The 144,179-nt window shown below is 36.2% G+C and overlaps 2 protein-coding genes across 3 annotated transcripts; one reads left to right on the top strand and one right to left on the bottom strand.

The window, feature by feature from the left end:
* Window positions 1–23,451: 23,451 nt before the first annotated feature.
* On the bottom strand, window positions 23,452–24,633 carry LOC130254090 (myosin heavy chain IB-like). The gene is made up of 3 exons (XM_056493316.1): window positions 24,347–24,633; window positions 23,980–24,252; window positions 23,452–23,506 (listed from the first exon to the last, which is right to left on the bottom strand). The coding sequence occupies exons 1-3, from the start codon at window positions 24,631–24,633 to the stop codon at window positions 23,452–23,454; spliced, it is 615 nt and encodes a 204-aa protein (XP_056349291.1).
* Window positions 24,501–138,764, top strand: PRKD1 (protein kinase D1). 2 transcript variants are annotated; one of them, XM_056493941.1, is made up of 19 exons: window positions 24,501–24,981; window positions 81,229–81,367; window positions 96,445–96,576; window positions 97,269–97,429; window positions 100,136–100,159; window positions 108,603–108,813; window positions 110,441–110,518; window positions 113,409–113,613; window positions 115,989–116,112; window positions 116,862–116,939; window positions 117,498–117,777; window positions 120,096–120,148; window positions 121,201–121,273; window positions 122,237–122,343; window positions 122,723–122,884; window positions 124,197–124,295; window positions 125,349–125,616; window positions 134,897–134,982; window positions 137,793–138,764. In XM_056493941.1, the coding sequence occupies exons 1-19, from the start codon at window positions 24,793–24,795 to the stop codon at window positions 138,009–138,011; spliced, it is 2,688 nt and encodes an 895-aa protein (XP_056349916.1). In that variant the 5' UTR covers window positions 24,501–24,792; the 3' UTR covers window positions 138,012–138,764. The 2 variants fall into 2 exon arrangements, with proteins under 2 accessions (XP_056349916.1, XP_056349917.1); XM_056493942.1 differs by lacking the exon at window positions 100,136–100,159 and having other exon boundaries at window positions 24,503–24,981.
* The last annotated feature ends 5,415 nt before the right edge of the window (window positions 138,765–144,179 follow it).

Below are 144,179 nucleotides of genomic sequence, written 5' to 3'. Positions count from 1 at the left end.
GCCTTAGCTGAAATATAAAGTGTTTATGACAAAATATTTACAGATATTTAAAAACTAAGATTTAATTTCACTGTGACTGTACAGTTATTAGTAAGTTTTATAATATTAGACAATGGTGACATATAAGCCTGATGGATTTTTTTGAGTATTTTTATAACTAATTGACATTGATTATAATAAATGCTGTACAGTCAACAGCATAATGGAAGTTAACTCAGTTTAGTCCCTGAACTTTTGCTCCTCTGTTACTCAGTCTAGTTTATAAGAAAGGTGTTGATGAGTATTCTGTTCTTGGACAGAAGAAAAATCCCCTAGATTACTGAGTTTATGGCGAATGTCTCTAGATCTACAACCCTAGTTTTGAAATCTGGGTTTATTATGAACCTTGTAATTTCTAATGTTTAATAACTGTAAATTTCAAATACAAATATCTCTGTTTAAAATTATAGCAATTTAGAAAAGATAAAAAAGATTGTAAAAGTCATCAGATGATGCAGGCTATAAGAAGAAATGTGTTACCTCTAAAACATCAGCCGTTTCAAAACATTTAAAATTCTTCAGAAGAAACTGTAATTTTAATAGTAGCACCTGTGAGTTATGATAGCTGCATACACTTAATTAACTACACAGGTTTATTTATCTGGACTGTACCTTTGCCTTCTCAGGCCAATAGTTTGTCACCAAGCAACTATCAATGTTCTTCCTGCCATAAAAGTACCTTTTAAGAGAAACACAATCTGCATTTTCGCGAAAGCTCCAAATTCCAATTTAATTCACTGGGATCAGAGTTAGTATTTTCTTCCTGCTTCTCGAGACAATTGCACTAACAGCCTAGAGACATTTAGAGAACCATAAACAGACAAAACAACAACAATGAAAATAATAATAGTAGTGATAATAATTATTATTTCACAAGGAACAACAGAAAGATACCTGTGAAAGATATCTACTTATCTTCTCTCAACAGGACACGTTTTCAGCTGCTTCTAAACCATCAACTGGTTTTACAGAGAAACTGGTAGAGACATCCACAGCATCATACCAGGGAAATCATACATGGAGGACTAGATTAAGCTGAGAATTTTTTTTTTTTTTTTTTGTTAGCAAGACTTTGGGCTTTCTGTGGATTATTATCATGGCAGTGCACAGACTAGTAAGCTGAAACCCTTACTAACATGAGTTTATTTACATAGATAGTGTTTATTTACACAGATAAATGATAGGCATCAAGGAATGGTGTTAGAGGAGAGAGGTGTAGGAATGTTTTCTTTTAACCACATGGATTAAGTCTAGAAAAGTTTAGGGTCACCAGAGGAAGGGAGAAGTACAGAATAGTTTACAATATCTTAGATATAATTTACTGACATTATTTTTTTCAGTAAAAACTGTAAAGGGAAGATTTATGAAGCTAGTATTGTTTGAGTCTTACACAGGCTTGTTAGCCAGACCCCTTTCTGTCTTCCATTCCTTTTGTAGCCATTTGTTTTTCATCAATACAAGAAAACGGAAAAAATAAAATTTTTAAATACTGCAATTCTCTACAAACATTTAATTATATACAGGAAGAGGGTCTTGATTTGTTTCCATGATAAAGGATACTAGTTTTTGATAGAAATATAATGGAATAACACTGTGGTGAAATCATGTTGCCATGTCTATTGTGCATATCTCTGTGAATTTTATTTGGAATACTGAAACTGTCTTACAATGAAGGCATTTTAATGCTTTTTTCCCCACATCTTATTCTAAGTGGTGCTAGAACTAATAAGATTTAAAAGTTGCATTTCGAAGAGGTTAATGGTTTACATCATTATTTTCAGACACACAGATAACAATAAGAGGAAAGAAATATTGTAAAAAAGACATCAGGAGCAAATCATGTCTGAAAATTTCGATTCATATATGAGTTTTTAAAAATGATTAAGTATTCCAGGGAGCATTCTCCATTTCGTTATTTGCTGTTCTACACAAGAACATCAAGTTTACCAAATGGATGAAAAGCTGTGACTTGGGTCAGTATGTAAGAACAGTAATATCTAAAAGATTTTCTTCTTTGTTTTTGCAGAATAATAAACATCAAAACATGGAAAATATTAACCTTGCAATTTAGAACTGTAGCAAATCTTTAGTGCAATTTACTTTATCACCTCTCCACGATGATGATGTCATTCTGAGTATCCACTGTGCCAAGATCCCATTTAACTGTGTGACCAGGCCAAGGTTTCTGCAACCTTTACCAAAGATATTTCTGAAACCATTCCCCTAAGGTAAACAAGCAAAAGCATTACATTTCAGGATGAATACATTTCACATGCCCTCCTTTTCAGAGTTATTTCACTTGAACATGCATACACTTACTGAAATCCAGATTGCTTAGAATGGAAGTCCCTGAAGTATTGATCTTAGCTAAAAGGATCTGGATGAAACATTTAGAACTGATCCTGGTTTAATTGCCATGATCTAAAATCATTTCAGCAGACACTTGTAATAAATTCCTGCATATAACAAGGCTAGTTATAGCAGCTACTTGTCTGGAATTCATGATCTTGTCCCACTGCCTACTGAGCATATGTCAGAATAAAAAATAATGATAAATTATATGTTTGCTAGAGCAATAGTGTGTCAAAATTTGGACTGATGTAACACATAACACTTCTTTTCCTCACTGGCTGGCCCTTCCAGCTGTGGGTTTGAAACATGCTTATTGTAATAAGGTAAAAGCTCCACCTTTTTTGATCCTGAAAAGCATTGTTACTGAGAATTCAACCTTATTATTACCAAGAACTTCTTTTAGTCATAATTTCTTAACGCTTAGGGAATTAAGCAAAGAATTAATCATTTGTCCATGGGATCAAATCTACTATACATAAACTCCTTGTAAATCTGCCAAAAGACATACATCTGAGCAGCAAGGTTTTTTTTTTTGCTAGACATGCTAGGAAATGTTATGCTTTTAATAAGGACCTGGCTTATTTTCAGGCTCATCTTTTTGTTAAGGCAGAACTGAAAGCAAAAGCCTTGCAAGTAGTTAGAAAAACAGTGTAATCACCAAGATACCATTATCCTGTCTCTTGCAGCTTTTATATTTGTGCTTCTCAAAGCTATGGACAGCAAATTACTCATGTGATACCTGAGCTGCATAAAGAAGATTGAGTCTGGGCTGTTAACGATCTTGTCACTCTGTTTAGGTGCTTCTCTGTAAAAGCTCACATGTAGCTCAGATGCTGGGGTCTGTGTTATTCCTAGGCACCCAACAAAATACAGAGATGGAAAGTGTCCTTCATCTTAGATGCACTGCTGCTGAAAGAAATCTTATTTTTGCATGAAATGGGGGTTTTTGAAGAAGGAAGTGGTTTTCTAGGACACTAGATACAACTTGCAGAAAAACGTTAGGTTCTGCTCTATTTTTTGATTGTGACACACATTACTAAATACCTTAAATGAATAATCAACTTAAATAAAACAGAAATTTTGGCTAGCAATTAAGGTGGTGAAAATAAGACTATTGACAGGTAAATTATTTATTCAAAACATGGTTATCCAGGCAGTATTTTTATGCTTAATTTAAAAAAAATACTTTAGACAGAAATTAAATATATACGATAAAAGATCACTACTTATTTGGCTAAAGACACAAAGCATTTTTTAAATTTTTGTTTGTAATTTCCATATAGAACTTTTTACCACAAACTTCCCTCAGAAACTGCAGAGAGACAGGAAAAACATCATTATCACTGATAGTAAAAAGCTGGAGCTTACAAAAGATTGAGTGGTATGCTCAAAGTCACACTTATGGGTGGGCTGGAAGATCAGTTTGGGCATACAGGCTTCATCTTGTGATCAACCATAACCATCTGACCTCTTCTCACGTCTCTTCCTATGCCCTTTTATTAACCAGGTAAGTGCAGATGTTCCAGGATGACATTGCTAATTCCAAAACTTATTTAGCAATCATTAATATTCTTTGATCCTTTATCAGCTACTCCAGCTGGTGATGTGTGCATGGAATCAATATGAATTTGCTCTTTTATCATCTTATAGAGAGCACATACCAGAGAGAAGTGCATCTGGTTCTGAATGGCCTCAACAGGAGGAAGTCCAAGACAAGGCTGATTATGTTCTACTGAGTACCTCAAGAAAAATCTTTTCTGTAGAAGCATTCCAGAATGCTTACTCTACAGGCACAACTGTGAGGCCAAAATCTGACTTAATCTACTATAGTATCCTCCAATCTGTTTATCACATCTGTTTCATGCAAATTTCTCACCAATTTATGACTTTGGAATGCTTGCAGAATTCTTTAGGGAATATTTTAAAGGTAGCATTTCTATTTTGTTGGAGTTTTGTTGGGTTTTGTTTTCTTTTTTTTTTTTTTTTTTTTTAATTTGACCAATCTCTAGTTTTAGTATCTTTTTGTATTTTCTTAACTTTCAGAGGAGTTTTCAGATCTTCAGTCAAGGATGAGGAAGGAAGTCATGCAGTGCAGGTAGCATATTTCTCAGCAGTGTGCTCTTAAGGCTTTTCCAGGCATTTCAATTTATAAAATAGCATGATCATACATTCCAGCAAATACAGAGGTCATTCTAGTAGAACACCTTGATGAATAAATGAATTTTCATTTTTTATCTTCCTCTATTAAAAAAGATACCAATAATCTCTTATTTCTATCCTGTGAGGGTTTAACACAGAAAACCTCTGCAAAAATGAAAACAAAAGAGGTGGATTATCACAAACTGAAATGATTATAGGAAATCCTGTCACACTGCCCCAAATTCTTTCTCAAGAAACCAAGATTAACATTGAAGATCTTCATGCTGTTTTGATAGTTACATTAAGTAATAACAATATTTATTTAGGAAATATTTTTGACAACTCCTTGAAATTAAAAAAAAAAAAAAAATTAAAAAACAGTTCGCCTATGATAACCTCAAAAAATCGTTAATTAAAAAAAAAAATAGGCTAAGTAACTTAGTAAAACCCATTGGGAATTACAGTGTTATAGGTAGACAGCATAAAGCCAAAACTGTACTTTTTTCTACTGACTTTTTTCCTGGAATCCAACCCCAAAGGACAACCTAGAATACTGAAAGAAAAGGAAACTATTTGCTCCATGAAAAGACAGACAGTTTAACTTAGTTCAGCTAATTTTAGGCCAGAAGAAATAAAAATTTCTTCATGCATGAAGTTAATGGCAGCATTTTGTTTTGCTTCTCCTCTGATTTCAATAAATCCAACAGGCAAGACCCTTGCATGCTTGGAAACATCTCACACAGTAGGTTTCCATGATGAAAAAGTAACTTCAGGCATTTATAGAACAAAGTGATTACAGAACATTTACAGAGTATTTGTGGGGAATCACTTGAATAAATAGTGGTGAGCCCTTTTTCTAGTTGGTGGCAGAAGATGCACATCTGTGGGGAAGCCAATAGCACAGAAATCTGCCTGGCATAGAGTGAAAGAGCAGCTCTGATTGGGAAATGTAGAACGACCATATGTCTGCTCCACTTGGATATTAAACTCGGGATGAAATTTTCCTTAACAAAGAAAAATGTATTTTAATATTTTCTCTTTTGCTGTGTCCTATCCACATCATTGCTTGGAATAATGTGTGAAAAATCCCTCAGGCACCATTTAAATGCAGGAAGATGAATTTGGAATACTATCAAAGCACATATAGAATAAAGGAACCATTCTGTTTCAGCAGCAGCACAAGAGACCTGTTTTTCATTATGCATGTAAAGTGTTTAATTTAAACTGGTAATGGTTAACCAGGTCTGGCCTCAAGCTATGTAGATCTGGGCAAAACATCCATAAACAAAACCTCTTCTATTGCCCTTCAATGTTTTCTTCTCCAAAGTCAAGGAGAGAAAGAAGAAGTATTTCTGGAAAATATGAAGACCGCTTACATGATTTATCTTTCTCCCAGAATGTGCAGATGAAAAAGGTAAAAAGGTACAGCTCATTCTGAGAATCCAAACAGCCTTGGGGTTACCTGTACTAAAATTGTAAAGAATACCTTACAGTGGAGTTTGGAGTTAGAGGTCATCAGAGGAGCATACACAAAGCATTCATGAAATAGGTATCTTAGATGTCTGTGATTTACAGATGTTTAGATGCATGTGGTTAGCTTTGTACACAGGAATCCCAGCCTCAGCATGGGCCCTAACTGCACCTCTCAGATTAAGGGAGCTTGCCACTATTCAAAAGGGGGTTTGCATATTTTATTAATAAATGACACTATTAAAATGAATTTATAATTCACAATAAGTGAGTTTATTTTAATAAAAAATAAATATGAATTCAATAAGAAAATAAATAATATAGAATCCAGGCCCTGTGTATGATTCCAAAATTAAACTAGCATATATACAGTTCAAATAGAAGGCAAAAGTTCAAGATCTTCCTTGCCTAAAGCATTTATATTTTCCAGTGAGAGTAAAAACATTTCAAATGTTTTTTATCCCAGTGTGAGAAAGAAGAAATTTAATTTTCAAGAGACTGAAAATTAATTTTACTGCTTATTCATTCTCTCTCTAGTAAAGTGATAAACTACTCTGATATAGGTAATTAAACTAAAAGAAAGCAAACATAGAAGAATAAACATATATAATTTCTTCCTTAGCAACAGTTCTAGAAGAGCAAGGCAATTTTAGTAATAAATTATTCAGAATGTAATACTCTCAGAGTACCTTAATAATGGAAAATAAAAACGAGTATTACCCAAAATTAAATGGCATTCAGTATTATAGTCTTATAAAAGAACCTTCCCAGGGCTGAAAAGGTTTAGTTCCATAAAAATATTTTAGGAATTCAGCAAAACTTCCTCAATGACAACTGGTGACCTTCTTGTTTTCCTTTCAGGCCTGTCATGGTTTGTTTAACTATAGATTAAAAAAACGTAAATAGACAATTATTTCTCTTCCTTTTTGCAGTTTGATCTGATGGAAACTCAGCTTAGCAAACAATTGATATTAGACTTTGTTGTTAATATGCAGGCAAAATACTGTTTCTCATATCAAAATGGATCTTGGGAAGTCTTATTTCTTGGAAGCTGTAACTAATCTTTTTTTTTGTTTTGTTTTTGTGGTCCAGGTACTTTGGAATTAGTAAACCAAATCAAATGATGTTTTAGTCAGACTGTCCCAAATCTAATGGCAACACTAATACACTAACACTAAGACTAATACACATCTTTACATTTTAATTTACATTTTAATGACTTCTTCTGATTTTTTAGGAGCCCAAGTGGCCATGCTGGAAAGAAATTACGAGAACTAAAAGTCAAGAAGAGATGAAAATAAAACTAATGTAATTTACCAGCCTCCTAAAAGTGAGACCTGCATCAGAATAAAATCACTTTCATAACAACAAAACCACTTGCTTATGTAAATGTAATTTTAAAATGCTATAACTGTAACTAAAACTTTTCTAAAGCAGTTTAAAAATAAGTATCTGAAAATTATTTGCCCGCATTCAGTTGTACACATATCATGAAATGTATGGTCATGTGGAATGGGTCAGGAAAGATGGCAAAGGTTTTTCTTACACTTGATTCTTAGTACTTGTTTAGATTAATTTAAAATTAATTAATTAACAATCTGTAAATTTAACGAGTTGCAAACCTGACATTTTAAGACTTCTATTTCTAAATAAAGCAATAAATGAAATAATGCATGTTTATGCTATTTAAAAATTTTTTAGTGAAAAAAGTCAAGTAATAGAGTAGCAGAATGATTCATGTATTGGCTGAACAATTAGCATGATACAACTTACATGCATTGTCCTTGTACTTCCAGTAGATGGCAGGTATAGTACTTCAAACTTTTAAAAAGTCATAAAACTAACTTTTTAAACAATTAGATAGCATTATCTCAGAAATTTTACTTATAATACAACCCTTTCCATATGCGTATATTTTTACATTTAATATCATTATGGAAGATATGCCAAGATGATAATAAATGTTTAATACAAACGCATTAAGTACTGAAAACAAATTATAGATTAATAAAAATAGAACACTGAACAACATTCATAGTGAACTGGAATGCTCAGAATAATATTCATAATATAATAAAAGCCACAAATGGCAATCTGAAATATGAACTTAAAAAACTTTGTATTTATTTTTCTTTTTCATAAATCTGCTTCTTTCTAAAGCAATGGTTGTATATTTTTCCATAATGGAACTTTCAATTTTCTGTTATGTGCCACTGCAAAACTAAGAACCATATGATGACAGTCAACCATTTATAAATTCAGAGATTCAAGCAGTAAGGTTGCTGGTTAAACCAAGATAATCATACACATTAAATGATAACTCTTTTTTATTGCAAGATTAAGTTAGAAAATCCTGTTTGAAGCAGAGGAGTTCCTCCTCTCTCAGAGCACAGAACAGCTAGTATTCACTTACAGGTTAGGGACCCTTAATTTTCTTTCCATTGTTCAGTGTATGACTCCATGCCTTGTTTGCACATTGCTACAACTTCAAACTAATCTGAAGCCTGTCTTATTAAGTAAGTGCTTTCTTGCATGCTATTCAGCTTAATAGTGTCATCAATGACACTTTTTCTTGACCTAGTTTTGGTTAGTTGGCTTTTCTGTTTTACAACAGAGATGCTTTGAAATTAAGGTCAAAAGTATTTGGAAATTAGATTCATTGGATTGTCTGATGGTTTTTGGTAGTGGTGGTACATGTTATGAATTGTAATAGTACAAATATGTCAAAAAATATATTTTATTAATTTCTTTTCAGTCATGAATGCAAGTTGAATGTAACCAAGATGATAGCACACCCAGGGAGAATTTCTGAGATGGATGGTTTAAAGGAAAAGACTAATATAACACACAAACTGCCATTAAAATCTTAATCTAAATATAATTTTCCAGGCAGATTTCCCCGTAGTGAAACCATATCTTATGTTCTTTCTATTCCATGCCTCATTCCATCTTCTACACAAAAGAGAACAGCACCTACTTTTTAGTTGTCTGTAATTGTCCACTGTTTGGTCACACAGCACTGAAAGGAGGAGTAGGGTAATACCAGCAGCATGTTTACTGTCCTTGGTTTCCCATCTCAGACTCACTATGTGAATATTAATTATGCTGCCTATTTCCTGTCTTGGACCTCATGTCCCCCAGCCACCTCTCATGAAATTTCAGACAATTTATCTTTGTGCTTAGTAAACTCTTCTGTCCTCTAATCAATATTGGCATTCATTGCTTTTCCTATTAGTTTTCTTTCCCTTCAACCTTCTCCCTGGCTTCTTATGTCCAACTATCTGCCAGACTATTGCACTTCTTCCTCCACATTCCAAGTCAGGCAAAATCACCTTCTGTAGTTCTTATCCATCCTCTTATCTGAAAACAATCTTGTTTCAATATACCCATGTAATCAAATTTGACTTCGATTTTGACTTTGTTTTTGTTTCAGCAATTCATTGCCCATCTTCAACATCCCACATTTTAAACACCTGCATCCTTTTTCCTGCTTTTACTGGAGTTTCTACTAGACTCAGGAGCTCGGAGTCCCTTCACTTCAGTTCTAACACACCAGACTTGAATGAGATGCTTTCCTTATTTCTGTGGCCCAAAAATCACAAAACAAGGCATTACACCATATAATAAAACAAACCAGCAACAAATAATCATGAATACATCAATACCTGTTATGCTCTTCAGTACACAGCCTAATATTGACTCTCTAAATGAAGAAGCTCATACAAGGAAACCTGGCTTTTGTCATGGACTCTAAAAAAAAAATATGTGCATTGCAAAGTTTTTCAAGGAAAAGATCAGGAAAGTTTTTTCCCTCGGCTTCATTCTGGGAAACCACGCAATTAGTTTTGGCTGAATTATGAAATAAAACAAATTCTCATGCAGGTGCCAAACATGAAAGACTTCAGTGAGATGAATAAATTAAATAAAGTTGTTTGACACAGATAACAGAGAAGTAACCTTAGTAAAAGGTAGAAAACCTTGATGATAACCAGGTCTGCATTTAATATGTGTTTATAGAAAGCACAAGGTAGCCACAGCTTCCAAAAAAATCCCCACTTCTTATACCTTTCCCAGTGTTTCATCTGCACTCTGCCTATTTCCTGCCTTGGCCATTGCACTGAGGTCATAACTTGGATCACAGGAGTTGTTTTGATTTGAGTAGGAAAGTGACTTCTAGTGAAGACAATTATGACTCTAATGCAACCTTATTTATTTATCAAGAGTACAAAAATTTTTCCTTTGTACTTAGGAGTTACAGTCTGTGTCTGGGCTGCTATGCCCCAGTTAACAATCAGAACAAAAAGCTGCTTTCAAGCTTGGAATTCAGCAGCATCTCATTTTTTGTTATGCATTTTGCTGTCTCCTCACACACATAGACATAACATGCAATATAATCACTTAATTAATCCACCTTCAGATATTTTATTTTAAAACATTGAGACGTTTCCTATAACTATAAATACATTAAAAAATATAGGTGCAAATTATACATCGACTGCAACTGCTTAAGTCCTCAGACAGTAGCCACTTCTACAAGAATGTGAAACCAATTCTAGCTTTTTAAAAGTGGAACTTCTTTAGAAAAAAAAGTGAGTTTTCTCATATAATAAAAAAAATTCTAGCTAATCAGTTTTTATTTCAATGGATTACTGCGTACACATATTACATATACACTAGGCAAAATACCAAAAGGACACCATTCAAATGTGAAAAGGACTGCTTATTTTTGGACAATTGCTCAATGATGATGAAAGGACATGATTTTTCATTAGAATTAAGAAGCAGAATGAACCTCAGCAATCTTCCATATTTTTGGTCACTTGACTTGACTCGGAAAAAATAATCTGTCCCTGAAAATGTAGAAAAAAAGGTGAGAAATAAAAGAACAAAAGACTCCAGGAAGTAGGCCAAAATAATGTTCACTACCTAATAATATTGCAAGACTTTGTCAGCCTGATTCAGTCCAGAGCCTTGAATCTATTCCCTGTGAACATATTACTGTTAAAAAAAGAGAGAATGGAGCTTTAACATGGCACTCTGTAGTCAGTTTATTTCACAAGTGTTGAAGGCTAGTTGAGAAAGTGGAAAATTTTTGAAGATCTTGTCACATGCTCTAAATATGTCAAACAGATCTAGAACTAAAGCTTTGAATACGTATTTAGGGATAACACTATACAACAATAACTTTTTTTTTTACACTCCTCTTGCAACATGGTAGCAGTGAATATATCCTGAATGATTTTTCCTTTGTTTGATTATCGACTGCAAAGTATTTCTGAGGAATTAATTTCCATCACATTTTATTCTTTTTCATATTACCATACAGCAGGACAAAAACACAGAAAATTGCAAAATTCTCCTGTAATGCAAATCTTCAATATGTCATAGCATATAAAGCAGTAAGTCCCACAGAAGATACACAGTAACATATGACAAAGACAAAAGTGAAAGAGAACAGGAATATCTGGAGCCAAACTAATTTATGCAATATCCTCTGTACTTCAATGTAAATATACTCACATGTAAATTTTCAGTAAATACTATGAGATGCTAAAATTCATGAAAATTGAAAAAAACCTCTCCACCTAACAATGGAAAAAACAGAAATCACCTTGTTTGTGTAGTTTCAATAAACTGCAATGGGATAGTTTAGTGTTACAAGCAATCTAGGGATAAAAAAAACCCCAGATAACCAAAAGCCCTACAAAAACAGATGCAAAAGCCAAACCCTAAGTAACCCACAAATCATGGCAGTCAGTATTTGAGTCCTTTTACTGAAAAAAATGCACAAACAGTTTTACTACCTTCTTTCCCCTGAAATATTGAGTACAGTCTTTTGTCACCTGCTGTCAGTAGAGCTTAATAAAGGTATTTTTCCCCCCAAACAAAGCTCTTTAACTGAAATGTTCCAGGCTGCTACACATGTGTGGTGGAAATGGGCCTGGCCTGATCATTTTTCCTCCCCTGTTCTGTGACAAACGCAGCAGAGAATATACTACCTCTAGAAGCTCTGCCCAGACAGAGCTGTAAAACAGCCCAGGGCTTCTTGTTTACATGTAGATGTCAAAAGCAAGTTTCCTGTTCTCTAGAGGTTTAGGCCAAAAATCTAATCACAAACACATGCATGGAAGTGGTAGCCATCAGTCTTAGGAAATTAGGTCATTGAATTATAAGGAAAAAAGTTTCTGAAGTAGACATTTACTGGAATCTTCAAAATCATTATTTGAAAAACAGCAGCTAGCTTTCTCTGAAACTGAGTGTGACCAGACTAACAAGGCCATTTTGAAAAAACTAATTTTTTTTAAAAAATGCATGAATGAATGCTGGCAGAAATTCCCAAAACAACAATAGCAGAATACAGGACTGGAGAATGTGTTTATTCAACGAGCCTGTGTAGACAGTAAGAGAGAAAAGAAGTCCCAGAGGCTGAGTTAGTTCATAAAACAGAGAATGTGCCTCTCTCACCACTGACTATATAAGCTAAACCTGAAACCTAAAATAATTCACTTATAGGAGCCTTTTCTAAGTGCATTGAAGTATTTATATGAACTAATGTGCAAATGGATCTCTAATTTGATGAGTTCAAAAAGTTAAAAGAGAAGGATGTAAAGTTGTTCAGTAGTAGTGTGGACCAGACACAGGATTTTGGATAACTTTTCAATAAAACAGAGAAGGAGCACTGAAGCAAAAAGTCAGACACAAATCAACTTAGTGTGCATGGCCTTAGATATCTGGCATCTTATCAATTCAATTGTTTCTGAAGTCACTATCAAACTTTTCCAGAACAGAGATGCTTTTAAGAGGGAGCAAAGAGAAACAATAACTTTCTTGATATTACAAAGACTGAAATGTCATATATGAGCAACAAATGAGGACAAATATTTTCAGTCCTTAAAGGTTTCAGTTATTTTTTTCATATTAAAAAAAGGGGCATGTGAAGGGCGTGGTGAGCTGACCCTAGCTAGACACTAGATGCCCACCAAAGCTTCTCTATCACTTCCCTCCTCAGCTGCACAGAAAAGAGAGAATATAAGGGAAGGCTTGTGGGTCAAGATAAGGACAGTCAGAGACAGTTACTATCCTAGGCAAAACAGAAGTGACTTGGGGAAATTAGTGCCTACTTTGGCCACATCCACCTGTTTCAGAGTGGGATCCTCCATGATCAGCAGGTGGATTTCTACTCACTGTGCATCCATGGGGTGCAGAGGCACAGCCTCACTCACCATGGTCCTCACCATGGGCTGCAGAGGAGTCTCTGCTTTGGCACTTGGGGCACCTTCTCCCTCTCCTTCACTCATCTGGGTGTCTGCAGTGTTGTTTCTCTCACATATTCTCACTCCTCTCTTCTGACTTTTGTTGGTTCTGGGCAGGTTTTGCTCCCCCTTATTAACTATATTTTCACAGAGGTGCTCCCACCGTCACTGCTGGGCTCAGCCTTGGCCAGCAGTGGGTCTGTCCTGGAGCTGCCATCCCTTCCTCTACAAGCTCCCCACAGCAGCAAAGCCTGTAGACCCCTCACCACCCAAATCTTGTCACACAAACTCAATACGAAGGCATGAGGTTACAATCACCACAGATGGTTCTGGCCATGCATTTATTCTTTGAGAATAGAAAGCCTATTTGCCTTAACCATCATGTCACCATGGATTTTGCTGTGAAACACACATTGGCATAACAGTCTCCTCAGTACTGAGTAGCACTCCTCTAACTTAGGGAAGTAATCATGTTAAAAAGGCTTGGAGCAAATGAAAGAGAAAATAATAATCTTAATTTTGAATTAATTGCTTGCAAACTAAAGTCAATGAAACTATTTCTCTTCTTACATTGAAGTGCAGGTAATTGTCTGTAGGTCATAGTACTCTGACATAAACCTGGAATCTGCAGGTTTTGCACATAAACTAACCTATTAATTTTGTCTTCACCTCACTGTAAATAATTGAATTTTCAAATTTTCCAGGAGAACTATATCCAGCTGCCATTACATTAAGGCAATTCTTGCTGTGAGCCTTGCTAACAAATTTTTCTATGTCTGTTACAGAGTCTCAAGTGTCACAGACGGGAATGAGACAGATGAATATTTCTATTACAATGATTCTTCAGCTCACACATTTCAATGCTGGTTTTTTAATTATGCTTCAGACCTGGGGCAGATCACAATTTGTGTCTTCTCTTTTGGTCAGGGGGTAGACAAAAAAAATCAAATATCTCTGCTCTTTTAGTTAAGAACTGCATGTAAGAATATGAGTGAATGTTGTCAAACGGATGATTGATATGCCTTCATTATAATTTCTTCTTATTTCTAACCACCATTTCCCCCAAGGCAGAACAATACCAGTATTGTGGAGATTTTTGATGCAATGCAACCCATGTACTAACCTTTGATCAGGAAATATGGTGCTTTTTAATTTTATTCTGTATGTCTATAGTTTAATTCACTGCAAATGAAGTGCTGAATTTATAGAACAAACTGCCAGACAAATGCTACCCTGAGTAGGCTGTTCTTTGCAATATGTATATTTGAATTAGAAACGTTAACTGCATCCAGAAAGGATGTTTAGAACTTTTGAAGTCTTTAGTATCAGAAGTGTACAATGTGCACCAGAATCTCATATGAGAAGTATCATGTTGGTATAAAAACTACAGTTGTCAAGTGTAGATTATTTACAAGATCTCAAAGAAGTATGAAATTACTTTTTTTTTCCTCTGCAGAAAGATTTTGTCTGTGGAAATATTTTTAAGCAGACCCCAGTTAAGTCCAATCTATTCTTTAGCCAAGATCACCTAATGGCTCTTTTCAAACTACTTTTTAAACATCTATTTATCATGAACAGACATTAAAATTTGCTATCTATTCTTGCTTAAGTGTGATACCTAAGATAAACCCAAACTGAATCAATTTATTGTAAGTTTTATTTCATTCACATGACTGTGATTTTTGAAGATTATTGATTGTCTGTGAATATTTTTGTCATTAAAAATACATAGTACTGTGGAAAAAGAATAGAATAAGTATGAATATCAATGAAAATTTAAAGTCTAAAATAAATTTAAGAAATATTTTTGAAATCTCTGTCTAATATTTATGATCTTTCAATTTAGTGAGACTTAAAAAGAAAATATAATTCTGTAGATCCAGTTAAAACTTTGAAACTACATTTTCAAAACAGTAATAAAACTCTTCTGCAAATAACAATCTGTTGGATAATGTTCATGAACATCATGTGATTCCTAACCCTCCAAACATTTATTATTGTATCCCTGAAACGAATAAGGGAAGTGGTCTCAGACCTTTACAATGAAACACTTCTGTGACAACAGCTGAACTTTATCCCAGGCAGAACAAATTTTTGACAAAGAGTTCTGGTGGAAATGTTGAACATCTATCTTCATGAACACTATACAGAATAAATAATCCAAGTGATATTATTACAAGAAGCACTTTGTGAGTGTTAACTAGAGAATTCAGAGCTTAATCCAGTTTCTTACCATATATTCAACATAAAGATTTAATTTAATCTAGTGTTATAGATGAGAATTTAAATATGCCAGACTCAGGAAATATAAAATTGAGGTTCTCACAGCCATTGGCATTGAGTCCCTTTGCAGAGGCAATGAATTTTATTAGATCAATGCTGTAAGGATATGCTGCTGGCTACAATGCAGTTAAGTGACAGGTGCTGTGAAAAACATAACATTCAACCCAGCTTCCCTACACTTTTCATATCCTCTTGAATTAACATAAATATTTGTAATGAATATAATATATGGCATTCCACACTGAATTATTTTGGCTTTTGGAAAAACAGATAGTTTTTCATTGGAAAGTACCTCTGTAATCTACCAACTACTGACTCAATTTAATGAGGTGCTATATACTAAATATAATTCAAATCTTCATATTAATAGCTGATATTTTCAGTTCCTGGTTTGTATGGGTTGTCTATTGCAAAATGCCTAAAAAGGTAATGTATTCTAAACTTTAATTGAAACCCATGAGGAGGGAGGATTTGGGTTGATTGAAATGAGGAAAAAATGTTTTCTGATAATTTGCTTCTTTTTCCTTTAAGGTCCCTAGAGTTTCCAGGACAGCTTTGTACTTGTGTGCTTTATATTTGCTTACTTTGAGATACCATGTTGCTGGTTGAGGATTCACGTAATTTATGAAATGTAAATGAATGTATTTAAGTGTTGTGGTGAATACAGAGAAGGAACCTTATGATGAGAAACAGCTGCAAGGGTCTACAGTGCACAAAGATCAATTACCCTAATATTAAAGATGTGAGTCACTGAAAAAATATAATTAACTATTTCCTACCCACATCACCTGAGATTAAGTCAAAGTAATACCGACCAGCTGTTTCATGATCCCCTGACCCCAAATGTCATTGCTGCAATTAATATGGACCAGCCAAACAGGACCACCTAGAATCCTGATGAACCAAGCTTTAGACAAATGCCTGATCTTTGCTACATCTGTGAGGACTTTCACATCTCAGACTCTTAAAGAAGGAAGACACAGAGTTATCTAAAACTATTATTTCATCAAATTCCTTAAATCAGATTTATTATAAAACACCAACTTGTAACACACATTTGCAAGCATTTATAAAGAGCTGTCTTCAATGCTGTGTGCTCAAGGCTGAATAAAAAGCAGCAGCTGAAGTTTTGCCCCAACATACACACATGCATGCACAGTCTCCTCCTCAGAGGAGAGCATCTTCTTTCTTTCTAGGCAGGAGGCAGGTAGGGGGACAAGTGGTTATTGAGTTAATTTGATGATGGTCATACCTAAATTCAATTCCCTGCTCTATTACAGAACAATGGGGTCCAAAATTTATGAGAAATTTTCTCAGCTGTAAAGCTCAGAGCACTGGTATGAGATTCAACTTTAAATAAATTAATTTGCATCTCTGTAGCTGGCTAACTGCAAAAGTAGAACTCTTACATGTATACTATGTCTTAATCAAGAGTGCATACCTTTGTTTTCACAAAGTATCACTATTTAAAAATATGCTTTGTTCCATGGCACCCAATATGGAAATAATAGTCTTGATCTGCTTTGCAAAGCTGCTGTAAAAGTATACTTCAGAAGCAGTGACTTCAGAATATCACTTCATATTTCCGTGAAATACTTCAGAAACATGGCATAGGTGAACATATAGAACTCATGTTTGGAAGATAACCACATACAGATTTATTCACTTTCTTTGTGAAACTCAAAGGGGAAAAATGAAAAAAAAGTGACTAATTTCTATGTTTGATTTCCACATGCCGTTTTTTAAAAATATATTATTTTCCAAAAAAATTCCTTTACTCTAGATAATATAAACCATGATCAAGATAAATTATGTTTTTATTTGATAATTCTTCTGTTTGTCCATCTTTACTTCTAATTTCACATTGCTACATTCTTTTGTATCCCCAAAAAACATTATTCTAAGACTTAAAACATTGTTTTAAGACTCTCTTCACATGCTTCATCGTGTCAAGATCCATTAAATTTAAGCATAATCAAACACAGTTAGAAATCTGTTTGAAATGCCTTTCTACTCTATCTTATGATTTCCTTGTGTATTTAACCCAAGGTGACAATGCTGCAGCATTGTGTAGAGCTTCATGTTGAGATGTTTGTCTAGTATGACAAGAAAAAAATACACTTTTTTCTCCCTGTGATTAAGCCTAAATTATGGTTTAAATGAAAGGGCCTTTTATTACTTGAAGAAGTTCACCAACTAAGTCTTTTTATTGTTTATTTGCTTTATTTATGTTGGAGTAAGACATGAGAACAGAGGTTTTGTTTTCTGCGTGTATATAGTTCCATGAGGTTATCCTAAATAAACATGTGATGCAAATGGTATAAGACTGAACTTTCATTATTTACAAGACTTGTATGGAACAACTTTTAGCATTCAAGCAGTATGTAGTGTGTTTACAAGTCTTTTATTAGTTGATGATTAAAATGAAATGAAATATTTCTTAATTTGAACCCCAAACTGAAAAGCTACGATAAGGTAAAGTTAACACTGCAAGGCAGTGACTGTTAATGAAAGAAAAATATAGTTTTAGTCATCGTAAGACAGAGTCTGCTCAACTGTTAGGGTCAAATTTTTAAATATGAACATTTTCAAGTAAGAAACTACGATGTACAACTGCAGTACTCCTTGGTTTGTTTTTTTTTTTTTTCTGTGAATCTTCTCTCTTTCCATTTTTACCTTCACCTCTTCTGCAGTTTCCTTGTGATCCTCTGCATCATTCCATTCCTTCATCTTCTCTCCTCTGGTGTAAAATGCTAGCTTCCTCCATAATGTTATTCTTAGCTCTGGCTTTTCAGTCTCATGCAGTGAAACCAAAGCAGCAGCAGTAACCAACATCAATAAATATTAAAAGATCAATGATAATTTAAGTAAGAAATCTATTGATTCTCTGTTCCTATACACAGTCTCTCAACTCATTAGATCATCAGAAGTGAGGAAACTTGCACTTAAGAACACAGGAACAGTAGTTATCTATTCTCTTATATCTTTGTCTCAACAATCCCACCTGTTTTACCTGGACCTGTGTGTGGTCCTATTATTCATGCAACAATCATTATATAATTTAGGTTAACCACAATTTAATTTATTCAAATTATATTGGAAAAAAACATTGCTGTTATAAATATTAAAATATAAAAATATCAAACCATATTAAAGTATGTTAAAACTAGTCACAGACTAACCAACCTGACAAGGTCAGTTAGCATCTTTTAAAGTATTAGAGCAGACAGTAATCATTATCAGATATAACTAGCAGTTAGATAAATTTCTAGCTAAACTTTAAAACTGCTTGTAAACCTGTGTTCTTTCCATGCTGCCAGACATTGCTTATCTCACAAATAAGACTCTGCTATCCTTACTTTCTCTTGGCCACTCTGCTTGTTCTCTACTTTGGCTCCATAGGCTTTGGACACAGTGTTAATGGATAGTTAATAGACTCCTTCCAGGCTGCATCCACTCACAGGAAAATGATGACAATGACATCTATTCCTACAGGTCAAAATGATGCATCAATTTCAGCACATATATCTGATTCTGCAGTGGCAGTATTTTCATTCCTAGGACCTGATGAAGATCTCTTTTGAACTGATGAAGAACTTCAATGACAATGCAAGAAGACCTGGACAGTAGCCACAAAAATATTAGTGTTGAGTAACAGTATAATACCCTCCTGATGTGTAAAAGAACAAAGTTTGCAAATTGGTTATGTTCGTATGTACTAACTAGAGAATAGTAGTTCAAGAAATTTGCTACTATAATAAAAAAATAACTAAAATATTGTATAATTGATTTTCAATAGCATATATCTTTTACTAATGAGATTATCAATCTAGTTTCAAGAAAATTACCAAAATGCAGCAAACACACTAGCTGCTTATTGAAAATTATGCCCAGCTAAAAAGTGAAAATCATGCAACCATTTCTGAAGAGGAAATACATATTATATACTATTAGAAAGTATATAGCTCTTGGACCCAGAGATTTCAGGTCACTGTAGAATCGTAAAATGGTAGCATTCAGGACTGTTTAGTGAAATGTAAAATATTTCACTAAACCTGTGAATAAACTTGTGCTGTATCTTCCTTTAAGCACAATGACTACTCCACTTCAGTATCCCCAGAATGGGAAGAGTGCCTCAGCAGTTTCAAGCAGCAATGACCATCTTGTTCCAGGCATACTGTGCTCCTAAGAACCAGACAGCTAGTGAGGACAATTTGTACAAATATGCACAAACAATGCCAAGATGCCCATTCTTATCTGAATGCATCAGTTATTCTATTATCAAGCCACAACAAACATCCTCAATTCACACTTTGGGATAAACAGAGCCTGCCCTATGCCGGAAGTTTTAAAGTATCATGAGGTCAGTTTGGAGTACAGAGAATAAAGAAAACCAAAGAAACTTTTTCCCTCTCAAAGCAGCACACTTCTTGCTCAAAAAAACAGAATATGCAGATATTTGATATAAAAATGCTTTATCCTGCAATATTTCAGATTCTATTTTAATGTTGTCTACCTTTTATGTCTATGATCAGTTTGGTTCAGACTGGCAAAGCCATTTGCTGACCATGGAAGCCTATCACTGGGCAGAATTTAACTTCCATTTCCAAGGCACGAAAAGAGAAAAAAATCAGAATTTTTTGTGAGCCATTTATAAAAAAATACTACATTGAGTTGTATCAGATTTTTAAACTTGAATTTTAAATTATTAAGCTTAGTGTTTTTAAATGTTTTGTCTCAACAAAAAAAAAAAGTCATGGAAGTTCACACTCCTTTCCTTTTAGAAATGATGAAGCATTTTCAACAATTGGAAACATTCTTTTTAAAAAAACCAACAGAACCAAAACAACCAACAAATAATTTGGGAGACTTACTGTATTCACAATAACCATTTAGATCTTGAAATGTTATCATTTTCTCATGGACATAAGCAGCTTATTGGGAAATCCCTGAGCAGTTGTACAGCTAACATCTGCTTCTCCTCTCCAAATAAATACCCAGGAGCTTATCTGTGAAGCTATGCTGTCACTGTTTCAGATATCAGCTCCATTTTACTTACCAGTTCAGCCCTAACAGGATACCATCCCAGATTCAATGACATTTGCATCTCCAACCCTAGTATCCTTTCACTTTGCATTACAGTCTACACATAGCTTCCCAAATTTTATTCCATTGTATTTACCAGCTAGTTTCTCTTTTTTCCTTGGTTAATTAGTTTTCAGTGTTTTGCTTTTGTTCCAGGAGAGAAATTACAAGTGCATGCAGCCCACTTTAAACATAATTTCAGCATCTGAAAACAGCAGAAAGAAAAAACGTTTTCACTTATGTAGACCTGTCTTTAATAAAGCACATTTTGCTGCTTATTAATAATGCAAATAACACAGTCTGTTTTCAACTGTTGAAATGGGATACATTCACTTAACATAAACAGATTTGGCTTATTTAATGTTAAAATCTAAGTCTATATAAAGAATATGTAAACTACCTCGAGACATGAGAGCTACACCTCGTAAAATTTGAGGGTTTGTTCTAGAATAGAGATGAATGAGTAGATTGGGAATGTGTAAGCTGCAGGAAACTGAAAAATTTTAGGGTCAGAATGCAAAAATGGGCATTGGCCTGATTCAGCAACTAAGTGTTTTTGCCTACTTTAACATTTGATCTGCTGTTGCAAGCTGAAGAGATAAATTTTCAAGTATGAAAAATTGTTATCTTCAGTAGTGGCTTGGAAAGTAAACTCTTCCACATATTTCTGCTCTATGATGAACTGCTTATGGAGTCCAGCAGAAGTGTACATGTGAAAGTGACCTAAGGCACAGAAGGATTTATGTTAAATCACTTTCCTCCTAGACAGATATGATGCTTTCCTTTTGAGAAAAGATACATTTCTTACAAGGGAGAAAGAAAAATTACTATCTTTACATCCTTGAATGCATGTGGTCTGTCTTTTCCGAATCCCATTAGGAACATAATAAACAGCTAAAGTCTTCCACTCTGACCTTGGGAAACCAAAGAAGTTACCATAGTACTGAGCCCAAAAAGCTTGTGAGTAAACACTCAGTCAAAACTTGCAAATATCAGAAAAGATTCCTTGTCACTTTCAGTGCTTATTTATTCTAATGACAACTTGTTTTCACTGTGAAAATTTGAACTTTATTTTCAGTTGCGCTTTCTATCCAGTTTCCAGTGACTACTTCTTTTTACTCTTTATTTGCTTCTTTCTATTATTTTCTCCTTGCTAAGATACACTATACTACATGTTGCCAAGCAATCTATTTTTCAAAAAACTGATCATAGAATGAGATAAGATATTCCATTATCTGCCTCCCAAAACCAGCAGTAAACATCTCATTGTAATCACTTGTGTTCTTTTCTCTTTGTAAACATATAGGAGCTAAATTTTAGGTCAACAACTTTAACCTAGAAACTACCACCACCTAGGTAAAACAAAATGACTTACAGAATATTCTCCATTGCTTAGGCATATTCTGGATTAATCTTTGCTGGCTGTTTGATTTTTTTATTTTTTTTTTTTAATTAAAACCTATGTGCCATAAAATCGCTTCTGTTGAAAAGACTGAAGATAAATAACTGTTCAAAAAAGGACCAGTTACATCATGGATAGAGAAAAGCATAAAGGAATAAAAACTTTATGAAGAGGATGTTACTCACTCCTGATGAATTGAACAGAAAACCATCTATGCAATGAAGAAAGTTGAAAGAAGAGAAGATGACAGGGTCACAAACACATCAAAGTGGAGGGTCATCTATATAGTGCATGAGAGGATACAAAAACCACTATTCACCCTTCATAGTCTGGCAACGTGGAGCAATTAGAAGTAACATTACAGCAACTGTACCTTCAGGGCAGCCTGGAAATGCTTTCATAATGTGATATTATAGTACCATCCTCTGCTGACTGCCCTTTTCCTGTACATAGCCAGATGCATAAAGCCATGTGTGGCAAATTCATTTTTCCCCTGCAAGCTCGACATGGCAGTTCATGTACTGCTGAATTGATCTGTACAGGTGCAGTAAAACCTAACTTTCCAGTCGTTTTTCCACCCGTGCATGTACAGATCAGCAACCAGGCATGCACTCTCTCTGAGGTCAGATATTGCTGTGAGTGATTTTTTCCCTTCCCTGGCATCAGTACAACAATTCCCTGATCTGGAAGGATCATGAAATACATGACATTTCAACAAGTACAACAGGCCAGGCTACACTCAGGATCATATCATGTGGTTCCACTGAATCCTTTTATAAATGGCATTTGTATGACTGGCTGACACAGCACCAAAGAAGTCCTGCCCTCATCTATTCTGATTACAAAGGTGTATTCAACACAGCTGACCCGTGAAACAAACAACTCAGCAACCTGCAACTTTTAAAAAATACTGTAATGTTTCTTTCAGAAAAAAAAAACATTGTATCTGTACAGAGGATGTGGAGCTGCAGGCAAGTCATGACATATGAGTTCTATCACTTAATTTCACATACATGAGAAAACCAAGGGCATGTAGTTCTCAATATTGTTACTGTTACCTCTGCTCTGGTTATCTGAGGAATTGCAAATGAGCTGTGTCATGAATGAGTGGTTTAGGTTGCTTAAAGAATCACCATCAAACACATCAGCAAAAGTAGGTTTCATATGAATGTATAAAAGCACTACTTTAAGTCTGATGGCAAGGTTCACTTACTGTACAGATGAAATATATAAAAGAAAATTGATTTAAAATTGAGCTTGTGTAGAAGAAACAAAAGTGTAAGGGAGACCCTCCCATTGATTGCTTTGGGTACTTTTTCATATCCTTTAAGAGCAGTTGACCATGTCTGAATTGAAGATTCAAACTAGCCATGCCTAAGCTCTCATTGGGAGTTTAGGATGTAAGGGGGTCCACTCTGAACCTCAGATTCAACAATGAAGCAGGGCTGCAGGATCTCCTAGTATGTATCTCCCACGTTGACTCCTGTATAGAAAAGTTGGCTAAGCCATGGGGTCATGGGAAGCTTGCAGTACTTCCCAGGCTGGAAACCAGCCCACAACAGTAAAATGGGTCCTACAAAGACAGGATCATAATAAAACAATGTTGCAGATGTAAATTTTGGTCAAGAAAAGCAATTTGCAAAGAAACAGGTTGTAAGTCAGATCAACAATGGAATTTTCGAACATACACGTAGTATTTTCAAACACAGTACCTATAGTAGTTCAAACAAACCTATAGGCACCACATATATCTAGTTTAAGGGTCTTTCCGTTGGTGTTTAATACATTTACAGCTCACATTTCCACTGCCTTTGCACATCTTCAAGAGGAGGTGTTTTAGACTGCATGGATGCTGCTTGTGCAAACGGGTGGGGCTCGCACCGATCCCAAGAGCTGGGAAGACTAACTCATCCTGGTTTTGAGTGGCAGGGTGCCCCTCCTTAACACAGACTGTACCTGAAACTGGAAGCTGGTTTAGAGAAGAGGTAGGTGCAACCTGTCCCTTGCTTCTTCCCAAAACCAGCGGGGACTGCTGGAAGCGGCGGCATGATGCTGAGAGAGCCGGAGAGGCCAGGCAGGAGAGCCGGAGTCAGACGGCAGCTCCTGCTTTCCTGGCACTGCTTTCCGTCCTCGGGGGCAGCTGCCGCCCTGCCGGGAGAGGCCACCGTGCTACCTGCAGCACGGGAAACCGCGGACCGTCCTCGGGCTCTCCCCCTGCCTCCTGCGGTACTGCCCAGCGGGGATGACAGGGGAAAGGGGGCTCTCAGCCCCGCCGGCACCGCAGCCCAGTGGCTGGGCCAGTGGAGACCAGCGCCGGCTTAGCTAAGCTCCGCGGCTGCGCTCGCTCCGGCCCGGGCTGCCCCAGGACGCGGCTGCCGTGTGGCGGCGGAACGGAGCGGCCCGGCCCGGCCCGGCCCGGCGGGGCCCGGCCCCGTCCCCGTCCCGGCTGAGGGCGCGGCCCGGCCCGCCCCCGCGCCGCGCACGGCGCCAACAGCCCGAGCGGCGGCACCACCTCGGCGGCGCTGGGCTGGGCTCCCCCCGCGCGTCTTTCTCGCCGCCTTTTCCTGTCTGCATCCTCCCCGGTCCTCCCCCCCCCATCCCCCTCGCCATTTTCACCCGGGAGGAGCTCGGCGGGACTTTCCTGAAACTTCGCGGGGAAACTCTCCCGGCGCCTCCGGGGCGGCCGCAAACTTTTCGCGGCGGCGCCCGACTCTGCCCGTCCGTCCCTGACTGCTCGGCTCCGGCGGCGGCTCCGGCGGGAAGTTTCCGATGAGCGCCCCTCCGCTGATCCGGCCGCCCAGCCCGCTGCCGCCGCCGGGGGCTGCTGCCGGCGGCGGCGTCGCCTTCCACCTCCAGATCGGGCTGAGCCGGGAGCCGGTGCTGCTGCTGCAGGACTCCTCGGGGGACTTCAGCCTCGCCCACGTCCGGGAAATGGCTTGCTCCATCGTGGACCAGAAGGTAAGAAGGCCCCGAAGCGAACCCCCTCCCGCCACCCCGGACCCGCTGCCCGCGGGCGCTGTTGTTGGCTGTGAACTTTCCTTTCCCGGCGGCTCTTCTCCAGGGATAAAGGAAACCCATCCCAACTTCCCTGCCGCCGGCCCCGCTTCCTTCCCCCCGGCGCCCCGCTTGTCTCTCTGCCGTGCCCCCCACGACCCCGCTGCGGAGGAGGTTCTGTGCGGGATGCTCGCATGGGAGCTTGACTTTTACTTTGCTGGCAGGGATGTAAGTGGCCGTGCGAACTTAAAGCCGTTATTAAAAACAAACTCCGGCCGGATCTATCCGCTGCTCTTTACTGCTGCGGAAGGGGGGCGCGGGGGGCAGAAAGCTGTCAGCCGTGATGGCAGCGCGGCGCCCCGGGGCAGTTCACGCTGTCCCGGCCTCTGCTGGGAAAGGAAAGTTTCCACTAAAAAAAAATAAAAAAGCAAACAGTAACAAGGAAAAGCCAGCCCCGACAGCCCAGGATTCACAGCGGCGCGCTGCGCTTCGCACGCCTTTCCTTGTGCCGGGCTGGGGCCCGCGGTGCCGGGCACGGGGGAGGCGCTGCGGCCAGCCCCGGGAGCTGGCAGGTGGCCGCGGCTCGGGGGAGCTGAGCCAGCTCGGGCGGGGGTCCCCGGGCCGGGGGGAGCCCCGCTGCCCGCGGGGGTGGCGCTCACCGCGGCCCCTCCGCCGCCGGGGACGGGCCACCTGCGCTGGAAGCGCGCTGTACGCGGAAATCCACCCGGCTTCTGCCTCCGCCGCCGCTGCCTTGGCCTTTCCTGATCGCTCTGTTTTAACAGCCGTGGTGTAAAATAAAGTTTTGCTTTATCCGTGTTTGTTGTGTGAAAGGGCCGGGGAAAAGTATCATAGTGTTTGCGAAGGAGAGAAAAAAAAGCTATCCTAAATATTTAGGATAATTATAATGGGAAAAACGTTGTCTTCCTCTTTTCCTTGTTTTTACTGACGTAAAATAATTTCAGGCAGGGATTTTTGTTTGGTTGGGTTTTTTTTGTTGTTGTTGTTTTTGAGTTGATAGCTTTCCCTTACATCTCTTCATAGAACATCAGCCTGAACTTCACTGAGTAGTGGAACTTCTTTTTTGTTGAACTGAAGTTGAAGTGTTTTCAAAAAAGTGTAAAATATGCATCCTTATTTCTAAATGTTGCATTCTTCGTAGTTTAAGAAATGGCTACCTGCTTTTTAAAATTAAATTTTGGAGAAAGATGTACCCTTTCACATTACTGTACTTGGTTTTAAAGCTAGGCCAACACTTGTCACTTCGTCATATATGTGTCTGAAACAGCTTAAATACTTTCCGTGTTTCACCATTCAGAAGTTATTGTGCTAGCAGTAATGGAAAAGCTAAGATTGCTGTATTTGTTGTTTCTATTTACTCTTCTTGAGTAGTTTATCAGTTAATGGGCTTACCGTAAGCTTGATTTTTAAATCTCATTTCCTAACAATGTACCATTGTGTAAAGAAAATAACTGTGCTGGCCTGTGCTCAAACAGGCAAATTTGCTTGAGTGAGTACTGACATAAAAATCTTGAACGCTAGTTTGTTGCAGTTTCTTAATTGCATAAAAGAAAGCATCATGTAGCTGCTTCTCTGCAGGGCACACTTACTTGAATGAGGAACTTTCTTCTAGTCAGTTTCTCAGAGCTGAAATATCTGCTTTCCTAAGGCTGTTGAGAGGGAAGTGGCTCAAAGAAAGGGAAAACTGGAAGAAAGATAGGCTTTGTTTTGTTTGTTTTTCTTTTCTTTTTCTTGTTGAATGGTGGCCTCTATCACCTCCACCCTGCAGAGCAGTTTGTATGTTATTTAGTCCTTAGAGTCTCCATTTTCAGCTTCAGGCTGCAAGTGTGTCTATATACATGATTTTACTAGCATGCATTGTTTCACTAAACCTGATGGGATTGTTTGCGTACTCAAAGTTACTTGGCTTACTGGCAGAGACTTAAAAAAAAAAAAAAAAAAAGTGATATCTCAAACTGTTACAAGGTAACTATTTGTGTGTTGTATGTTCGTGATTTTATCTTTTCCTGAAATGATTTGCAATGGTGTCTACTCTTGATTTTATTACAAAGACGTATTTGCTTATCACAGTCAAGCAGGAGGCTACACTGTGAAGAATTTTATATTAAGATTTCATGCTATTTTTGAAGTTTCTCTGGGTGTGTAGAGCAGTGGTCAACCAGATAACAATTTCCTTCCAAACTTCCTATTTGCCCTGGACTGTTGAAGCAGTATATAAGGTTGAGAAATTGTGGGTTGTCATCTTAGTGGTTGTCATCTTAGACTGCTAAAATCAACACTGTGTCTGTGGTGTGCTGTTAAATATTTAAGCAGTCCTCTTGCACACAGCTTTATTTTTAGGATTGTGCTGACTTTTCTTCAGTATCAGAGTCAGATGATCTGTTTATAGGGAGCCTGTTCAGTGGTAATGTGGGCATACCTGATTTGAGAGGATTATGACCCTTACTCTGCACAGATTTATACACCCACTTAATTTACTCCTGCTCAAAATTTATGTTAAGTTGAAATAAACTTCTCAAAGTGTGTGGAGTGGAGCATATGTAGGCCTGAGAAGGATACTAATACAGTGTGTGTATATATATAGATATATTTTTGTGTGTATACGTATACATTCCCTATTTCTATATCTTTATATGGTGGTTTTGCATATAGAAAATATACATGTGAGTTCACGTTTATAAAACTTAATACTATGTATGATTTAGAAGTTTATATTTCCTTATAAACATGTATTTGCATTTGCTTACATTAGAGTACTTTAACTTTTGCACTTCAGGTGCTGTTTAGGTTTTTAATTTTGGTAAAGAGTATAATTATATTGATGATTTAATGTAAATGATGTGAAGAGTGGAATGAGCAAAGTGTGGTGTTTCCTCTATTTTCCATGAGAGGCATTCTTTCAGAAATTTGGTCCTGGGATGACTGTAAAGACGCTTCCTTTATGAATCTGAAGATTAAATGGTACATACCATTTTCTGGCATAAACCCAAACACATTTAAATCTATTATGAACTGTTCTGAAGACAACAAAACTTGGTTCGAGTTTGTGTGTTTTGTTTGTCTTGCTTAGAACCAGTGATGTGAAAACCTTGAGACTTGTCAATGTGGGGTTATTTTTCCTTCGGTTAAAATGGATCTTAAGCATTTAAATTGTGACATAGTTGAAAAGAAATGAAGATCAACTTTAAAATATGTGCCAGTGTTTGACTTCTGGACTGACTCCCGCTCAAGAACAGTGGGAAAATATTGTAAAAGATGATTTTTGTTTTCTGGAGACAAATAGTATGAATTATTGCCCTTTTTGAGTTGCTGCACATGATAAAACCACTTCTCCAGGACAAAAGTGTAATCCAAGGTGCACCTTAATTATATGGAACTGCCATGTTGCCAAGAGTTTTTATATTTAAAAGACAAAGAAAATAATCTTTATGAAACTTTTTAATACAAATTCATGCAAGTTTAACTTAAAGGGAATATTATTATTTGTATCTTGTGTTTGTTGAAATTCTTTGTCATTGTTATAGCTAACCTATGATGAGTTGGGGTACTGTAGTGGCATGGCCAAGTTTTGGAAACTTTGAGTTCTCAAGTAAATACATAAGGCAGTGTTATTTGACTTGGGAATTTTATAAATATTTTATAAAATTGCTCTGAGGTCAGCAATTAAGATCATATGCTGTCTAGGCCTTACAGACTTAGAAGTTGTGAGGAATACAAAAATCATAAATACAAGAAAAAAATTGATCAGGAACAGAGGAAATAAGATTTGAGCTGCATAGGCTGTGTAGTTCAGACTGATTTATAAAAGTAGTGTTGTAGATGATTCAGTGGTTTGAATAATTGTGAAATTTTACAGTAGGAAGAAAGAGTAATAAAGGGAGAGGCCATTTTGGGAAAGGGAAAGGACAAAAAGAAAATACTTGGTTCAAGTAGCATACTGCAACTGGAATACTGTGCCCAGATTCATCTTGATGTAAGGTTATCTGGTGTTATATTAGGAAAATTGCTACAAATCAAATCAAGAGATGTTTTGAGAGTATTCCTGAGAATTGAGCAAGCACATTCAGGAACAGGTATGCATCCACTTTTTCTTCTAGTTGTCATTATAAGGAAAATCTAACTTAACAAAACTGAATCCTTTTGTAATTTATTTTTCTCAGGATGGAATCTCTTGTGGTATGAGCAAAGAAAGGAGAAAAATATATTTTCACATCAACCTTTGGAAAAGCTAATGTTCTTCTGCAGTGCTTTTAAACAGTCCTGAAAAACGTGTGGGGTTTGTTTGTTAGTGGGTGTTTTTTGTTTGGGTGGGTTTTTTGTTTGTTTTTCCCCTCCAAACCTACACATTCTTCTAAAATAAACAAGAGCCTGATGGTAATGAAGTCAATTCCTTTAGAATTGGATAGGGACTCAGTGTACATGAAGTACTGTAGAGATTTTTAGCTTCAGGATAGACAGAGAAACTGACAGGTTTTTGCTGACAAAGAGTCATATAGTCACAGTCTTTATATGTTCTGGAAAATTATTACAGATGTGGTGTTTCTTTGTGATAGTTAAATTCTCATGGTGTCGTTTACTGTGTACACTGGTAACAAAGAGTTAATTTTTTTTTTTTATGAAGTGAGTTTTTCTCAGCACTGAATGCTTTCCTCTGCCTGTGTTGTAGAAGTACCAAGTTGTTAAATTGAATTTGAGCAATGCAAGGTGCCTTGTTGTGATAAGCATAAACATTTTCCAAACTCAGGAGACTTTTGATGTTTACAGTTTAATCTTTTATTGACTTTACATTTATTGTTCCCCACCTTGGAAACTGTAAGTCACTGTATGTAACATTAGTTTGTAGCTTAGTTGAAGTTACTTTTGGACTGTGTCTGGGAAGACACTAGAAAACTTCAGTGAAAGGGGGTCAGTCTGAATTACTTTAAAGAAACAGGGGTTTTTAAGAAATGTTAACTCTGTTATGTAATCCGAAATGCACCCAGATAAGGAAAATGGGTCTGATACCACAAACCTGTGTAGAGCATATGAGAATTTTCTAGCTAATGATTAAAGACTATTGAATGGTCATAGAATAAAAAATAAGATGGAGCTCTAGATAGAGGACAGGCTTGTAACCAAAGCAGTTTGCATCTTAATTTTTAAAGGAATTACAGAAGGAATGTGTTGTTCTTGTGTTATTTCCACTGATGCTTTCCCCAGGAAATATGTAATTTCCATAATGATTTAAAGAAAGTAGAAGATGAATAGGCATATGAAATGCTTCTCTCAATGCTGATGAGATTCAGCTCTGTTGCCAGAGAAATGATGGAATTTGTTGAATGAAGTTGCAACATTTCTCAGACAGAGGTGCCATGTGGAAATAGTATGGCATGTGCTCAGTGAATTTGAAATACCCAAGGTCTGACTGTCCCATAGAAGACTTAAACTACATGATGACCTGAGAAAGCACAGAAAGCCCAGTGTGTCCTGGAAGTGTGGTGGGTTTATGAGATCTCTGCTGTGGATTGTGTGAAACAGCCTGGCATGTGCCAAATCTCTGTAATGATTGCTCCAGATTTTGACCATACGTGTTTCTCTGTGATTTCTGGAAATCTCTCACAAACATCTGAAACTAACTTGTTCTTCTTACCTAGGTTTTCTTTTCCCTCCTCTGTGTTTGGAGAAATCTGCCTGTGTGGTTACCATATGTTTATACTGTGCTTAATTGCAAGTAAACAAACACGCTTAGGGAAGTCTGCATGTTGTTATTTTTGGTTTTTACTTTATTTTGTATATGAAACTATTTCAGTTAAAAACTTCTGCCAAATGTGTGTATGCTATTTTTTTAGTGATTATGCTAGCAATTATTTTAAGGACATCTATGGAATTTTTAAGATAAAAAAATGTAGAATTAAAAATTACAATAGGGACAGCACTTGGTTTCAGAGTAATCAGTGAATATTTCAAGCAACCTGTGATAAGCGCATGCATTGTTTGTAAATTTTTTTAAATTACAGTTGTGTAGGTCATGTCTGGCTTCTTGACTGGTTGACGTCAGACATGTTTATGTTGATGTTATGTAATATGGTTGCAGTTACATAGTTGCAATCAAGTATATAATTAAAATATCTCTTTCAAGTGTTTATCCGATGTGTAGGTGAACTGCCCTCTAAAATACTTGATTAATCTTCCCTGTAGAGCAGTCTGGCTGTTTATACAGTACATCTTTAAATATATCTTTAGTCAGTGCTAGCAGTTGACTTGAAAATGTCTCTTGCTGCTTGGAGGAGGACTTCCCTTTCTTCTGGAGCTACTAAATGCCTTTTGCATACTGTCAGATTGTCATTTGTAAAGTCTTCCTTATGGTGCGTTCTGGTAAAATGATTAGTGGTTGGAAGGCACCTTAATGATCACAGAATCGCAGAATGTAAGGTAAGGGTGCTTAGAGTTGGCTCCTGGGCTGCAGGTGTACATTGGCAGCTCATGTTGAGCTTTTTGGTCCACAAACATCCTGAAGTCTTTCTCTCCAGGGCTAGTCTTGATCTCTTCTCCACTCAGGCTGTACTTGTGCTGGGACAGGTGCAGGACCTTGCACTTGGCCTCATTGAACTTCCTGAGGTTTGCACAAGCCCCCATCTAAAGCCTGTCAGGGACTCTCTGGATGGCATCCCTTCCCTCCAGCTTGTCAACTGCACCACACAGCTTAGTGTCAGCAGCAGCTTGCTGAGGGTGCTTCAGTCTCGCTGTCCATGTCACCAACAAAGATGCTAAAAATGCTCATCTCAGTACCACCCTCTAAGGAACATCCATTCCTCACTGCTTTCTGTTGGATATTGTGCTGGTCACTGCAACTCTCAGTGCTACCATCCAGCCAAATTTTGTCTACTGAGAGGTCCGCCCATGAAATCCACATCTCTCCACCTTACAGAAGAGGATGTCGTTCAGGACAGTGTCAAATACTTTGCACAAGTCCATGTATATAATGTCTTCTGCTTTTTTCCCACCCACTGCTGCTGTAACCCCATTGTAGAAGGTCACCAGATTTCTCAGGTGTGATTTGCTTTTAGTGTCACCAGTTATTTTCCATGTGCCTTAGTATAGTGCCCAAGAGGAGCTGCTCCATGATTTTGCCTGGCACTGAGGTGAGGTTGTTTAATTTTTCTGTATCAGACTCGAGTGTCACTTTGCAGGATCAACTGTAGAGGTTCTGCTAGAAAGGCTACCTAAATTTTGTTATGGTGTCTCACTTGCTACACAAGATCCTACTCTGCTCTGACATCGCCTTTGTTTGTTTACATTTTCCTGGCTTGTGGTTTTGGTATGAATGTCCGGGATTTTGCAGACCAAAACATATTTCAACATTTTTCTTCTTCATACACTTTTAGTACTGCTAAATGAGCTCTTGCTTTTTTGTGGTGCTTCTTTCTTTTTAAATATTTCTATCCAGGAAATAGTCTAAAATGATGGCAGACTTGTTTTCACTCAAAAACCATGTTTATGATTAAAACAAATTGTGCATATGAGCTTTTGATCTTTCAAAGTATAAAATACCGACATATGCACTTCAAGTCAACTACTTCATGAAGCAAATTTTTGCTTTCTAAATGCTCTTCTAGTTTTATCTGCTGAAAAAACATGTAAGGTTTGAAGTGTAGTGTATCACGCTATGTTGAGATAATACTGTGGAATACTGCAATTATTTATACATAGACATAAAGTTAGGCATAAATTCCAGGGTATATCTCTTTTGTCTACTTTCTCTTCCTCCACCTATTTGTGGCTTCCTTTTTCTTGTTCCTTGTATGTGTTTTCATCTTCAGCTGAGGAAAGCTCAGAAATAAGCTTTCACTTCTCCAGCTATACAGTGTGTATATTCCCTTTGCCATTGTATCACTTAGATAGCCTGTTGTGTGTGCCTCTTCTGCAGCAAGAACCACATCAGTGTTATAATGTTCAAGATAAAACATAGGTAAGTATTTTGATAAAAAATTATATATATTTTTTTAATTTAGAAGCATCAGCGTACATAATCTAATCTGGTTCTTAGCTATTTCCTAAGAGAAGAAAAGAGGTGTTTAGTGACTTTTATTACTGGTGGCCATAAAATAGTCTTCCCAATGTTTAGGGCAAGATATATACACCTTTAGGCACAAAGTGTATACAAAGATCTACTAAGAGAAACTGCAAGCCATGACCACAGTTGCCAGCTCTGAACCTCTGCCTTGTTCAGATCTTTTAAATCTTTTAAAATGTACATGTCCTGTGTAGTCTGAAAGCATGTTCTATTTCTTCTTTCTTCAAATTATTTTTTAAAAAGTCAACCTTGAGAAATAATTTTTTCCAAGTGTTAGAAATAGTTTTGTCAACAGCTTGTCAGATGAAAAAGCACAGGCAAGACACAGCTGGGTCTGAGAGACACATTCTGTCTATGAGGTAATTTGCCTGCAAGATGCTTGTCCGTAAAAATGCCAACTTTACATATTGCCTGATCCTTCCTCCTGAGAAATCCCTTTACATAAAAATAGAAATTACTAATGTATGTGGGCCATAGTGCTCAAGCATACCCTGATCTCCCGCTTGGCAGCACTGTATGTCGTTATGTAATTTATGGGTGCTAGGCTAGGGATTGTATTCAGACTGAAACATTTCTGAAAGCCCCCATAGAAGCTTGGGCCACAAAGGGTTGAACTTCTTAAATTGTGTTATTAATCCACGGTGTAAGGGTCTGTGCCATGAAGGAAACCTCACTGATAAGGAGACAACAGTATGAGTTGATGTTTTCAGTTTAGCTGCAATAATTTTCCTGTTTTGCTCTGAAGTTCAGCCCCCTTCTGTATCAGCTTTTAAGGGCTGGGTTACAGATTTGCTGTCTAATGACTCCAGGTGTGTTGACCACGCTGTCTAATGTTGTAAGTGCTGCTCTTACCTCTCTGAGAATTACATGTTGCCACCCAAAGTCATCTACATCTAGAAAAATGTGAAAATGGCATACCAGAATAATAATAACACACACACTGTAGATATCTGAAAGGTTGAATTCATGTCTTTGTTCTCCTATTTTTATTATACTTACCTCTAAATAGAAGGCATGTAGCAAAATATGTAGAATATGAGTAGGAGTCTGTTGAATTCCAATCCCACACAGTTTTCACTGCATTTTTTCCTAAAGAGTTGGCTGTCCTACACTTAAAAAAAAAAAGGTTGAGTGAAAATTGAAACAATCTGGTCAAAGTCTGTGTGTTCTTGTGTAGGGATGGAGGGAATTAAAGTAGGGGAAAAGATCTCTTGATTTTAGAATATGTGGTTTCCTGATTTCTGGAGGAAAATTAAATATTGCTGTCTGTATGTTGTCATGTAACAGTATGTCTGCAGACCATTTTGTCACAAGATAAATTGTCATAGCAGCAAGAGTTCAGCTAACTGTAACATTGTGAGGCAGAAAATACAGTAAAATCAAATAGTTTGGAAAATAAAAATACTTGTCCTCTACATCTAGAAATCTCTCTCTAGTATATATTTAATCTATGTCTATGATTATGTATCATGCCACATAGGCTTGACCCAGGGATTGACGTTTTTCAAACCTTACAAAGAAATGCCAGTGTCCTGACCTCCAATTCTTAAATAGCTTAAATGGTCATTCAATGTAAACCTCCTCTTTCTTTCATTTGATTTCTTTTATTTTCTTTTAGCAACTCTTACGAAACTGTGGATGGGTTCTGAGCTGTATTCTGGTGCTATACAGAATTGGTTCTTGATGTGAACGCTAAAGAAGAGTTTACAAAGCTGATAGAGCTAAACTCTTCCAGCTGGTGACAGAGGCTGAAACTGAGAACTGAGAGCTATGGTTTGAAAGAGATTCAGATTGGACATTAGATAAAAAATTCTTTGCTAGGAGAGTAGTGCAGTATTGCAGCAGGTGCCCAGAGAGATGGTGGAGACTTCATCCTTTGTTTTTGGACTTGGGTAAACAAAACATTGTGTCGATGATAGTTCAGCTATAAGAGAGAAGCCAGACTGGAGAACTTTCAGAGATTCTGATGTTTCTGTGATTCTCAGAGTATGCAGTGAATCTTTGTTTATACTTGTCCATTTATTACATTAATGCCTAATAAATGTTAGGTGGCCTGTAGTATAATAGAACCTTATTATATATTGCTACATTTTTGTGTACAGGAAGAAGTCCCTTCCTTCAGTACTTTGCAGTCAAGGTGATAACACCACATCTTAAACTGCATTGAATGATATCTCAGCATATAAACCTAGCAGTTTATTGGCTGTATCTTTGAAAAAAAAAAACTCCTATGAGAAGTCCATCCTAGGGGGTGAAGCACACACACACAGGAATTCCTTAGTTAAAATTGTTTATGAAAACCACACAATCCTTTCCATATGAAATAAAGGCCTCGAATCTTACAGATTAGGCATAAAAAACAGAGGAATGGCCTGCTGAGTTATCTACTGTTGTGGAATGGTGATGGGTTAGTCTGTGCAGAGATTAAAGGAAGGATTGATACAATGAACTAACACACCCATCTGCTGCAAAATTTGTTTCAAACGGAACAATGTGCAATTTTTCAAGGAAGGAAGATGATACAGTGCTTGAGAAGTGAACTGATGAGTACACGTGTATCTGTTTTTGCAGGGAGGATGGTGCACGTTAGAGATGTTTTGCAGGGCAAAAGATGCATTATTTAGACCTCACCTTGCTGTTAGTGCTTAGTAGGAAGACCAAGGTAACAGCCAAGCTGAAATTGATGTCTTTTGTATTGCTTCTTGTTTTAACTCCTCTTTCACTTGTGCCCATTTTGCTGTCCTTCTCAACAGGCTTTTGTTGACTAGTGATGTTATGTAATTTAAACATCTAAAGTTAATATCTTGGACTGGTAGACAATTGAGTAAACTAAGGGTATGCAGTCCAAGCTAAAATTTGGATGCTGATTTTTTGACATATTTTAATGTGCATTCACAGTTAGTACATATGTGCAATTGTATGTTTAAATTGAGGAATGTTAATAATGCTTAGTAACACTCAGAGCACTGTTTCATACTGTAGTCACATAATTTTGTTAAATACCTTGGTTTATCCAGAAGTAAATGATTTATGTTATTAAAAAAAGGAAAAATAAATCTGTGTCAGTTTTATTAACAGTTGAGCAAGTCTCATTTTTTGGATATAATACAGCGATGAGAGTAAAAATCCTTTTGAAGACTGATGTGTGAAACAAGAATTTTTAAACTTTTTTAAAGCTACTGAAAATCACACCTGTTTGTTCAAAGGTGGCCTAAGAAGAAAAAACTTCATCTCATCAATTAAAAAGGTCAGCAAATAGCTGCTTCCTTATTCTAGAGGTAAATAATCAATATTTAAAAACTTGGTAGAATATACGTGGAGATGCCTCAGGAAAAGACCTGAAGGGAAAAAAACTTGTTTGTTGGTCTCATTGAGATACAGAGTATATCTCCATCAATTGCTGGTGAGTGAAGCTACATTGTTTATTTAAGAAAGCATATTTTTATTCTATTAATTGAGTTTTTGAGTAATAATGCTACCATTTCCTCTATTTAGCAGTACAAGAGAGAGGTTTTGAAAACAACAAAAAAATCATTACATAACCAGAGGAGCTTTCCAAAGCTTATGTGTTTCAAGCAAAAATGAGTGGTCAATGCCACTTACATGTTGAGAACATGCTTAAATGAGTACAGGTAAACAATAGGATGAGTTTAAAGAAATATTAAACTGTATCTTACAATAACTACATTTATAAATATTAACTATTTCCTTTTAATCCAAGGAAGATGGTATTTTTTGATTCCAAAGTTTGCTTTCAGATTCTTATTAAATGATGATCAACCAGCCGTGTGACAATTTGAAAATACAAGAAGCTTCAAATTAGAATAATCTGTATTTTTGTTCTTTCTCTGGATGTCAGTGTGGGAATGGGTAGGTATGACAGGTGATTTGAGTGGACAGTATTGAAAGAACTCACATTTGATAAAAAACTAGTAATAGCAAAGAAAACTTGGTTCTGCTTTTTTCAAAGAGGTCAACATCTAGATAGAACAAGGGGCCAAGTAACCTTACTGAAGGTAGGCTGCCTTGGACTTCAGGCTTTTAGTTTTGGGAGAATTCATATAGGATTCAAACATTTCAACAGGCTTAAGCATAGACAAATTTGTGTCAGAATTCACAAATTATTGTGAGACAAATTCTTTGGAAATCAAGCTTAATTATTACCGGGTTAAATGGATGCAAATCATTGGACTAAATTCTTAGATTTAGTTTTGCCTTCTAATTTGCCTCAGCAGATAACACAAAAGAAGCTTGTTCTCTAGTTCTATGTAAATTCTTAAATACTGATAAAGTATTGATATGCTATCCTAAATTAGTCGTTTATTATAAAGGCCTTTCATCCCATAACTGCACAACTTGGGGAGTGTGCTGCTGTTGCACCCAACACTGCATGTTTACTGAACTGGCTCTATGAATAGTACAGTGGTGTAAAGATGAAATGCAACTTCTGCAGGCTTCAGTAGCTTTTTTGAGCTTTCCTGCGATGCCCAGAGTGTTTGAAAGTTTAATTCTGAAATCAGTTTAGACCTATTGGTGGTATAGAAAGAGTAGTCCTTCAAGTTAATAAATGATCTAAAAACTCTATTAAAGATCTAAGTTATTATCTGTTCTAGGCAATATTCTCAGTTTTTATTCTTACTTTTTGACTTTCCTCTTTCCCCTGTCTACTCCCCAGTGTATTTGGTATCCTCATTCTGTCTGCTAAGTTTTGATTACTTGGGTTGTGCATGATGTCGAGGATTTCTGGGTAGTGTTTGTCATTTAAAGGGCTGCCAAGTGCAAATGAGGTCTGGTGCACTCAGTCCAAGAAGGCTCTTGGTATCAATTGCATGGAGAAAGGTAGATAAAATGGCCATTGGAGATTTCCTTGATTAGGTGTTTTACTGTAACTGAACAGTATATTGGCAACTGTTGTCCCTGCTTTTAGGTAATGAGCAACTGATTATATTTGTTAAATACAAAAAGAAAGCAAAAAGCCTTTGAATATGTACATTAAGTAAATTGTTGTGGTGAGGGGAGGAACTTTTTCGATTTTTTTTTTTTTTTTTGGGTTGGATTTTTCTTCAGAAAAAAAAAAAAGCGAAGCTCTTGTTTTTTTTTTTATAATATGTATATATCTGCTCTGTGTCTTCAATTGTGTGCCAGTTTGTAGTACAGCCAGGTGAGTTGCTATTGCTACAAAGACAAACTTCAGCTAGCAGCTCTAGAAACAGGGGCATGAGTTGGAAGTGGTTATTTGTCATAGCAGATACTTGTTTTCTTCTGACAGAGAAAAAAAAAAAAAATCTTTCTACCACTTTACCTGTATTTATTTTCACATTTCTGTTTCCTTGTGCGCAGACTTGATTATGTTGCACAGTTTCAAACACTGTTTATCTTCTGCCCTCTGATTTCTGAAACTACATTGATGTGTCTCAGCTGTCTTTCCTTCTGCCAAATCCGTAGCTAATGACAAAATGGTGCTTTAAAAATTAATCAGACTGTTTCTGGAGGAAATGAAAGAGTGATGTGCATGTAATAACTTTATCCAAAGAGAAGAAAAATAGTCAAACACATAAATTAATAGTACATTAAAGAGCTTAAGACTTAGAAGTATATATGCTGCTGTATTTTTTTAAAAGTTCCTACAGCTCCTCAGTTTTATTTTTCAACCCATTTTTAAAATATATTGCTACAAGTGTATCAAATGTGACTCATAAATCTGAAGGCATATTGGATGTAGTCATGTTAGAGTATTCAAAAATGTCTTCAAATTCAAATACTGAATTTCAAAGTGTTCATAAAGCTGTGTAACATCTGGTTTCCAAAGCAAAATGCTCTAATTACCCACTTTTCTTGGTCTTTCTTAAAGACTTGAAAATTAATTATGTATTTTTGTTTCGTACCAGATTGCTACAGGTACTTCTTATTTGAACAGACTAGTTCAAATAAATGACTAGTTTGTCTTGTGTTATTTTTCCTACTGAATACATGTTGCAGTTTTTTTCAAATGTCATGATGGCTATGCTGACCCCTCTTCTTAATACAAATAATAAAAAAAAGTATCTATTTCACTGTAACTGAAAGAAAAGCCTGAAAGAGTTAGGAAAATATGATGAATTTTTTTATTTTTCCACATGTGTTTCTGCTTGTTTTTGTATGTGGATTTGAGTGAAGTTATGGATCATCTGAAACAGTAGATTTTCTTGTCTAGATTATGTGGAAATCAGTTGTGTTTTCCCTGAAGAAACCCTGTACCTTACAGCTTTTTTAGTAAAGTCTGGCATTTTTCATATGTGAAAATGTGCTAATTTTGCATGCTTTTTCAATGATATTTTTTACAATGTCTCTAGAGGCCTTTTAAGAATAGATTGAATGTAATTAGGATGCATCAACAGAAATCCATACATACATATTATATAACTTGCCTACAAAATTATAATGTGATCCCTCCTCCCCAAAATCAAGAAAGTGAAAACCAGTTTAATGAACCTGAGGGCTACATGAACATGTTTCAGTGACAACTTCATATCCATCAGTAATATTCTCTGTAAGAGCTATTAAGTGAATGGGATGGTTGTTGAACAATGCTTATTCAGGTAGCTTGACATCTACAGCCTAAAACTGTGTCTCAGTATCCTAAGTGGTCTTCTTTTTCTTATTGGGCAAGATTTCAGAAGAGTGCAGCCTTTGCTAAAATATTTAGGATGTCTCCAAGATCAATTAGGCTTTGCAGTAAGTAGTAGGTGCAGATATGTTTCATGTGATAAGGCATATTGTATTTCAGTTGTAAACAGATTAAAATTTTTTGTATTTGTGAGGTTGCTTCTTAAAAGGTTGGAAAATCCTTCTGGTTGAAAGCAGCAAGCTGGAGTGATGTTCCAGTATCTTCTAACATAAATTGATAAGCATGTCTAAAAATGTGCAGAAAATTGCCATGCTTTAATAGGATAAATTGGTTCATGTTTCACATCTATTGGGCACTTTATGATATAGCAGTAGAATTTAAAACCAGTGGTCATATTATTTGTGCTTATAGCTGTGAATCTGAGCAAAAACTAGATACTCTGAAGTTATCTTCAATTTGAGCATTTTGTTTTTATGATATTAGCACGCATGAATGCTTATGAAAGAGTTTGCAGCTGAATGGGTGTGCTCTTGCTCGTATACTAAACCTAATTTGTTTGGTCTTTGTCTCATGAGATGTGGAGGGAATCTGAACTAGAGTTTAATAATTTCTGATTGCATCCTTTTTTTTTTTTTTCTCTCTCCAATTAAAAATAGAATTACAGTTTGTGTGACCTGCTTGGGATGATCGTGAAGCTGTGTTGTCATGACATGAGAAATCAGTTAGTAAGCAATGACCAATGCAATTAGAATAGGTAACTTAATTTGAAAAGTAGGGAGCAAGATGAGAAAAAATAGCTCCAATGTGTTTGTCTTTGGGAATATTTATGACTGAGAGCAAGGGCAATTTTTTTGAACTACAGAAACTACACAAATATAGGTCTAGGTTAGATATTTTGGGGCATTTTAGTTTTTCTTTATGGAGAAGGGATTGTAGCAGAAGAATTCTGCAACTAAGTTAAAGATTAGGCTTACCAAATAAGTTTAGTTCAAAAAATTCTTACAGCTCAGTCTGAGGAGCATAACTGAAGAGTATCAGTTATGTTTTTTATTCCCAGCTTTTTGTTAAGAGGATGTAATTTTTTTTCCCATAGACAAGCATAACATATTTCATGTGTTCATACATTTCATGCAATGTACAATGTATAATTAAACTCAGAAATATTATGCTGAAAAACATACAAGGAAATGCTCTGCACAGTTTTAGTCCAGAATAAATCTTGTGTTTTAATCTTGACTGTTTTTATCCAAGGAGAACAAATTTGATTTAAATTGACTTGGAAAACGCTGCACTTTTACCTTGGTTAGAGTTTGAAGCTGTAAAACTTTACTGTGATTTGACTTTACATCTTAAGACTATAATTATATTTAAAGCAAGAATTTTACTGAGTATAAACACAGTAATGTTCTTAATGCTCTCTGTAGCTGCTGCAGATTTTCTGTTTCTTTCAGGATGAGGATAGCCACTTGCATTCCTTAAAGTAAATTAAGCAACAATAAAATAAATACTTGAGCCTGGGTGGAAGTGGTCATTTAGATCTGTTCTCGAAGCCTTGAGAAATAGTTGCCTGTGAACCTTTTAATTTGCCATACACTTCCAGTGTTAGGTTGTTTTGTGTTTGTTTTTCCATCAACTGTTTGCACATGCATGCTTCTTGCATAGCTCCCTGAATGTCAGCCAGCACTTGAGGGCACTTGAGATTGTGTATCTACAAAAGGAATCTGTTTCCTGGGGAACCTGAAGTTTATCCATCTTTTACTTTTAGGATTCTTTTTGTGCAAGCCCAACAATTCTTTCATAGCTGTCGAAATACTTAGTGGTTTTAGGAGACGCAAGTAATATGTGAGTTCTTACTAGGCAGTGCATGTGCAACTGTAGCTGCAAGAAACAATTATTGGAAGAAATAGATTTTCAGACCCTCTCCCCAGCATCAGGTGAGTGAATAGAATTTTTGGAATGCAAACTAGGGAACAAAAACATAGTGGAATTTACTGACTGAAATAATGCATGAAGAAGTGTACCCATTTAAAATAAATATTAATAATATATATTAACTTTTTTTTTTTAACCTGAGAATAAGAATCTATAAAATGTACAAACCTTTGAAAAAGTAGAAGACAATTAGGACAGAGCTGTAAAACTGTTGACATCTGGTTCTTTATGCAACATCTGTATCTGGAATCACTTATGTGCTGTGTTCTAATTTACTTGCAATAGTGGAGCAGGAAATCATGTTTATACAGCTCACTGCACAAATACATTGCAGTAGTGAATATCTAGTAGATTTAAAGCGATAGGTCCATGCTAGATGTTTCACTGGTAAAGAAAGCAATTCCCATTTCTCCCTCTCTTTCTTTCTCCCTCTCCCTTCCCTTTCTTTTCTTTCTTTTTTTTAATGAACAGAAGATGAGCAGAATTGTCTCTAGAAGAAAAGCAGTGTCATGAACCTCAGTACTTAACTAAAACAAAACTTGAAATATACACAGGAATGCAGGTGTGAAAATTCTAGGACTGTGCCCTGGGATTGACCTGGGACTGAGTAATGAAGGAGGTCAACATGAAAACATAGAATCATAGAATGTTAAGAGGTTAGAAGGGACCTTAAAGATCATCTAGTTCCACCCTGCTGCCATGGGCAGGGACATTTCCCACTAGACCAAGCTCAAGGCCTTATCCCCTCTGGCCTTGAACACTGCCACGGTTGGAGCATCCCCAGCCTCTGGGTTGTCTGACCACCCTCACAGTAAAAAATGTCTTTCTAATATCACTCTCAAATTTCCCCGCTTTCAATGTGTACCCATTACTCCTTTTCCTATCACTACAGTTCCTCTCCAGCTTTCCTGTAGGTCCCATTGAGATGCTGAAACGTTGCTATGAGGTCTACATGCAACCTTCTCTTTTCCAGTCTGATTTGTTGCAAATTTTGAAGTGTATCTGGTGAATAAGCAGGGAAAAAACTGGGAAAAGAGAAGAGATAATGGCATAGTTTATAAAGCTGAGTGCCATTTTTTGTGTTTGCATTTATTCCCATACCTGCTGCTAAATTGCTTTTTGGAGCAAGTCAAGTAACTAATAGTGCACTGTTGCTTTCTGTCTGCTCAGTCCATGAGACCTGCCTTGCTGAAGTGTCAGAGCCTGCAACTGCTACTTTAAGAAGTGCTTTATTTTGAATGAATTAAACATGATGTAACAAATACAGACTACTTATTTTGGGTGTAGGGAATGAGCAAAAGGGAAGAAAGTGTGGCTTTATCTTCTCAATTACCCTCCATCACCCTTCAGCACTATAACCATGTATATGTTTACATAAGTATATGAAAAAATGTTTTCCTTAGTGTTCAAGCTGTGGCTCTAACCACATCCCTTCCTTATATTTTGCGACACACAGTGTGTCACCTCGGTTTGCATTTGCTACATATAATGGGAAGTACTTTGGAAGTCAGGCAAAAGTGACAGATCAAAGTGGGCACAGGCATCTACTTTTGGCTTACTCTTCCTTGGATTAAGTTCCTGACAATTCACAGACCTAGTCATATTTCTCATTTCATGTGCCTGTTATCACAATGATATTTTTTAAAATATTAATGTACTCTAGCAAACAGTATCATGCAAAAGTAATTTAGAAAAAATTTCAATTGTTATTTAAAAAATGATCAGCATCTTCAAATAAGTTCCTCCATACTGTATCCAAATAGTAAAGGGAAAACAAACCAATTAATCCCAGGCACGGATTGATGGAGGCATCATAAGGAGTATAATTATAAGTGTAGTGACTCAGTAATATGGTCCTGCAGAGCAGATGGAGTTTTCATAGACAGCCTTAATTTTTGGCACTTTGAATTTTAAAATGTCTGGCTTTTTGTAAATTCAGATGTATATACTGTTATGATTTAGAAGCATACAAAGGGAATGGAACTTATTTGTACCAATGTCCATGTGCTTTATCACTAGATTTGAAAAATTGAAATACTTCTTACAGTTTGCCAATTGACCTAATAATCCAGAGAAATATGTGTAATGTTTTTGTTTTCATCCTGCAGCTGGTCATATCATCACATTCAGTGATGAAATATTCTGTGTTTAGAAAATATCTGTAAGTGCTTCATATTCACTTCTTTATTTCTGAGGTAGTGTTGTAGTTAAATATTTTTGCCAAACTGGTTTTGGGTGAGTAGTTCTGGTGATCAAACTTTCTGTTTCTCTTTTACTGGGTCATTTGTTGAACAGTATAGCAGAAGAAAATATGATTCTTATGTATTATACTATCTGTACATTATTCAGATTCCTACTCAGACACAGTTCTAATTTGTACTTAGGTTCTCTAATTAAAAAGTATATTGTATGAATTTGGTTTAAGAGCACTAGTATCTTAAATGACTGTATTTTATATAAAATTTTCTCCCAGTGTATGGTGTCTAATGCTAATGGATAGCATAGTAAATTGAATCCAGCCTCATAATCCTAGGTCAAGCCCATCCATCGCTCATTCCAATGACTTGAAACTACATGGTGTAATAATTTCACTTCTAGGCAGTAAGATGTATCTATTGTCCCTTCTGCAAATCTCTGCAGGCCTTGGAAGTTTCTTTAGTATGGATCCCCTGAGGGAAGTACTTTCTGTACTAGGAATAAGGTTTAAAAAATTGCCTGCCTCATGAAGGATGTTAAATGTGGATGCTATTACTGACATTCTTCTACTTAAAACAGAACATCTGCAGTAGGAATTCTGTTTCCTTTCTCCTCAGTTGCCTCCATTTTTTTTGCTTAAGGGAGGAACATAGGAAATGGATTGAAATTATCATGGCATTTGTTGCTCTGGTGGTGAACAATTAAAATGTTTATTTTGGATTTTTAGATTTTATAAAATGATACTTGGTTTTTCTTCTGGTCTCCATGCTGCACCAGTGTGCCTCTTGGATATAAGTTTTTCTGTCCATCAGAAATCTCCTGAGACAAACTAGCTGTTTGTCTACCCTGTTGCACTGATCTCCAGCAGTAATAGTTAGGAGAAGGTCATTGAGGAGGTGTCTCATGCCTGGTCCCCTCTTATAAGCTTATTTCTCATGCTGCCCCCTGAGTCCCTGTAATTTATTAGTGATTTTTGAGTGTATCCATTCTTATTGATAAAATGGTATTTGTTTTTTCATGGGGTAGATTACATTCTTTCCTTGTATATTTAATGTGGAATTAGGATCATAAGATGATATTTCAGCTTTTGAATCATTACTTACTTGAAAAATAATTGTTCCTAAAAAGTTTGGCTATGTAGCAACAAGGCATTTCAGTATTAATTTTTTTTTTTTTTTGGGTGCTGCACATTACTGGGACCAAAGCATATACTATTTTATATTAAGTCTCTTAAAAATGTTTTGGTTTCAAATTTTTTTTTTTCTCTTCTCTCCTTTGGTAAAGAATATTTGTTTCACTTACTGTGTTTTATGAAACTCCTTATGCAATTAGCTTAACTGCCTTCTAAAGATTGCACTGAAACAAAGAAGGGCATGTACATACACTTGTTTTTATATGTGTCTGGCTAATGTGTTTGTGTATCTAAAACCTGTAAAAATTTTAAAACGCAAGCCTTTCTTCCTGAAGTCTTTGATCTCTGTTTTGACATACTGCTGCAGATAGAACTGACCTTACATGTGGACTGTGGTGTCAAATATGGCATGCAAGTGCTGACATTGTTACTATTACTTTCAATATTTTGTCTCTGTTGTGAAAATTTTTCTCTTTGACACTTTCATATAAGTGACAGTGTCATTACGTCACTCCATGCCTTGTATTTGTCCATGTTTGGAAAGAACAATTATATTTCAGTCTTTCTTTGGTTGTGTACTTTGAGATCAATGGGCAAAGCTTACAGGAACATTACTAGGAATGGTACTAGTAATTATCTATTAAAAAAATATTCAGAATAAGAATAGGTGATTAATAAAGTGTGTAGAAACAACTAGTGCTATGAGGGCAAAGTTTATATGTTCGTTAATCATTATATGTGGAAAATGGGTGTTTTAAAGATGTATATTTAATAATTCTTATTGGAATACAATTTCTTATGGTGCAAAAAACCTTAAATTTTCTTTCATATCAGTTCTGAAATCATAAAAAGGAAAGACTGAGGCTTTAGACTTTGCTGTAAGCAAGTGACATTTCCGCTTAGATTTTGGAATGCTAACATGTATCTTTGTGCTACCCTGTCTCTTTTTGTCACTGGTCGTCTACTTGACTCCCTGTATTCACACCTCTTCAGTGACGCACATTTAGTGTTTTTGTAAATGCAACTGGGGGCCAATGTCACCACTTCTGCTTGTTTCACATGGAGTATTGCTAAGCAACATGTGTACAAACAGCAGTCGTTGCTTTCATTTTCTCTCTTTCCTGTCCCCCTTCAGCCCCCCACTTCACTAATAGTGACACAAGTTTGAAAGGTATGTATTAGCTTGTCAGGTAAAACAGTAGTTTTAGTACATAGTTCTGCAAAATGAAAGATGCAGTAGATACTGAGGATTTTGGATGTTGGATGCACTTCAGTTTTACTACTTAAATATTGATCACATTCCCAGCAATTACTTTATTTTCCTTGCAATCACCTTTTTTTTTTTTTTTTTTTTTTCTTCCTTCTGGAAGCAGTGACTCATTAGGATATTTTTATACAGCCTCAGCCATATTTACTGAGGAAAATAGTTTTGAAATACTGTTGTTCTCATGTGCACACCTGTTATATTCTACCTGTGCAAGATATAGGTAAATTATAGATGTGTCTATTTTCGGTATTGCTGAAGACATTTTATTGCACTGTCTGGATTCCTGAAGTGTAAGTGGTAGAACATGATACAAATGTGTATGTGTGTATATAGAGACAGGATTTCCTATCAGTAGAGTTTATAACATTCATATATAGCAAATTAGATTCTGGTGAGAGAATTGAGGAGGGGAACCTCAGTAGTCAACTGAGTTGAAAAACAACTTATACTCAACAGAGTTGAGAAAAAATGGAAGTAGAGGGAACGTTTTCTTGCCTGAGCTATCACTTAAGGGCAAAACTCAGGAAGGAGATATATTCAAAGATATTTTATCAATTTCATTTTTATTTTATGGGCAATAATTTTATTTTTCAGTATTGTACTTTCATAGTAAAATAAATGTCTGAGATTCCCCCCACCGTGTGGACTTCCGTGCTTGCATTTTGCTAGGTTCTTATGTGATGGTGTGTTCTGACCACCTTATCTTGTTTTTCCTGGTTTTTTAGAAGGAACAGTTTCTAAATTTCCAAATATGAGCTATCATTGCTTGTCCTGCTAGATTTGGACTAGGAGCAGTTGAGTATATTGTTTACTGATGGCTTGCTTTGCCACTATACTGCATTTAAAATGTGGTATTCAAAAATCTGAACTGCTTTCTCAGATTTTACCATTAAAATTATCTTACAGAACTTAAATCTTGTACATATTTGATACTGTAATTTCCATGTAACATACAGCTAAAGATGATAAATAGTAAATTTATTTGATTTACAGTTTCTAGTTTTATTGGAAGACTGATGGTAGTCTTGCTCCTAATTTGCCTTCCCTTTTTTTTTCCATTTTTGAGGAGAAAAAGGATGTCTTTCCCAGAATGTTTGATTATACAAAGGTGAACTCCATTATTCTTCTCGTTTGATATTCATCAATTTGCATGTTAATGTTTTCAGTGGAGACTAAATATGCTAATTTCACAGCTTCTTAGCAGGTCTTAATCATGAAGATATTTGTATGTTTAAAAAGAAATGAGGTAAACTGCCAACATTGCTTCATAAAATTATGTTACAGGTCAATCTGAAAATCATGGCTGCTGCAGGGGCCTTGTCTCCATAGGGACTAGAACCAGCTATCTCTGAAATTGAAGTTAAATGTAAGATTTGTATTCTAGGTTGGTTGATTCCTCTGTCTTGTAGCTGTGGTTTATGTAGACAGTTAAGCAAACATTCAGTCAGCAAGTCAGTCAACAGGTCTTCCAATCTTTTCTGGATATGTTCTTCAAAAACACGTACACGTAGCAAATACAGGTAGCTTTTTTACGTTGTGATTAGATTGATAAGGATCTCAATGCTTTTGTCAGTTGTAAAATGGAGTTACCAAGAAGCAATGTTTTAGAATTGCTACATGTCGGAAAAACTAAAAAGATGTTGGTAAGACTTTTAAAACTTCTCTTATGAGTGAAAAACTGAAATTTTTTGCTTAGTGTAAAGTTAATTCCTTCCATATCTGCAGAGGTAAGACTGTAATGTCAGGCTGCAATAATGTAAAATACATTAAAATAATAGTACAATTGCCAGGTTTGCTGTCCTGGTAGCACTGTCAGTAGGTCCACTGTAGGGTTGGGAGGATATTTGAGATACACCATAAATACACTGGGCTCTTCTGCATAGTGATGGGGGGAAGTAAGTTTCAGAAAATGTTTTAGAGTACCTCTGTTAGGATGTGTTCTAATGGCCTGTATTAACCTATAGTGTAGTCACCCTCCTGGGCAGCTGGTGGTGGTGGGACTGAGTCCTGTCAAAGTCTGGGAACTCTCTAAAATATATTGAGATTTTTTCAATAATATTAGATCACAGAGCAGTTTAATTTGAGCTGCTTGCAGAGTATTATTTCTAACACTTGCTGGATATAGTTTGTGCCACATTATCATTGTATTTAAACTTGATTAATAAGTCTTCTGACTTAATTTTCTTATACTGTATGGTAAATGCTGAATAATTATGTCTGTAAATTCATGCAGTTTAGAGCTTATTCATTGCATTTCATAGTCAAATTTTAAAATTGTCATTCAAATGTCCTCATTTAAATGATATGCATCTCATGAGGCTGTCCCAGTAAGAAAAATTTAAATAAAATGTATGTTGCCTTGTCATTATGTTCTCTGTGAAGAGATTTTTCTCTTCAGCTGTGTTTCAGTGTTAACCCAGTTCTTCATAGTGATTCCAGTAACACTGTTGTTTCAAAGGAACAAAACGTTTATCATGTGCTTTTTCTTTAAAATGTACACCAACCTTAAAACAATCATTTATAATCTAGTTTAATCACTGTTATTATTGTAATAATAACTAGTTGAACCTTGACTATAGACTGGTGCCTGGAAATTAATATTTTGGTGCCCATTAAATGGTTTCTTGCAAAAAGATATTATGAAGGCCAACTGATACCATACAATCTCTTTGAGCTAAATTAATATTTAAAAATCCCATTTCTAAAATAGTATCTTAACAGGAGTAATTTGGTAACCTTCAGTAAGTAGATTTGATGAGGTGAATCTCCTTTTCTAGACCAAACTTCAAATAAGACTAAGTAAAATCAATACTTTAAAAAAATATATTCAGCAGAAATAAGTGCAGTTTGCAACATATACTGTTTCAAGCCATTTCTATGAACAGACTAAGATTTTTATTCTCTAATCATATGTTTAGGGGATTGGCTATTTAGCAGATTTTTAGCTTTCCAGATGCTCAAACAATGCACTCTTAAATACAGTATCTATAGATTATCCCCAGAATGCTGTAGATTAGCTATTTTAAGATTTGAATTGTGACTAAAAGCTGAGAAAAAGCAACAGCAGTTGCAGTTGCAAATGTGTTGTCTTCATTAGCTCATTTAAAATGTATTTATCAGAGAAAGAGACAAAGTAGGCTGTGTCTGCATGTAACACTGTTACTTCATTAATATTTTACATACATATGTGTGTGTCTATAAATAAAACCTTTATGTGAATTCTGTCAACAGCAAAGAGTATCCAAATGAGAGGCCGGTTTTGTTTGTTTATTTCACTAGGAGGGCAGTACAAGTTGTGATCACCAAGGACTGATTAGCAAATTTTGGACAATAATGAACATAGTTAAATTTTAAGTAGAGCTTCTTTCTGTTTGTTTAGATGCTCAGAATTTTCCATTTTTGGCAGATAGGTTATTTCACTGCCAGTTGGGACAGTACTTTTTATTTGCCTTAATTTAGTAATTGTAACTCTTACAAAAATATCTTTATTGAATACTTTGTAACATATAATTTTTAATCCTTAAAATTAAGGATAAAATCTGTTTAATTTACAATAATTTGCTTTAAATGTTTTTCTTATTGACAAACCTTACTTGCTGGATCTTTGTCTTGTTGGGTAACCTGACTTAGCCAGCTTAAGGCAAATCAAGTTTGAAGCTCTGCTCCTTAAAATATTTAGGTTGAAGAAATATTTGTTAATTACATGGCTTTTCTGATGAAAATCATTTGTCTCCAAACCAGTAAATTGCACAGATACTTTAATGAGTCAACAAAGAGTTGTAATAAGCTCTCTACACAGAGTAAAGCCAACCCAAATCTTTTTTTAATGGCTTATATCTGAGTTGCTAAAAGTCTGGAGTGATACAGAGCTTAATTTCAATTATAGGAGCTATCTATACTCCTGCTGAGTATGTTACGAAATACTTTTTTAAAATGAGAAATGACAGACCATTCAGTAGTGGTTTAATTTTTCCACTTAGTTTGGTATAATAAAAAATACATATCAGTGCACCTCTCCTCCCTGATAGATAGTAAAAAGAGTCGCCACATGTTAATTTAGCCTTTCTGAATTCAAGTAGACTCTGGGCAGGCTCCTGCGATCATTCCAGCACTTTTCAAATAGATGGAGGACAGTTGCAGGCAGAAAAGAACCAGTATATGTAAACCCAAGAGCACTGAGCAGCATTGTTGTTACCCTGCTCTAGTGACAAAGATGACATGAAAAATCGCTTTATTTGTTCATTTGTTTTAACCAGTAATGTTATTTCAGAACCATTACTGGTTGCTTGTTAGCAGTATTGACAATGTTTTGTGTATGTTCCTTTATTTTTTTTTCCTGATGGCTAGATTTTAATATTATACAGTCATAGAACAGCCCAGGTTTGAAGAGATCTTGGGATGAGAGATCATCTGGCCCAACATTTTGTGGGAAAGGCAGCCTAGGTGACATTTTCTAGCATCCTCTCCGATCACATCTCAAGAGTCTCCAGTGATGGGGACTCGTACCTGGGGAGGTTGTTGCAGTGGGTTGATGCTGGCCTGATGCCAGACACCCACCAAAGCCACTCTCTCTTGCTTCCACAAACTGGACAGAGGAAAGAAAATTTAATGAAAGGTTCATGAGTTAAGGTTTGGGAGAGAGGTCATTCATCAAATACCATCATGAGCAAAACAGGCTTAACTTTGAGATATGAATTAAATTTATTGCACTAACAAAATCAGATCAGGATACTGAGAAGTAAAAGAAACCCTTAAAAACACCTTCCCTCACCCTTTGCTCCTTCCCAGCTCTACCTCTTGTCCCTGTGGCACATGGAGGCACGGAATGGGGGTTATCATCAGCTCATCACTTGAGGCTTCTCCTGCTGCTCAGGGAGAGGAATCATTCCCCTGTTACACTGTGGGGTCCCTCCCACAGGAGACACTTTTCCATGTTCTTCTCTGATGAGAATCCATCTCATGAGCAGCAGCTCTCTGTGAACTGCTGCAATGTGGGTCCATCCTGTGGATGGCAGTCACCCTCAAACTGCTGTGCTGTGGGTTGTTCTTAAAGGACAGGGTGCACCAGTGTGAGAGCAGGGCCCCTCTATCCATGGATGTCCCATGGGGTAACAGCCTCCTCTCAAACATCCACCCCATCCAGCATGGGGCTCCTGTTCCACAGGCTGCAGGTGATCTCTGCATCCCATCTCTATGGGAACAGCTGGCTTCACCATAATCTGCACCACAGCCTGCAGAGGAATCTTGGCTCCTTTTCCACTGAATTTGGGGTCTGCATATGTTCTGCTCACATATTCTCTCTCTACTCTTCTCTGACTAGAATTGAAACTGTGCAATGTTTGATTTCTTCTTACATGTGTTACCTTAAAGGAAGGTGTTGCCACAGTTTTGAATTGGTGCAGCCTTGGCCATCGGCGTGTCCATCTTCAGAGCCATCAGGATTGGCTCTGCTGGACACGAAGGAAGCTTCTGGCAGCTTTTCACAGCTTTTCACAGAAGCTACAGCTTCTCTGTAGCCCCTCAGTTCCAAAAACCAGTCCATGCAAACTGGCGGCTCTCACTGTAGAGAGCACTTAGATTGAGGTGGAACGTTTCCTCCTGCAGCTTCTACCTGTTGCCCATATTTTTCTGCTTGGCTCCTTGTGAAGAGGGAAGTTTCTGTCCTCATTGTACCCACCCTTTAAGTACTCAGGTATGAGTATGAAATGGTTAGTACTGCTTTTGCCTCTATTTGAGAATTTTCACCCAAATATCTGGGACACTGCAAAATATAAGCTAAAAAAAAAAAGAATCTCCAAGCAAGAACAATATGATAGTTAAGACATTTTTTGCAGTCCTCCAAATTTAAGATTAAGTAATATCAGCTAAGCTTCACTGTTTCTTGAGCAGTCCAGCTGCAGTTACTGGAAACAATGGGACAGATACATCAGATTTGTATTGTCAACCTATAAGCCAAATGTCTTTTTACCAGCTGTATCTCACATCCAGTACTGACCATGAGTTAAATGCACAGAGGAGTTGGAGGCAGTGAAGTGTCAGTGGAGCACTGATAACCATCTGAAGAGTATTAAAAAAAAAAAAGGATTATGTCATTTTTTCCACACCTCACATTCTCTAATATGAAAACATTTTTTGCTCTCTGTTGTTTGCTGAGAATAACACTGTAAGCACTGCTGGGACGACACCACCACTCGTGTTGCAGATAACTCACTTGAAATGCGCGTGGATTGATTAAACTGCTGAAGTGCCCTGAGCGCTGACTCCCAGCTGTGCTCGTTCTGATTGCTGCTCGTGGTGTGTGCTGGGAACTTTGCTCATGGAGAACTGGCTGGCATTTGGTATAATCCTGCTCAATACTAATTGTATAATAAGACTGGTAATAGAGAAAAATGGGCTTAATATTCTTAGGTATTAATGGCCTTCTGAAAGAAAAGGAAAAACCTGGCATTACCACATAATTCATGTGGAGATGTTCAATTTTCATATACTTTCTATATATAAATACTAGCTGTATAACTATTAGCACAAACTAGATGGTTTACTGAATCCTGTTGTCATGGCTGAATTTTTTTCTCAATTTTGCCTATCAAGGCTAAGTTTTAGATTTGTGAGGTTTTTTTCTTTTTCATTTACTGGACTGATCTTTCTTGCATTCTTGTTTACTGAAGAATACTGAAGGTAACATGGCAGCAGTTTCTGAAGGGGGAGCATTAGTTATTTTTAATGTTAATCATTACTATGAAATTGGAAATTACAGAAGGAATCTGATTAAAGATTGTCATACTTTATTATTAAGGTGCAAACTATGTTGCTGCTATTTAAGATGGACAGGTGACTGTCAGTGATACCAGATCATCACATTGTGGGACTTAGGAGGCCAAAAGACCACAGTAAAGCCATTGTGTTAATTGTTGGAGTTACTAAATTTGATCTGCTGGTGGCTGAGCTCTTCATCGTGAACGTAATGAATACTTAGCACTAAACAACTATGTATTATTAATTCGAATCTTTCATCCAGAAAACTAGATCATTTTCTGTGCTGATGGGTGAAGAGTGAGTGTGAGCATAATCCATGAGCTAGATAGTAAAAGCAGAGTCAAGGAATAAATATCCTTAAATATATAAAGAATTGGATTCACTGAGTTTTTAGCACTAGTTCACAGTAATTGATTGCAAGTATGTGCTTCTTGTATAAGTACTGATTCTGACAATTTATTGGTGTGAGATGCGAGTGAAGAAAGCCAAGACTGGTCCTTTTTATGGTATTTTTAAATATTGGTAGATGTGATTTGATTCCAGTTAATAATTTTCTGGCTTCTTATTTTTTTAGTACAGGCATATTTCAGGTTTTCCCTGCAAAGAGAGAAATTTTATGTGAACTAAATAGGCTTTTTTCTTTCAGAAAATCTAGCTATTGGTTAGAGTCACTGTTTTTAAATGTAAAAGATTTCTCACCAACACTCCGTTGGATTTTAGACTTAAATAAGCTTCTCAGTGTTATTGCTGAATGAACAGTAAAGTTATAATCTAAAATCTAGTGACTATTCCATGACTTAATTTTTACTTGTATGTGCATTTAACATTGAAGTTAAGGTAGTTAAAATTAGTGTTATATTCAAGGACTGTTTAGCCAACCCTCTTGCTACTAAATTTCTGGCAGTAATAGTTCCACTTTCTTCATTAGCTTTTAAGGGAATTAGATTTCAGATAAAGTTAATAATGAGAATGAAGCCCTAGATCTCTCTTGTACTGATCATATATGACTTAAAATTCTTGTACTTAAAAATGGGTTTGAGACTAGCAGCAGTTCAATAAAATTGCCTGCAGTTTCCTGATTAGGAGGTGAACTTTTTGGAGATCACATTTAGTACTGTCTCTAGTAGGCCTAAAACTGCAGAATGAAAGATGGCTCTGATTTCACTGAAGCTTTGCTGTCGTACCTTTCAACTTTCGAGCCTGCCAGTGTGTGTGATAGAAGGCATCAGAATGTGTGAAAAATGACCCAAATGCAGAACTGTTATTTGCAGTTATCAATACAAACTGTTATTGTGCCATAATTGACAGATGGTTTTGCACTCTAATATCTGTTTTTAAGGATATTTTTACACTGATTTAGACAGAGTTGTGTTGCGGGTTGTGGGGGTTTTGTGTGTTTTTGTGGTTGGTTTTTTTCTTTTTTTGGTTTGGGTTTTTTTGTTGCTGTTGTTTTTGTTGGGGGAAGATTTGGTTTATTTGTTTTGTTCTTTTTTCCCCCTAACGCAGCAGACACAAACTCCTGAAATTAATTTTACTCAGCAAGAATGAATTGCACTGTAGAAAGTACTGGGGGCATATAGTAAAAAATTAGAATTTGTTATTTGATTTGGGGAGCACTATGGCCAAAATACACTCTGAACCCCTCTTAAAGTACTGATGAATAGCTGTTGGATGTACTAAGTTGAAATGTATATTTTTCTTTCTGTAAAACTCTGTAAGATCTGAAGTTTATTTTCCTGCAGAGAGAAAAAATACTTGAGAATTATGAAGGTGGATAAAATGAGAACTGATTTGTTTCTAGTTCCTTGGCAAGCACATTTTGCTAAAGCAGTGACAAAGTCTACTGTTAAAGCGACTTCACTCAGTTCTTCCCTCCTGTCCAGTCATTTACTTGGAGCGAACAAATGGTAATTGTAGCTCTGTTTGACCACTGGCATTAAAATTAATGTGTTCTTAGAGAGTTCTTATTTTCATACAGGTCACATCTTGTTTTTCTTAGGTGTTTTTTTCAATTTCAAACCTAATGTCAGGACCAAACATAGATTTCTCCAATTTGGTGTAATTTCCACTTGCATTTCCTCAGAACATTAAACTATATATTTTAAAACTTAATTAAATTTTTTCTTGATTGAAAATCAACAGTTTACAGTTCCTTGATTGAGAGCAGCAGTAGCCAGATGTTTGCAATATAGAAAAGAATTCCAGTTAATAGGAAGGTGGATGTTAGGGGTTTGGTGGCCTGTTATGAAGATTGCAGTGTTTCAGTGGATGGTGTTGTTTTTTGGGGACCTGTATAAAAAACCACATAGTTTGCAATTATGTTCTATTGCAGAGAGTTTTGTGACTTTCACTGTGCTCCTTGGATAGATTAATAGATGGTATTTCTGACTCATGTCTTACCTGTTGATGGGTAAGAAGTTAATGTGAGCAGTAGAACAATGTTTCTGCAACACCATAGAATTTCCATAGATCCTTTACTGGTGTTTATTACAGTAGAATTCTCCTATAGGAAGAATTTAAGTGACTGACTTGAAACATCTTCAACCTCTCTATCAGCAAAGTAGAAGTAATTAGAAGTAATCTAATGATTACTTCTGCAAAGTAGAAATGCAGGAAGCTGTGTTGGCTGTGGAAGCTGTGGTGGTATTGTGGCTCTTGAGAGAAGTGGTGATGGAATTAAAGAGCCTACTAATAGTCTGAGGATCTACCTGCATTGGAGCATTTCCACCTGAAATGTGGTAGTTTTTTTGTGGAGAACAAGAGAAAGTTGATCTTAAGAGACATTTAAGTGAAGTAAAATGATAGGGTACAGGTCAGGGAGGCAACTGTTTGAAAGAAATCTGAGAGGAGAAGTAGAAACTGAAAGGAAGAATCATGTAAAATGAGAATAAGATGGCGAGGAATGTTAAGCCAGTGTACAACTACAGGAAGTACAAACAAATGAGCTCTGAAATGTTTTATTTTTGTCTGTGATACAAGCCATATTAGGTGCTGTGGAACAGGAAGGACAATCCCACAAAGAAACCCCAGAAGCAGAGTGAGATAAGAGGCATGAAGGCAGACCACTTGGGAATAGTGACTTGTCACCATTTCTTCATACTGCACATGCTTGCAACTCTTCTTTCCCTAACGTGGCCTTCTTGTATAATTGCTGGTCCAAAGTTGTTTATATGCAGATCTCTCCTCAGGCTCTTTTGTGTGTCTGTAGAGCCATTTCTGGTATTTAAAACTCCAGAACACTAATTTCTGAATATACCTATCTGCCCATATTCTAAGTCTGCAGCTTTGCTTACTCCCAGTGGAGTAAATGGGTTTTAGGGGTTTTCCTCAGCATTTGCTGAAGGTAAATGTTAGCGTGTATTGGTGATGACTGCACGGAATGTGTTCACAGCAGCCACATTTAAGCCCTATTTTAAATTTTTAAGATTCATTTCCTGAAATTAGGTAGAAGACTATCACCCGGTATGGTTAGTGTTTTTTCGTACACAAGTGAATATTTATATATATATGTGTGTGTGTGTGTGTTTTTTCTCTTGGTGTTTTTATTCCCTTTAACCCATTGAAGATTTAATGCTGAGAGCTGTCAAAAGAGGTTGCTTTGTCTCCTGTCTGTTGCTATAAATATTTCTGTCATAATCTTAACAACAATCTGTAATGATACAAAATTTGCTAGTTTGCAGAAGTATTTTCAGAGCTACATTTATGGGCTAACAATGAGTTTGGTATTAAAAGAATAAAGAATGAGCACCAGAAATAGCTTGTTTGTCATCTAGTATCACTTCCTACCCTTGCATGCATGGATTTTTTTTATACTGTGGGTTGGGTTTTTTTTTCCTTCTCTGTTTTATATACCTTCTGGGGAACTACTGGAACCTTTGTACAGGGATTAAAAGAGTGATAAAAGCAAGTGTCAAATATGTTGGTGCTTTATGTAAACCAGAGTTTTAATATGATGAACAGCAACACCTAGCCTTTAGGCATGAATGTTCAGCTGCTGAGAGCTTCAGCATTAGGTACTAATGTGGGCATTCATACCCACTGCCCTTTGCTGTAGTAATTCCCTGTAACTTATTTACTTTATCAAAGACACCAACTCTAATCTGACAGCATTTGCAATCTGCCGAAGTGTAAAACTGTCACAAGATGCATTTACATATATAGCAGAATCTGCATAACTGTACAGGAGGTGAAAATAAGTCGATATAAACCTGTGTCAGTGAAGATGGGATTTTGTGTACAAAATCTGGCAAAACAGTTTATCAAAATTTTGAGCTGTCCTTGGTGCCAGATGAGAAATGGAAAATTTTATGAGGGGAAAAAAGGACAAAATTTTGTATCAGTTTATTATAGGACAAACAGTAAAGTAGCCACTCAAGTATTGAAAGCTCGCAGTACACAGATATTAGTCACTGCCTAGAACATATTGCTAAATTATTATTCTCTTTCAGAGGCTAGCTATTTTTCAAGGTGACCATGTTTTCTTTCAAACTTTTGACTTTATTTTAGGGTTTGATATCTTGACTTAGTTCTTGAAACTCTCAAAAAAGATAAAGCAAGTAAAAAATCCAAAACAATTTTATGAAATGTGAGGATGTGTGGATTTTTGGTTGTTTTTAGGTTTGGGGTTTTTTTGTTTGTTTTTGTTTTTGTTTTTTCTTTGTTTTCTTTTGTGTATGTTTAGTTTTGTGAGTTTTTTGGTGGTTTTTCTTTTTCTGTTTTCTGGTATCTTCTCTAAAGATGAAATTTGGATTTCTGTCACATGCACAGATAAATGAGTCTATTAACAACATGTACACCTCAAAATAACATTAGTACTATAAGCTGTTTAAATATAAGTTAAAAACTTAAATATAAGTTTCTTTTGTAAAATAATATATTGGGACAAAAAAGCTGAAGACATCTGAAGTGTTGTGTCCCTTTTTACAATAGAGGAGTTTAAGTAAGGGCAGCTTCCATGATGTGCCAAATCACAGGCAGTTTGTTACCTTTCCAGCTGTTTCCTATTTGCTCCACATGGGTCAGCAAAGATGGAAGAGCCATGCTCTGGATTTTAGTGCTCCTTCTCAGCTTGCATTTGGGAAAACGCTTCCCTTTAATATTAGTTTATATCCTCCGGAAATATTCCAGTGATACTCACAATATGGGATGGTGTCATGAAGATAACTGAAATTTCAACCTCAGGAAGCTAAGAAACGAAGCATTATTTTATGTATACATACATATAGCATGGTCTGTACTGTGGTTGGAATATAGTGTAGGAACTTTGGCAGAGCAGCTGATGGGCCAAGGCTCATGGCAGCACAGTCCTGGGCAATCCCAGCAGGGAGGCAGATGCAGGCATTGCTCACCACGTGGTGGAAGCCGTGTAGGGGAACACTGTTCTGGTAAACTGTTATTACATCTGCCAGGAACAGCTCTGTCTGATTGCTAATGAACTGGTAATGGACTAATAGGAATGAAAATGTTGGGGAAGATAGAGGTAGCCTGAAGCTGCAGTTTGGACAACGCAAGGCGAGGCACAGGTTGTCTATCACAGATGTAAATTTGTGCAAAAAAATGCTTCAGATATTAAAATACCAGGCATGTCTGTGAATCCTCTGTCTGGTAACATTAGCAAGTATAAAATGAATGTTGCACTGTGGGACTATAAATACACATCTATTGTGCTAAATTATCCTGGATGGAGGAGTAACATGTGGAATTGCATAGCATCACATGGCTTTTTAAATGCAAACTTGTGAAAATTGTAACTAATAGAATCATCATTAGTTTCTAAAATTGCTATTTCTATTAAAAGATGTTGAATTCACTGACTTTTTTTTTGTCAAAATGTAGCTGTTTTTGCTAGATAAAATTGTGAGTTGTTGCAGAAAGTAGAGTGTCAGGAAACTGGAACTTTGGAAAACAGGAGATGAAGCATTAACCACCATGCTGACATGGGAAGGTCAAACCCTTAATTTAACCACAGTTAGCTTTACTTAGAAGGTGGAAATAAATATACTTTATATTGTAATGAGAATTCATGTAGATTTGTTCCAGACTCACTAATTAAGTACCACTTGAAATTAATGATTGTTTTATGCTGAAAGCATATTTATATTTTTTCTTTTTGTTGTGGCAAGGGATAGTCCAACATGAATATTTATTATAACTTTTCAAGTTATTTAATATTTTACACAGTGCTTCTTAATTAGTGCTTCTTTTAGCAGTTTGTTTTCCCCATATCAGTTTTAGAACAGGAATGCAAGATGAGATTTTTATTATGATACTAAAATTGAAAAAAAAGTTTATTCCTCATCCCCCCGAGAAAACATGTAGTTATGTGCTTGGTTTTTTTGTTTGCTTTGGTTAGTTTTAATGTTTATAGATTACATACATAATTTTTTAGTAGATGTCAGACCATGTGCCTTGAAAGCATCTATATATAGCTGGATAACACATCCTGTAGTCACACTTTCAAGTTAGTAGTATTTAATCTTTCAATTTGCAATACTTTCCATTACAAGAGACATTTAATGATATATGCATTACTCATGAGGATTTTGAATGTATATTCTTCAGGTATACCCTGTCTTTGCATAAAAGGGCTCAGAAATTGCTTCTAATTTTTCAACAACATATATCTAAGAAGTGGGATGATGGTTCATAAAACATTCCTGTTTAATGGCCGCCTTAAATTTAGTAAACCTGAAAATTTAGGTAAATTCTAGATTCTAGTAATTCTACTGTAATATGCTATTAATATACTATCTTTTTTTTTTTCAAGACTGCTATGGAGAAAAGATATATTTTGATCTCTATTCATTATTAAAATCTGTTTTGCAGGTGAGGTATGTAGCCTATATCATTGATACAAAAAAGGAGTAGTAAATGCTTTTCCCAGCTACCAGTACAAACAGAAATGTTGTAGTGGAATGATGACTTAAAATGAAATCTAGTATTACACAGGTATGGCTTTGTCTTGTCTTAGCAAAATTAATCTTAAAAAGATGATATTTATTTTAAAATTCTGCTGCATTGATATTGGTGGTTCAACAGGTAATTAAATTTTTTGTCCATTCCATCATGCTTAGTGTTCTCTTTTAGTATCTCAGTCGTGCTGTTAAAAGATTGCTCTGATTAGTGCCAAGCAGCATAAGTCCCTGTGGAGACATATATATATATATTACATAAGGTTATGATGTGAGGCTGTGGACATTATAAGCTTGGACCTTGATTTCTTGTATGGCGTTAGATTTGAAAGACTTTCTTTGGTGTAATTACATGGAAAAACAAGTGGTCTGACTGTGCCAGTATTTGTTATTTCAGTGAGTCTTTGTGGTAGGCACTAGGTGGATGGGCCAGGTGAGAAAGGACTGGATTACCAAGATGTGTACTTACTAGTGCTGTGGTCTCTCAGGCAGCTGGTGGATGGATCATCAGCACAGATAGTGCTTTCCCACGAACTTTACCCTTTTCCTTGCCCCAGTCTTTGATGGGGTGTGAGTGCTGGTCTGTTGAGTTACAGAGATGTGACAAGCAAGAGACATCAGAAAGTGCTATCCATGTGGTGTTTTTATAGAGCAGAGAAAGAATAACCAGAGTTGGTGCTTTCCTCCAGTATTCTGTGGCTAAAGAACCCTTACTTTGCCTTTTTCTCAAGTTTAAGCTGTGGGCTGCTCCTGTCTCCTAGGCAGGACTCTGCTACTGCTCCATCCTTCTTCTCTTAAGGAAACTTGTTTGGACTTCTTGAACATTTATATTTCTATTCAGTGTAAATTTTTATGTTTGTGTGTGAAGTAAGACCTAAATGTTGGCATACCAGGAAGATGCCAGTATCTTGGGGAGGTTGGACTATGCATTGTGTTCTGGTTTGTAGTGGTTTCCCAAAGGAAAATACTATACATCCTTCTCTTCATCTTCACAAGTACTAAGCCTAAATTGATTTTATTTTGTGTATAGAAGCATGCATTCAGATGTAAATACGTACATATGTGTGTGTATAACGTTTAAACTTTTGTCATCCACAAGAGAGGGCTGGGGAGAGTGATGTTAAAACTTACCACATACATTCCGCTTGGAATGACTGCTGTTGGAAAGTCTGTTGGGTAAAATCATGTTGTCAGTCAGCTCAAGTTCTTAATAAATTATTTTTACTTTTCCTATAAGTCTTTGTGCCTGATGGTACATAAATTATTGGATGTAGTGTCAGCAAACTCTGCTCTGCAATGGCACACATCCACTGGTGGTGTTAGCTACTGGAGAGATGTTCATTTGTTGCAGTGGTAACCCTGCTCTGAGGAGCAGGAGAAAGAACAGGGAGGACTTTGTATAACAGTGGTTTCTGGTTTCCTTGTGATGCTGACTACGTACAAATGCCAGTGAAAAATGAATATTCCTTAAACCATCATGGGTGTTCTAGAGAACATAATCATTTAAAAGAGAAATGGGAGATTTGACTTTCTGGAAATTCATACTCAATTTTGGTTTTTGTTTCTTAGACTGAAATGCAGCATTTCTTTGCCTTTTGTTTGCTTCAAGGCTAAAGTTCCCATGGGGAGGAATTTCTGGCAGTAAGTGATTAGGTATTGTGTCAGGTAGCTTTAGCAGGCAAAGACACTGTTTATTCAGAGGGCAATCAAAAGTTGTGTGATGTTACTGCAGCCTCTTCAGCTTCAGGTGCTTAAAACCCAAAGTATTAACTGAATTCCTACAGAGAAATGTAAACCCCTCAAAGATTGATGCCCCTTGTTATTTCTCAAGCTGTGACAAAATGCTGCTTGTTGTTTCTGTTCGTTGGTATTGCTAAGCTTGTCTGCATTCATTGTGATGTAAATACAGGATGTGGTTGTGCTACTGTAACCTGTTTCTGTAAGTTTGGTTTGACTGTTTTCAAAGGAATGACTAAGATGGTGTTAATGCAGAAAACTGCCTTTTAAAAAATGGTAGATCATTCTTTAACAGTGTGTACACTTCTCCAGTATAAGGTTAAGACCTGATTCTGCAGATGTGACTAAAAGCAGTGATGCAGCTCTGTCAACTCTCAGTCCCAATGAATTTGCTTCATATTAGTTGACTTTGAGTCTCTTTAGATTAGAATTGATAAGCATCTGAGGGAGTTGTCGGTACACTTGACGGAGCTGAAAATAGATAAGAATAAAATTTTCTTTTAAAATACTAAATAGATGTATGTTTTAGAATTTCAAATTATTAAAATTATAATCAAATTTTAAAAAACCTGTAAAACTATAAAAGTTGTATAGGCTGTTAATCATTCGCATATGAAGAATGCAGAAAGAATTAATCAGAATTTTGTAACAGTTCCACATTGTCATGGGAAATTGCAATATCCAGCCCACTGAAAAAGCCATACTGTCACACTAGAAGAGAATAAAACCTAAAGCAAGAAGTAATGACAACTTGAATGATATTTGAAGTACCACAGAAGGAATAGAGTGAGTGGTAGCAATTGAGCTTTATTGGAAGTAAGTACGTAAGCCTGGGGAAGATAGCACCTGTGTATTAATGGCTGAAGGCTTTCCAAAGTATTAGGGAAGATTTATGTAGTTTAATTATAAAATTAAAAAGAAGGACAGAAAATATGGTCTTTGACTTCTGCGTTGGAAGTGGCAACATTTTTGTGTGTGCATTAACTGATATATTTGGAAACAGTGTGGCAGCCTTTCATTAGGTCTAAACAACTAAGTGGCTGTACAACTAAGTACAACTGAGAACATCTGCTCTGAATTTTTGTTACTCATGTTAATCCAGTTTTCAGTGACAAGAAGCTTGGAACCTGTGGACAGAGAGGAATATTAGCAAAGGGAGTGACAGTAAGTTTATCAGCCTGTGTAGGAAAAGGGAGCAAGGCAAGTGGTTATTGCTTGTACAGCAGTAAGAATTGTTTGAAGTCCTGTATCATCACAGCTGCAGCACTGATTTATTTTTCTTCACTTCTTTCTGCCAGTAGCTCATTTACCAGCACTGGTAAATCAGTCTGGTTTGGGATTCCAGTTCACCTATGAGATGGCACCTCAGAAATAAATTATCTGTGTACAAAAAACTCACTTGAACATTACTGTTAACAGAAGTAGCCTGTTATAAAAAGGCCTAAAAATTTTTTTCATTTAGTTTATAGATAGTGAAAACAACAGATTATAGTACATATGTTATATATATATATATAATATATATTACTATAATGAAATGCAGTTGGTATATAAAAAAGGTTGCAAAAGTTCTCAGATCAATAGGAAAGAATTTCTGGGCTGATGAAAGTAGAATTAATGAGTTTGGGTTTATATTTCTATTAATTGTTAGGAAGTTTCTGGAGGAAAGCTGCATTATTTAAATTATTTATCATACATATTAAAGTATCTACACATTAGCAAAAGTGAATGCTTTCTACATTATTTCTTTGTCATAAGCCAGTATAAAATGTGAAAATTTAGCTCTGGAAGGTTTCAGCAGATTTCGGCTTGAATATTGGCATGGTTCAAAAGATTTTACATTACTTCAGCAGCTTATTCTTTATACCTTCTTCTAAGAGGATAAAACTGATTAACAGATTTAGTAATAATTTAGTATTTTGGTAAGATTAATAGCAGTGTGGATGTCTTGGGGATTTTTGGGGTTTTTTCCTTCTTAAACTTTAAATAGGATTCTGTGACTGGCAAGGATCTCCTGTGTTACCATCTGCCATTGCAGACAGTCATACCATTTAACTTGTGTTGTAAAATTGTCAAACTTGACTTTTAAGAAGATTTGGGTTTCTGCCCCTGGGGCTTTACTTGGGAAAACTGTCCGAAAGATAAATTTCTTTGGAGCTATGGAATTTTTCTTAAATTTGAAGCCTGATTATTTTCCTAGTTACCTGATACTCACTTTTGTTGGCTGGATCTTGAGTTTTCTTGGTTTTTCCTTCTATTCCAGATCAAAACCTCTGGGAGCTTATCTTACTTTCTTTTTCAAGTTCATTGAGACAGATTAACCAAGCAAAACTTAGTCCACCCCAGAAGATACATAATGTATCTCTGTAATGCTGTTAGTTTTATCTTATTTCCAAATAATCTATTTGACATTTTATTTATTGATTTATTGGCAGTGGAGTTTAGGGATTATGCATCATACCTACATTGAATTCTACCAGGGCATTTACTAAAGCCTTAACAGATCAATATACTGAATATACTTATAGTCAAAGGTACAGATTTTTTGTTTGCAGAGGCACACCTCAATTCTCATACTTAGCTTCTATAAGCATTGTTAAGTGCAACACTGTACTTCATGGTAACTTTGTGAGTTAACAAAAATAAAGTAGGGCCATGTATCCTCTCATGGCATATCTTAAGAGAGGTGTTTCTTTCTGGGCTTGGTTTGCTATAAATAAACACAGATATTTTATTTCAGTAGAAATCATCTTTGTTTCAAAACATTATTTTATTATTCCATTTCTGTGGAAGATGAGGTCAACCAGCCATTGTTTAACAGTAAGTTTCTGCTGGATATGAGGCAGAATGCTGATGTCTAATTCAGTAAGGGATTGTGAACAAAAAAGTTGCTTCTGAAGGAGTTTATGATGTGTTCAGAAGAGAGTTAAAGAGGTTATTTGACTTAACCTGACTCTTTTTTGAGTTGCCAGTCTAAATTAGAATTTTATAACTTCTGTTTGTGCTGATGGAGGGGCCAACAGTGTCTCTGCAATGTGCTGGTGACACGTGGAGTAGATGAGATGACAGCACTAATCTAATGAAGCCGAGCTTTCCACTGCATTTCACAGGTTACACAAATTATGACACTTAAAAAACCTTAGTGGTAGAAATGAAAATTATATATGGTGTCTATCAGAAGTCAGGGTGCAGATGTTGGAAGCCTTTGGATTTAGTCCCTAAGTATGTCTGTCCCAGTTTCTAGCCTGGGATTTTATTTTCTTTTGATCAGTCTGTTACACCACTGGATTATCTTGTACTCTTATGTCTCATTCTTTCCTAGGATATTTGCTACACTTTGTAGCTGCTAGTAGCCATAGGAAAGATACCACTGCCTTGTCAGGTCCTGTGTGCTAGGATTTTATCAGTCTATTAAAAAACAATCAAGGAGTATTTTTGTGTCTTATTACTGAAATGATAGATTATCTCATATAGTAGGTAGTGATGTGTAAAGGAAATCACTAGTACTTTAAAAAGAGTAGGCATGGTATAAATGAAACAGCTAAATAAAACTATCAACCTTAGAAGTCTTTGAATTTGAATTATCAGTGGCCTATGATATAATATAGTTGTGGATAAAAATGTGAAATACATGCCCTTTTACATTCTCAGGCCTTGCAAACGTCCCCAGTTGGATGACAGAGTCTGAAATGTTTCTTTCTGTTCTTCTTTAGATGTAGTAGAGGGGTAGTTGTTGAAGATGAGATTAAGACCTTTCTTCATTGGAATTCTGGAATCAATGTTCAAGGAATTTTGTTCCCTGTTCTCCTCTTACCACACTCATCACACTGGCATTGACCAAACTGCATGTTCTTGTTATTTAAATTCATCTTCAATATTCCTTTGTTTTTCTTCTTCCTCTAATCATAGTTGTGGAAGTTAAACAATCAGAATCAATTAGTGAAAATAATCTATGTAGCAAGTTTACTTTTTTTTTTAATTAGGGAAAAGCTCTTTGAACTGATTACCTGCTCAAGCCACATAAACTCACCTTTTTTAGTAAAGAACAAATCATTGTTAAAAGATCTAGATTTTAAAATTTTCTCATTTCATTTCAGTGATTATTTATCATTTTGCTGTATGCATTTTTTATTTATTTTGAAAGCTCAAGGGAATACATCCATGTAAAATGATGCTGATACATGGTGACTTATTTAGCCATTGCGGTTGGCAGGCGTGGGATCCTGTGGTTTAGTGGCTTCTTATATCTTTGTGCAGGCACAGAATTTTGAGGAAGGAGAAGGGGGCAGGGCAAGGTACATTTGTTTCCTCATGATTATGTTTTTATTCAAAAAGAGCTGATAAGTTTTGTTTTTTTACTAATTTGCTTCTTTGCTATTTTGAAATTTTCTTCAAGACCCTGTTTCAGAGATGACTGCTGTAGTTGAAATACAGGATTGGGTGTCTCTTTGAAATGCCATTCTGTTTAGAAAGAACACCTACCATTTAAGTAAAATTATAGTGCTCTGAAAGAAAAAAAATAGTCTTTTGTCCCTTCTGTATATTTATGCATATTTCATTTTAAACAAAAAGAATTTTTTCCAGCTTGGCAGAAGTAATCATTGGCAATTTTTTTTTTCTTTTTAAAATACCAGTGTGAAGACTTCTCTTTCTGTTTCATAATTTATCTTAACAGCATAGAACATCCTTTTATTTTTTATTATTTTTTTACTTCAGCTTTTCAGAAACAAAACCCATTCCATTCAGGATTGGATGATTCCATTGTTTTGGTTGTGTGGGCTTTTGGGTGAAATTAAATGCTTTTCTCTTGGATCCAGCTGTAGTTCAGGGAAAGGGAGGAGGAGGAGGAGGAGGCTGGTGTGATGTGGGGAAGTTGGCATGGACTCTTTGGTTGTTATACCGAGTAGGCAGACTAGCTATGAGCGATTTGGCCAGCTTTGTTTTACTCATGAGCTAACCACTGCAAAGTGGTCCCTTTCTTCCACTTACATGGTTATAAAATCTTTAGAACAAAAATAATCTGGACTATATTTAGTGTAAGATTTAGCAAAATATAGGTAAGTTTGCAAATTGGAAATATTCTGAGTAATGGTGAGGTGTGATGTTATTGCACTAAAGAGCATTGAACATTCTGTCTACCTCCCTTTACAAGTAAATAAAAATATATAGTTACAAAGAATATTTCTAGATTGCTTCTAGACTACTCAAACCTTGCATATCTGTATTTTCAGCTGTTTCACTGTAAGTATTCAGTTATTACAGCTTTCTCTGTAACGTACCTTTTTCTGAGTGGTGTATTTTTTTGCATGTTGAGGGAGATTATCTGCACAGACTTCCATATACTGCAAACAGAACTTCTTGCTGCAACCAGGTTTGTGGCTGTGAGCTGAGATGATCTTTGGTCTCTAATCAGATCATTCCAATGAAGGACCAGTGGGTGGGAAGGGAGGAAGTGGTCAGAAAACAAGAGGCACAATGTACATGTGCATGTAATTTAGATATGCACCTGCCCATGGTGCCAGGTCTGTGCATGCAAAGTTGTTTCTGGCCCTAGAAATTTGGTCTATATTCCCATTTGGCTTTACATAACAATACAGACATTTTATTTTTACTCCTTTTTGCTACTTTTTAATTTTGGTTCATTTTATTGGGTTTTGAGTGTGAATAATAAAAACCCATTTCTCCTGCATTCATAACTGTCAATGGTAGAAATGATGGTGCTGGTGAATCTTTTGGTGTGGAAAATATGAATATACTTGGAACCTTTGCTTATATGCATCCATTTAATGGACAGGTATGACTTTTTTTAGCTTTCTTACTACATTTTAAGTTTTAGTGTGGTACATTTGACAAATGCTCAGCAAATCTATAAGAAATGAATGTAAACCAAATTAATCTAGTTCCTAAAGGTCAATTTTCACTTAGATGGATAAAAGCAATGACCAGATGCTTTTAAAAATCATGGCCTCAGTTGTTATTTTACCCTGCTGAAAATTCCAGAAAGTCAAGCTGGTATGTCAGTGCATCATATCCAGTTTCAAGTGCTCATTTACTTTATTGGAGCATAGTAATTAATGACCAATGTATGCTTCTGATGGTACATTGCATAAAGTGAATCAAAGGTGACATAACCCATGAAGCATTCTTCAGTGACTGCTTTAGGGTTTTGAAATGTCATTTATTGTTACTGAAGCCATACATGTTGGCAGTTCAGCTCAGCATGCTGGATCACTGCAGTCAGATCAGTGCTTATTTGAAATGTTTATGTCTTTGTTCTCACACAGTTGTGCACTTGCTGGTTTTAAAGGCAAAAAATAATTGAGGCGAAATTACCTGCTGATAATATGTTATTAGTTGAGTAAAAGTATTTGTTGGTATGAGGAAAAAAAGAGGAGCCATTCACAAAGCACAAATATTACCTCTACAGTACTTTGGTAAACATTGCAAAGACGACCTCCCCCCCTCAAATTTTCTTTATGCAGGTACAGAGGAGCTGATACAATGAAAGAGATCTGTTTGTCACAACAACACATCCATCCATTATTTCATGGTGTGATTATGCACACTAAGAACACTGCTGCTCATAAAGAATCAAAACAGTTGAAAAAGTCACGGGAAACTACTTAGATTTATACTTCTGAGTGATAATTTAAATGTTTTTATGATAACAGTGACCCCTTCCATGCTTGAGGAGGGAGTAAAGTATTGGAGCTGGTTGGCATGAGGGGTGTTAGCATGTGGCAGTGGGTGTTTGTGTGTGGAACACCTTGAATGTTCAGTATTGGGCATGGGAAACCCTGGTGGGTCTCACACACAAAGAATGTAGAGCAGAAGCACCCAGCTGCAGCTGGGCTGGCTTGGTTTGGACTCTGGCATATTGTCAGAATCCCTGGGCCAGGAGTCTCCTTATGAGGGGCACTGAGAATTTGTGGCTGGCTGCCATGCACGTAAAATGCATGTGGTCAGAATTAAATGCATTAACCATCCCTGTTTTTGAATAAAAAAATGGCATTACTTTTTTTTTTAAACTGTCACGTTACTTGTTTTCCCTTCTTCAGGAGCGGGGGAAAGTATCCAAATTTAGACAACAAAACTCAGAATGGTTTTTTTTCTCTTGCCAGGAAATATGTGTGTCTCAACTACGAGAAGAAAATTCAAGCAGCTTAACTGAGTTACTAGATTTTAAAATGATGGTGCATGAAGCTAGCTGTGTTGGTCCCTCTGTTTTCCTTTCATCAGAAGTTTTTCTCCTAATGTTTTCACTCACATTTGTAGGGTCACACAGCATACAGGACATACAGGTGTCTGCCCCCTTTGACTGTGAATGTTACTGCCCATCTTCCTGCCTCTGATCTATTCCAAAAGACTAAGATCTAATCTTGTATATTCCTTTTTGGTGTATGGGAGAGATCTTGGTCACTCAGCTGCTGGCAATACAATCCCCTACTCCCTGCAGACCTTCTAGTTGCTAGGATCTTTGTATATTAAGTGTCTTGTCTTTTCACCCTGGCTGGATGGGTGCCAAATGGCTGAGACTTCAAGCAAATAAGATTATTTTACAATGACTCATTTGTTTTTAGAACTTAGAAGAGTTTCTTTATATGTTAAAAAGTTTTCTTACTTTGTGACAGCTGCTTTTTCCCTGGCAGGAGCAGATTTTTGACTTTGCTTGTAGTGCTCTTCAAATATTGTGGTTAATGCCAAAGACTTCAATTTCTCTATAAAAGGCAGGAAGCCATAATTTCTTTGCTCTAAGCGATATATTTTAAATATGGTATTCTGTATGAAAATACCCTGTGAAACCAGGAGCTGATTCACCTTTTTGTTCTCAGTTTTAATTTCTTCTCTGCATCATTTGTAAGTTCTGATTTTAAGTATGAAAAACCCCCCAACCTTTATAAAGCCTTGTTTTAGTGATTGTTTGGAAGATGACTGTAAAAGAAGGAAAAAGAAGATTTCTTAAAGTTCTAGCGTGAATTGTGGAACACAGTTCTGCAGCTGAAAATTGTAAACTGCTAAATGAATGAAAAGTGCATTTAAAAAGACTTTATCAAAATATACTTTTTCAGGAAGGTAGGAGCCAACACTTGAAATTAAATATTCAGAGACATGATTAAGTCGATGTCTTTTCACAGAAACATTTACAATTTTTTTAGCAGCAGGAGAACTTCTGCCTCATCAAAAGCAATGGGGAAGAACCTGCCTAATGTCCAAAATCAGAGGGGAAGAGCTGTGAGAAAAGTTCCAGTCCCTTGATCTGCCTGAGAACAATACTGTCAAATATCCTCTCTATAACAGCAGAGTAGGTGAAATTTAATGAGTGTGAAATTCTGTACTGGAAAAATCAAATACCTAAGTAGGGCAATATGAAAGTGAATATTTGAACAACCAAACCCATGCAGCAGTTTAGGCTTGACAGTGTGTTCATTTCATGTTTTAGATACATGATTTTGAAGATGCACATCCCAGACACATTAAACTCCAAGACAACTTTTGTCTTGATGTTTAAAAATATTCTTGAGGCAGATAGGTCTTACTGAAATTTAACTGTCAAATAATCTGTCAGTGCTACTTGGATGGGGGTGGACATGTATTCACCCACGCTGAGATGCAAATACTTCCCTTGTGAAACGAGGCAGCTATTTAGGAGCTCTACACAACCATTCAGGATAAAAAAATGGGGAAGTATTTATCCAGTTGAACTTACAATGGAAATTTTAGATAATCAGAAAGGGAAGTCACAGGAATGTGACTTGTGGAAAGGAACATTAAGCCTTAGGAATGTACATTACATGGTTTTCTTGCTTTGCGATGAAAGTTAGGGTTTTTTTCATGTCTTCCAGGAGAGTTCTAGATTTAGACTTTCAAAGATCCAAGAGGATTATTTCTTCTTTCAAGAGAGAATCAGCTCTGCACCCTTTTTTGTCTAACCTGTTCTAGAAACATTCAGTGATGGAGATAGCACAAGCTCCCTCCAAAGGACATTGCTGGCCCTTTTCTCTTAATATTGAACTTTAATTCACTTTATATACATTTATTACTGCCTATCTAGAGGCAGAAGTAAGGACTGACAGATTCCTTCTGTCTATCTTCTTTCACTTAGTCATTGATTAGCTCTTTAAATCTTGCCTCTACAAGCACATTCTGCAAAAATTTTTCTGCTGTTGTCTTTGGACACACAAAACTAGACTGTGTTATTCTTGAGGTGTTGTCAATGCCAAAATGAGTGTCAGGGTAATTTGAGATACCTGTTGGATTAAATACCTCTTTAGATGTCCTAAGACTGAAAGAAAAAATGTTCTGTGAAGAGTCCCAAGAAATCTGTTAGCCTTCTCTAATTTAGCTTGACAGTGAGTGTTGTTGCAGAATATGATATTATGGAAATTTGTTCTAATACTTTTTGTCTAAGAAAACCATAGGAGTTGTCTGAATTAACTCCTTTTTAAACAGAGTGTCTCTTTTAGAAACAAAAATCCTTTAATGTGGAAATATCACAGCCATATTTGTTTTTCAGTGAGCACTTGTTTTAGATACTTAAATTAAGCAAGAAAAGAAGTTGGACCAGCAAAATAATTGTTGTGTAATCTAATTCTACTTAGCCCCAGCTGCTAGATATTGGAACTTGCAGTTGCTTTGTCTGCTAGACAGATGAATCAATAGAAAATCAGATTTCACTTTCTAGTACTGATGCTTATCAAAAATGATCAAATCCTGACCTGCCTTTAGAAATTAAGCAGTTTAATCCCTTGCTGCCATGGATGGGTGAGTATGTCTTCCAGTTCCTTAATTATTCTATTAGTCCTCTCTGACTACTTTTGCCAGTGGCCTAGTTTTCTGAATTTTAAGTGCTAGAAGACTTCTGGTTGTGTTTATATCACTGCCAGAAACTCAGATAAATCCATAAGCTTTTGATATTCCCAAATATATGGCAAAAACTATTCACTGGTAGTACATGTTCATCTAATGATCTACTGCACTGGCTGAATTTCATTGTTGCTTTTCAGAATAGAGTCCCTTTTACATCAGAGCACTTTATATTCCATGTTTCCACATGCCTGAAATAATATTTTGCAAAGTCTGAATCTCTGTTGCTGTTAAGCTCTGCTTGCATTTTCCTTACTACATAACCAAGTTATCTAGTTCTGCCATAGGCCAAGTTAAATAGTAATACTGTCCTTCATGTTTTCATTTGCTCTATTAATTTGAGAATCCTACAGCTCTGTGTCCCTTTATCAAGAACAGCAAATAAGTTTTCTTCATCTTGATTACTCCAGAACCCAACCACTGACTTTTCAGCTGTTTCAGTTCTGCTTTTTTGGACTTGAACAATATGTGTGCAGCTTTTGTGAGTCCTCTTCAGCATCCATATCAACTGATGTTAGAGTACAAAGTGATTAAACATTCATATTCAATAATATCTTTTTTTCCCAAATGGAAAAGTGATTGATAAATCTTTGTGAGTGGTAGAGTTGTTAAAGTTTTTTTGTTCCTCAAGTATTAGCAAAACTTTTAGTGTGTTTTAAGTATGCTGACGGTGATATTTCCACATTACTTTGGGTTTCTTCCTTGGTTTTCTACAACTCTAACATTTCTGTTTACATCTGTGCTATCAAGTTTCTGTTTTGAAAATTATGATTCTATATGTATGGGGAGCATACTCTTAAAGCTCCTTTTTGTGACCTGGCAATTTCTGTGTTGGTTGCAGTTATTTTTTTGAAAGCAAAAAAAAAAAATATTCTTAAGGTTTATTCATATACTTACCTTTAAATTGTTTTCTTCATTTTGTGTGTTTCTAGATTCCCAGAAGGCTTAGACATATGTTGAATATTTATGCCTCTTTGTGCTTTGTGTTCCTGCAGTGAATACATGCAATTAAAGGAAACACTGGATGCAAATGGTCCCATTACAGAGACGGAAAAGAGAAACTGTTGTTTTCTGCTTGTGATCCCATTCTCCTTTCTGTGGTTTCCATTTCTTTACTGACAGTGTCCTAGTATCATGATTAGGAGTGCATTCAAAAAGTTGTGCACTCCACCTTTGAAACTTTTAAGGTAGGAAGGCTTGAAACAGAAATGGCTTCTTCCGAGTGATTCTCTAGAAGCCTATATGTAGATTCTGTATTATTATATAAAAGCTGCCATTTTTTGTCATGTTAAAAAAAAAAAACTCATGTTGTTTTCCAATCCCTAAACAGGTGTTTGGCAAGGGAAATCCTTTTGGGTGTTGAAGACAATGAAACTCAAACTTCCTATGACGTGGCTTACTCAGAGCTACAGAACAATGCTAAATCTGCATAAAACAATAATATACACGCACTTTTGTCCTGATGTTTTTCTTATGTGTAGCTCTTGTGTACATCTTTCTCTTAGTGTTTTGGAATGGGGAATTAGTGTGCATAACATAGCATTATGAGTTGTTTATTCTAAGTTAGTTGTCTGATGCCCAATACAGACCAGGTTCTAGACCTGGTGTGCTCACGCTAAACTGGTGTCCAACATGGGTGCCCTCAGCCTTTTCTTCTGCTAGAATTCCTTCCTGATTATATTCCTTACAGAATTAGGGAGCCCAGTAATCCTCTTAATTGGTGATGTCACTTTATCCTTTATTAATAATTATCCTAGTTATTAATAAATGGAAGTAAAACTAACAACTAAGTAGCAAACTAATTAGTAGTACTAACAATGGAACCAATATTGTTAAGCATCACATTCAGTATGAGAGAGCCCTTTACAAGTATTTTTCAAATTACTCTTAGTATATTTCCTGAAATACAGAATTAATAGTGGGAGTGGATGAAAGAGTAAATAATTTTCAGATTATTTAATATTTTACTTAAAATGTGAGGGAATTCTGCTTTTTCAGGAGTAAACCATATACTCTTACCTTCATTAGATCTTTGAGGTGTCTTAACTCAGAAACAGAAGCTTTGACTGAAGCAGTTCGTGTTGTGCAATCTGTAAAAAGATCAAAGACACTTGTTCTACATCTGTGTAGTCTGTCAGTGGGGTACGTGTCTGGTGAATGAGTCTCCTGAATTGATGTGATGCATCAATGATGCTGAAATGCATCTGATGGTAGACTCTCACAGAAATGGGGGGTTTGGGCTTTGTTTTGGTTTGTTTTGGTTGTTTTATTAATAATATATGGAATTGGCTCTTAAATTGGTTTTCTTTCACCTTTTATAAAGCAGGAATCTGTTTTCCTAGACGTAGTATAGAGCATAGAACTAGTAGTCTTACAGCTTCAGCAGCAGTCAATACTTGTGAGCAAGGGGCTCTTTAGATGTTTTTATATTAAAGGAACTAGAAAAAAACCTTGATTTTGTTAGTGATTCATCATCCTTTTTCTGCCTGATTGTTGAAGGGCATGAAAGTTGCTGCTCCATTTCTCAACCTCCTTGGTGAGAAATGCAATCTGTTCGTGAAGTATCTACATAAATGGATGCCTGTCAACAATCTGGCACTTGTTGTCACGTTCTTCTCCTAAACGTTTCACAGGAAGCTCCATAATTCTGCACTGGGATGGACAGTGTTGAGCTGCACAGAGAACATGTACAGGAGCTGTGGGAGCCTTTCTGCTGAGGTCCCCCTGTTGTCTTAGAGAAATGTGGCATTAATGGATCAACGTAGATCTCACACTCTCAGCATGAAGCAACTGAGAAGACAGGAACTCTAAGTGGTCTCCCTCAGTGCTTCTGCCCATGAAAATTATCAGTTCAATGATGCAGTATATGCAGATGTGGTAGTTGTGATAATACTTTTGCCACCAACAGGTGCAAAGACAAGTTGATATTCTGAGTCTCATTGCAATTGAATTACTATTACTTTTCTAAATGTTTCTGTTGAATTAACCTCTTAATCTACATGATAGAGCAGTCAGCTGTACAAGTGTGATTTGACTTGCATGGCATATTAACTTTTAGAATTTTTATGTGACAAAATGGAGTGTTTTCTCAATTTATGAGTTATTGAACTTTTTCTTTGCAGCTTCTTAACTCTGCATTGTCTTCATTGCATTGGAAATTGTAATAGAATATTCACAAAATGCTGAGGAAATAATAGTAAAAAAACTAGAGAGGACACATTATATTTGAGAGACGAAGGCTATTTTAAATTAAGGTAGTATTTGTATGGTATTGATGAAAATCAGCTTCCAACACATCAACATATTTTTGGTTGCCCATTGCATGTTGTGATTCAGTATAAGGTACTTCATAGAGGTTTCAATGAAAAACAGTATTTTTAATGGCGATAGTTGTATCTCATGATAGAGCAAATAGTTACACTAATTATGCTAAAGTTCTCTTTGTTTGAGAGAAAAGTGTTATTATTTTAGATTTTTCACATTAATTTCATTTTCAAATTCATGTTTCATTCATGTCCAATTGCCGTGGTTGATTGACCCCAGCCAGCAGCCACTTGCCAGACACAGTTCAGGAACAGTGAGAGAAAACTCAGGTCTGGTTGTCCTGAACTGGGAGTTTTTAAAATCCATGTGGTTCTCTGCATGGAATTAGCATGAGTGATGTGGTCTGTATTCAGTATTTTTGGTGGCAAGCAATTCAAGTGACAGAAGGCAAATGACATACAGTGGCGGGAAACATAGGTAGCAAGAGAATCTGTTTGTTTGAAGAAATGCAAAGGAAACATCTCCTACCCTGAATGGTCACAGGAAACAACCTGTACTTAAAAAGACTGATGAATAGGTTTTTCAGAGTTCTGGCTCTCTCCAAAAAAGCCATATTTCTATGTTTCACCATGGCCATACTTTTTGTTTTTCATGGATAGTTCTGTGAAGGAGCTCAGCCATGTTTTAACTCTGTGGATCTTCGTTGTTCCACAGCCAGTGTGGACAGCATACTCAGCTCCTGATCTAAGAGAGATGAAAGAATCTGGTTTCTGCAGCAGGTCACTGCTGCAAACAGAGATAGCGAAATATTTGTATGTAAGTATTTGTTATCTAAAATATTGCTTACATGATAAAGCAGTTAATAAGAAGTTTGCTGCGTTTGGATAGCTCATTTGGAAGCTGCCTACTGACTGCTATGCTGCAGGTAACAAGTCCTTTATGTATATGCATCAGGCATTGTAATAAAAATGAAAAAGGAATAGTGAATACTGTAAATAAGCAATGATGCTGCCCACAGTAAAGCATTAAGAAGCTTAACTGATGTTAGGAATGTTCGAAATGGTGATAGTTCTCTGAGGTTATATCTAAAAATATATTTATAAATAAACTGAAATGAGAATACAGGCTCAAGCATTGGCCCAAAAACACATAAACTTTTCAGTTGTTTAATTGAATGCTTCCTGAGACAGTTTGAACTGTGCCAAATCACATTCTTTCAGAGATGCCTAGATATTGGGCCCTAGAATGTTTAAGAGACTGTTTAAAATAAGGAGTGGCAATGTCATCTCCTTGCTTCTGGGAAAAGAGGTCATCTCTGTGGCAGTGAGCCATTTCAGTGCCACTTAGCTGTGGATCCAGAGAATGGTTTCTGGCTGGTTTAGAGTGTATATTCTCAGTAACTTGTCTGTTTCACTTAGCAGTTCGATTGGAAGCAAATTGCTAATACATTTTTTAGAAATGCAAAGGCAAAAAGGGAGCAGAGACCTCTATTTCTGTTGCCATTCACCACTTTAACCCTTATAAATCTGGCTCTTGGCTATCCTCAAGGGTCATGAGACAAGGTCTTCCCATTGTCTCTCTTTTATGTGTATTTTCCTTGCTCTGTATTCCTTGCCTTTCAAGATTTCTTTAGTTGCCACTTTACCTTTCCAAATCAAGATATTTGTTCATCATTTGTCTGTTTTCCTGAAACTGTGAAAAATGAGTTTGACCTGAGCCTGTCCTGGGTAGTACTGTGACATAGGCAGCATCAAGGTAATTGGTTCTACTCCTTACATTTTCTGACCCTTTTCCTTCTTGTATAACTGAAGACTGTTTCCTGGGAAAAATAAAAAAGAAGGAAAGAAAGGAAAGGAAATAATTTGTTGCTTATCCTTGCTGTTTGTCTGCCTGGCTAGTGCAAATGCAGTTACTGGAAAGGTCTAGGATGAGTCACCATTTCTGAGATGTCCTAGGCACAGAATGTGGCATCCTGGATTGAGGTGGAGATGCAACTGCTGCTGGAGCAAGCTCCACCTCCTGTTTGTACTCAGGTATTGCTACATATGTTCTGCATAGCCATAGTGTAAACTCCTGTTTAAACTCCATCATTTGTCTAACTTTGTAGTAGTAACTATAGTGGTGTTTACAAGAGGACAGTAGAAAGTCTTTGGACACTACCTAGTGTTCCTTACAGCAAAACCACGAAGTCTTGTATTTTCTTTATGCAGAGGACTAATATTTTCATGATAACATTGGCAAATAGAGCCTTTTAAAAATCTCAAATTTTTCAAGTGAGGTAATAATGACTGCCACAATTAAGTGAAAATGTAGGCAGTCCTCTTGATGAAAAGTTGGCTTTTCAGTGTCATGATTTTCCTGTGTTCTGACCTCTGTAGAGAAATTCTGACTTCTAAAATTAAAATGCACTGTTATTTTAAGAATATGAAAGAAAAATATTTCAGTTTGGTTTATATGATTGTTTCAGAAGTTTTATACATTTATATCTTCATACTAAAACAGAGGTATTGATGTAAGACTATTTATTTACTTATTTATTTAGGCATATGTTATGGTCAGGTTAACAGTGTTTAGGTTAGGTCAAGGTTATTGGTGTTGCAGCCAGTTAAATTAACAAACATTCAGTGTGACTCAGCTTCTCCACATGCTGTGAAGACATTGTTTAGCCCACAGCCCTTATGTGTGCTGGATCAAAATCTTTGTGCTGTAAAAGACTTCCAGGTTTTATCTAAGTTCTTGTTACAGGTGCTTTTACAGTAATCAGTAAGGACTTCTAAAAACATAACTAATCTAGAAGAAAAAATGACAGTCATCACTAAAAAAGACAATTAAATTTAATTTTAAGGAAAACTTCAGTGATGACTGAAAAAATTTAAAAAAATTATTCCCATGACTTCCTAGAATAAAGCAACAGAAACTAACCCTTACAGAATATGTGCAAAATTGTAGTAATGTACAAAAAGACCGAAACAAGAAGATGAAATTTTTCCTTTTCACTCTTAGCAGTGAGAATCCATCTGCTAGTATGTTACAATTTTATTATGTCAAAAGAAGTATTTTTGCAAAATTATCACAGCTACAGACTTTTTTGACTATTGGACAATATTACTAATTGCAATGAAACATCATCATTGTTTAGAGTATATGCTTTCCAGTTCTTCCAGGTTAAGTTCTTCAGGTGGGAGAAATTTATTTCTCATGTGGTTTTCATTTGACTGTGAAAACTGTTACTATGCTAATCTCTCAAATACATAATTATTAAACCAAACAGGTGAAGAGTTGTTTCACCTTAGAGAGTCTTATCTTTCTTTGAAGTTAATTTCCATTCTAAGTTGTGGTTTACCAGAAAAGAAGGAAGCTGAGTAGGTTGTACATTCAGATAACTGTGTATATGATTTGTAATTACTAATTAATTTTTGAAAGCTTTGTAATTCTATTTGGGAATATATTAGCGCTTAGATGCATCAGGTCTTGTAAAGTTTCATTCTCTAATAATAAAACCATTTGATTGTCACAATAAACAGAGTTTTAAATAGAACTAATCTTTTGTTAGCTTCTCTTTGATCTGTTTTGAGAACAACTGTTAATAACAGCAGTGTTATGGGTGTACATAGCTCAGCTCATACTTGCATGTGGAGGGACCAATGCCATTGAAATAACTGAGTGATGTGATGGATAGTGGATTAAATTAATTATTGAATACTTGTAATTAGATGTTCTAGTTATTGAAATTCGAGTCTGTTTTTTTTTTTTTTTTTTTTGTAGTATCACTTGAAGACTTTTTAATTGAAAATCCAGAATTTGCATAATCACTTGGCTTCTGTATGGTCCTTGGTAAAATATTATGGTGGATTTTCTTGAGATGTTTACAGTTGCTGAGGGTGAAAACTCTTCAGTGCTTGCTTCTGTTTTCTATCTGTTGAGGAAAGATTGGTGCTGAAGGCTCCTTTTACCCTGTATTTTATGGATGATCTGCTGCCAATGTGCCCACAATCTGGGAAATAACAAATTATTACTTGAGATCCTGTTCAGCAGTCTTTTTCATCTGTAAATGTAATTTTATTTTGTATTTCTTTAAAGTCTTATGGATAGATAATAGTGATGTAATATTTGTAGAAAATGAAAGAAGCACGCAATTTCGGTGTGCTTATTACAAGGGACTTCAAATACTAGTAACAGTTCCTCTTGTTACCATAAAAGCTGCTACAATATAATATAAGATATGTTCTGTATGACTGTTTAGACAGCATTTTCTTTAATGCTCAGTGTTTGGAATAAAAGTCTGTTATTTGCCTGTTGCAGTTTCACTTGTTAGTAAATTTATTTTTTCACTTATATCTACTCATATTTTGTTTCTCCTTATTAGTGGAAAGGGATTGGTTAAAACAAGGGGAGAGCTCATTTTAGAGTGTTTCCCTTTACATTTTCTTAAATCGGGATAAGAGGGTATCTATAAATAATATCAAGACTTGGGTTTATTTAAAAATCTTGCTAAATTTTAAATCTGGAACCTAGAATTGCTGGTAAGTGATCATGTTAAAAATCTGATATTTTTATTTCTAAAAAGGGGGAGGCAGGATACGTTTGAAATACACTGTGGCAGCTAAGCAAGTTATTATGCTGTAAAGGTCATTTATCCAGTTTCACTTGTAAACTAAAGCACCTTTGACTGAACCACACTGAAAGGCCATTAGAGTAATTCATTTTACTGCACACTTGGAAAAGGCAAAAAGGTGTTTATGGACAGCTTTGATGTCTTAATAGCTGCTGATGACTTGTTAAGCAGCCAGAAATACATCCTGTTTCTGAATCCCATGTAAGCAATCTTCCACTCCTGATTCTTACAGATGTACTGTATTTCCTCATTATGGTAATTATAATGAACATTTAACTCTGGTAATTCTGCTTTAAGCAGATCTTATACTGAAACAAGGCCTTCTATTAGTACTGGGGAATTTAGCTCCAGTACCATAGTTTCCCTATTTTGTCTCATGTTTAGCAGAACTGAATGCTGTTTATGGTGGTGTAATACCAAGGACTGGGGCTTCTTTTTGTTTACTTTGGTCTGTGCATATCAGCATTATTGTTGGCAGGAATAAGCTTAGCTGGGGGAATTTTTGTCACTGTGGCAACTGTTGGTCCTTATACAATGTTTGCAGAATCACACCATCAAAATGACTGTTTTGATGTGAGAGTAGTGTATCTGGGGAAAACTAATTCAAACAGAAGATATTTCTTGTATGTAATTTATCAAAAAATGCTGTGATTGAATGTACTCTTTTCTACTGATTATACCTCATGATGCACATATTTCTATGTACATACATATGTGTATGTGTAATATTGCAAATGCTGTTTTTAGGTAGAAAATGTAGAGCTATTTGAAAAGAGCAAATGGAATGGGAATATAAAGAGAGAGCAAACAATTTAAATCATAATGAATTTCGAGGGAAGTGCCTGTGGTATTTCTGAAATCCAGTGAAATGAAAAAATTTTGCAGTTTTTGAAAAGGATCAGCAGTTCCCATTTTGGAGAATAATATTTCACTGCTTCTATTAAAGAAAATCCTTAGGAGTGCCACTGTGTTTGTGTATAACCTCAAAACATACCAGGTTCTTTCTCTGGCTCTACTTGTCATTGTTTCTTTTTTTCATTGCATGTTGCCAAAACATGGAGTAGTGCATTGATGTAAAATTGAGTGGATTCTTTTGTAACATAGAGAGGGTTTCTTGATTGTGTTTTCAGAACAAAGTCTTAGTTCTTTAGGCTGGGAGCATGGAAAAAAAGTGCTAATTCTTTTGCTGCAGTAAACAAAAAAAAAAAAAAAAAAGTTACCTCAGAATTTTTAAAAACCTTTTTTAATTTAAACAGAATTTAATCTCATTTTTAAGCTCAAATTTCTCTTCATTGAAACAAATGATTATGATTAAAATTTGAAATATTGTTTTGAAACATTGTTTTATGTGCCTGGTAACTTCAGTCTCAAAAAATAGATGTTTCATATTGAATTATCATTTAAGTGTTGCATCTTAGGCAGAGCTGAAATATATTTCTTTTGTCTTCAAAGCATATTTTGGGCAGACATCTGGGGACAGATCATAGAATCATGGAAAAATATAATATAGACTAGAAGGGCACTCTGAAGGACATCTAGTCCAAACACCTGTTCCAGGTCTAATTAAATAATTTTACTCAGTAATTTGTGTGTGGAAAAGGTTACCAGCAGTGGCTGCAAGATACATTTACTTCAGTCTCATTTCCTAGTGGATATTGCATGAGCTTACTTGCTTGGGAGAAAAAACTTTTTCAGAAACTAGTGGTAAATATTTTCATAGATGAAAAAATATATATCCTATTTGATACCAGTTTGAGAAGTGGTCCAGTCTGCCCTCAAAATTATTGTGTTTTACAGTTTTGTATTGTACAGTTGTGTGATTTACAGCATAGTAAATTCTCCTGGGTTTGTTTTTGCAGTTTCCAGAATGTGGTTTTTATGGAATGTACGACAAAATCTTGCTCTTCCGCCATGACCCTACCTCTGAAAACATTCTCCAGTTGGTGAAATCAGCTGCAGATATCCAAGAAGGAGACCTAGTTGAAGTTGTCTTATCAGGTAACTAAAAAACAATGAAAACTGTCATTCTTTTGCAAATGAAAATATCCAGAGTGGTCTTCTCCCAATTTTTGACCCAGCATGGGCAAGAGTCCATACAACCAAAATTTCCTTTTTCTTGATTCCTTTCTCAGACGTATTTTTTACTTTGCTTTTTTATTTTTTTTACTTTCCTTTTTACTTTTTTTTTTCTGTTGCCCTGTATATTTTGTAACAACCCCTTTCATCCTTATTACTAGTTAAGCAACAGGTTAATGTTAGTAAGCTTTTTATGTAGAATGCTGTGAAAATGTCCACTGAAAAAAGAGTAATTGCTTTTTCAATGCCCTGCATAATTATGCTTGCCAATACTGCTCTGTCTCTTTTCATGATTTATTTTTTTAAATTAGGAGAGGAAAGGGAGAGCACAATTATGTGACTTAAATATAGAGGCCATCTGAAGGTGTCATTAGGTGTCAATAAGACTTGTCAAAAGCACAGACAAAAAGCTATGTAACTAGGAATGGTGCAGAGTTTGCATGGGTGTGTAGTAGAGGGAATGCTGGAACCATAAAGATGTAAAGGTGTTATTTGGCAAGTAAAACTTGGAAGATGGTTGAAGGACTGAATTTTTGCAGTTGGAACATGTAGTTAGAGCATCTGGAAAGATGCTTAAAAGTACAGAGACGTGTATGACATATGAAAGTAAAAATTGCAACTGTAGAACAGTGTAGGATTAGTAAAGAGAAAGGCCAAGTCCTAATGGATGCAGAAAAGAGTGGAAGTAAGAGTTAGGTCACATAATCTTAGCCAACTGAGCTTTTAAACATGGTCTTCTTCTAAAGGACCCTATTCCATATTCTTTGATTAGAATGGGAAAAAGCGAAATAAGGAATAATGCATGTCATTCCTGCAAGTCATCATTCATCTTTTCCATATCAGGAAACAAGTTTTTCACTTTCAAAAAGATACCAAGTAATCTGAACTTAATATTTCTCACGGAACATAATCACTCCACATCAGTAATTGTGATGAAGTGAAAAAAGTTACCAAGGACTTCAGTGCTTTATTTAGTATATTGTTTATATGCTTTTGAAGTGTAGATCACTACCATCTAGTTTGTCAAAATTAGGGAAGTGGCTTTTTAAATCTTGAGGAGCAAAGGACAGCAAATTAAATTTCTAATGTGTCCTGGCCTTACCTGATGAAAACCTTCAGTTAGATGCCTCAAATTAAACATGTTTCCTCAATAAACACCTGAAAGCATTAATGTCCTCCCCCAAATGATCTTAAACTAAGTGCAGCATTTTTGCAGGCAATTCCTGTGTCATGTAAAAGGGGAGAAAGTATTCCCAGTTCTGCAACACTGAAAATGAGAAAGAAGTGTACAGACAATCTGTAATGTTTAGGGAATTATTCAAACTAATGCAGGCAGTTTTTTATTGAAAAATATTCAGAAACAGTTTAAAATTATTATGATTTTGGCAGTAGTGCATACCAAGTAGCTGTAGATGGGTTATCTCCTTTTTAATTAAAGGATTAAGTCTATCTAAATACAGGGCCATAAGAAGTGTTTCTCAGGATGTTTATTAATATGCGTTGAAAATTTATTCTGAAGGGATTAAAAAAACCTGGAAACAGAAGAGATTGGCCTTTAGCCCTACAGTGTATGATATTGAGCGCTTGAGTGGTGGAAGGACAAATGAAATACAGTATGTGTTCAGATGCATGTGTTGAATTGATTGAAGTGTTTTATTTCTAGCCTTATTATAAAGAACTAAACAGAGTATACATTCTAAAGTTTTGTAAATTCAGGGTTTATTATGGTAATTGTCTTTGAATGTCATGTCCAAAAGAGGCAGTACAACACATTGTTACTGCAATGGCTTTGCTACTGAAAACTCCTTGTGCTTTGGGTCAGCATCCCCTGAGGCACTGATCTCTGATGGCAAAAGCTGTCCTGATCGACTGCATTCATTTTTTATTGCTCAAGTCAATACTGGGTCAGAGCAGAGAAAGCTGAACTGTCAGCCTTGTATTCCGGGTTATACAATCAGTAGTATGCATTTTCTGTTTTTCATTGTGGTTTACTTAAAACTTTATTTAAAAGCTGGAGGACCCATGGTTTTTTAGTTTTTTGTTCCTACTGAACTTGTGTTCTTGGTAGTTTAAGGATTAGTAATTATGATTGTTTCCTGGTTTAGAGCTTATATTACAAGTTCTTGAAAGAGCTGAAAATTATCTACAGAAACTTACAAGGGAGAGGTGTTGATTACTGTAGCTGAAGCACCTTAGTCTGGTTTAGTAAAGAAAATTGTACCTGCAGTATAATTGAACACAGAATATAACTGAAACAATTTGTGTTAGAGCAAAACATTTCTGGTGAAACACAAGGCATTTACTCAGCTCATATTGCAGCACCTGCTGTGCTTTTGTATTCCTAATGAACATTATTACTTGCATTTTGCATTGGTGCAATACAACATAGTATTTTAATGGTCTGCAAGAATCATTCAATGTGCTGAGCAAATGTTGTGTGTGTGCGTGTCTGTCTGCTGACTCGTCCAGAGGAGGTAAGCACAGGCTGCAGCAGTCAGCCAGATGAACTGTGGTTCAGTGCCAGTATAGATTCTGGCATTTTGGAACTGAAAGGTCAAGCATTGTTATAAGAGTGGAAGCAAAAGTGTATGATGAGCGTATGAGATTTGGTTAGCTGCACATTAAAAGAGGAAAAGGGAACTTTTATTTTGAATGTAGGAGCCCTAATAAATATGAGTTTAGTTTTACTTCTCTTGTTTTCTTCCTTTTATTTTATGTATTTTTTAAATATCTGTTTGAACACTTTATTTATGGGATTCTGACAGTGTTTATATAGGAGTATGGGAACACTTGAGAAATGTATTTGAAGCAAAAATTTGTATGTTGAATAAATTTGGTCTATTAGGCTGCACTCCTAGGCATTCTTTCAACAGTATCACTAATACCCTTCTGGCAGTAACATATAACTCACCATGTCTCTGTTTTCTTAGCTGTATATTTTCTATTTAATTTTTTCTTCAAAATATTGGAAAGTTAATCTTGTCTTCAAATGGACAAAGTAGGAAAATTCTTTACTACTTCTGTGGAAGTTCCTACTAATGTGTTCATTGAATCCAACATATTCTTAGTTCTATTGCATTTCAGACTGAAAAGGATCTGAATCTTTGAAGAAAGGATTTTATCAAAGTATATTTGTAGGAAGGCTTCCTTTTATTAGAATACCATTAAAAATTAGTAGGCAGGCCAAATCAGGCAGCAAGGTACAGAAGTTGGAGTCAAAGTTAGTCAAAGATGGCTGGAAATGAGTAGTCAGTCATCCATAAACACTGAAAGGAATAGTAATCAGAAGGTAGATGTTTTCATATCTCTCTTGCTCTCTAAAATTTAGTCTTAATTTAGTCTTAAGGTTTGCTAAAGTAAAGGAAGCATAATTTTGTAAAGTGAGTTTAAGATGAAAAATGACCTTCAATCTTAATGGGATTAAGTAGTATTTCCTGAAATTTTCAACTGAACCTCTGAAAAGTTAACTTTCATGTTCCACTCATGAAATATAGGATGCAAACATTAATTACCAAAACAGCGTAATGTAATATTTACAATAAAATTGAACAGAATTTAAATTTATTTTTGCTGTGATAAACTCTCTTCTTTAAGTTAACTCATAGGTTTTTGGAGATCTTCAGTGTTGTTTTGACTAGCTCATAAAAATAATTTATTTCAACTGCAATTTGTTGATGCCAGTGAATTGATATTAATGATAGGTGCTGCCCTTCATACCCTTTCTTTGCAGAGAAGTTAAATAGTTAACAAGTTTTTACTTTAGGTTGTTACATGAGATCTGGAAAGTAGAAGAGTTGGCTGCTTTCTGAAATGAATGATGTGTTGAAGATATTAATTAAAGTGGTCTGTAGATGCAATTGCCATCCTTCATCTGTGTATCTGTGACTTTTTCCAGAATAACTCTGGTTTTTTTTCCCTTAAATGGAGACATAGATTCTATAGAAAAAGCTGACAGATGAGAATTGCTGTGATTTTGTACATCTGTATTCTCTTTTTGAGTTTCGTTTTTTTGAGGACTTCAAGGAAACAATTACTTGAGATATCTTTAGACTTGTTTTTGTCAGTGTTGTTTGTCTTCTGTACCTTGTTCATGAAGTTTATTAAGAACTGCTGTGTAAATTTGCCAAGTCTATTCATGATATATAGGGAAAAAGATTGCTTATTTACAGTTTTAATTTGGTTGGTTTAGAAAAACAGGTTTGTTTAGAAAAATTCTGGCTTGTTTTTCCTGGGCAAAGTTACATTGAGATGCAAGAGGTTTTTGTCTGCTGCTGGAAAGCAGACTGTGAAATGTTAGCATCTTGTGTGAATTAGTGGAATGTACTTCATCTGCTTGCTGTGAGCAGTTGTGCTCAACTTGGCAGGATTCCTGAAGCAAGAAAGTCAAATAGCAGCTATTTTATGTTCCCTTGCTGTGCTGATGAGGGCAGGAATTGATCCACTGCTTTTGTTAAGAAGCTGTTTCTGTTGTAATACCACATAGATGGTAGATCACCTGGTTGTTAGATGGGAAACTTTTATTTTGATTTGGTACAGTTTATACTGACTTTGATAAAATATACTGGGCTGAATAAGAGCTGTGGATAGCTATACAATTACAGTAAATGCCATTTATGAACACGTAACAGGATTGTAGTGCTAGTTCAACTTGAGATGAAGCACTGTGATGTTATATCTCTGAACAAAATGTTATAGTACTTATATAGTTGCTCACAGTTTGTGATTTTGCTTTGTTGTGATTGAAGAGCATCCTTCTCTTGGTGCCTTCTTGTCTATGTTATGCTGCTTTTTGGAGTCTTGAGAAATACAAATATCTTTATTCTAAGATGAAATCTTTAACAATTATTCTTCCTCTATGTCCTGTCAATTTTCTCTAGATGTCATTTTTCTTATTTCTGTAGAGATAAGGCTCATTTGTGGTTAAAGTTGATGGATTTTGTATCCCTTGCTGTTCATTAGTCTAACATTGTTATTGAGACATGAATTCAGATAGATGACTGTGTTTGAAGTTCTCAGGACTGAAAGATCCTTTTTCCTTTTTCATTTATGTTTGCCTCATTGTCTTTTTTTCCATGTATAACTGTGTTAATTGTTGCTTTCTGGACAGTGCCTGTATATGAGAGGTCACTGTTTCACTGTGACCTAATAGATCAAACATCCAACCTTATATATCTCTAATTGTCTGATTTTTTGAGAGAATACATTTTTGGTTTGTGTGCTTTTTAATGAAATTGTTGGTTCATTTGAGATTTAACTTAATTTTCCAGATTTAATGCAAACACTTTCAGTCCAAATGCTCATAGAGAAACTATGGTTTTACAAGAGAAGGGTAAATGCTCAAATGGACAAATAACTGTTTATGACTTAGGAAGCAAAGGAAGTGCATGCTGTTTTTACAGTGGAAGCAGGTTACTAGCAAGGTACTTAAGTCTGTGCTGTTAAATACATTCATGAAAGCATTACTAGTGAGTGTCAGGTGTAGCAACAGAACAGAAAATGACTTGTAATGTCACTACCCTTGTGTCATCTACCTTTGTCACCTTCTCTGCTTCAGAGAATACTGAAGTTGCTTTGAGAACTCCTCTTTCAAAGACAGGATTCCAGGCTTAGTAGATTTTTGTCTGATCCAGTAATTCTTATGCTTTTGTATTCCTATCACATGATTTCACTGAAGAGAGACATATTTCAAGTCACACCACTTTAACAGGCCTCTCCTCAATAAGTTGTACAGCCAGCTTTCCAAGAAAGGTGATTGAAGCTGATTAGCTACATTAATTGAAGTTAATGCATTAAAAAATGCCTGTCAACATCCTAAGTGGACCAAATTAAATCTTGATTTTATTTTTATATTGTATTTATTGTTATATATATATTTATATTGTATTTATGGAGTTAAAAAAACCACCCTTATTCTCAAAGTATTCTTAGCTAAGTGAGGCAATTTTTTTACCTTTCTTATTAATTTTTACTCAGTTTTCTTAATATGATACAGATCACATTTACCCTTTTAAAAATGATTTTTAGATACTATAATTTTGACTGAGTTTAATACAATCCACTTAGTAACTCGATATGTTATTCAAGATTTATACTTCAGCAGCCCCCATGACAGCTGATCCTTTCTCAAAAGACTTGAAGTGATAAATGAAACTTGGAGTCTGCAGTAAGTTGTCCAATATCTAATGGATATTTGTGCACTCATTTAGACTTACAGTGCAATACTATCACCTGATTAATATTCAGAATCAATATGGAAGTCTTATAATTAAAAAGGAAAAAGTGCATAATGATAATAAAAACATGCTTTCATCAAAGGATATATTTTTTGTTTACTGTTTTACAAATTTATTTACTATTTAGTCTTTCTTTACATCTATGTATGTATGTGAAGTTTGGGTATAGCTATAAATTATTTCACAGGATGTATCTTTAATAGCACTTGAGCTTTTCTTAAAGATATAGTGGCAAAGTCCAAATTTCTTTTTGTGCACTTCATGACTGAAAATCTTCAAGCATGTACCTTCAATACGTGTGTATTTATTTATTTAAAGTTTATATATGTAGCTGAAGTTACAGTAATTTTTTTCTGTACCCTAATGGATTATCTTTTGCACACCCAGGGGCGTGTGCTTCTCACTTTGGAGACCACTGCTAAAGGTTGAATTGAAGTTGTACATTAGGAAAAAAAAAAATCATCTCTTTATGATTTTTTTTTTTTAATGTTTGGGTAAGAAAATTTTAATTAAATTTTTTCTCCTTTTCACAGTTCTTCATATTCTGCCAGTTGTTTTTGCTACTAACACAGATTTTAATTATGAAACTGCCACCATTCAAAGAATTCTCTTTTCCTCACCAGATGCCATCCCCTTTCATCAAATAATTACCTCCCCAGTTTATTCTCATTAGCTACAAATTTAATGGGGAGCAAACCTTGCTTCAGATTTGTCATACAGGGTTTTGTTTGGTTGATTTGTTTAATAGTTTCTTTGACCAGTATGTGCTTGATGAAACATTCGTATCAGTGTGTTTGTTAAATTATAGTAGTGGTCTTGAGTAGAGAGTAGCTATAAATGATTCAGCACATTGAAAAATAAAGGGTAGCCCACTTGGAATAACTTGCCAATCAAACAACTTATATGCACGGTCAACTGTGTATTCTACCTTGCTTAGATGTATGTCAGGAAAAAAATCTACTGTTTGGGGAATCTCTCTGCTTTATTTAGTCTTTCTGAAGTTGTTTTCTCAATAACTTGGTGTTTCAGTAGGCTTCAAATTAAATATGACATATGTAAAAAATGCATCTTTCAATATCACTATTGAACTCATGGAATTTATTTCCATTGCCTGACTGCTGGCTTTGATTTTGAAAGAACAAACAGAAATACATAGTCTCATAGTAATTTCCAATAAATCATGTTTTCAGCCCTTTGTGGTAAAATACACATCCTCTTTTAGGAAGTGCTTGAGGTTTGTAGCTAAAAGAGGTCTGAGCACAAACAAGCAAGCGTCCTTTCCTTGGGGAATATAACAATTTGAAATGGCAGCTGAGGAGAAGGATACTCAGGAACTGCCACAGATTGCAGTCTGCAGGTTTTTATATCTCGATGGTAGTGTGACTCAAGCCTGGAGACATTGTCATTCCAGCTGAAATCTGGCTCGCTCTGGCTTTTAAAGAGGCCCAAAGAATGTTTCTGTTAAACATAGTTAAGATGTGACTTGTTGCCAAAAAGAAGGTTGGAGAGCTTTCCTGCTTCTTAGGACATGAAGATTCCTCTCACTGTAGCTTGGTAGTACAGAAGGTTATTCTGAAGCAGTTATGTTTGTTTCCTGGTTTTTTGTTTTTTGGGTTTGTTTTTTTTTTTTTTTTGCTTCCTCCTCTTCTTGAGTTCAGTAAACTCTTACTCATTTCCCCTCCAAACAAAACAATTCCAGTCTTTTAATCTCTCCTTATATGTAAGTCTCTTCTATGCCTCTAGTGGGTTTCCTCGTCTGTCACAGCTGTTCACAGCAACCTAACACAGAATGTCATATGGGGAATATTAGTATCATCATTTCCTAGTGTTAATTTCTAGTTATTTATGGGCATGAGTGAAATATTGAGTAAGCATGTTGCGAGTAGAACACTTCTGTTGTCTTTAGTGAGCAACTAAACATTTTGCTTATGTACCTGATCTATCTGGCCAGGCACTGGAAATGTTTCCATGATGAGTCATTATTGAATTTTTGTAAACAATTTTAAAAAAATCAACCACAATTCAGAACCATAATCAATTTATTTCATCCAGGTTATGTCATCTTGTGCATTTCTTTAGCATTTTTAATTTCCCTCCTCCCTTTTCTAGTGTTATCCTATAAAGAGTCAAGTTGGGCTGAGAAAACTGAATGGTTATATACAGTCATGCTCCTGTTCCATATCTCTCATTGTCTCATCAAAGATTTGAGACCTTAAGAAAGCATTATTAATCAGACAGGCACTAAAGCATATTCCAGAAGTGGTCATACTAGGATTTGCTGTTTCATCACCTTCCAGAGGCTTCAGGTGAGACTGTCTGGCCTGTAGTTCCCTTGTAATTCCTATTTCTTCTTGAAGGTGGAAATGGCATTTGCTTTCCTCCAGAATTTGGGCATTTCTCCCAATAACCATGATCATTGAAAGATTGTTGAGAGTGGCCTAGCAAGGACATCAGCCTCAGCACTGCTAGGTGCATCCCATCAGGGCCTGTGGACATCCAATAGAACTATGCAAAAAAACCCCAAAACAGCCCACCTGTGTGTTCTGGAAGAGTACATATGTATGAATTCTTGGGGTAATTCTAAAAGATATCTAAACTTTTGCAGATAGTTAACAGTATAGTTAAAAATAATTTAATGTAATGCAGAGGTGGTTCCTTCATTCCTTACTAAATTCAACATAAGATTGTACTTTTAATTCTACTATACTTCTGGCCAGTAGCATTTATTCACCATATAATGGAAAAAAAATCTTAACCTTTTATGAAAAAAACTTGTGGGAATTAAATATGTTTTACAAGTGCTATTAATTCTTCTTGAGCACCACTTTTTGAGTTTCTTTTTTCTGAATCCTTGGAAAAGAGCTGAGAGATCATTAAAAAAATTCAGAGGAGATAAAAATGTAAAGGACTCATAGCATTTACTTTAAGATACTAACTTAGATCAGTCAGAACATGGAAAAGGAGCAAGAGGTTTTTTTTTTCATTTGGGGATGCTCCTTCATGCCAGTGGTCAGAATCAATTTTGAACACTGCATCAATAGCTCCAGTAAACCTGCAGAGTATTTAATTTTTTTTCCTATGATAAATTGATACCTTTGCAGTGTTTTGTGATTAACAGGGCCTGAAGCTGTGAAGTAAGGTATTGCTGTTTTTTCCACTTTGGTGAAAATGGGATAATTCATAATGTAAGAATTGTGTAAAGGGATTTCAAATGAACTTAAACTTAGTGAGCTGTGTAGTTTGTAGGTTTGAAACTGTGTAATTATTCACAAATAAATAGAAGTACATAAAAATTGAACTTTAAAAATTAAGAGTGTACAGATCAATCAAGCACATTGACTCATAAATGTTGATCTTTTATTATTACTCCTTAAAATTCTGAGCTAGCACTGGACAAATGCTTGCAAATGGTTTATTGTCCCCTTCAGTTTATTGCTGAAATCTCACGTCACTGGTGTGACAGTGTAAACAACAGCCCATAGTGAGTCTGGATACTGGGATTTTAGAAGGAAGGAGATGAGAGCTTTACTTGGATGCCTCCCACGCTGTGTTGGTCATTTGCTCCCTTCTCAGCCTTACATTTGCCAGCTTCCCACTGCTCTTCCCTCCTCAGGAAGGAGATAGGTGCTGGCCAAGGAAGGCTGGGCACAAAGTCTGGTTTGTTCATGCTGTGCCACCACTTGCAGCTACCAACCTTGGGCATCACTGATCAAAATGCATGGAGGTTCTCTGGCCTCCATCTCTCTCTGATCTCTGGGATCTTTCCCTATTTCCAGCATCTTACCTTTATGCAGGGTTTTCACCCTTGCCCTCCCAGCCCCACTTCCTTCTGTCATTACTGTTTCTTTTTGGACACCTTTCACTTCCCTCTGCTTGGCTTTCTGGACACCCAAGCTCATGTTTCCAAATTAAATGGTCCAGGTGCAGCAGCACAACATGTTATCAGCCTTGTAGCAGGTGATTCAGTTTCCTGTATCTCTGCCACTGGAGGATTGAGGACATGCAGCTTTTGATTAGTCTGGATATTATGAAGACATTGCAACTAGCCTGTACCAGTTGCATTTAGCAAGTAGCAGGCTTCTGCTCAATTCTGAAAATGTATTTCTTCCTCTGTCCCTACCTCCTACCTGAATGTCAATTTAGCATTCCTAATTGGAACTGGTTTTATCTAAAGCATTGGGATAAAACAATAAATGCGTAAAGAAAACAAAATTTATTATATTAGAAGGATTTTCTCTGTATGTAAAATTTAGAGAGTGCAAAAATACTCACATTAATATCCAGAAAGCTTAATGGATTCAGATTTTCCATATCAAAGTTTCTCTACTTCAAAGCAGAACAAATAAAGAAACAGGATGATGTGCACATGTATAGATTTTAGGAAGTGATTATTTCTAGTCAATATTAAAGTCCTGATAATTTTAGTTTAGTTTTTAATTCAGATTTTAGGATGGAGATCAGATGTGGAGTCTTTGGCCTGTATGAACTGCCAGAACTCTGCTAACTTTAATGAAACTGTGGAAACTCAAACTGGATTTGATTGCCAGGATTGAAAATAAGAAAATGATTTCCTTCTTCTTGGCCTAGCAGAGCTGTATACTCAGTTAGTTGTTATTGTTTAACCGGTGCTTGAAGTTAGTAGTGTTTAGTTGTGAGTTATATTAATTTTTTAAGTGATGGATGCCAGCACTTCTTGTAAGTAAGGGCTCAAGTTACAAATGCCTGTGGGAACTCAACAGAATACATTACTCTTAAATGCATTCCAAATGGGAGAAGGTAGCAGGAGAATGCCTGCTTTTCATAGCTGCAAGATATTGCTAGCCTTGTGATTGCTAGTTTCTTCTGCTGTGAGAGGCATGGATGCAGGATGACAGTGCCCATTATGTGAAGCTCTGTTACTCATAATAGCAGGATCTCACCTCTGCTTATAGTTCAGAGCCCTTTCAGACTTGGAACACAAAATGAAGTAAATCATTTGCCTCTTTCTGAAAGCAAGACCTTGCTTCCCTCATTTGCAATGTCTTCATGTTTTACTTTCCAGCTGTGCTGAATGATAGGTCTTGCTGCTGAGCCCAGAACAGGGAGTACTAGCCATTAACAGCCAAGTCATTAATAGACCTGATGAAATAGTCTTGTCAAAACTGTTGCAGTTTCAATGTCTGTGTTTTGGTGATACTAGGAAAACTTAAATAGATGATGACAAGGTAGTCTGAGTTAACAGTGTCATATTAAGAATATAATATTGCAAACTTTTCTGCAGAGTAATTAAGCTTTCTAGGATGTGCTTACAGCCATATTTGGAAGTCCCTCTTTTTTACAGCACAATTTTACATACAGCCACAAAATTGTCTTCACCCCATCAGTACTCTGTCAAACCAAAAGGGTAGCCTGATTACAGAAGGTTTTTGTTACCAAGAAAGGCTTCAATTTAATCTGGAAAAAATATACATATCTTTCTCTAAATCAGCAGGGTATTAGTTTGTTGTTTTTGTTTTTCAGTGAATAACAGGAATATTTTGAAAGTTAAAGATTTGAACATTAATGGCTGTATGAAAGGCTTCCTAGACATGTAAGTTTAAAAAAGTTGCTTGGATGGTAGGAAGAAGTTTAAAAGGAGGACCTAATTTATAAATCACTTCCTAAGGCAAAACTACTCGTGGGAGATTTGGATTTTCAGGTTTGCTTCTACAGAGAAAATTACATATGCTTCTCACAATCCCCAGTTTTATTAAGCTATTTTAAGATAATATCTTTTTAAGTCATTATCTAAATTATTAAACCAATTGAATTTAACTGAGTTACTGATTTTTCTGTTGGCTGTTTGTGGTTTTGCTGCACAATTCATATTATTTGTAAAACTACCCAGTAAATCAATGTAAAACTTCTCTTCAGTCTTCCAATTTAGTAAGTGTCATTGATGCAAAAGAGGACTTAAATACAGGCATAATGTTAGGTTATTCAATGCAATTTTTCTGAACTTAGATACATAAATACTTTGCTAAATTGAGATTTAGGCCATTTTTATTGTACGTATCCATTGTTTTAATTGTTGTTTGGTTATTACTTATATGCGTGTATACAAACAACATCAGGAAAGTCTATTTTTATAAACAAAAAGTTTTTGTCTCTACAATTTTCATATATGTTATCAAAATTCATGGCTATCATGTCTTGAGAGTGTTAACAGTAGGGTTTTCTTTGTCTTCTCCTTGGAGAGAGGTGCATACTCACTGAGTATCTTGTTTCCATCAGCTTCTTGATTTTAGTTGGAAGCTTCTTGAACCAGCTGGAAGCTGGTAGGGCATAGTGTTCCAGTTTTGGTATGTGTCTTTGAAAAGGCTCCTACACACATACATACATACATACCTTTTGCATTATCATCTCATTTGCAAAGAATCAGAGATGTTAATCACAATATTCTTCATAAAGCTGTAGGTAAATATGCTATGCAAAATCCATGAACAAAAGTCTGGAACAGAAGAGCTGAGGCTCGAAACTCTAGATGGAAAGTCTGATGGAGACAAGTAGAGAGATGGGAAGGCTTAGTGATGTGCTTGTAGCTGAGTTGCTGAGGAGATGTTGTAGCATGTTGTAGTGTGTTGTGTGGCTGGAGTCTCCAAAGTTCTGAAGACCATGTCTTCACAGATATATCATAATTTCATAGACCAGGCAAGAGAAGAGGAAGTGATCAAGGTTCAGTATGATTTGCATCTATACTTTGATCTCATCCAGCTGCTGATCTATCACAGCTCAGTTGGTACCGTATGTGGTAGGACCATACAGGTGTCTGCTGCCTGTGACAACTTTTCCTCCTTTGGCCACATGCTAGCCATAGTAGAGGCCCTGAAAAACAATTCCTTCTTGAACTTCACAAATAAGTGAGCTACTGGGAAGGTCTTGTCTGAATTCATATATTCAATATGAAATTAAAGAGGGAAGTTAATATGCTTGTATTTTGTTTTCTTTGTACAGGTGAAGTATACAAATGTGTATTTGTATTTTAATAACATCTAAATATATTTTAAAGCTTTGAGTGCTTGACCCTTCCAACATACTCTTTGATTTGGTTGGAAGTGTAGAAAAACATCTGGCAATGTGCAGAAAAAGATGGTTCACTCTAAATCCTAAGGTAAAATCACAATAAATCTGTTCAACATCTAAAATGTGTACTGAAGGGAGGGTGTCAAGAAGCTGGAGCCAGGTTCTTTTCAGTGGTGCTGAGCAATAGGACAAGAGGCAATGGGCAAAAACTGATGCACTGGAAGCTCCACTGGAATGTGAGGAAGAACTTTACTGTGCAGGTGACCGAGCACTGGATTGTTCTAGTAAATATTTTTTTAAAATTTGAATTTAGGTATGATTGGAATCAATAGATCCTACTTTTTTGATGGTTTTCTGAATACTTTTGTTAATAGATCACAAGACTGCTTGAGACTAGAAACTGATTTTTACTGTGGACAATTTTGGAAAAGAGTAACAGTTTTTTTGCAGAGAAGCAACTGAGACCAGAACATAAGTTTTTATTGGTACCCTCCTCTAGTTAGCTAAAAAATGTTTTCTTGATCAGTATTCAGGTTTTTGGTTCTCTTTTCATTAGTAGACAAGGAACAAACCAGGGTATTTGGATCTCTTAGGAATTCCTTTGAATGGAACCATTTAAAAGCAGGGCAGGGGGGGGAGGGTTGTTTTGGTTTTGGGTGTTTTGGTTTTTTTTCCTTTCTGTCAGTTGCAAATCAGGAATGTATTTCCATTGAAAGACAAAGTTAAGTGCCTACATACCTATTGCATTCATCCTGCTATCTTTGAAGACTAAGCATACAAATAACTTGTTTAAATAGCAGTCTGAATGAGATCAAATGTTTGCATATGTGATTAGTATTTAATAACATTTGACAGATATTTCTTTAGGCTATCTGATACATGTTTGAGATATTTAATAAGAAAAGGAAATATTTCATTTAAGTCTGTTTTTAAAAGTGTTGTGGTACTTGTTGTCTCTGTATTATAAATAGCTTTTAAAACATTTTAGTTTGTTATTTTTATAGTTTGTGCTAATGCCTTTAACTAGCCCCTCTAACTTTTGCAACTCTTACAGTAGTTACAGGCTCATGTCACCTTGTAAAGATTTTGTACTTCAAGAAATGCATAATTGTCTTCTAGGCTGCCCTGCAAGGTTTTTTCTTTGTTGATATTTGGGTATATCATTACATGTTTTGTTTTTAAGCTCTAATATATGTTTTCAACTAGTGTGATCAGTTCACCGATCCCAACAGTGGCTGCTGAATTAATTCTACCAAGTGATCAGTAGAAACAGACTATTTTAGATACACTTTCATTTACTTGTCAAAAAAACCTTCCAGAATTTGTTTACTGGATGTGTTCAGTTTATTTTATGTATGTGTACCTTCAAGGTGCAGTGAGTCATGCCTGTAAAAGAGTATTTTGAAAAATTCCTGACATTTGATTGGACTCCGACAATTTTGGTAAATGTTGATATGCTATTATACTCCTGTGTTTGACTGGAAAAATATTGTCAGAGGTGTCATTGCAGGTTTGTAAATGCAGGTTTATGCTTTTTTCAGTGGCCATTGTAGTCTGAAGGTATACCATCACTCTTTTTATCTTCAAAATATTGTGCAGGGAACAATTCCAAGTCCAAGGTTCAACACCATAGTGGCCAAAAGGAGTTTTGCTTTGTTCTATCATGAAGTACCACATCAGTACTTACGTTACTAATTCTGTTATTTTTTTTGTATGATCTTACAGCTTCTGCTACTTTTGAAGACTTTCAAATCCGGCCCCATGCTCTGTTTGTTCACTCGTATCGAGCTCCAGCCTTTTGTGACCATTGTGGAGAGATGCTGTGGGGGCTGGTGCGTCAGGGACTCAAATGTGAAGGTAAGCTGCAGTGAGATGCAATCTTTCAGTCTAAACAAGAGACTTCTCCATTCTACTTCTGTGTGTTGGGTCTAGTGCTGATTTAAAATTTGTTAGAGACAGTAAGAAATGTCAAAGTAGTTAACTGATTAAAGAACTTACCTTTTGACTACTCTAAGGCCTTAGATACGGCTCTGTGACCTTGAGTGTAAAAAATTTTGTTGATAAGTATTTTTAAGAAAGTGCTACATGTCTTACTCTTCCCTTACAATTCTTAATGAGCCTGTGAATCATTTTGTATCACAGTAATATTGATTATTTAACTGAAGTTACTATCAATCCATATAAGTTCATAATAGCTAAGTTTTCTCATTTTGCCACACCTATTTGATTCTGGTAGGCTGAATCCAACAGAATATACCATTTGCAGTGAGATGCCCTTGCCTCTCAAGTGCTGGTCATAGAAATTCCCTGCACTTTGAGACCATAGATTTTGAAAAAGAGAAAAGCCACTGGTTGTAGATGTATCTATTTTGAGCTGATAACATTATGTCTCTAAAAATTTGCTGGAATAGAAGAGCAGAGTAGAGGGAAAAGTTTAATCAAAATTATGGCTAATGTTTTTGAATTTGTGTTGTTTTTGAAAAATCCAAAATCATTTGCTTTTTTGAGTAGTAAACCATAATCAGATGGTTTTAAATTTCTCTTTTCAGGATGTGGTCTAAACTACCATAAGAGATGCGCGTTTAAAATTCCTAACAACTGCAGTGGTGTACGGAAAAGACGCCTGTCAAATGTATCCCTGACAGGACTGAGCACCATTCGAACAGTTTCTGCAGAGCCCTCACCCAGCGTGACGGATGAAGCCCTTCTGGTATGGGATTCCCTAGCTCTAGAGGCCATGGGAGGAGCTGAGAAACGATGACATTTCATGCTGTAGAATCTGGTTTTGCCTGTTACAGACTACAGAGGAGGGTGGTATGTAAATTATAAAGTAAGAGAAGGCATCTTGACGTAAAAGGGAGGTCACCAGCATAAGGTATGTGGGTTTAAGGTATGTGTCACTTCTGATACTCCCAGGAGTCTCCTCCTTTGTCAAGAATTAGGTTGTTTTTAAGGTCTAAAACTGCCACCCATACTAATATAAGTAGCTGGATCTTGGAGACTCTCTTTTGGAATTAGATGTAGAATTGCTTCAGTATCGGACCATTATTTCACTTGGTATATTGAATAGGAAAGATTTGCCTCATTAGGACACTGACTCAGACACCACAGCATTAAACTGGGTATCTGTCACAGTCAATTTGTGGTTAATTAGTTGGAGCCTGCATATTTGGCATATTTCTGGGTGTTCAGAAGATAGTAGGAGAAATCTCCATTAGATCCTTAAATGGCTCTTTGTGGTGAATGTTTTTATATGTATATATAGACGTACAGTATACACAAAAGCATGCAAATATATGGTATATTTGTATATTCATTAATATATTAGTTTCCTGAAATGAAAGCAACTCTTCTGAGAACAAAATGTTGTTGGGAAATTACAATGATACCTATTTTTTATTTTTAGCGTGTTTGTTCTTTTTAGCACTCATGGTCATAATATACTTGAATAGTTAAGATTTTACACAGTGTATAAATGAGTCCACTCCTAAGTGAAGGTTTTGAAAACCTTAAGGTTTAAAAGAGTGGAAAGAATTTATAAGTACACACATCAATTATCATGTTTTCCTCTCAATTAGAATATTAAACTTATTAAACTTGACATACTAAAAGGACACTATTGCAAATTATGTAGACATGGTATTAGATGCAGTACCATCTACGAACCATAATTATGTACTTGTGCTACTGATTATCATTAGTCTAAAGCTACTTGGAAATTAAGGTTAACATTATGAATCTGTATTTTTAATTGAAAAGCTGCATAAATGAGTAAGGTGCTTAAGTTCTGCAAACTATAGCAACAAATGTTTACGGATTAATCATAATTCTCAGCAGGTTGTTTCAGAAATTACTTAGACCAAGACAGAAAATTTTGAGGAAGGCTAGCCCTAATTCTGATCTTTTTTTTTTTTGGGTTTGGTTTAAAAAAATTGTATAAGTCAGCATCCTGGTATACCCTCTATAAATATTCTGCATTTCACTGTACAGTTAAAATGTAGCAAAAATTTTTCAATTTGAAAACAAATTATATGACTGTGTTGTTTGCTGACACATTCTTATACAAAATACCTGTTTTGCAAAGCTATATATTTCAGAATGTTTGAAAGCATTAAAATTGCCAGTGAAGAAATGCAGTAAGTGTCATCTATACTGCAGGCTATACTTCTGAGAGCTTGTAAACATTGGTGTCCCTGTGTTGATTATTCAGAACATCACACATGCTCACACACACCTGCACACCCAAAGAAAATATATTTACAGCAGGTAAAGGGATGGGCCTAGAGAAATCAAATAGCTTTCTTATCTCACTTTTATTTCATGACATCATGGTATCAATAGATTTTTGGAAATGCTCTCACATGTGGCTTCTATATGTCTTTTGTTCTGTTTAATTTTTTTCCTTTGAATGCATTTCCATCCCTGCCTTCCCTCCCCCATTCCCACTCCCCCAGCTTTTTTTAAGTGGCATAAGCTTTGTCAATTCTCATGTACCAGATCTGTCCTTTGGACTCAATCCTTCAGCAGTGCTTGTGAGATAAGTTTTATGACAGTTTATACCGTAATGCCAATCAAACCATGCACTTTGGAATGTCTTTCATTTTTCTACAGTCTGTGTGAATATACTGAAAAACATCAACCTTGTTCATGAAACTGTATCATATATTACTAATATTGACATGTTACTTGAATCACTGCTAACAAAATACGATCTCTGTTATATCTACCAGTTCTTCAAATAAGACTAAAATAAATGTATTTTTACCCCCACTTATCATGTAGAGCCAGAGCAGTTGAGAGAGAATAATTCCTTGAGATCTTTGATATATGTAATTATCAAACTGAGTTGTTTCTTCTTTTTTTGTTGATGTTGTGTGCACCTGATAGGAGACACAGTGTGTAAGCCTGCCTTCTGGAAAAATGACACTTATAAAGTGAATAAGTTATGCCCCGTCTCATTAAATTTTGTAATTTAAAAATCTTGGAGGCAGGATAATGTGGAATCATGCAAAATGTACCTATACTTTAATTATCCTTGCATAGGGAACCACCATGCACAAAACAGTTTCAGTTTGGGTACAAATTAGCCAATGAAACATTTCATTTGAGCTGAAAATGACTGCAGCTTTAAAACTCTACCTGCAAAGAATAAAATCTTCTTTTGATTCTTGACTTAGTAATGTAAACTCTCTATTGATTCTTAACTTATTAATATAAAAGTCATCAACAGAAATGCTAAAAACAAAGTAGAACTAGGCAGATGCAGATGCAGTTCTTAAGCATTAATTCTGTAAAAAAGAATGAGGGTGTAATATAATCCCACATTCATGCTTGCTTCTAAAATAACATTATTTTCTGTCTTTTTCTCCCTGTTATTTCTTTGTTCTGTTTTTTCTTCTTTCCAACTACCTGTCAGTCTCCTGTCAGCCCTGGCTATGAGGTATGTACTGAATTTACTCTCTACCGTGCTATCAGCAACATCCTCTTTTATGATTATCAGAAAGAATTTGAAGGCATGCAGGAATTAAATCAGATCTGATTCAGTCCAGATTCCAAAGTGAAGGTTGTAATTCTTATACCAAACAATAAAATTAGTGAACGTTAAAATGTTTCAATACAAAAGTGACTTTTTCATTTCTTAGACATGAAAGAGGTCATTGGTTAGACTGAAGCCCTATTTTAAGCTGGTAGTAACACATGGGAAAAAATTTTAACTTCACTTTCTGGACTTGGGAATTTGCTAGAGTAATGTAGAAAATAAGTATTTTATTTTAAAGTTGAACAAACCACACATTCCAGTGCTCACCAGCAATGAACTTCTCATCATACTACCATTGGGGTAGCTCTTTCATTTAGACTATGGTTGAATTAAAAAAAAACCCAAACAGTCTAGGATTCAATATTTCTGTGGAAATAGCCATGAACAGTGTACAAATAAGTTTACAGCTGTATATAAAAAGAGTGTCAAGTAAAAATAAAAAATAAAAATATTAGTGGATGATTCATGTCAAAGGTTGCTCTCTTTGGCTTTCACTATGGATTTTCTGAAGAAGTTTGGTTTATGTTTAAAGTTTCAAAAGCTTTTGAAACTAAGAAGTATTGGCATCTTTCCCTTGCAGCATGTATTTGGGATGCAACCAGAAAAGAGCAGGCTTTGCAAATGTTAGAAATACTACATTTTAGAAATATGACATAGTTAGTCTGAGGAATATTCTGTTATGCTAAAATGAAGATTTCCATGGCCAAACGTTTATGTCTTTGAAAGAAATAATTTCATTTCCTATAATCATAGAATGGTTTAGGTTGGAAGGGACCTTAAAAATCACATGGTTCCAACGCTCTATAATAATTAGGGTCATCTCCCACTAGACCAGTTGCTCAAAGCCCCACTGAACACTTCCAGGGATAAGGTTTCTATTTCTTCCGAAAACACATATATTCTTACTGTGTGCCCCAGAATTCCAGCTCCACACAATATCCATAAACCACAGTTTTTGTAATATCTAAATACAGTGCTGTCTGATAAATGATTAATCCACCAATCTGGATGATGGATGAGTTGCCCTAAAGTAGCAGTGGTTAAAGGTAGGCATGGAAAAAAATGGTATTTGGAGGAAAAGCAAAATCGTATTTCTCTTGTGAAAAGAAAATGAGTTAGCTATCTATGGTTTTGCTTTAAAATACATTTATATGACACAGTAGAATTGTATTTCTATTTTTTAATGTATGTTTCCATTATTTTGGGAAGTTTTATTTGTTTTCTAGAAGTAATGAATCAGGTCATTCTATAAACATACTTGAAGTGTTTTCTCAGAGAAAGTCTAGCTGAGCTTTGCTTTTAAAATAGGAATCATGTCTCTCATGGGGCATAGGTAAGGGGAATGTTACATATTATCTTCGCTTTTTGATGAAGAATCAGGAATTACTGTTCTTTTGCTAAATAATTTAAAATTTAAAATGTAAATAGTATTGGTTGAAAAGACTATTTATATGTCACTGACAGAATACAAAGCACCAGGTGTTGCTTGCCTCTGTAGATTTGTTATAAGCAGAGCTGGCTTGAGGCTTTTTAGCTATATATAGAAGAGTGATTCTGCAGAACTAGGACACTAGATGCTCTGGGAGGGAATTGTCTTGAGTCATAGGTGGCCATTTTCTCTTTCTTCCCTCACATCCATCACTTAATACAGATGCCCTTTTGTCTTAGCCCATTGGAATAAGGAGTCCTTGTTTCCAGTGACTCAGAAATAGCCACTCTAAGAAGCCTTTGTTTTCCACACTCCTACAGAAGATGCATCTCCTTTTCCCAGTTCCAGTCTCTATAAAGTCTTGTGTGCCTTCCCAGCTCACTGAACTGGGAAAAAAAGGCCCTTAAGGGAGGGAATAAAGAAAAGCTGGGGTGTTGCAGTTGAGAGCATCTTGGTGCCTTAAACCACTTCTAATTACAAGTCCTTTTCTAATGGCTGAAGTAGAGTTCATTAAGACCTAAGATCCTCAAAGGCAAAGTTAATATTTTCTTTTGAAGGCACTAGAGTTAACTGTGAATTAATACCATTCTGTTTTGTTCTTGTCACCCTCAAGTTATCTTTCCATGCTCCAGATACACATTGCACATTCCGCTCTGTCTGAATGGGAACTTACTTTCAGTGTGCCCATATGTTTAGTAAAAAATCCCTGTGCTGTTTTGGATAGAGCTCCTGGAGTTTGCTCCAAAATCTAGAGTTTATTTAAAAGTAATAGAAGGGGAAATAGAGGCTTTGAGTAATTAAAGCAATCCTTAAGTGACATTCACATTGATCTGGTGTCAGATCCACCGGGTGAATATTGGGTCGTGCACTGAACAGAATTAAGATTTGAGAACTCAGTGAATCTGACACTGAAAGTTGAATATTTAAATAGGAATTTGAGTTAATTTAAAATATTAATAAATATTTTATGTATTTTTTTAGTTTTCTTGCCTTTACAATAACTTAAAATAGTGAAGCATACTAAAGGTCAAAATCAAAAAGTATTTCAAGTAGTAGTAGTAATTCTCTTTTTCTTAAAGCATTGCATATCTATGGTATTCAAAGTTCAGCTGAACCCCATATTAAATCATTTTTGGAAACAGAAGGTAAATTTGGACTGGCTTGCTTTGCACACTGCTATGCCATAAAATAATAGTAGTCCCAGTACTACCTGCCATACACTAAATGTTATAGAAGTGAATTTGTTGTAACCAATGCAAACTACATTAGTGCTTTCCTGACCTAGTTTGCCTCAATATGATTGTGTCTGTAAGATGCTGGAAAAAAGGCTTTGTGCCATATAAGTCTTAGTATGGCTGCTGGTGCTAGCAAATCCAAAAAGAAAGGGCTTTTGTTTTGGGAATTCCCTGGTTCTGAAGAGTCAGCACAGTCCCACAATGCCTGCTGAAACCCAGTAATCTTTTATTGCCAGTTTCCAAAATAAGGCAGGTTACAGACAGAGCATTCAAACCACTGTCTGCTGCTATTGATGTCTGAGTAGGGGAATGGCAAACATAATAATAGCCAACTGTGGATAGTTTAATATTAACAGCTTGTACTGCAGTCAGTTCTTTGATGTGTTTACACATGCAAAAGTGAAATGTTTTTCAGACCATAGCTATCTAACTGTGGTGCTTGTAGGATTAAATCATGCACTTGACTTAAAGAGAGGAGTGCAAGAAGCCTTGAAAGACAACACAGTTGATTGCAGTCTGAGTGTGGTATTTCAGTATATTTAACTGAAGATTTGTTTCTTTGAATTCACTTAATTACAGTCACATAGTTTAATTTGTAAAAGAAAGTCAACATTTGCATTGCATTAAAAACAGAGTTCCTGTGGTTACATAGCACCTCACTTGACAGTAGCTTCCTGTGAAGAAATTGTGCATGAACATACTAAGGCTTTATCCTCTGCCTTTAATATAGGAAGGAAAAGCATGTTTCAAAAAGTCTGCTTTAACACTAAAAATGAAACTTCATGCAGTTACTGCTGTTTGGTTTTGTAAAATAGACATCACTTTTCTCTGTTGTCCCAGTAAATAAAAATCCCTAGATTGTATTAGTTTATTCCTTTGTTGAGGCAAACATTTCAAAATTGTAGGAATACTTTTATTTCTGATTGAATATCTCTGTAAAAATGTATCGGTAAACTACAGGAATAATAGTGCAACACTTCTTAGATATTGAGCCTGCAAAAGGTTAGCATTTCTTTGTGTAAGTTTTGAAAAAAACATATATTTAGGAGAGTATAGGTTGTGTAACACATTCTCTTCTGAGAGAAGGTTACTGACTTGAGCATGTTTCTACAAGCATGATTGCCAAAATGAAAATACTTGCTCTCTGGCTCTTACAGAACATGAAGCTTTTTGGTAAAGTATTTTCAGAATCCCTAGGACATTTTTAGTGGGACTGTCATAACGTTTTAAAAGGAATAAGGTAAACAGCAGTCTCCTATGTTTTAGACTAGCCCATGCAGCTGGGTTGCAGAGCTGTTCCCAAGAGGCCAGCTCTGTGTCCAAGCAGTCAGCTTTTATTGCTTCCCATTAGTCCCTTCAGCATCTCCCTGCAGTTTCTTCGATTTCTGTGCCTGGAAGGAATAGGTATGAATGCTACAAGACAGTAAAACACATCCAGGTAGTAAGGGCAGCTGAATCTATTGATGGGGAGTCAGTATTTATTTCAGTTTCTTAATTGCATTTTGCAGTGTATTTGGACAGGGTAGAAGAGACAGGAAAGATCTGCTGAGCTATTTTTACCTTAGGGGGACTGTCTTCTTCCTGCGGTTACTGTACAATGGTTTTATGCTTCTGGCTAATGTAGACAAATTGTTGTGTCTTCTAATAGCTTTTAACAAAGCTCACCAGAATTCACATGAGGGGCTTCAGTATATTTAAAAAATTCAAAGAAATTGAACAAGAAGCAAGGCATCAGTTAAATAAAAGTCATGAGGAATGCCCCATGTTGGGGAAAAGATTGGCACATCTTCCTTCTTGGAGTTAAAAAAAAAACACCTTTTTTTTTTTTTTTTTTTTTTTTTCCCTCCCCAAAATTCTATTATATATTCTTACAGTTAAAAGATAATTGAAGTATCTGGATGCGATCAGTGTCACAGTCCAGTTTTCTTGGTATTTGTTGTCATTTGGAAAATCATACTCTTGAGCTGTTAAAATATAGATTACCTTGCTGGGATGATTGTTCTAAAGGACTGTTTAGTATTTGGAACTGTGCAGGCTGTTAGTTTCCATGGTGTAATCTGGTTAAGCAGTCATTTCCTGGGAAGTGTCCAGACTTGCTGAGTCAGTAGTCTGGCTGGCTACCAGGAAAAACTCATTTATCTTTCTAACAAACCAGGCAAGCCAGCTGAGAAGAAGGTGCTCTGTGGAGGAGATTTTTGCTTTTCCAGTGAAAATAGGATAGTTCCTGGTTTCCTGTGTTTTCAGGGGCTTAAAATTGTAGCATCTGTCTGATGCTGGGAGTGCTGAAAGTTTGAGTTGAGGGATCTTGACAGGGCTTTTGGATGATACTGGGAGGAGAAGCTTATCTGACAAGAGGGAGGAGGTACTCCTCCTAGTCAGTCAGTCATCAGAGGGTGTGGAAGATGCTCCAGTTGCTGGTGCCATGAATTATCTGTCACCAGCTTCCCTTCCCCTGTTACCTTTGAGCAGGACCCAGGGGGCACATTGCCTCTGACTGGAAGAGGGAAGGAGTGAAGTCAGGCAGATCAGGCCTGGGCATGCAGGAGTGAGACCAGATCCATGATTTCTGATGTCTTTTCCAGCATGGGAGAAGGTGAAACTCAGCTTTACCTCTTGACCTCTTTACCTCTTGCAGAAAGCACTGCAAGTTGAGGACTGCTGGTGCCTTACATGGCATATAGCACATAGCAGCCCAGCACTTGTGGAATGGCAAAGAGAAGCTTTTCTCTATAAATTGAACTTGAAGACTGACATCTTACAGTAGTTTAGTTGGTTTGATATCCATTACTGCTTGAACTGTAGAGAACACTTACGGATTACTAAGAAAAACTTAGTTAATTGTCTGTTCAGGAACACAACTTGACAGCCACGTGAAATGAGACTTGCAGTAAATATTTCAGAAATTATAACTGTGCATTGACTAATATATATTTGGAGAAAGAACCCTACCAAACAACATGACAGAAGCTTTATTAATGGTAACTCTATTTGATCAAGTTATCTATTTGATCAGAGTTATCTCAGAAACAATGAACTCAATGTAGGGCATCTAGAATTCACTTTTTGTTCAACCTGACCTTTTCTCAGAAATATACACTAGCACATTAAAATTGAAAAATCTGCCAGCAATTTGAGCAAAAAATATAGCAAATAATTTGTCCCACTCTTATACTGTACCCCACCTGAGATTTGATCAAACATCTAGGTCAGAAGCAAAGCTGTAGGGAAGACTGTCTCTCTCTGTTAATCATAGCTGCCCAAAATTAGTCTCAGTACATTTCTGCAACACTACTGAAGTTTCTAAAACCTGCAAGGCATTTGGTGAGGAAAACTGCCAAACCAGCTTTATAAAATCCTTTAAGCATGAAGTCACCTAAGTATAAATCATTTGGACTTTGCTTTTTGTAGTATTCAGTTGCCAAAATAATTCTGGGTTAGGCGATAATTTGGAAAATGAAGGCAGAGAGTGATCAGAGAAAATAGGGTTTAATTTAGATGATATTAGTCAGGATGCTAAGAGAGATGACAGCATTAGGAAATATTTGGATCACTTTTACTGCAGACAAGTGTAAGATTATCATTAGAGCTATTTCTTGACAAGGATGGTAAACTGAAGTATTAGCTTGCTATAGTGACATAATGAAAAGAAGTACTAGAACTCTTTCCCTTAAATATTCTCACTCTTTTTCATTTAAGCTTCATTTTAAGACGCTAGCATCACTACATGCAAAATGTCCACCAAATGCCCAGATTCAAGAAAGAGAGAGCAAAGTGTTTGACTAAGGTGTTGCAAGCAGTTACTGGAATTAAGACAAACCCTGTAGGAATTATTTTTTTCAAAAAGAAAATACTTCCATTAAATCGTAGTAAGCCACAAGTAAAACTCTTCTTGTGGGCACTGAAGAGCAAACTCAGGGCTAGATCTCTGGTCATAGGGCAGGGTTGAGGCTGTAACTTGCAAGGCACTGAACTAGGACTATGAAGTAACATCAGTCTGGACCAAAATTGTTTCTATTCTACACAGGCATTAAACTGAGAGAACTGCATCTCTATTTGTCATTGCTCCTTGTGAGCTTTGCCCTGTTCACAAACACTGAGGATTGTAATTTCCAGGTGGCTCACACTAGCTGAGCAATGCAGTTTTCCAGAATATTTGGCTCATTCTTCTGTTCTGATGGTCTTCTGCCTTCTGTTTTACAGACCTGTTTGTGTTGACTTCATAGGACTTAGTGCAATCTCCCTTAGGAATATTAGGCAAATTTTATTAGTAGTTAAGAAATATTAAATAAATTTTATCTTAAATTGAGACTAATTAATTGTGTGGTGTTTTAGTATGCATAAGTGCATTGCAGAGCCTGCAGATTTAAACTTCAGGAAGTCATAAACCCATACCTGAGTATGTACTCAGACTTTTTCCACTTTTATTTGTGATAATAAAAAGACATGCTTACTTATGCTTCTTTCAATCTAATTTCTTTGTGGTGGCCATATGTACCTGGCTCATACAATGTATTTTACATGTTTTTCCTTTATTTGAAAGGACTGCATTAGTACAGTGAATCTGTATTCCTCTTGGAAGAGACACCTAATTCTACAGTGTAATCAAAGAATTTATCTTCATGGCAAGAAATCTATATGAACTTTGTAAGGAAGACATTTTTTTTCCCTCCTGTGGCAAATACACTGTGAAGGCAAAGCCTAGGACTAATTACTTAGGTTTTTTTTCCATTAAAATGACATTTCAATTCCTCTTTACTCCAAAAGTCTCAGAACAGAAGCATATAAAAATGTATTTTTCTATATTAGCTGACTGGGAAATAGTAGTCAGATGGCTGAATTTCTGTAGCCTTATGTGTTTTAATCTAAGCAATATTTAAAGCTAATGTCTACCTGAAGCTACTACAGTTTTTGAACAGTGCAGGCTCACTCTGAGTGATTTGTTTTCTAGCCTTCAGTTGTCAGATTATTTGCAGATGATAGTGAGAAGGTGCTGAGTTTTGAATAATCAAGCTGCATTTTCTCACTTTTTTTTCTCCTTTCAATATTAATTGTGGGTGTAGTTTGGTTGTTTCTCAAGGGCAAGTATTAGGAGAATGCAGTTTTCTAGGTGAGTTGTTTTCTGGGTTAATTATTATATGTACATCTAAATTAATTTAGTAGAGAAAGTAAGGTAACTCTTTTCTTCCAGGAATATATATATGTATATATAAATGTATAAAATAGGTATTTAAAGGGAGGGGGTGTCTGTGTACATATACACACACACCTTTAAATACCTATTGTGATCTATTGTGCATAATCTAAATGTGGTAAGGTTAGTGATAGCAAAAATTGTAAATAAAGGCGATAGAAATTACTAGTAGTTTTTCTGTTGTTAACCTATATGCACATAGAATACTGTAATAATTTTCTTAATGTTTATACAAAAAAGTTACTTTTGATATAAAATAGCAAGAGGTAAAAATGGTTTTTATCAGAATGTATAATGTTTTTCTGAGAAGTTTTAATGAGCATTTTAATTTTGATTATTTTTTTCTAATAAAAACCAGTACCATTCAAATTTTTCAAAAGCAATCTGAGAGGGGCATGATGCATCTTCTGTTAGTGTTTTGAAGTGAGGGAATAGATGAATGTGATATTTTAAAAATGAATACAAAACTCCTTTTTATGTATTTTGCAGCAAAAGACACCATCAGAATCATACACTGGGAGAGAGAAGAGGTCAAATTCACAGTCCTACATTGGACGACCTATTCAACTAGACAAGATTTTACTGTCAAAGGTTAAAGTGCCTCATACTTTTGTCATCCACTCCTATACACGTCCAACAGTTTGCCAGTACTGCAAGAAGCTTCTCAAAGGGCTTTTTAGACAGGGTTTGCAGTGCAAAGGTAAGTAAATGTCCTTCAGGAGCAGAAAAGCTATGCATAATAAAATTAATAAATTAGTGTTTGAATGGTTACTATGTAGCCTTATTCATGATTTCCTCACTGAACTGTCTATGTGTAGGCACATGTACAATTACACTGGATTAAGCTGCAGTCAAAATTACAGTAATTGGTGCTCTGTAGGAGCTGGCTGGGCTGCTGTTCATTCTTACCCTTTAGTGTATGTGCAGCAGCTCACGTTTTTCATTCAGGTGTAAATGATCTTGTATTTGGCATAGGTGAACCTGTGCTTACAGCAGAATAGTTAACATAATGGACTATGTTCTTATCTTCATTGTTTTCAATCTGCAATGTCCTGTGTGTGAATTGAAGCATATGCCTGAGCCTCAGCGGCTCATTGTTTTGGGGAAGTTGTAATGGAAGTAAAATAAGATGGGGTTATATGAGAATTCAAACCCACATTTTCAGTGTGACTACTGTGCTCTCAAGTCTCATGGCATTGTATACCTTAGTATGTGCTGAAGTGAGTCAGGTCCCTTGGATCATAGCCTAGATTGCTGGCTCACCTTAGCCTGCAAATGCAAAGCATTGTGCACTCTATGGGGTTGGAATGTTGGATAATGGATGCTTAAAATCACCTTTCTTCTATTACAATGAATAATAACTATCATAAAATTAATCACTATACTTGGTGTTACTTTTTAAACCCTGCAAAAATTCAAAGTTGCATTCATTTAATTTAAGGTGTGATTCTGATACAATTTAACTAAAGCAAAGTATCTATCAAAGCATCGCCTGTTTCAGTTCATTTTGAATCCTGGTGACCTAAGCAAATGTTAACCTAATTAAAAAAAAAATTTATCTGTAGTTTGGCACTGCTGCTGTACCTCTAGTTGGTTTCTGGATCAATCTTAAATAATTACAAGGATATAGACAAACTTAGTATATTTTTTCCTTCCTGACTCTTTGGTTTTCCTGGTGTGTTAGCAATTTACAGCTCGTAGTTTAAGTAAAATGTGCTCATAAGCCAGAAAAAACCAATTCCCGTGATATCTAATGAAGTGCTACTAACACATATGAAAGAAGTAAAAAAATATATTTGAAAAATAGGGAAAGGACTGAAAGAACTTGCAGTTGCAACTATCTAGAAGTTGCCTTGAGTTGTAAAAAACAAATATTTTCTCACTTAAAATTGTTGGCTAGGGTTCTCCTGTTTCAATTTTCAGTCATCAGTATTTCCTATGTAGTCAGTCTCTTAAACTGCAGTTGATATGCTGCAACCCATTCTGCTTCTTTCACTGGAAAAGCAGCTCTGGCTTTGGACCCAATCACTTGTGTCTCCTCATCACTCCCCTAGACAAGTTGAGCACCACTTTGGCTGCTGTAGTGCTGCTCCACCCAGCTGCTCTTGGAAAGGCTTTTATTCCCCTCAGAAACTTGGTTCTAGCATCTTCATCCTGTCCTTCCACTGACAGGCAGCATGGAGCCAGGCTAGTGCATACTGTCTGAACATATGACTTGTATTAATGAAATGATAGGGTTTAACATCTATAGGCTGGATAGCAGGAAAATATGTAATTGTGTCCCAGGAAAAGAAATAATTTGGCTGCATCCCTTTTTCACTTATCAGACTGTAGATTCAACTGTCATAAACGCTGTGCTCCTAAAGTGCCAAATAACTGCCTGGGGGAAGTTGCCATTAATGGAGGTAAGTTGCATTTACAATTGCTCCTGTCATTTCTTTAAACCATCAGTTAAATTAAAGAGAAATGTGAAACTGTGACGTGCACAAACTCACATTTTTCCATTGCTTTGGAGTGGCCTTTCCTCTGCAATATTTCTGTTGTATGTCAAAGATCAAGTGCAGGAGGACTGCTGCGGGTAGCTCATATACCATCAGTTTGGGTTGTGTTTCTGCCAAACAGGCAGCACTGGCAGACAGGCTAACCTCTGCCACAGAGGTGATGTCAGCAGCACAATGGCCTTGTGATAAAGCCTGGGAAATGCAGAATGCCAGAGGAAGGCCAAAAGCCACACACATGAGAAGTTGGCACTCACCTGTCAGCTAGAAGCACAACATTTTATTTTAATGTGAGGGGAGAAAAAAGTGGTTATGGATGATATTCCTGAGAAGGAAAAACATACCTAGAAGAACTAGGGATGCCCTTCAGAAAAGAATTCCACCATTGATGGCATAAAACTAATGATACCAGTTGCTGCAAATCAAGTCTTGACTATCTGCCGGTTTTCCCATGTGTGTGCTGCTGGTTTTGTGTTAAGCACAAGGGTGTATGGGCAGGCTCGACAGACGGTACTGCAGCAGGAAAGGAGTGGTTGTAGATGAGTTGTTGATCGCCTTGAAAATGTCACTTTCCTGTGAGATAAGGGAATGAGAAGTGAAGTCTCAGCTTCTAATGCATATTACTGTGTTAAGTTGTCAGCCTAAACTGCTGCTGAGGTTAATAAATTACCTTATGATGCATTCTTTTTCCGTGAAAACAGTGGTCTACTTTATTGAAGATGTGCCAAGAAATTCCAAAATTAGGAATGTTAACTAATATTTTTCGCAGTATTTCTCATACTAGTGTTACTGTATCACTATGAAGTTTTTATGTTTAATAAAATAATGTTTAATATGAAAATTACTACAGAGTAGTAATTTAAGTATTCCACTTGAAATGTTACAAGGTGCATGATTTTCTGGAAAGTAGATGGTGTCTTCCTATTGAATGTCCTGTCTGATGCACCTCTTGCTGGACTCTTGGAGTCACTATTATTTTTTGGTTTTTTTAATCTTGCACCATTTATACCTTACTTAACCATTAATCACCCCACAACACAAATATTTATTCAGGAGTGCAAGTAATGTTGCCAATGGAAATTTGTGATTTGGTTTTCAAAAACTAAAATGTACACCATGAGATGTTCATTCCATTGATGGGAGTATAAAGTTTTCCCTGAGATTTGCAGTAGAGAAAGTAACTATATCTGTTTTATAAATGATAAACTTTTTCCTGCATAGGTGCAGTTTAAGAGAGGAGCGATTGATCTGAAGTGCTGTGAAAAAGATAGGAAGGAACATAAACTTTATTTCTGCACAACTGAACTAAATGAACAAAATTTACATTTGCTTCTGAAGTGTTCCTCCAAATTCTCTCTTTCTATCTGAGGCAGCTGTATTTCATCCCTCCAACACATTCCCTCTGCCTTCTCCCCACCTTTGCTTCACAAGCAACATGCTACTTTTGTTTGGACTTTCCTCCTGACACATGAATCTGATGCTGGGCTAATGGGAAGTGATAGTTTGTCTCAGGAAAGCTTGTGCAGAGTCGCTTGGGGTGAGAAAACATATTTTGGGCTTATTCCAAGTATATTCCTTAAAGGTTGCAATCTTAAAATTTGTAGAGCTTGGCTTTTATGCACCAAATAATGTTCTTAATGTTCTATGATATACATAGAACCTTGTAGAACTCTGAATTGTGTGTCCTGAATGATTGATAGAGAGTCCCTGGGATTATCAAAGGCAATTTTATCTTGTATCTCATTTGTATTTCCACAGTAATTTGGTTCACATTATTTTCAAACTTAATAAACAAAATACAGTATCTGTCATTTTGTCCATCTGCTGTGTGATGCATCTTCCCTAAAATAGTAGGTGAAAGAAGAGCTGAAGCAATGAAATTCCAAGTATAGTGTCATTAGTAAATGCATTATATACTAAATGTAAGGAGTTATTTTTAACTGATTGTAGATTTATTAAAAATAAAGATTTTTAAAGTGTTTTAGGAATAGCAAAGAGAGCTTTGCACTGTGAAGTGTCATTCATGACTGAATAACTGATTCTGCTAGAGATGAAGTATGTATCTCTTAATCACACAAGTTATTTATATCCAAATATCTTAAGGCTACTGTACATGAAAACAGAATTTTCAGATGTGCACTTCTAATTTCAGTGAAATGCAATAAATTCTAAACATTTTGTTGTCAGACAATTCAATGTGCTTTTTCTTATGTTATGTTCCTCCACACAATTAGGCAAAAGTTGCTAGGAGAAACTGTTTGATGTGTTCCATGTGATTTTAACCTTACTTCAAATTTCTGAAACACTACAACATCCCAAAAAAACTAATGCTGTCTTTACCCTCTCACTGGACTAATGATTTTACATTCCAGGTAAATCCATTCACAAGCAACAATGCAACAAAAAGTTGTTTCATACTCTGATCTTGCTTAGGCGTATCTAATTTGGAAACTGGAAAGATTAATATAATATAAATATAAGCTGAATGGTGCTATAAATGCTATGCCAGTTAAACCCTAAGTCTTTGCTTTTGGTGCTTGTTTAATATTTCTTTTCTAATGGCAGGGGGCATTGTTTCAGTGGTATTGATTTTTGTGTTGCTTTGTGCAGGCTTCACAGAAAACCTTTCCTATGCAAAGGAATATGCAGTTCACATTATAAGTGTCTACTTATACTGTCTAGATGCAGGCAATAGACTTCTAAGGAGAACTTGAGTATTTTAGAAGCATAAAATGTGCCAGGGTGTTGATGGAGTATTGCATGTTTTTAGATAATAACTTGAGAAATTCTATTCCAGACCTTCTTAGTCCTGGAGCTGAGTCTGATGTGGTCATGGAAGAAGGGAGTGATGACAATGACAGTGAAAGAAACAGTGGCTTTATAGATGACATGGAAGAATCTATGGCTCATGATTCAGAGATGTCAATGGCAGGATGCCATAGTGACAATGGAGAAATGCAGGATACTGATCTGGATCATGATGAATCTAACAGGATGATCAGGTGAGCTGGGGAGTGAGTGTACCTTCCGTGTTCCTTTGTATTTATTTGTATGTGTCCTGTCTAGGGCTCAAGGGGAATCTACATGGTCACTATTCTCACTCATTTAGAATGGGGAATGCTGGTGAAATGTTGAGCATTTGTAAGTGCAGTGAGAATGCTACATGATTATATGCATTAGTCATTTAAGAGAAACTTCATTGTCAAGTTGAAGTAGCATTTGAAAACTTAAGCAAAAGTAGTTCTTACAGGCCTATTCTTGTATGAAAATGATGTGAAACTATTTGTGCATAAGCACTAGTAAAATATTTGTTCAGTTATTGTTTACTTACTTTCCAAGGCATTCTTTCCCTGTTTTAACAGTACAATGCCTGGTCATTTAAATAAATAAACAAAATGTGTAAGTGGCTGTGGTATAACCAGATCTAGACCAACTGTTTGTTTTTTTAGATGCCTTTATTAAAGAGAATGTTTGACAAACTTAAAGTAGTAATTTGAAGCAAGTTACAAAATAGATTAGTGCTTTGAAATGACTGTTCAGGAAGGAAAACAGGAACTGAGTTGTGCAATGTACCTCAGAAGTGAATTAGGAGAAGAAGCATTATTCACTTATTGGAACTATCTGAATAGTATGGAAAAAGTAGGGATTATTCATTGTCAGGGAACCAAATTAAGGTAATTCCAGCTGTAATTTCCTTGATGCAAGGGATCTTTACTTTTAAGGGGTCTATACCTTATAAAACATCTTTCCTTCACAGGTCTATTTGACCTGCAATTTTCTCTTTTCTTTTGCTTGTTGTGAGTCTCTATCAGTAATATGTTCCCCTTATTTCTGTGTTACTGTCGTGCATGTGTTGCACTAATAAAAAGCAATCCATTTCAGCATACAGTCATGTTTATCTGCATAGATATTATGTGTATGATGTACAGACACTTTGTATCATTGGCATATGAGCCTAGATCACAAAGTCATTGTCACAGAACATTTTAAATTTCCAAGTTTTATTAAGCAGACAGCATTGCAAGTTTTCAAAATAAAAATACCCAATACCAAATACGAATAAAACATTTATAATTAAGGTACATTTTTTACTTACGTAAGGGACATTCTTGTATTTCCAGTAATACCTCTCTGCAGTTATTTCTAAGTTTCTGTATCCATGGATAATTTTTAAGTGATCCATAAAAGACAAATAAAAAGTAAACCTTTTGTCAGTACAGACAAGAATAGCTAAATAGAAATGGCGTTTATTTAGGCAGAAAAGAGATGTTAACTAAATGTTACATGCTTAATTAAATTTTCAGACAGTACTTTTTTCATTTTGATGGGAAGCTACCAATTCATGAAACTTATTTCCAGGATGCATTATAGTGAAGCAGGGCCATCTGCAGACATCTACAGTTACAACAACTTTGGGAATTTAACACGTTATCCTTTTCCTAAACACTGTCAACCTTTATTTTGTTGATGTTGTTGCACCAATAGCTTTGCCAGCATAATACAAGAGCTGTGTTGTGCTCTGTTGTCACATACAATGCAGCATCACTGCTTAAATTTCTGCCAGAAATAACAAAGCATTCATGTTTAGGACTGAGCAGATTGAGTCCATTACACAGACTCTGCTTTAGGAGCTGTTAACTCAAGCAGCAAGGATGATTGGCTAGGTTGCTTCTGGTTACTACCAGACTTGATCTAAAGCTGCTATCAGGCATGCTGTCACATTCCCATGGCCTCCCAGCTTACTGTGTGTGGGCTGAATGGTAGAAAGTTGCAATGTGTTTATCCCACAAGGCAGTAGGGCTTCAGCTTAAGTCTTTGAGGGTAGAGTAGCTTACATCACTTTCTCTGAGAGGTCCCAGCAGATTCTGTGCTGTGCCTGGCCAGGATCCATGTAGCTGGGCAGCTGACACATTTCTACTCTGTAAACTGTCATCACTCCATTGTGTGATTGAGCCCAGGCAAGATCACAGGACAGTAATCTGATGGACAGGTTATGAGAGGTTCAAGATCAAGTACTGCTCTGAATTGTACATAGCACAAGCTTGGGCAATGGCTCCCACAGCCTAGCTAAGGCCCTGGTCATTTGCCCATTTTCTTAGCTCATCTTTAGAAATACTTTTGGAAGAGTGTGTGTAAGCCTTCAGCAGATCTCTGACATTCTCTTGGTGTAGCATTACAGTTTTTTTTCTTCATTGTCTTGAGACACTTGCAATGACAAAAAAATAGTGTGCAAACCAGGTCTGCTAACTGATAAAAATAAATGGGGATATTTTCTGTGTGTCTGTGTACATGTATTTATTCTGATTTTAAAGATTTTTTTTTTCTTTTTGTCCAAAGTTATCTTCTTTTTAAAAGCCTTTAATGATTTATTCTTAAGCCCTTCAACCAGCAACAATATTCCATTAATGAGAGTGGTACAGTCTGTGAAGCACACAAAAAGGAGAAGTAGCACAGTAATGAAGGAGGGTTGGATGGTTCACTATACAAGCAAGGACACACTGGTAAGAATTGTTGCAGAAGACCTGTCTTCCAGTGCATGTTATGTTATAGTATAGAATCAAATTCTAACAATACTCTTATAATTTACAGTCACTCATGTACGGCATTTTTTGCAAATTTTATGATCCTTAAAGTCCCAAATCTTATCATAACTAAAACTGGCACTGCTTGTAAGAACAGGAGACAGTTATAACATAAAAATCCATCTGATTATACCTGTTGCATTGTAATAGGCAGCCAAATGTAAAATAATTCTTAAGTGAAACATAATGTTAAGGGGTTCTGTAAAGCAGCTTTACTTTCCAGCTGCGCTCTCCCTGATGCCTTACTGCCACTTGAATTGAGACTTTTGTAAAGTATATTTAGTGTAGAAAAAGACTATTTTCATTCCAACCTGCTAAAACATGAATAAAGCCTTTAGTATGTGGCCTTCAAAAGTGAATGGGGATGTTACAAGGGATACAAAGAGAATTTTCAATTGCTTTGTGATCATATATATCAGCAAATTGTGCTGAATGTAATGCAGACATCAGAATGACATTTAAAATTTTTTAAACTTGTACAATTTTACCAGAGCTTTTCCTGAAATAGCAAAGTATAATTAGAGGTCTATAAATTCTAAATTCAATTATAAAGTCTTCATTAAAATCTTGTAATATTGCTCACAGTACATCTCTTCAAACTAAACAAACATTTTGGCAGTGCTTTTGGGAAATGAACATTTCATTAATTTACTTGTTTTTCATTGCAGAGAAAGCGACACTACTGGAGGCTGGACAGCAAATGCATTACACTTTTTCAAAATGATACTGGAAGCAAATATTACAAAGTAAGGAATATTTTTCAATCTCTTTTTATATCAGCAAAATATAAGGACTAAATTGCTAATAGATGCTTCCTAAAAGTACAATAATAGTATAACTTCTATCTCGGTTTCGGGGTTTTTTTATTTTTTCATTATTTAAGCTGCATATTTGTGTTTTGCTTTTCACAAACAAGTCTAATCAGAAAGGTGTCAGGACCTATAAAATGTGTGTTGTGGAAATGAAAAGTTTTTATATGAGAAGTCAACAATGTTTTATTTTCTAAAGGAGTTCTCTTGATATATGGATGGCCTTGCTTTTTTTCTGTAGATACCTCACTACTCTCTGATAAGTTCAGTTAAATAATTAAACTTCTATTAGTCTTGGAGAGAAACACTTAGTATTTTACCATCAACAGTCATCTGTATCACAGAGTTTCAGGTTACAAGAGCCTTTTTGTTTGTACAAGAAGCATGTGGTAAAAGGCAATAACTGATATAATAAACTAATCAAATAAAGCTCATGCAGAAGTTTTATATGTTGATAATCTTTACACAGAAAGTAAAATATTTTTTTCATTTTAGGAAATTCCATTGTCTGAAATTTTGTCTCTGGAACCTGCAAAAACTTTCACTTTGCTGCCTCAAGGAGCCAATCCTCATTGCTTTGAAATAAGCACAGCAAATATAGTCTATTATGTTGGAGAAAACATAGACAACCTCTCAAGTGTTCCACTGAATAACAGCGTTATCTGCAGTGGTGTTGGCATCGATGTGGCACGAATGTGGGAGATGGCAATACAGCATGCCCTGATGCCTGTCATCCCCAAAGGGGCATCCACTGGGTCAGGACCCAGCCTGCACAGTAAGTCTGTTCATTTCTTCCATTTCTGACAAGGAGAATCACATCTCAAATGACATTTCTCAGTCTTCTGCACACATTGCAAGCATGTACTGCACAGGGCTGTTCTATCATGGCTTGTCACTTGTCTTCCATATTATTTCAAACACCACAGTTTCTCATCCATGTGTTTTCAGTTTATAGTAAGACATCTGTATTGCTATACAAGATGCAGATATTTTAGTAGGCAAATAGTTATGAAATTGGTAAGCCTTCTAATTCAAATTTGCGTTGCTGGTGTGAGAAATAGCTTCCTTGTGCAGAAGGATGAAGTTTTCTGAGCTCCAGTTCGGAACTGATAGATTTTTTTTTTCTCCCATCCTGACTGTAATTTATGTTTCTAGTTGAGTGCAGAAGCAGCTCTTCACTCGTTGAGTCACTGCAGCATAGATGATATGCTCCCTTTCATCATATTAGGCTGTACAGCTTCCTCAAACATTGTCCCATGCTGAGACGAAAAGAGCTCAAGTGTGAAGAACAGCTATTCTAAGCACAACAAGGCATGTGTGTTATCCAGGAGCAAAAGGAATGAATATATCTTAGCTTCCAGTTTACATACCTTTGTGTAATTCTCTAGCAAAGATGACAAAAGGTTATGTAAACCAAATATGAGACCTGTTTAAATCTTTCTTGGGTAGTGATAATAAAGTAGTGCAGAGCAAACAATTCCCCACTACTAGCCATGTGCTGCTGAGGTTGCTTTGTTCTTCTGTTCAGCCTAGTCAATGTAAATGGAGTTTGGATATGTCTACATAATTTGGATTAGACCTTTTGTTGCAATATACATCCACTTTAGCACTTGACATCTGGAAGCTATTAATGCAGTACAAAATGCTAATGAGACCACGAGCCCTTCAGAAACCAAGTAATGCAACAGGCTGTGGCATTGCATCTCCAGGCACAACAGCTCACATATCAGATTAGATCAGCAATGTCCTTTGCTTTCTCGACTGGAATCTGATATAAAATAGTCAAATTCTGGATGTCATTTCCATCAGACTAGTTGCCTAGTGCCCCTGGTTTGAGTCTAGTATAGCTAAACAAATCACCTAAAATACTAGACTGGGCATGACAGCTGTCTTATCTCCCTCTTGGGAAGTTTAAAAAATTTCTTTACAAGTTAGTAGTTATATTTGGGTTATATGTGCAAAAGTTGAGGTAGTCAGAGACCTTTAGAACAGTTTCTTGTGGATAGTGAGAATGACAGCAACCTTTTTTCTTTTCCTCAAAGTCTAAGACTTTGTCTGTCTTTGTCCATGCTCCTTTTTCATATAAACACAGCAGCACATAATATTTAAAAACAAATTGACAATGATTAAAAACCTTTCCATAACTGAAACATTCTATGCCAAAAGCAGTTGTCCTAAGGAAAGGGAATAAGCGACATGAGGCAGAAGTAAACTCGTGTTACTGCAACTAGGATTAGTGCTAATGGGTAGTAAGAAGTGTCTTCAGTGTGTAATGCAGGCCTTATAGTAGGGGACACTGGTTTCAAAGTTTTTCCTTAAACAAATGGAAAGTCAGCGTGAATGGGATTGTGCACAGAAGCAGGAGACAGAAGTTACAGTGCTCCAAAGAAGCATTGTTTCCTTCCCAAAGTATTGTCTTTGTGTAATGCAGTCAGGAGTAGGCATTTCTGAATTTCCTCTCAGTAAGTTTATAGGTCAAATGCTTATGACATGCTTATACCATCCTAAACTCCAGGTTGATAGAAGGTGGATCTGGTGTTCATTGTATTAAAATGCAGGTGCAAGGTTTTGTTTCCATTATGTCTGTTTTAATTTTTAATAATGTCTGTTAAGCCAGTTGAAATGTGTATTGCTTGTAACAGTATGCAGTCTAATTTGAATGTGTATTTGCCTTCATCTAAATAGCATCAGATATGTTGTAGGTGACTAAATAAATCAAAATTATTATTAAATCTACTAAATAAAACCAGTTTAGTTGCAGTTGTTATTTAGGTAGGATACAAAGCTTCAAAATAGAATGGGAAAAGGCAGTAAGAAACTTATAAAGGGGAAATACGAGACTTCACTATTAAAAATTTAATAAGTAATTGTATAATTCTTTTTTTTACCTACAGTGCAAAACTGTTGTCCAATTCATGTGTTTGTGGGCTGGTATAAAATTTTATATTAGCTGGTAGACACACAGGCTGACCTAATTGGTCCAATTTCTAGAGCTGTCAGTAGATACTGATTTAACATGAATGTCATTTCCTATTACTACACGTTGAAGGAAAAGCACAGCAATCTTAAAGTATATTTTGCTTTCTTCCCCAGGGGATATATCCATCAGTATTTCTGTGTCAAACTGCCAAGTCCAAGAAAATGTGGTGAGTATTCTCTGGATGCTGGTGCTAGACATGCTGTGATTAGGCTGGCAAAGTCATTGATCTGCTTGTCAAGAGGCGTGTTAGGGGAGTTCCCATCAGCCATTTTTCATTTCCTTTGAAGAAATTAACAAACAATTAGCTTCTTTAACTTGTGACAAAAACCTTCTTTGTGGCACCTTTTCTTGAGATGCAAGAATTATGTATAGGTAATTTCCCAGGCTTTGGTCTGTGTAGGGTGGTAATTACCAAATGGAAAAGTGAGGTGTAGGAATTACTAGTTCATGGAATTTGTCAACTGAACTTTGTAAAACTGACTACAAACTTTGATAAATATACCATTTCCTGTCATATCTGAGAGATCAGATATTGTCTGTTACATGGTGATGAAACTCTATCCAAAGGAAGAGTTGCATATATCATAACATACATAGAGAATTCTGGGTTTCTTTTACTCTAGGACAGTTAGACACAGGTCATGTGTCAAGTTAAGCAGTCACACTGCTTGCTTTCCATCTCATGGCAGGTGGAAAAAATAGATACTCCCTGCAGCCAGCTAAATCTTTGGGATAGCTCTGGTAGTTGTCAGAAAAAGATTGCAAACAGATTGCCTGCTAGGGATGTGTCCATTTGTTTCCTAACAAAAAGTAAGACAGCCTTTATTATGAATTAAACACTTTTACTCTTTGTTGTATATGCTGCTGGTTAAATATCGGGAAAATAAAACTGACCTGCAAGGTTTAATGTTCATTTGTGTCTCCCAAATGCATCTGCTAACAGCTTGTGCTGTTACAGCACTGAGAAATAGTGAGACATGAGACTCTCTCTGGCACAAATGGAATATTTTACCCCTCTCAGTCAACCTGTTGAAGATTCATCAGTTTTTACAGCAATTACTATGGCTTGTAAGAGGACACACCTGAATTTTTTGGCATATACTGTATTTTAAAATGTACTGTACTAAAAGAATGCTATTTCCCACTATAAAAAGCAAATGAAATACATATTTTCATTCCATGTCCTTAGGGCTTAATATCTGTTGTTTATATAAACAGGATATTAGCACAGTGTACCAGATCTTCCCAGATGAAGTATTGGGATCAGGACAGTTTGGAATTGTTTATGGAGGTAAGGCTTTGATGTGCTGTACAATTGTGCTTAAGGTAGAATTTTACTTGAATGGGGGAAGTATTTGGACTCTGAAATGTTTTGTTGCAGAAATTAGCTGTCTGTTGTTTCATTTAAGCAGTATACATTCAACAAAATCTATGTTTATGTTTTGTGATAAAGTCATTTTGTATATTGAAGTTTTCTGCCCAGTAGTGGGTCAGTGTATATCAGTAGCTTCATATTCTCTGGAAGTTCTAATAAAGAAAGCCTGGAAGTGCAGAAAGCTGTTTTTTTGAGAACTGTAATGTATGAAAAAAATATTATTCTCCCTTCTGTGTTTCTTTACATGTTCCAGTGAGGCCTTTTTTTTTTTTTTTTGCTATTTCTTCAGTAGCCTGGTAGAACTGTTTCTCTTTTTATTTTCTTATTAATTTTTCCTCTCTCTTTTCTCATTCTTTCAGCAGTTTTTTACGGGTGTATTTAGGTACAGCTGTAGTTTGTGACAGTATGAAGTGAGAACTAACAACAAATTTCTCACTGAAGTATCTCTGACTCTCTGATAAACCTGGGGCATGCACTGACCTGCCTGAAGGCTATCACATATTTCATTATTTGCTAGTGTGAAGCTACCAGTGAAGGACTGAGCCTACAACCAGCCAGTTGCACAGAATGCAGCTGCAGCTTACATATATATATAAATATTAAAAAAAAAAAAAATATATAAATACATATATACATATACGTATATATATATATCTGTATGAGAAAATTAACTTTGCATCTATACTGTTTATGTGCTTGTCAGGATTTGTAAGGCAATAGTAAAGAAATGTTCTGTTATGAAAGGGTAGAAAGAAGAGAAATGACAGAAAACTTAATGTTTTACCTGCAAACCAGCTCTGAGAATTAACCCACAAAAAGGGAACACTTTTCATAATTAATCACATTAATTGACAGAGAGCTTTTGTTTTATTAATGCAGGAAAGCATCGCAAAACTGGAAGAGATGTTGCCATTAAAATAATTGATAAACTAAGATTTCCAACTAAACAGGAAAGTCAACTTCGTAATGAAGTTGCCATTTTACAGGTACTTTTCTGTTCCTTTTTACTTAGCTACATTATTTATTTTTATATATACACCAGATAATGTAATTATTTTAGTTTATAATCGCTAGTGTTTTTGCAAAAATATTAGTATTTTTGCAGCTTATTTTCCATAAAAAGCCAAAACCAAATGCATCAGCAATGTCACAGTTCTACAGTTTTAAGCACCAGGCATAAGGAAAATGTATGTTAAACTAATTTGAAATTCATACTTTCTCCTGTATTGCCCCTAGAAATTTTGTCCGTGTTGCCTGCTGGTTAGGCACATTGTCTGGTTTAGGTGGGGGTATGAAGTCTGGGTATGTAATGATAAAAGCTACTGATCATATTGAGAAATCTAGTGCTGTATTTATCTTTAATAGAATCTTCATCACCCTGGTGTTGTAAATCTGGAGTGTATGTTTGAGACGCCAGAAAGAGTCTTTGTTGTTATGGAAAAACTCCATGGAGACATGCTGGAGATGATCTTGTCAAGTGAAAAGGGCAGATTGCCAGAGAGAATAACTAAGTTTTTAATTACTCAGGTAAGAAGTTAATTATAGAGTAGAAGGAGATTTGAGCTCAATTATTATCACTGTTTCTTATGTTTTCCTTTTGACATAATTTGCCTGTCTGGTTTATGGAAATCTGAGTAAAACAGGGTGGTACACCAGCTTTCTTTACATTACTGTACATTATCTGGTAGATAGTAAACCTTTAAGAGAACTTAAAGCTAGATACATGTAGAATTGTTGGATGGATGGACATCAAGCTACAGTTCTTCATATGATGGAAGAATTAAACATGAGAAAGGAAACCACTAAAAGCCAACTGTTGAAAAACTATAAAGAGAAATTGGAGCCTTTTGAAACTACCCAGTATCAAACCAGTGCAGTTCATACTGTGCACTGTTAAAACTATTTTCTGTGCTGAGATTGGATCTCAGTGCTACCTGTCTGAGTCTGGATTCCATTATTACTTCTATTAACAATTTGATATGGGCCTTGTTTGAGGTTCCTGTTGTTATATTCCTGTAATATTATCATACTGCTTCTTCGGCTGCTCAAAATACTGGTTTAAATTTAGATGCACACATCAGTAGTGAGCCACCTCACAGTCAGAGAAGCCCATGTTTTGCAGTCAGGAAAAAAAGTAGCAGGAGCAACAGTATTATGGTGTTTATTATTATAAATTCCTTATTTGGGGTAGAACTTAACAGGTTTCCTAGTTTCTAGGCTTTAATGGGCATAACTGCCACCAGCTTTAGAATTTGGTTTCTTCTGTTCACAGGTTCACTCAGCCTCCCCACCATTCACTACTCTAATTCAGTGGCAAATTCTGTCAGCCCATGACCAAACACAGGGAATTTAATCAAAGCCACACAAAAACGATGGATATCTGTTAAACTGTCAATATATTTATGTGTATGTAACAGAACAGAAATACATACAACACTCCCCATTCTTTCTCTCCTTGAGAAAACACATCAGTTGGATCATATAATATTTCTGTGAAATGTTTTTAGTTGAATTTAGATATGAAAGGTCATTCTGCAAATGTTACTACATTCAAACATTTCATGCACGAAAAAGTAAACAAGAACCCAGTTTTTAAAAGATGCTTATAATGTAAACTCTTGGAGAGGGAAAAATCATATTCAATGCAGTGAAACATCAAGAAAACTTGAGGCACAGCATTTTGGGTTTTTTTGGGTTTTTCTTTTTCATTGTTGACATTCTTGTAAAATATTCATTCTTGTTGGATTGTTTTTTTCACACCAATCCTTGCTTCTCTGCTCACTGATACTGTTCAAGCAATATAAAGCAGGTGACCAAAATTTGATTTGTTTATTCACAGATCCTTGTTGCTTTAAGACATCTTCATTTCAAAAATATTGTTCACTGTGACCTCAAACCAGAAAATGTGTTATTGGCATCAGCTGATCCTTTTCCACAGGCAAGTAGAAAATGCCCTTTCTTAAGATAAATTCTTCTAATCAATAGTTAGCAATATTTATGTAAACAATAACAGAAGTTTTAGGTAAGAAAAAGTTGATAACTTATTCAAATCACTTTATAAAGAAGTTATGTTTGAAAATCTTTGGCTCTTGTCATTTGTCTGAAAATATTGAAATAGCTTTTCAAGTGTGACATAGCTACTTCTGTGGTATTTTCTAATTTGCTTACCATTACAGCACAAATTACTTGGCTGATTGATTTGCTCCAGAAAGAAACTTATTTTTCTGAAAATTCGGGTAGGGCTCATGAAGAACAAGAGCTTCTTCTTTAATTCTGTGAATTTAAATGTAATGTAGATCACAGGATATTTAAATACAGAATCTGACTGGTTATATTTCTCATTAAAAGGTATTTTTATCAGCTTTTTTATTACCTTCATTCTACAGAGTTCATCTATAATCTCTCTCAATTGCCCATATTCAAAATGAATACTGTTGATAATTTTTAAATAATATCAATAATTGGAAGGGAAGGATCTATACTGAGTTGTTTTAAGTGAGAATTTTCAAGCCGCTTACTCTGTTACTTTGTAGAACTCAGACAAGGAAGTTTGCAGAGAGGCAGAGTGTAACTAGACCCACAGTAAAATGCAAGTGGAAGTTTAAGAACTAAATATTGTCAAGTTGCTTGTTTTAGGAAAAAGCCATAGGTAAAACGATTTTTCTGCAATAAAATTCATATTATGCTATGAATGAATACTTATTACTATATATTACTACTTTCATCAGGAACCTGAGCTGTTAAGCCTATCCACAACTGTGTTTTATTCATGGAATGAAGGAACAGAAGAGATACTATGGAATAGTATTTTGGTCTGTTTTAGTGGAATAAGAATGTTCCTCTCAAAGAGGAGTTTAAAAAAAAGTATTCTTGAAGGAATAGTAGAGATGGATCTTGCAACTAATTGATGATAAAAGTCAACTAAAACCTCAACTATGTATTTGATAATAAAAATAATGTATGTCTTACTATAGCATTTTTCCTTGAACAGGTGAAACTTTGTGATTTTGGCTTTGCCCGAATCATTGGAGAGAAATCGTTCAGGCGTTCAGTTGTAGGAACACCAGCCTACCTTGCTCCAGAGGTTCTGAGAAACAAAGGCTATAACAGATCCCTGGATATGTGGTCAGTGGGTGTCATCATTTATGTAAGCCTCAGTGGCACCTTTCCATTCAATGAAGATGAAGACATACATGACCAAATTCAGAATGCTGCTTTCATGTATCCACCTAATCCATGGAAGGAGATTTCTCTTGAAGGTAATACTTGTTTGTGGCTGTTCTTATATAAGTGCTAAAAAGAGTACATGTATTTCACTTTTATATTTTTTTCCCTGTACATAACAGAATTAAAAAAAAAAATTACAGTAACGTAATGTGTCTGTTTTGTGCTATCAGCTGCTTTAGAATTTCATACAGAATATGTATAGACTGCATATGGCATAATCTTCAAGCATGGGATCTCTCCAGGAAGTGTTGAAGAAGGCACATAACCACCTACAGATGAGATTGCTATAGAATCTGTGGGGAGCTTAAGCTGCTGGTCTTGTGTATACTTTTTTTTATGTACCTCTTCATTCAGCTCTATTGCATCTGCAGTCTGTTTCTCGTTCTACTTGTTCCAGTAATTGAGTTTGGTTTCAATATGATTCTTTACTGATATTTTTGTGTGGAGAAGATAAAAGTGAACAATTCCATAGATGAGATTTCAGGAACAGTGTGAGAAAATGTCATACAAGAGACTTTATGCAGGGGGTAAAGGCTTGGAGATATCTGTGAGACCTTTGAAACTCGAGTTCTGGTCAATGGCATCAAAGGCTTTTGATAAAAAACAAGAGAACAATGTGACTAGTTCACTTGGAATATCTTTAAAGAAGGTAAATCAGTTCTATTAAAATGTGTCTAAACAACTAAGTAGGGCATTTTAAAAAATAGCCACTTGTTGTTTCTCTAACCTTTTCACATACATAGCATTTTCAGGCAACTTGATTTTCTCTGGGATCTTTTTTTAGTACAGAATTCTGCAGGATTGTAATTCTTAAAGCAAAGAAATGTTATAAGCATAAGATTCTTATATCCTTTTCTGAATTGTAATATGTGCCAACCTGAATTACAATACTAGAATGCAAAATTTCTGGTATTTACAGTACCATTTTTCTGGTTTTCAGATGATATGTTTAACATACCTGTTAAGCATAGTTTAGAGCAGTGTGCCTAATGCTTACTATAATATATATTACAGCCATGTGAGATTCTCTTCTGAAAATGCTCTGAGAGCATTGTTTGTTATTTTATCTCAGTGGCAGATGAAGTTTGAAATCTGTTGGAGGAAAAAAAAAGCTATAAATCTGCACAATTACACACTGAAGTTCTCCTGAACCTCCACACACTTTGATATGTAAGCTGACAGAATCTGTTGGCAGCAATGCTTTATCTGTCGCTAGAGATAAGCAAACAGCAATCAACACAGGGGAAGCTGCAAGAAATTGTCTCCCACAAGTTTCTTGTGGTAGACAGAAGATCAATTTTTACACTCAGAGGTGAAGATTCAGTAGAGCACCTACAGAAAACTCACCTACTTGGGTGTTATCTCTCCATTTGTAGAATCGCAGCCTTCATTAAGAGTTGATGAATACCAGGCTGCAAGCGTGCAGAAGGGAGGAAAACACGCTTTAACAAATTGCTAAATTAAAATCTGCTTATACATTGTGATTTTATTACATATTTTGGATTGCTAGGTGATGAGCCACTCTATTGTGCTAAATGAAAACCTGGGAAATGTCTGAAGAGATTCCATTACGTCTAACACAGGCAGTTAAAGTCTGGTTCGCTGTCCAAGTATTACTTGGAAAGGCTGATTTTTAGGGTTGAAATTTGAACTCAAATTCTGTATTACTTAGGGAAAATAAAAGAATGTTTTTCTCATATCCTACTCCATTCTCCTGCTCAGCTTGTGAGGGGACACTTTCTGTTATCTCTGACAGTGCAGCATAGTTAAAATGCAAACCCAACAAATCTAACCTGGATTACAGTTCTAAACAGTGCCATGTTAACTAATGCTGCAAATGATTGAATCATTTAGGGGAGAAGCCCAGATTATTTTAAAGATTTTATGAAGGAACTTCTGCATGCCTATTGCAAAGATTGGTGCTAAGGAAAGTTGAACAGCAGTTAAACATTTTATGTCTTGTCCATGATTACTGCTGTGACTCAGAGCCAGACTGAAACTTCTTGCAACTGCAGCTATTCCAGTGCTCTCTTCAGGCCACTGCTCATATAAAAATTTTAAGAAAAAAATGAGACTGATCATATGTAAACAATGTGTCTGGAAAAGTAACAACAGTGGTAAAGTAGCCTAAATATTCCCGTTATATGTTACTTAGTCAATTACTGGTCTTTAAATAGAATTGGCTTTTAAAATTTTAAATTGCACTGATGAGGTGATAGATTCATAAGAAACATATGACCCATAACAGTTTAAACTGCATGGTAATATAAATAATATACTTGAAGTCTAACAGATTCAGAGGAAAAGCACATGGAGACAAGTTGTATTTTGGAGGAAAAGTGTGTCATATTGTGCAATATTCTGGTCTGAGTTTATTTTCTTTATAGTTACTTTTCTGTAGCGTTTTCTAGCAATTCTTAAAATGAAAATCTGCAGTCACATGCCAAGATAAAAGACAAAAGCTATTTGAGGATAATATTTTTTGAGTGCTTAATTTTCAAAGTTGCCAGCAATAGTTGTCTATAGTCTCATCATTCACTGAATCCTCTCTTTCCATAATGTGTCTGTCTGATGTTATAACTCCTGGATTAATTCCATCAACTCTTCCTGATAAGAAATTTAGCTTTTCTTCTGTAATGCTTTGTCCTTCCTTCTCCCCATTAAATTGTAACTTACAAAAACTAAGACCTTTTAATTTTGGAGGTCTCAGATTTCTCCATAGGGAATTTTGATTTTTACTTAGGTGGCTGCATTTTTCCAGGCTTTTCCAGTAACTTCACTCTTTTGAAAGAACACATCCCAGAACTTGAGTCTGTTTTTGGATGCCTAAATAGGATTGTAACACATTACTAGAGATTAGTAGTTTTTGTGGTACATGTTTGGTGTGTTTTAGAAAAACAGGTTTTTATCAGAGCTGTTCACTTCATTGCCTAGTCTATTTCTGCTCTTTCTTCAATGTTTGTCAAACTAAATTCACTGAATTGCTGTATGACAGTTTGAATTTAATTCAGTCCTAATTGCTGCATTTTACTAGATACTGATATAGAGGAATCTACTTGCAGAATTCTTACCTATTTTATAACTTTAAATTTCCCATGTCTCAAATATGGAACCTGTTTCCAGCTTTGACCTTCCAGTCTACCAAATTTGCATCATCTCAAGAAATTTATTTTGGCTTAGCTACATTCTACAAGAAATAAATACTGCTAAAAATAAAGATAGAACTCCATTATGGAGTTCTACCTGCTCGTATGTTTTGTGCACTATGTCTTCACTTTGGTAGCTATTCTTTTTAACTGCATGGTCCTAAAACATGCTATGTCAAGATTGGAATTATTTGTGGTATGTTTCATTCTGCTGTCGTATTTTCGTAAAACATTGTATTTATAATTCTTTTTTAATTAGCTGCTACCAGCACAGCTATTACTACTAGCCTGATGGGCTGTGTAATGTGCACATCATTGGTTAGGTGCTTCACATTAATATTATTAATATATTATATATATTATATTATTATATATATTATATATTATAATTAATATATTATTAGTATTATTATTAATATTATTAAAATAATTTGGGAACAAACAATGCAATTCCTATCATTCATTAAATTTGATCATGGTGTCCCTGTTACAATTTAGCCATAAATAAATACCATGGCTGCCTTTGAGCCAGTATTTATTTATACTTGTTACAACATAATGTGAGTAGAAGCTGAGTGCTTCACACATTAATAAGAAAGTCACATGAATGAGTGAGCATTGAGTATGAGGAGGTCAGTGCATGTTATAGCTCAAAGATGCTCTCTGCCTCTGTAAATGTTTAGCTAGCTGTTGAAATGGAGGTCTTGGCTCTACTTACACATTTGCTAGGATAAATTAGCATTAGGAAACCTCTCTTGTTGGGTACAGCTTAGAATTGCTAAGGATTTCTTTTGAGAGTACAGCTGAATCTATGGCCCTGAAAATCTCAGACAGCTGAAGATCATTTTCTGCTAAAATAACTGAATGTACACTAGGGCATTTGTTAACAAAGCTGTATTGACCAGCAGCAGAAAAGGGATTTGTGCATATGAAAAAATTATATTAATGATGACCTCTAATCAGTTAACCTATTCTTAGAAAAATCCAAGGCCTAGGAAGTCCTGGAGCTCCTATATTAGTGGCAGCAGCTTAAATTTGTACAAATGATGGCAGAAAGAGTAGGTAGTATTCTAAGTATACTTTAAAAATTCTTAATCAATTTTAAATTTATTATTAATTTAGGACTGCTTTTTTAATACCCTTATGAGGATTTCTTGTTTATAACTTATGTAAAAATTTTAAATCTGTAGGGAAGGACTAAATCAATGGCATGTTTGTAATAGAGTTTTCAGATATTGTGTAAACTTTATGTGGGTCACGTCCTAATTGAGTTAAAGCAGTCATTCCTGTGAAAAGTAATTATTGTGTTAATTTGATACTTAGAGTGAAAATTGTGTGTTTGTCTGTACAACAGTTAATTATTTACCATATTAATAAACTTGCATAAGCAGTATGGAGTCATGAATCTCCTGACTGTGTAGGTTTTTTCCAGTGAATTGAAACTGAAGAGCCATCTTTCCTAAAATCAAAGGGATACAGAGCTTTCTAAATTTTGCATTGAATTTTTCTGTTGGGGATTCTGCTGAATGGTCACCTATCTAAAGGGCCAGTACCCATTCTGCTGGAGTAGCTGGCTAATTTATTCCCTTTAACAAAGTCTCCAGCTCCTGGAGCTTTGTATGTCCTCAGCTGACTCCCTGCACTATTATGGAAGGTAAACAGGAGTCCATAAAAGTGTTAGAAAAAGCACTTCCATTATCCTCTCAATACTTCAACTCCAGTTGCCTTCTTGGTGATAACCTGGTGCATTCCCATAGATTGTGTGCAGACCATAGGTGGTCTTTCTTAATACTCTGAATTTATTTAGTCATTGATTTTACAGAGGAATACTGCAAAATTTTATAAAGGTCCTAAAATATCTGATAAGGATTGATTTAAAACCTGATTTAAAAAAAAAATCAGTGAAAATGCATAAAAATACTTAAAAATAATAAATAGTTACTACCCTCCCCTCAAAACTGCTTTATCTTCCTAGACAGAATATTTAATTTTGTAACAGATGATGCCCTATTTAGTCCCCTGAAGTTATACGCCTAAAATAAATGTCAATACCTTCCAAATTTTTGTCTTTGGTGTTCTTAAGCTGTACAACTCAAAACTTAATCATGAAGCAATTACGTGAGGTTTTTTTTTTTTTATTCAGAAATTGAGTCAACATGTATGTTAGTGTTCATTCATTTTACATAAATTGAAGCCAGACTAAGCTTTGTAAGTGGCTGTCAGGCCACTGTCAGAACAGGATGGGGTTTTTGTGAGTTTAAACAGAGAGAAAAACTGTGAACTTTCCATGTCTTTTAAGCATTTTAATTCCAGCACTCACAATGTCATTAATTAAATTTCCTAGATTCTTCTTTGCTTTACACTGCACTGTTTTTTGTTGCCCTGCATATATCTATCACTTGCATCTTGGCTTCTGTTACTCAGACAGAACTCTTACAAGTTCAAGAAGTGACGTTTCTTGAATTGCATAAAAAGTAAAAATGGTCTAAAAGTACTGGTGCTACAGATAAAAAGTAGCAAAGACTCTTTGCTGTTGAAACTCGTGTTTTCTTCCTTCACTCCAAGTTTAAAAACTTTGAGTTATAAAGCAAATGAAATTGTATCAGATAGTTTGAGTTTCTACTTCATGTGTATTTCTAGTAGTCGTGTTGCATTTCTGCTTATTTATTTATTTGTGCTTATTTCTTAAGAGGCAAGGGATAGGTAAAACTTTCCTGGCAAAAAGAACCCTAGATAAAAAACTAAAAGCAAACAGCAGAACTGGTTACAGAGACAGAAATATTCCAGTGGTGAAACAAGCAGACTGTCTGTGTAAACTGTTCTCGACTGCTTGATACTAACAATTGTAACCATCCAGGAAAACTGCCTTTTCACTCACACAGTTTTCTTCCCTGTCTTTTTTTGTGCACCTTCTCTAGTGATTTTTTTCTAGACCAGTTCCTTTCTGCTCTGTTCAACAAGCCATTGGCAATTTCCCCCAAGAATACAAAGAAATATGTTATTACATGTAATGCATCCTTGTCCTGAAGTGAAATAAGGGGCAAAGGGGCCCCTCATCCTGTTGTAACTTGAGGGAGGTTGGATAGCTAAATATGATTTCATCACTTGTAAGGCTCACAGTCATATCTGCTTCCAGTGGGTTGCACAGAAGGAATGTAACAGAGACATTATCAATCCTCAGTGGCAAGAGGAACATTCAGTAGGTACTTGACAGTTGCCAAGGTACATGCTGGGATGTGTGCACCTACATTGCAGCAGTTACCAAGACAATCAACCCTTTCATCAAGTTCTTGACCTATTTTCCAAACTGAGATTCATAGTAAATGATCGAAAAATGAACTCTGACGATCATTCACACCCAAATACCACTGAAAATAATAAAGAAATTGTAGCCCTACTAAATTCACATTTAGCACTGGCTTATGTATCAAAAGACACACTGAAGTCTTGCTGTAAATCTGCTGAATTTAAGGGTAAGTTGCCAGTGTTGCAGAAGATGCTGATGTTTGCTGATACCCAGATATACTGCAGTGAGTGAGGGACTATGTTTTCTCTTTGAAACATCAGATTAAAATAAAGGTCACTACTTTTTGATAAGTGCTATCAAAACTGTCATGTATGACTGACTTACCTCTTCGCCTTAGCTTGGAACTTGAGAATATGAATAAAAAGGAAGATTAACCCCACTATTTTGGAAAACAAATGAGTTTCAAGAATGATGCCATCTCTCAGCAACAGTCCTGCTACATATCCACTGATTTTCTTATCCCACATACAGTTCATCAGCATTTTGAGAGGGAACGAAATAAACACAAGTTAGAGAACTGAGCATCAACTGTACTTGATGCTAAAAGAGACAGTAGATAAGAATCTATTTGTCCACAACAGAAAAGTAAAAGTAGGCCCATCTGTTCCAGGAAGGGAATGGCTCGGAGCCTCTGGCAGTGCTTCCTTTGTCAAAAATCCTCAGATTTATTTTCTGTCATTCCCATGATTGCTTTGATTTCCAAGACAGTATTCATCACCAGGAAGTCTGGGCTGCTTTAGTGATAGTCTCCTAAGAATAGGTTTGTCTGTCAAACTCACTGCATAAATTCAGATAGACTGCTCTGTACATTCCTATTTTCCTGGGCATTGTTTTCATTGTGTACTGCCCCATGGCATAAACACATGTAAAGCCCTAGGTGGCAAATTGAGCCTGCAGAGAGAAAGTCTCTGTTAAATAAGAAAGGGTTTTCCATATTGTTATACAAAATACAACCTCAGAGATAATTAGTTTAAAGAATCCTGTCCCATCTCCTATTCTTAAAACAGACAAGATGATTACTCAGCTCCTTTAATTTTTAGCTGGCAACAATATCCATCTGATGTGTTTCAGACCCAGTGCCTCTCAGTGATGCTGTGTGTCTGTGTTACTTTCAAGACCATCTTTCCCTGTCACCATGATATAAACAGAGAAATAAAGATGCAAACCAGCATACTTTGGACATGCCAAGGGATAATGTGTCGAAATGGAAAAATTGTAGGAATATTATCATTCCTTGTAGCTAGTCAGTTATTCTGGAATAACAGTAACTTTCCACTGGAACACGTGCTGAATATTTATCAACACCTAATAGGATTTAACTCTTCATTATAGCCTTTTTTTTGTTGTTTGTTTGTTTGTTTGTTGGGGTTTTTTGTAATTGCATCCAAAGCTCATCAGTTTCATTCCAGAGATTTTTCCAAATGGGTCACTCGTTGCAGTTCCATGCACTGGTCATTGGCTCATGGGCCTTATCCCTTCAGGCACCACAGCACACATACCTACAGGGTGAAAGAGTTGGATTTGTTCAGCCTGGAAAAGTTTGCAGGGAAGACCATGTAGCACCTTGAACTACCTAAAGGAGGCTAAAAGAGAGCTGCAGAGTGACCTTTTACGAGGGTGTGTAGTGATAGAACATGGGGTAATTGCTTTAAACTGAAAGAGGGTAGGTTTAGGTTGGTTATTAGGAAGGGTTTGGATATTAGGAAGAAATTCTTGACTGTGAGGGTGATGATACAGTGGGACAGGTTGCTCAGAGAAGTTGTGAATGCCCCATCTGTGGAAGTGTTCAAGTTGGATAGGGCTTTGAGCCATCGTATCTAGTAGAAGGTCTCCCTGCCCATGATAGGGGAGTTAGATCTTTAAAGACCTTTCCAGCCTAAACCATTCTGTGATCCTATGAACCTCAGTGATCATTGACTCCAAAGCCACAGAAATCATCACATTTGTAAAAGAAGCCCTCTCATTTTCTGAAACTGCCGACTGTTGACTAGCAAGTGGAAGCAATGCTGAGTTCAAAAGAATGGTATTGCAGGAGTTGGTGACTTACAAAACCTGATTTCTCCACTCAGAAACTGGGCAGCTAAAAGTGACACTGAAAATCTCAGAAAAATATATACATATGTATTGTTTACTGTGGTACCTGAAGAATACTGCTCTGGGGAGGAAGATGTTAAAGCTGGAAGATTTGGCAATGAGGGAATATTTTCACTCAAAGTGACCTTGCACCTTGCTGCTTAGAATGTCAGTGTGGGAAAACTCCATATATTATGCCTATGCTCATCCTCTGCCTCTTTTGAGAAGCAGAATTCCCACGTGAAGATAACCCACTCTCACAGGCAGGCTTGAGCCTCGTGCTGGGAGAGCTCACAGAAGCAGAGCCTTGAGATAAACTGTGGGTGCACAAAGCCCTTTGAGCTATGGGGGCTGACCCTTCTGCCAGGATGAGCTGAGCCCAACAGAGCTGTGTCCCTGTGTCTGCACTGCCAGCACTGCTGGTGAGGGAATGGAATAAACCTGCTCCTTGCTTTTCAGCTGTGCCCTGGCGGTCCTCTTGGTTGCCACTGTGTGTCAAATCACACAACTGTAGACCTCACTTACATGAGTTTTTTTTCTCTTTAGCAGGATCCAAGTGAAAATTATTTTCAGGCAACTGTTCAGTAAAATAGTTGTAATGCCATTAGGAAGGGTTGCATGGGTGCCTTCAGACACATCAGCATTGACTGCAGTTTGTAAAAAGCTGATGTAAGAAGGGATGACTGCCTTCTTTTTACAACTACCATGTCTGTGTAGCTCTGTTTGCATGTCCCAGTTGAGACAAATACACTTAAACTAACATTTTCCAATATTATTTCTTTTCAGCGATTGATCTCATAAACAATTTGTTGCAAGTGAAAATGAGAAAGCGCTACAGTGTGGACAAAACGTTAAGCCACCCATGGTTACAGGTATTTCTACAAATTTCATGTTTTTACTTTTGCATTTAGACTCTAAACATGTAACAAGTCTTCATCATTAAGCACAGTAGAATCGAAGAAAAGCTGAAGATGTTTTTAGATCCTTAGAGCCTCATGCTTGTTCACTGATTTATCTATGGTTTCTAATTAATTTCTGAAGTATTAGATTCTAATACTAAACAGTCTCATGCTTTCAAAATGCATTACAAAAATACTTAATCATATTTGTCTACTGAGAAAATTATGTGTATAAAAAACCTCCTTGTAGTCATTTGACTTATTTCATTGCCTGGAGTTTACTCTGATTCACTTCTTATTAAAATTATTCAGCAGGCTTTCACTTCACAGTCATCACAAAAGCTATTGAATTTGTGTGCTTGCCAGGAAAATACATTAACCACATTCAACTGAATTCTTCAACTAAAAACTGAGATGTCAGGAATTTAAGATGCTAGCAGTCTCTGTCTTGTGCTCACCATGTGATATGGTAATTCTTTTTATCCTGGCAGCAGCCAAATCACTGCAAATTTAAGGCCTAAGACAGAGCAGTGAGGAGCCAGGGCCTGTCCCAGCATCCCCATCCAAGGAGCAGGGAAGCCTGGGGACAGCCCAGACCAGGGCACTGGGTCCCTCCCTGGAGATGAGGACAGGCTGAGGCTAGACAGATGCATCAGCCTGTTGGATCTCCCAAGGGGGCTTTGTTTGCATCTAGGAAAGTAATCATGGCACAGACATGGCATAGACCAGATGCATAATCCCCAATCCCAAAGGAATCTTTATCAAAACAGAAAACTGAGTCTGACTGCAGTATCTTATAGCTGATACTCAAAGCTGTGTCTCAAAGTAGATGGTGACCTTCTTGTATAGGAGGAAAAGGGCTGTAACCACTGCACCCCACATTTCTCAGGGACATTTATCTGAAGCTTGCTTTCTACCTCTCAGATTTCCTGTCCCTCCTAATTTTTGCCTCCAAGACTGCTCTTCTCTGTGGGGGTCCAGGGAGTCCCTCTGAACCCTCTGTGGGTGAGAGAACCCCCCTGTCAGACCCCTGAAAGACCCCCGAATAGAGCCAGGGGGGTCAGAGAGCTGGGTCCTGCCCCATGGGAACATCTGCCTTCTCTCAGAGAAGAAATGCAACCGTTAAGTGAATCTAGAGTGTGAATTAGATAGTTAGCATGTAGAAAAGGTAGTTTTTAGGATTGTTTATATTAGCAGCCACGAGGCCAAGATGGAGAATTTGGGGTGTGGTGTCTTCTTTCTTCTTCTTCTTCTTGTTCTCCATGTTGGTGAGGGATGCTGGGAATCACAGATTGGTTGGGGACAAAACTAGACATAGTAATAAGGTATTGTAGTATTGGAAAGATAGTGTAAACATAGAATACGTAGTTTAAGGTATAAAAGATAAGTCCTGCCTTTTGTGGGCAGACTTTCGTCCTGGACACGGTGCTGACCAGACTGCTGCTCGCGAGCGTGAACACTGTATCGATAAGAAATAAAAAACAGACCTTGAGACCGGACGATTGTCTCCTGCAGCCTTTCTTCGGCAGCTTCAAGAATACCCTGAGCCTTGAACCACCATCCTATGTCCATCTGAGTGGTCTTGGGCACAAGAGACTCTCAGACAGTGGCATTCTCCTTGGCAACCATTGCAGAATGCATTTGCTTGAGTCTCTGGGGAGCAGAAGTGTCTGGGCTAAGGTCTGCAGCAAGGATGCTGGCTGTCTCACCTGACAGGACAGGGTCCTTCTCCTCTATATCCACTTTTATTGCTTGTGTAGTAATGAGTGGAGGTGAATAAGATGAGGCAGTTCAACAGCAGCTCTAGCACCAGGGATGGGATGAGACCTCTGTCTAGAAGGCTAAGGAAAGATAACAGTGATTATTTTTCCTTACAGGGTAGTGAGACTTAGTGGTGTTCTTTGAGAGGATGACTAAGAAATGGCCAAAGAGAATCTATGAGATTAAAGATGAAAGCTTTATGCATTTACTGTATTTGGGATTTCTGATGCTTTGGCTATGTGGTTGGGATTGTGTCTTAGGCTGGGACATGATGAAGGAGAAAAAAGAAAACTGGATACAAGATCATGAGGAATAATTAGTCTCTTGAGGCTAGGATTGGCTCTATTGCTGCGGTTTTGGTTGGGAACAAGAAAAGAAATTATTAAACTTGTATACTTTGGACAGATGAGAGGCTGCAGTGCATGATGGTGTAAATAGCATGAGACTTAAAATAACTTCCAGCCTTGTATTCGACTGTCAACATGGAGTTCCAAGCTACCCTAATGTTTAGACTTACACATTTCTTTGAGCAAACCAGTAATTTCCCAAGTTCCAAAGAGGAACTAGCCCAAGCTGAATTTATGTTCTGCATCATTATACTGAGATGCAGACTCAACTGTCTTGACTATACATATCACTAGAATGCACATGTATGATTTAAAGATATTTTTTCTTCCTTATTTATCTTGTGACTAGAATGAGGAATTGCTTTACCACCATGCCTCAGTTAGATATTATGGCGATCTGTACATATCTACACATTTTGCAAAACAATTGGTAACATCTCAATACCATATGCTTGTGACAATCTAATACAATTAATTTATCAAAAAATCCTCTAGAGATGAAATTTATATCTTTAGGCAGATTTCACATTTATATGTTATAAGATTTTTCCATTCTAGAGCGATAGGGTTTACTCTTAGATAGCTGAGTAAATAGCACTTTGAGTGTTATTGATAGCAGAAGGGAATATAATTTATTTTAGGAAATCTAAAAGTAAGACTGTTATTCTTTTTCAGGACTACCAAACCTGGTTAGATTTAAGGGAACTGGAATGTAAAATGGGGGAACGTTACATCACCCATGAAAGCGATGACTCCCGGTGGGAACAGTATTCAGAAGAACATGGATTACAGTATCCAGCACACCTTATCAGTCCAAGTGCTAACCATAACGAAAACACCAAGCTAGAAGAAACAGAAATGAAAGCCCTCAGTGAGCGTGTCAGCATCCTTTAAGTTGCATCCCCTATAATCTGTCAAAACACTGTGGAATTAATAAATACATACGGTCAGGTTTAACGTTTGCCTTGCAGAACTGCCATTATTTTCTGTCAGATGGGAACAAAGCTGTTATGCTGTTACACTGTTGATATATCTGAGTTGCCAAGACAAATCAACAGAAACATTTTTGTGTGACCAACTGTGTTGTATTTACAAAAGTTCCCAGAAACACTAAACTTGTTATTGTGAATGATTCATGTTGTATTTAATGTATTAAAACCTGTCTCCACGGTGCCTTTTCAAACTAGCGTTTTTCTTACTTGAGCCTCATTTTGGTAAGAGAGAACTTTCCCGTGAAGATCTCGGGGGTTTTTTGTGCATCGTTAGTATTGTAATTGTAAGCAAACTCTTGAAGAGTAGATTATAACTGCTGTTCTGTGAACAACTTCTACCATTTGAATAAAAGCTTTATTTAGTGTTCTAAAAATAGAAAAGGCAAAAAATAATGATTTGCATAGAATTGTACAGTTTCAAATCAGATAACCTGTGTGTATTTGTGTGTTTGTGTATATAGATACACATGCACACAGTATAACTTGCTCTTAAGCCTAAATGCCTTAGTAAAATATAAACTGCAGCATGTCAGTTGTATATCTCCTTTTCTTAAAATATTCTTCTCTATTATTAATATTCTCTAATATGTACATTCAGAAGCTAAATAACATGTTGACTTTGTGTATGTTTTCAATAAAAGTCTTGTTAAAATAGGTTCATTTGTGAAACTTTCTGTTTAAAGTAATCCTGGAGTGGCATCAGATGTAGAATAAATTAATTAATCATTAAGAAGACAGTGTGGAGGTAGGTGGGAAAATGCTGCTGGATAACCTCTGTGCCTATCACACACATTTTATAAAAACCTAATCAGACTGATTTTGTTCAGTCAGTTTTGAAACACACTGAGGGAGCTGGGAAGTTGAGGATGCATTAAAGGAATTTTAGTTTTTTGAGAAATGTGCTGCTTATGCTTTTCTACTGAGTTCCACTGAACTGACAAGGTATTGCAGATCTTTCTTGCTCTTCTCCCCCTGAACACTTTAAAGATACCAGCTGTCATTTCTAACAAACACTACCAATGCTAAGCCATTGACTTCTAACAGTGAGAGACATTCAGGCTGCACTATAAAAACATGTGACAGAGTAACTCACTGAAAAGCAGAAATTTATCCTATGCCATGGTCTATCTTGGAAAAAAAAAGTTAATATATATATAATATAATTAATATATATAAAATTAATATATATATTGGAGGCTGAGGTTAACAATTTAAAGATACATTGGATGAGAAGCAGAAGTATGCAAAGAAAAGAACTTTGGACCTTTGCATATGGTAAAGGTCCACTGCTCAAATATTGGCTTTATGTTAGAGTCATGAGCTCTTCAGCAGATAAATCCATTCTTTCATTGAAGAAAAGCTTTGTCCTGAGAAAATTTTTGCCAGATACATAACATCACTAAAGCCTGAAGAATTTTTCCTTGGTATTTTGCACCTCTGCTGGATAGTTAGTGTGTACTATAGAAGAAATGAAGAAAAGGCACTACTATTCAAACAGAAAAAAATTGTATTCTAGGAAATTAAAAAGTATTGTGAAAAAATTATTTATAAATCTCTTCTCCTTCCTCCCCACCTTCTTTCACTACTCCCACTGCCTTAAAACCAGAATCTTTTTTCCACTTAAGGTCTCTCATAATCACAGCCTTTTGACATGTTCTGAAGCAGCTCTTGTTGGGCAAGGTCAAATGTGTCAGCTATTCTGCCATGTTGTGCTTTCTGCCATATCTATATTTTCTGTCAGGATGTTCCTACAAGACAGAAAATTGGCTAATCATTTCCTATTGTTTATTTTTCTTTTAGCCTTAATCTTAATCATCAATTGACTGTAAAATAAACATAAAAATAGAGAGGCTGATTATCAAATTTTCTGTCAGTAAAAGTGTATGTGCTTGAGTATATTTAAAAGCAAGTCCACTTACAGGTGCACTGGTGGACTCATGGTTATAGAAAGATTATATATATTCCATTCTATGAGGACTCCAGGGGTCAAGTAACTTTTCTAAAAGGAAATTAGGAGCATTACCAGAATCATATAGACTTTGTTCAGATGTTGATATCATGACTGCTCATAAGGAGCCTGGACATCACAGAAGTGCCTTAATTTTGTTGTCCCTTGGTATTAATTAGTAACAGATTTAGAGCTCTGCTTTCATATTGATCAGTTTAGGTGAGCTGGGATTTTATTAATTACTTGGCTTCATTTGCAATTAGTGTACTAACTCTTGAGCAAAGGTAGTTTTCAGCAATACAGATAAATTCTCAGAAATATCTAATAGCTTACTGGCACTTCTTAAGCATGGACAGTCGTGTAGAAACTAAGTGAGAAAGCAAACCACTAACTTCCAACAGCATCTCTAAGAAGCTGGGTGACAAAAATAAAAACTGCAACTTTCAGTGAAGGAAAGTTCTACTGAGTACTACTAAACCCCATTGTCTGCTGAATTCTTTCATAGCAATGCTTAGTGTGCACAAGAGTTTGCTAAGCACAGACCTATGTTAATACACTTTTTCAGTCTCATGGAGCACTTTCAGTAAACTTTTCCAATGCAGCAGAGACAAAAGCATAAATCAATTTTATCCTGAGAAACTTTCTGAGTAGCTACTAAACATGGTTTCCAAGGAACTCTTATTACTAGGGGCACATTTCACTTTTCTTCCTCTCCATGCTTGTTTTGTTTTTGTGGGGGTTTTTGAGCACTGAAGCTTGCTTCACCACTTCAAGAAACTTGTGCAAATATTCAATGCTTTTCAAAAAATAATCTGCCATCAGCCAATATAATACATTAAAATTTTCCTTGCTGCTGTTCAAAAATATTACACTGTGAAATTTGAACTGTTTGCATTTCAGCCAGACAGATGAATTCACTGATTCCTAACTTGTAGCCTGAATGGAAACTTGCTTTTCCAGACACATCAGCATCAAAGTGTACTGAAGCAAATTAGGGGTTGTGTTGTCCTGTATGATTTTCCTTTGTATTTTTAACTCAGGAAAATGGAATGGTAAGCTACTCTGTTGTAATATTTCCATGGCCTTTACCATTTTCCATTAGGCCAACAGTTCCTGCACATGCATCATGGAAACAAAGCCAACAGTGGTTATGCTGCATATAAGTGTTGACCTGAGGATGTGTTGATGGTATTTCCTTTTCAGCTACACCATGTCCTGTGCATATCAAGCACATGTGTACAGGTAATCATATATCTGAAGACATGTTTATTGTGCCAAAACTTAAGCTGTGGAGTGCAGAGAAGTATCCAACATATACTTGGAAGTCAGGATTTCTGATTTATGTTAAGTTGCCATTTTCACTTCAATCCTTGGTGAGTCAGAAACAGTTTATCCAGTGTCTTGTCCAGTTTAACTAAAACAAGGTGAGCAAAAGCATGTACTTGTTCAATCTGTACAGCTCAAGTGTCATGCAGCTGCTCAGCTATATGTCTCCATCCATCCATCCATCCATCCATCCATCCATCCATCCATCCATCCATATCTTCACATCATAGGATGGAAAGGAATTCCCATCAGAATGCCTTTTTCTCCCATTGTCTCATTTGTGTATCAGACCTCCTCATTCTCATCTTAGCAGGATCTCTCCAAAACCAGTTGGATATTATACTTTTCTTGTTTTTCATCCTCCCTCCTCTTACCCTTCTACACCTCACTCCTGAAAAGCCTTCCTAGAGTCTCACCCCTCCAGGGGTTAGAAAATAGCAAATCCTGTTTTCATGTCAAGGCAATAGCTATCTGTTTTTTATCTTAATAACAGTCTTTTTTGTTTGAGAGATTATTTATTTTACATTATTGGATAAACCAGCACATCTTCTGCACACCTGAATTTATCTTGGACAATGAAGTCCATAGATGTGATAGGGAAAATGCTAACAAGCTGATACAGATACATCTGTACAAATAAAGGAGAAATGGAAAGGGAAAAAACCTACTAGACAAATTTTCAGAATTAATCACTAGATAGGTTAACCCCCATATACTGCTTCAGTCCATAAGATTGGGTGAAAGATCAGAGTTGGGTAACTATGGATTATGGTTCAGTATTATTCAGCTAGGTGTACCAAAATCTTGGCATCCTGGAAAATCTCTACTTCATGCAGATAGTCCAGAGAATAGTACCTGTAGTTGTTTAGCACTGCAAACTTATCTGAACTTACCACTTTCATAGAGAAGCAAGTTTGTTTTTGCTTTTTTTCCCTAGAAAAATAGGTCATAATGTATGCAACAAAGGAAGTCAGGCACCTACTGCACTGGGCACCTTCTGCCTCACCAGACCTGTGGCACCTGAACTAAAATCTCATATTTCTGGGGCTTCCCATGCATGAGCCAGGTGGGAAAGAACTCAACCAAATCAAATGTAAACCAGAGGAACTCTCTTGGTAGATCAAGCCCTTTCCTGTGGTGACAAATTTGACATGTGAATCAGATGCAATTTCACCTTGCTTTTTGCTTACCTTGTTTCTAGTCAATGCTGAAATCAGAGTCTACTGGGTGAGCTAATATTTGTCTGTGCTTCTTGATGGATCACTGCTTTATTTCAGTGAAGAACAGGGAGCACACATGAGAAGAGTAAACTGTTTTGCTGCCTTTCTAAGCACATCTACAAACTTGAACATCAGCTGCTCACAAATAAGGATTTAATAAAAGTCTACTTCCGTTTCAGACTGCAAACTTGCTCTTTTGAAAGGCTCCATGAAATGAAATGTTTTGCACGGGCATCTAAGCACTAAAGCTCTAAACTAAGGGAATCTATCTCTTGTGTGAGTCTGGAGAACCTGAGGCCTCACTCTGCAGCAGTCTGCCAGGCAGGGTGCCAACCAGGGGAGCTCCAAGGGAAACAGGCACGATGAAAATGTGCCTTTAAGGCAAATGCCGAAATCTGTAAGCATGTGTGTGCTGCCAAAGTTTGACAAAAATTGGCAGATTCTGTTGAAGTATTTCTATCAAGACAAACTATTTTCCAATATGAACCTATGAAACATTTGCCAACTATAACTTAAATAGTTTTCTGCATAACTTCCAAAATTAATAGTGACTTATTGGCAATGACCTCTGACACTTAACAGGGACTGTTTTTTCAGAGAGTCCTAGTAACTACCCTGTGAAAAGCAAGTAGATGTTGTAGTTCCTTTGTTGACTTAGGCATATAAAAACATGAGTTATTTGAGCAGTTAGGTCACTGAATTTAATACATGGAAACTTGACATATTCTTTAAAAAAAAAAATTGACTTGAGGGACCTGGCTCACATTCACCAAGTAAACAGCTGCAGCAGTTTAAGATGTTACTGTCTCAGCCTCCAGCTGTTTGTTACTGGCCCTATAACACAGCAAAAATAGAATATCTCAACCCTTCTGGCTGACACTCAGAAGAATCTAAGCACAGTTTTTATCTTAATGTTCAAATTAATTTGTCCAATTGTGAATTAGGGCTGTGATGCTTCATTCTGCCAGCTCTGGCATCTGGAAAAGGGACAGAAAGGAGGGCAAGGGCATTCTGCTGCTGTGGCTGAGTTTGCCACAAGTCACAGGTCAGAGTACTTAACTGTATTTCTCAGAAGTGAATTATGCTTGCAAGCATGAATCCCTGAGGGTTTCTAGGTGTTTCAGGCTTCCTGATTTCTTCTGAAATAGGATTTAAGGTCTTCAGAGACTAATTAGACACTGCTGAGGTTTCTAAGCTTGCCACTTTTGCTCATGGCATTGTATCTCTATGCTCACCACAGATGACCACTACATGTTATGAATAGGAATCTTAATAAAAACAATAATTTAGGTGGTTTTAAAAGCCCATGCTCATGTAAAATGGATGTATCCACAGGCTTTACTCTGTCATCTGTCAAATGGAAATACAGTCAAGAATATACATGGGTACTAAGTGGTGAAAAGTTAAAGTAGGCATTTGGCTCACAGCTCCAGACTGGGAAACCTCTAATAGGCAAAATGAGACCTACAAGTAAAACAAAATGGTTGTAGTTTTTCTTAGGGAAATAAGGAGATCTAAATAAGGAGCACTTTTAATGTTCCTGGGTTGAACTTGACTTCACCTTTATCTTAATAGG

The sequence above is a fragment of the Oenanthe melanoleuca genome, chromosome 5 (assembly GCF_029582105.1).
Source record: "Oenanthe melanoleuca isolate GR-GAL-2019-014 chromosome 5, OMel1.0, whole genome shotgun sequence".
Taxonomy (NCBI): Eukaryota; Metazoa; Chordata; class Aves; order Passeriformes; family Muscicapidae; genus Oenanthe; species Oenanthe melanoleuca.
The sequence above is the reverse complement of the archived record's forward strand: the minus strand, read 5'-3'. Positions and strand labels throughout refer to the sequence as shown.

What these genes read in the sequence shown, in the direction of transcription:
- LOC130254090 (XM_056493316.1), bottom strand. Translation starts at nt 24,633, where the DNA reads ATGGCGAGGGGGATGGGGGGGGGAGGACCGGGGAGGATGCAGACAGGA. An exon ending in GAGCGCAGCCGCGGAGCTTA is followed by an intron (nt 24,253 to 24,346) that starts GCTAAGCCGGCG and finishes CCCGCTGGGCAG; the next exon opens with TACCGCAGGAGGCAGGGGGA. An exon ending in AAACCAGCTTCCAGTTTCAG is followed by an intron (nt 23,507 to 23,979) that starts GTACAGTCTGTG and finishes TTTTCTATACAG; the next exon opens with GAGTCAACGTGGGAGATACA.
- PRKD1 (XM_056493941.1), top strand. Translation starts at nt 24,793, where the DNA reads ATGAGCGCCCCTCCGCTGATCCGGCCGCCCAGCCCGCTGCCGCCGCCG. An exon ending in TGACGGATGAAGCCCTTCTG is followed by an intron (nt 97,430 to 100,135) that starts GTATGGGATTCC and finishes ACTACCTGTCAG; the next exon opens with TCTCCTGTCAGCCCTGGCTA. An exon ending in CAGCTGATCCTTTTCCACAG is followed by an intron (nt 124,296 to 125,348) that starts GCAAGTAGAAAA and finishes TTCCTTGAACAG; the next exon opens with GTGAAACTTTGTGATTTTGG.